We start from the raw sequence: 144,179 nt of genomic DNA, 5'->3' as shown, positions 1-144,179 counted from the left end.
CAGAGAGTGGGAGCACGAGACACATGATACAACGGGGAGAATGTCGAGGCAGCGTTTTCAAGCATAATCATCCAAATGTGAAGGGACACGCAGCTCAGAAGGAACAGAGTAAGACGATATAGCAATGAGAGAAGGGAGCAGGTGACGCAATCTGATGTGACGCTGACATGCCAGATCAAAGACAGACGGGCGAGCAACATTTCATCTGGGAATCAAGTGAATTGTTATAAAGTTAAGAGTGAGGAGGACTGTGGAAATAATAGGACTGGCTTTCAGCCACCACATCTAAGGACTTTGCCCAGAGGTACTATTCAAGTGCTCGTTCAGAACACACTGTCTGGAAGTGTAAATGAAAGTGTCCAGGATTCCAATGGGTTCTGCTTGTCTTTAAATATCTCCACCCCAACCCTGGAGCCTCTGACCTTCCTGAGAATGTTACTCAGATTCCAACAGTCTTCCTCCAAAAGGACCAATCTCCTCTCCCTGGGATATTTATGTATTCTACCCACTCACTGAGTTTAGCACTTAATTTGCATTTAGCACCTGCTTTTGGACTCACTTATGATCTATGCCACTAACTTTTAAGCTAAAAAGTATTTTCCTGCACCATATTTTCAAACTATTAAATGTCTTTTCATACTCCCTTAAATCTAATAATTGTATAATGTCCTCTTAATTTTTTGACTCATTTCCACCACTTTACTGTTTTGTAGAACAAATCTGTCACTTCAAAGGAAACAGCTTTAAACAATTCATTTGCAAAGCTGACTCCATTGAGGAGTCTGAAAAAAGCATGGGATGGCTTTCTCCCTAGCCTTTTCTCTCTCTGAGGTTGCCTGACTTGACAAGATATTTATTCTTTTTCACCTTGTTTTTTCTGTGTTTTCCATTAGTGTATTGAAAATATGAGAGATTTTAACAAAATGTACAAAATTTCTCAAAAGGACACATCAAAATTTATCCTGATAAAAGTAGGAGTGGAATTAATATGAACAAATTGTACAACTTACAGAGAAGGTGAGCATATCTAAAACATTAGAATTTTATTTAGTCTGACTAGACCCTGAGTCTTAATAAATAAGGTTCAAGGAATACTATGGAGTTAATAGTAATTGGATTAAAAATGTGGAACTATGTATTTTCATAATGGTGATCAGAATCATAAAAGAAAGAATAAAAACGGATTTTAAATCTCTGTCATATGAGTGCAAATGAGACTCTCAGTAAAGGACAACTAGACAGAGTAGCTGGAAGGGCCTGATGACAAGGAAGATGACCACACCTGGACCCACTCAGTGGAGTCAAACGAGCGAGCCAATTATAAGCACGGGGAGGAAACAACCTGACATGCGCAACATCATCTCTAAAGGGTATAATCAGAGAACACTATGGCTGACACACAGTAGGTACACCTGGATGGATGGGTGGCTGGCTGAATGGGTAGATGGGTTGGTGAGTGAATAGGTGAGTTCATGAAAGGGTAGACAGGAGGGTGGATAGGTGGATGAATGGGCATTCAGAGTCCAAAAAGAGATAGCACGCTCCTTAAAACGGCAGCTCATCGGGGAATATAAGGGACTCTGGAGAACCCCAGCAGCCTTGACAGGCAGGCAGCATCAGAGAGATCCTTCTGCAGATAGAGGGTATTCAGGGAGAGAGAATGAAAAGGAATCTAACAAGGGCAGAATCTCCATCCTGGAGAAAGCAAAATCAATGGAAGACTGTTGAAACAATCATTTATAACAGGCAAATAATACAAAAACTGAACTCTCTAATGGAAGCAAGAACAATTAGGTCCTGAGAGCTAGACAGAGCTCAGTTCTCAGACGTAAGGCATAGGGTGAGATGATGTATCAGGACAGGCCCATAACTTCAGTGGTCAGAATCGGGGCACGAGATGAAGGCTGTACCAGCACCAAAAGCCACTTGATGTTCAAATCTGAAACTCCTTAAATCCCTCTTGCCTGCAAGTGGAATTAGTCCTTGAGCCCAGGGCTGAGACTACAGATGTGTTTAGGAAGAGCCAGCCTTGGGGAGAGGAGACAGTGGCTGGAAATCAGACAGCCTAGGAAGCAAACAGAACCCTAACAAACAAAAAAAAAGGAAAGAACTGAGATGGAGCTCCAGAAAAAAACACAAACATCAAAGCCCAGGGGCCTTTCCAACAGTCACCTGAAAGCACATCCACCCTACAGACAAACAGCACTGTGGCTGAGAGCTGGAAAGCTCATGCAGTCCCACTTCCACATGCCCCTGTTACACTGCTGCTGCTGCTGCTAAGTCACTTCAGTCGTGTCCGACTCTGTGTGACCTCATAGACAGCAGCCCACCAGGCTCCCCTGTCCCTGGGATTCTCCAGGCAAGAACACTGGAGTGGGTTGCCATTTCCTTCTCCACCTGTTACACTAGTAACCTGCTAATAATACCAGTAGTAACCTGCTAATACCAGTACCACCAGCCACCAACATTCCCTGACTTCCTTTCTGTGCAAAGAGCCCTGTCCCAGGTTCCCATCAGGAAATGGAATTTCTTCTATTTAGAATAAACTGATGACAGGAATGGTAAGACTGAGCAGTGATGATGTGAAAAATAGCCAACGATTTTCTCTTCCAAAATCAAAAGAAGACCATTCATTCAAGTAGCAGGGACTTCTGCCACCTAATAAAATGGATGGGAAATGGTCCATTTGGACTCATAGGAATGCCACTTGCTGCAATCAAAGAGCCAAAGTGTGCAGAAGGCACTTCACGTTCCAGCCCAGGTCCAGTCCTGTGATGCCCTCATCCAGGTCAGCCTCAGTGGCTGAGCCTCTCTCCAGCCAGAAGGACAAAGCAGAGGAGCTGAGGTCATGGACCCAGTTGCCCTAGGATACAGCCGTTTGCTCATGTGGAGAGAAGCCCCTTCTCCTACTCCCTCCACCTGCGGTTCCGAGGTGTCTTCTCCACATCTGTATTCTGAAGGGGTCCTCTGATGCAGTGGCATTGAGACTGAACAGTTGTTTGGGTCTGAGTCCATTCCATATACTTAGCCCCCAGCATTGCCTCCAGCCATGCTCACTTGCTTAAGAGGATCATTTGCTACCGATGTTTGCTGGGAGCGTCAGCAAGATGTGATTGTGCTGCCTTTGCTTAGCAAATAACCCCGGTTTCAAAGAAGAGAGACAAGCTGCCGTGTAAACCAGAGCCGCAATGGAGGATTCCACTGTGGAGACTCGACTTTCAAGAACCAGGGTCTGGGGGACCTCATCCCACAGCTCTGTGAAGCATCATGTGGCAGCATCCTCACCCCTGGGGGCTGTGTGGATCTAACAGAGGAAAGGAAGTACTTTTCTCAAAGTCTGGCTCCCTGTGCTGAGAAAAGTGGAAAAAAAAAAATCTGAAATCTGAATGTTAGTAAGAAGACAGCCACTGGACTGATTTTAAAGAACAGGAGAGCACCCCTCACACTAACAAAAGACTCCTGGATTTTCAAACCACAGCTTCCTTAGTGCCAGCAATGATGTGAGGAGATCTCACCCCACCCAAAGACCCACTCCTCCACGCAGACCCTCCATGATATTTCAAAGAATTTGGCTGGACCACTCTTGTCTTCTTCCCATGGGGGGAAAAATGCTCATGTGTGTCAGAGCCTAGAGACTCAAAGAGCAGCTTTATTCCATTCACCTCCACTTCCCTTTGAAAGCTTGTCCTAGCTTGAACCACTAATACAGTCCTTTTCTGCTCTTCCTGCATCTCCCCTCTTGCCCTTCCTGAATTCCCTAAAGGGTAAGCAGGGTTGGGGAGGCAGGACTCTTCCGTGTCATCCTGGCAGAAAGTTGAAAATCTCTCTTCCCCAAACTGTGGTTTCCTCCACAGGGAAAAAGGAATGACAATACCTACCTCACATAGCTGCTGAGAGAATTAAACGATACAATGAATGCGCAGAGCCCAGCATGCAGCAGGCATACAATACATGTCGGCAGGTATCACACTGTTCACTCCCCTGACAAGCCATGCACACTAGCAACCTGCATACCATTGCTTTGTTCTCTCCCCTGACAAGCCACGCACACCAGCAACCTGCACACCATTGTTACCTCCTCTGTCACTGGCTACCACAAGTACCACACACAGCTCAACCTCACCAGACAAGGCAGTTGCAGCATCGCTCCAATCTGGCTGCCATCAGCTTGCACCCCTGGAGAGCAGGCAAACTGTTCTCATCAAGGTGAGGTGAGCCCCAGAGGACAAGCTTTGCCATTGGAGAGGACTGAACTTTAAGCTAAACTGGAAATAAAACAGAAATTCTTTTCAGAGTGCAGAACATCCGGTTACCTCTCTTTTCCCATTCATAACACTGCCCATTATTGCAGTTACAGGCTGGCTTCAGACAGCCATGCTGTGGTCCTCGGGGCAGACTGCATCCATTTTTGATCCACCTGAAACCACATAAGTGTCTGAGAAAATCCCAAGCCCTGTTAAGATTTACAGACCAATTTTCTAAACTGAAATGGTTTGCATAGGCTTTGGATAAGAATCTGAAACACGTTTCCTTCTCGAAACTGGACCACTTGAAAAGAAGAAAATACAATAGTAGCTTTCTAGGGAGTGGTTTGCAGCAACACAAGACCAAAGAAAACAATTATCTGGAAAATGAGTGTTACAAATCAACAGTTCTTCCACAGGAAAGACATGAGCCTGCATTTCACAGAGCTTGGGAGTATACACCTGAAATCGCTACTATGATGCAAAAAATCACCAACTGAACTCCAGTGGTATCATTTACTTGGTCCCAGACCGCTATCTCCCAAGTTATGACAGAAGGGATGTCATATGACAGAAGGGATAAGAGAAGATATTATCTATCCGAATAGTCACTGGGAAGTGGTTGGGAATCATAAATCTGCAGCGGTGTCCTCTTCTCATTACAGTTTGTAACAGCTCTCACCATGGAAGGAATGGGGGTTCTGGACTTGTCTGTCTCGGAGGGAATAGAGACACTGAACTCCATGTAGCTACCGTGGAAACCGGTGCTTTCCTGGGTATAATCTCCCCCTTAGTCAGTCAGTATTGAGTTCTCTTAGGATGAACAAGACTTTATTGGGAGCCTAGAAGCATATTCTTAAAAGTAGAAACAATCCCACATGACTTAAAATGTTTACCATATTGAACTGGCAAAATGAAAGTCTTACTGGGTAAGAAAAATGAAAATAAATAATATCCTTAAATGGCAAATGGTCTTTAGAAAGGTTTTTCAACTATTTCTCATCTTTGTTGACCATCTGAGGTCTTCAAACATCATTTTCATCTTCAAATGAATTTGGGGCTCTCATGGCATCTGTCCACAATATCAAAGCAGTTTCAAAATTAGCAAATTCCCTATTTCCCCAAAAAGGAATCTCTGAGACCATTTCACAGGAAACGCTAGAAAAATGGAATCCCAATACACCTGGGGAGGAGGGGGGAGTGTGAAGCGAGAAATGTTTAAGAAAATATCTGAACTCAACTTGCTGAAATTGCACAAAATAAATAGACAAAAAACCCGAGACAGTTGCCTCCATTCCTTCCCACACACCTGCCTTCTGGAAGGTCACTGTCTTTATTAGTCCTGCTAGAGAAATATTCCTGGGGTAAGAGCTGTCCAGAGAAAAGGACAGTGCCCTTCGGCATCACCTCCAAGCTTTACCTACTTTTCTTCATCCTGAAAACTTTTCCCATTTTTCTCCTTTCCACTTGATCTTCCTTAGACAGACAACATCAGCAAATACCTGGGCTGTTGTTAAGAGCACACACTCTCAGAGTCCATCCAGACTACTAATTAAAAACGCGCCTTTTATCAAGACTTCCCTCCACGTGATTTCCTCACACATAAACGTCTGAAAATCTGGTTCTGCGTTACGTGCTTTCTGTTCCTCAACCCACTTGGACCTTTTGAGTCCTCCCTCTTTTGACTGACATTCCCAATGCTCTTCTGATTTCAGCCTCAAGTCTCTCCCTTATTGTTCTCTGCCGCATCCCCCACCAAACACGAGGCTGAGTGTAGGAATTTAGTACTTTTATTCTGTCTCCTGTGCTTCCGTCATCTGACCTGGCCTAGGTGAGCCCAGTGTCCTTTATACTATCTGTCGCTCAACTGAGATAAGTCTTATTGCTCGTGTACCCCGTGCCAGGCACTAGAGCTACAAACGGAGCCAAGACACTGGCCTTGGAGACACTCCAGGAGCTATAGTCTACACGGGAAGAGCTAGACTCTCTCTTGTCATTCAGCTCCACAGCAGCTCCACCGTGAGCTCTTCGAAGGCAGGAACGACTAGAGAAGAGCAACCGTAACAACAAACTTTCCTCCAGAGTCCAGAGAGGAGGACCAAACAGAAGCCAGCAGGTGAAACCAGCCGATCCGCGACCCAATCGGCTGAAACACAGGAAGTTCTCCAGGAGGCCTGCCATGTCCCAGCATCTATCTGACGCAAGTGGGGACAATTTAACGGAATTATCAGCTGTAAAATAGTACCCAAAACATGGTTGACCAAGCCCTGGGAAAAGACATATAAAAACTTACATTGAGATACGATCAACTAAAATTAGAGGTGCAATTAAAGTAATTAGGGTTTATTTATATGAAACTCACTGTTGCCATTAAAAATTATGTCTAGGAAGAGACAGCCCTTGCAGTCTAGTGGTCAGGACTCTGAGCTTCCACTACTGGGGGCACCAGTTCGATCCCTAGTCAGGGAGCTAGGATCCCACTTGCTATGCGGTGTGGCCAAAATGAGAGAAACTGTGTCTAGGAAGAATACTGATGACATGGTAAATGTTTACAGTGCTTCCTACCCGAGCAACCTTGGACACCTTACTGAAGATTTCTGTGCCTCTGTTTCCTCAACTGTAAGTGAAAATACACTTTCAAAAAACACAATCCATTGATTTTAAGATGCATGTTTTCTCACGTTTTACCATCTCTGAAAAAAACGATCGTCATTCATGGTGACTTACAATGAATTGGTGGTGTTTTTCTCTATTTCTTAGTGTACATACGATGATGATTCCATCTTGGAACACTCTTAGACCTGATGAAATGGTAGGACTTCCTGAATAGGCTTTTGTAGATATTAAAAGAGTTAATAAAGGTAAAAATTTTTAAACTGCCTCAAAAGGAACAAGTATTCAAAGCAATGTTAGTTATTATAACTGTTATTGGCCGGGAGCTCCTTTTAGACACAGGTACCCATCTTTGCAGGAACACAGACAGGCAATCTCAACAAAAACAAATATACTCTTCTTCATTTTGGTCCCTGGCCTTTACATCACCCATCCTTTCCCCTCCACAAGAGAAGGGCCTCTCAAATCTGGTTGCACAGGGAAATCACCTGGGGGAGATTTTTAAAGTGCTGGCACTACACCCTCTCCCAGACACACACACACACACAGCTTTAACTGGCCTGGGATAAGACCCTGGCATTGGGATTTTTAAAAGTCCCCTAGGTGATTTCTGATGTAGACAGAGGTCTGTAAACCCACTGCAATAAATTATAAGGTCTTTGAGTCTGCAGATTTTTCTAAGAAGAAAACCAATATAGCAGTGTACTTAGGGTCCTGGAGTCAGCCGAGCCTGGGTTCAAATTTCTCTTCCTCCCCTTGACCAGCTAAGTGACACACTGCTTCACTTCTCCAAGCCTCAATTTCTTTATCTGCAAACTGGGGATAATACTTGCCTCCTAGGGTTTAGGACATTCATGAAGTGAGCTGAGCACACATACTTAATAAATACATTGTTATTATTAGTGCCATTTGATAGCCATTTCAGCATCTACTCAGTGACTCAGCAGCAGAGGTGCTTAATAAACATTTGTTGATTTGAACTTGGAGAGTATAAAAAGCTCCTCTCATGAGAGAAGGACATAGAGAAGGAGGTAATCAAATGATGCCAGGTTAGGGCCACTCTCACAAGTCAGCCTAGGCCTGGTCTGTGCCCCATAGACACAGAGGTGGGAACACAAGAATGATCACACCTCATGACCAACGAAGCAGCACTCCTCTCCATGACCAATGAGGCAAAGATCTCTGCCCTCCAGTCATCCCCTCTGCCTTCAGCCTCCTGTGTAGGTAAACTGGCAACTGAGCAGCATCTAATAATTTGGTCCACAAATTATCAAAATCTGAGGGATCTTTCAGAAGAAGGGAGGTTGAAACAAGACAGTGTATAAATACTCTACTAAATGCAGGGCTGTGATGTTCCTTTCCTCGGGGATAAACCCTGACCTCGAGAGCTGAGCAGAGAGAAGGCCCCATCCCACAGGCCTCCCATTCTGCGTGCCTGGGCCCAGGGACCGCCAGCCAGGACTTGCCACACTCCAGCGATAAGCTGCACTAACAAGGATACCCGGGAAAATGTGCAAAAGCTGCGAAGGGAAATGAGCCCCAGGTCCCATTCCTCTCATCAACATCAAATTTTTATTTCTTGACTAAATAGCAGCTCTGAGGAAAAGAAACAAAGCTAGAACAGAAATCATTTGCTGCCCTCTTGTGGCCAACTTGGTATCCTGTCCCTCTGGCTTTCAAGATGAGACAAGCAAAAGGAGGAACATAGAGTTGATGTCCAAAAGCTCTGCTCCCTTCTGCAAAGGACTTGGAAACATTGCACCTCTGCTTGTTCCTGACCATCCCATGTGTGTCTGGAAATCGGTCTAGCTCTGGCCAAGGCTCAGTGTACTTAAGGGAAGCCTGAGTATGCCTTTAGCCTTGGAGGCAAAGGGCAAGGAGGACAAAGAATAAAAGGCCTGGCTTACAGTTTTTCTCATTTTCCTGTGCTACAGTCTGGATCAGGGCTCTTGGCCTAACCCTGGTCAGCAGGGTGATGGGAGGTGGGGAAGAACCAAGAAGGCAAGAGATTCCAGGACCGGTCCTGATGGTTGCATCTTCTCTAGAGCAGATGAGGTCAGCAGTTGAGGCCCATTACGAAATCCTGGACTAGATCAACGGTGAAAACAAACCCGGCTCCAGGGAGCTGGAAGCGAGGTCAATCCACACCAAAGGCAGCCTGGTTGGGGAGCAAGTGCTGTACCCACCACAGCCCCCTAGTCCCAGCCCCACTGGGCCAAACGAGGCCTTAGCCCATCAGAAGCTTAAAAAATTGTTTGTGTTTTTAGAATTGTTGAAAGATATCCTCTCTAATTTGGAATACATCCAAAACATGTGTTGAAGTTGTTGTCTCTCTGGGGAGTACCCTGTGCTAACGAAAGACTGAAGATGTCCCTGTTAGCCAACTCATCGTCTGTAACTTAACTAGAGACAGATAAATGAAACAGAATGATTTTTTTTATTATTGCATTCTTAATATATACATGAAATTTCAGAAAACTTATAGTAATGCAGCAGCATTGTCTAATAATCTAAGGAAAGAGGAGAGACTTAATAAAACAGTATTGTATTTGCTATTATCTCTTTACTGGTGTCTCACAATACAAAGGCTACTGATAGCACTCCTGGAGTTGTGGTTTTAAAACAGCATGCATTCTGATCCCAGGAGAATTCACGTTAGAAAAGCCTGTTTCATGAGCATTCTCCATCCCAGGATAGCTGTTGTTTTCATTCTGAGGCTGGTCTGTGCGAAAATTGATCAATGAATTTATTTTTTCCTACTTGATTGACTGTCCTAGCATTACATAGATTCAGCTTCATAGTCACGACTCTTCAAATGGAGGAATCACTAGACATACATTTGACTGCACTGCTCACTTACCTGGCATCTCTGAAGCGCCCACATATTGTAGAGTTGAACTGCCCAATATGGTAGCCACTGACCACATGTGTCTATCTAAATTTACATTTTAATGCATTAAAATTAAACTACCTCCATTGTATCAACCACATTTCAAGTGTTCAGTAGCCACATGTGGCTACCAGATTGGACAATAGAAATGTCAATCATTTCCAAGACCACAGAAGGGGCCCTTGAACAGTACTTTTCAATAGGATATTGTTGAAAATCTTTGGCAAAGCAAATAAGGCCCTTTATAACCTGGTCCCGTCCACCTTCTTACCATTTTCTCTGGCCTCTCTTCCAAACATTTCATTATTTAACCCCCTAACCCACCACTTCTGCTGATCTCCCTGGAATGTCTTCCCTATACTTTCCACCTCCACTACCTGTGAATTGCTCCTAATTCTTCAAATCCAGGTTAAATATCACCTCCTCCCTGTAGTTCTCCAAGATATACTTTCCCCATCCCACAACTAGGAGGTTCATTGGCCTCTTATAAGTAAGTCCATAGCTGTTTATTTCTTTATTAAATATGTGTGATATTAATTATGCTTAATAATATATTTTACTAAGATGTAATATTTTATTATTTAGTAATAGTCATTATTATTATAGAATAGTCATTGTATCTTTGGAAATCTTATGAAATAATTATTTTAAAAAATAAATGTGAGCTCTGATCCCACCCTGGTTTGAAATACAGTTCTCAAAAAAAAAGGAAAAAAAAAAACAGCTCTTCTATCTTCAGGATTAGGATGATCTGGAGAAAAAGAATTGAACTGTCAAACAGGGAACTCAGAGTCAAACCCTTGGTTCCATCCTTACTAGCTGTGTGACCTAAGGCAAGGGTCTAAAACTCTCTGTTTTCTCAATCATCAAATGAAGCTTTGGGTCTGGTTATTCCTAAGAACTGTCTGAGTTCTTCCAGGGCCTACATCTAAGCAGATAGCCAATGGGAGAATGGTAGAAATACAGGGTGGTGAAACTGGGAGATCAGAATGCCCTGTTCTTCATTACGAAGCTTCTGGAAACTAAATCTAAACCTCTCCTTATTGTCCCCTCATTCACACCAAGCTGGATAACTCCAAGGACTATTACCTCAGTCAAGTCACCAGATTCTCATAGACAAGTCAGGGGTCAGTCTACGTAGGGCTGGGCTCTTGGTCTTGTGTTTGTAATTAACTTTCAAATACTAGAATTATTCAGGATAGCTAAAAGTGCTAAAAAAAAAAAAAAAAACCCTCAAAATAACACAAAGCAAGTCAGATATCATTAGCTCTCCCAAATTAACATGCACAGTCTCCGGAGATGTTCAGGGCTCAGCTCAAGCATCAGCTTAGAAAGCCTTTCCCTGACTGTGCACCTGGCCTACCCCTGACATTCTCCTTCACACTGCTCCCTTCTGTGTTCTTTATAACACTTACCATTGTCCGAAGTCATCTTTCTTATTTGTTTCCTTATTGATTGTGTGCCCAAATATTCACTAAAACATAAGCCCCATCAGGGGAAGACTATACCCAGCTTATTTATTGTGGTTTTAAGCCCCTATGATAATGACTTGCATGGGACAAGCACCTAATAAGTATTTGAGAACTATCTGATGAGCAAATGAGGTCAGCAAAACTATGGCAGAATCACTCCCTACAGTCTAGCTACACTTTGCAGTGTCTTTAAACCTCACTGTCTCGGTGGCTGCTCTTCAGCATTGTGCAGCTATTTAAGAAGGTCTCTTTACTGCCCTGACCTTGCTATCTTATACAGTAATACGGCTACATTCTCCTGTCCCAGTAAGCACACTCTCTTCCTTTGGCACTGTCTTTATTCTTTGCTATGCTTCTAGCAGGCATCATTGGGTGAATATCTTATAATAAGTCAGGACACAGGAGTTGGCTCGTGTTGGCTCTGTGTATAGGTAACAAAATTTTGTACCTCTGACTATGTGACACAGAGCAGAATGAGACAATGGGGCCGAGGGAGGGGGTAGAAACCAAGACTGCTCCAGGGACCTCAGTTCAGTTCAGTTCAGTCGCTCAGTCGTGTCCGACTCTTTGCAACGCCATGAATCACAGCACACCAGGCCTCCTTGTCCATCACCAACTCCCGGAGTTCACTCAAACTCATGTCCATCGAGTCGGTGATGCCATCCAGCCATCTCATTCTCTGTCGTCCCCATCTCCTCCCACCCCCAATCCCTTCCAGCATCAGAGTCTTTTCCAGTGAGACAACTCGTTGCATGAGGTGGCCAAAGTATTGGAGTTTCAGCTTTAACATCAGTCCTTCCAATGAACACCCAGGATTGATCTCCTTTAGAATGGACTGGTTGGATCTCCTTGCAGTCCAAGGGACTCTCAAGAGTCTTCTCCAGCACCACAGTTCAAAAGCATCATTTCTTCAGCGATCAGCTTTCTTCCAGGGACCTCAGTGGCACCAAGTTGGAGCAATCAGATTTTTTTCACCGTGAATTTTGAAAGGTAGCATGGAAAGACCCAGAGACTGAGAGTCACCAGTTCTGGAAAACATCCTGAACACGTACTGTAGAATTGCCTATTCTGAGGTTTAGCTGTCCCATTCTTCCTTTAGCTTTGTGAGATACAAGGGTTCTTCCAATCGATTCCTATTGCTTGTAATCAAATGAACTTTAACTGATACAAGCCAAGGTGTCCTCCATTCCATTCTGTAACACAGAACTCTGTCACTTAATGTTCTATCTGGTGGGTATTGCTGTAACCTATGGACACTTTATTCAGTTATAGTTAAAAGGAATTTACACATTGATCAAAGTTGTTCACCAGGTGGAAGCTGTCAGTGACTGTAGATTGCAAGAATATGAGTGAAAGCTACCAACCTAGAAAGAGTCTGTACTAGAAAATGGTACAAAACAAAAATGATCGAATTTTATAGGTACAGAAATTAAGACCTAAAGTAACATTATACTCATCTACAGAATCAGGAAAGAGGAGCTGGAAAGATCTGATTTCTCAGTAGGGTAAACGGAAGAGACCTGAGGGTTTCAGCTGAATCTAATCTCAGACTTACCTAAGACTGTATGAGCCCAACATGATGAGTTCCCAGATCATGACAATAATGATTATTATTACTACATGTAATAATGACTCTGTAGTCTGACACATGGATTAAATACTAGCTGAAGTATTGTATCTAAATCTGTTGTCATCCTATCACGATGGTCAAGGAGAGGGCTCTAAAATGCCGAGAAATATGTAAACCATGTGACACCAGGAACCGTTAACAGAACTGGGGATGTTTGGTTTGGGGAAGAACAGGATTAAGAAAGTCCAACTGCTTCATCATATATTTAAAGATCAAACACATGAAAGAAAGCCTCCGTTGTAATTCTAGTAGACAGAAGTAGGAATAGGGAAAGAAAATTAAAGAGAGGCAGAATTCAATGTAAAACAATGGCTTTCTATCAGAATTTCCCAACAATATAATAAGGTACCTAGCAAGAAGTAAGCTACTCTTCCTGGAAATATTCACAAACAGGCTAAATATGTCCATACATTTCAGAAAATGCTTCTGCACTGGATAGAAGGATGACATAGATGACACTCAAGTCCCCTTCAATACTCAGATGTGGTATCTCTTGTGCAGACCCTATCACTCGCTATCCGGGTGACTTGAGCAAGTAACTTAACTTCCCTTGAGCTCTTCAGCCTCATCGGTAAGAAGAGAAAACTAAACTAGATGGTCTCAAGGTCCCTCTCATTGCAAACCTCTATCATTTACAACAGAGGGGCAACAGGTCATCTGAGGTGGAGGGAGGGTGGACTCCCAGAGAGTAGGAAAGAAGTGGGAGCGGGGAAAGGACCCTGCAGTTAGAGAAAAGAGGAGAAGCTGATGAAAGAGGAAGAGAAATAAAAGCTTTCAGGATGGGGGGGGCCAAGCATGAAGAGTCATGTAACAGGAGAGAAAAGAGGAAAGAGAAAGATGAAATGACAATGGAGAGGTTCTGCCTTCCCCAGCCCCTCCCAGCTCGATTTAATAGTCGCATCTCCGCCTTCTTTATTGTTCAGCTATCCTTATAAATTTCAACTGGCATTAACATAAACCATGTGGTTAATACCATAGTTTTAACACCCAATTCAATTTTATTACTAAAGGCGTCTTTTTTTCCAAACAAGGATTTCTATGAGACCCAATGCATTTTCCTTTTACATTCATCACATATTAAAGGTTTCCAGGAGCCCCTAAATTTCCAATTTATGCTGAGACTCCCATTTGGTATGCTGAAGGTACTTCATCACCATTCGTTATGAATGAGCTACAACAGTATTGCAACAGCGCTCAGCAAACAGCTCCTGACTTTCAGGTGTCGTTACATGCAAGTTGAACTAAATGGATGAATTTTTAGCAGGAATAATGTAGTTCATGTTGACATTATTCAGAGCTTTCCCAGGAAGACAGGTATTAATCAGACAACACTCCTGTAGGTCTCCGTATATAAATATTTGGGCGTCTGGCTAAACAGTGCCCTAACCTTTAAAAGGCATATAGACCCTTATGCTTTAAATAGGATCATCAGTATAAAGGGCAATTTAGAACAAATAAAAGGAAGAATTTCTTTGCACAGGAGTATGGATGTATATGGAACCTATGATAATAGGTTCCCAGAATTTGAACAGCACACAAATAAAAATAAGTCCCCACGAAAGATTTAGATAAGTCAGTAATCACAAAATTCTATGAATTCTTCTTTCAAAATCATTCATGTTTCTGTCTCTTCCTCTCTATTTCCACTATCCCCATTTTGGACAACATACATTTACTGAAGCCTCAGAGGAAATTTTACAAAACACAAAAACTCAAGTGTCATTTCTGAAAGTTTATAATCTAGAAAGGGGGATGTGGTACACAGCAAGAGGTGTCTAGGAGAGCATGTAAGCACATGCTGGGTGATCAGAGAACAGATGAACAAGGACTGCTTCAGAAATTAAGAAGAAAGGGCTAATTCTGAAGGCAGGAAGACTTGCAGAGAAGGATGAATGTTATATGGGCATCATGCATGGAATCAGGGCATGGATAAGCAAACAAGATGAAAATCCCAAGAGCCAAGGCATGGAAGTAGCCAAGGGTTTGACACAATTTTGAGTGAATCATCTGTCTGGGTAAAGGATGGAGTTCATGGGAGGAACTTCACATAGAGGAGAAAAATGAAGCTTCTAGAAACAAAATACAGGTATCCCCCACTTTTTGAAAGTTTGCTTTGTGTGATTTCACTTTTAAGAAAGACCTACATTAGTACCTGTTTCCATTAACCAAAAGAAATCCAAAAAGGGTTTTCACTTTTACAAAAAAAGGGAGAAAAGAAAAGAAAAGTGGTTGTTTTTCAGTAAGCTATTAGAGGCAGGGAGAGCGGTTCCCCCAGGTTCCTCTCTGGGAACTACACTCAGCATCACAACCTCAAGCCACCATCACTTTGAACTGTATCTGTGAGTATCTGGGCTTTATCTCAGTTTACTTTGTGCATCCATTATCAAGATATGTCCTAGGGTAATTGCTTTTTCACTTTACATCATTCCAGCTCATGACAGTTTTCATACTTTCTGATAGCCGGGGACATCTGTGTTGGAAATGCTTGGTAAGCAGGCTAAAAGTTGAGACTCTTCTGTCAAAGGGGAGAGTCACCAGAGATGTTTGAGCAAGAGCAAAAAAGACTTCAGTTGAGAACAACAATGTGAATAGAAAGGAAGGAACACACGTACAGGATGTCCTGCTCATCCCTTCTAATGCCCGCTGCTGCTGGATCCATCTTCCTTTATCATCTTAGGAGCCTTCCATTCAGAAGTCCTCGCTGCATCCCACACAAATTTCAAGGTCCACTTCTTGGCACCTGACATGTGTAATGGAGTTTCACATTTCAGATCTGTCATTTGCCACTTACTGAAAACAGGACCTTTCCACTTTTAACCAGTCTGCTTACTATTTCCAACATACACACTGTTCATTATTAGCAAACATTAGCAAACATTTATGCTTACACATGGGAATACCAGACCACCTGACCTGCCTCTTAAGAAACCTATATGCAGGTCAGGAAGCTACAGTTAGAACTGGACATGGAACAACAGACTGGTTCCAAGTAGGGAAAGGAGTACGTCAAGGATGTATATTGTCACCCTGCTTATTTAACTTATATTGCAGAGTACATCATGAGGAATGCTGGGCTGGAAGAAGCACAAACTGGAATCAAGATTGCTGGGAGAAATATCAAAAACCTCAGATATGCAGATGACATCACCCTTATGGCAGAAAGTGAAGAGGAACTCAAAAGCCTCTTGATGAAAGTGAAAGAGGAGAGTGAAAAAGTTGGCTTAAAGCTCAACATTCAGAAAACTAAGATCATGGCATCTGGTCCCATCACTTCATGGGAAATAGATGGGGAAACAGTGGGAACAGTGTCAGACTTTATTTTGGGGGGCTCCAAAATCACTGCAGATGGTGATTGCAGCCATGAAATTAAAAGACGCTTACTCCTTGGAAGGAAAGTTATGACCAACCTAGATAGCATATTAAAAAGCAGAGATATTACTTTGCCAACAAAGGTCCGTCTAGTCAAGGCTATGGTTTTTCCCGTGGTCATGTATGGATGTGAGAGTTGGACTGTGAAGAAAGCTGAGCGCTGAAGAATTGATGCTTTTGAACTGTGGTGCTGGAGAAGACTCTTGAGAGTCCCTTGGACTGCAAGGAGATCCAACCAGTCCATTCTAAAGGAGATCAGTCCTGGGTGTTCATTGGAAGGACTGATGCTAAAGCTGAAACTCCAGTACTTTGACTACCTCATGCGAAGAGTTGACTCATTGGAAAAGACCCTGACGCTGGGAGGGATTGGGGGCAGGAGGAGAAGGGGACGACAGAGAATGAGATGGCTGGATGGCATCACAGACTCGATGCACATGAGTTTGGGTGGACTCCGGGAGTTGGTGACGGACAGGGAGGCCTGGCGTGCTGCGATTCATGGGGTCGCAAAGAGTCAGACACAGCTGAGCGACTGAACTGACTGACTGACTGACTGGTACACATGTTGTGCCCAGTTCTGTGCTAGATGTGAGCATGAACGGATCATAAAATAGAGCACTGCTTTTGAAGACCCACAGTCTAATGGAACACCCCTCCCACTGTTTTGTGCCTGAATCCTACCTATTCACCCAGAAGAAGCTCAAGTCCACATTTTCCTCACAGCCATCAATGATCACTCTTGCCCAGGCTGGCTTCACTTACTAGGAATTCATCTGTGCTTATAACATTCTCCATTTATTCTATTATTATAATTCATCATTTATAATTTTAACATGTCAAAAAGTTTTCACTTAAAAAAATCAGCACTTAAGATGGGTTTTTATTCTTGCTTACTTACTGCCCCTGCAACTTGCACATGCTGACACCAGGGGGCAATAGTGTGCTAAGGGGACCACAGCACCTAACAGCCGGACTTTAAAAGCATGGATTTCTATTTTTCATATGTCTTAGATTAACCCTAAGTCTTATACATAGGCATAATGAAAACAAAAATCATTATAACTTCCCTGAATCATTATTTGGGAATAACCCCCTGTATAACCAATTTACCCTTCAGTTTTGGCTTTAGATGAGAAACTTTATTAACTAATCTTTCCCGCCAAAGTCCACTTGCTTTCCATAAGGCCAAGGCTCTTATGAGTCTGTCTCCAGACCCCTTGACAGTCCTCATACCCACTTGCCAGATGACTTTTCACAGTCATATAATTTTATATTCCCATATTTAAAATCAGTCTTATTTAGTTCCTCCAAATCACCAGCAGAAAACAGCACAGACGAGCAATGAATATAGATTAATTATATGATTGATTTTTCATATGTGTGTGTCAGCTTCATTCTAGGTTACTAAAAAAGGTGTGTGTGGAAATGGGGAGTACATTTGGAAATATCCCTACATACCAAGGGGATAACTTCAGAGTTTCTCAAAATCTCACTTCAGAGACAAAATAGAGGGGGAGATAGCGAGTTTAGTAGAACTAAGGGGGAATTTTTCATTCTCTTATTTTGCAATGATAAAGGCAGAAGGAGTAGCCCAGGAGAAGGAACAGAAAAGCTGAGGATGCTTGGAGCAAAGTCCTTGTGATAAGAGCCTCCCATAACCAGCCTGAGAAGAGATGCCAGAATACTGCCCACTTCAGAACAGTCCTATGAAGGACATTCACAGACTCATGACTATCAGACTCACCTTAAAATATCCTTTGGTTCCCAAGCACAGGTATATGCTACATTTTACGGGATTGCTTCCTCACCTTCCACTGAGGCCCCAAGACAGTCGGCATCAACTAATCCCACTCTGTAGTGGCGTCTTAGACACAAAAGGAGAAGTGAGAGGTAGGGGAAATTTCCAGTTGCCTCAGGCTTAGTGAGCCAGCAGGGCTTGGTGGAGAGCTGGACATTTTGCTGGAGAGGTCTACATTTTAGCACAAAGAGAAACACAAATAACGTACCATCTAAAAGAGACTTTGCTGGGTCTTCCCTGGCAGACCCAAGTTCGATCCCTGAACAGGGAACTAGATCCCCCATGCTGCAACTAGAGTTCACTTGCTGCAACTAAAGATCCTCAAGTGCTGCAAACAAGACTCAGCACAGTCAAATAAATAATTTTTTTTTAATAAATAAATAAGAGACTTTGCTTACGAGGACTTTTGGAAGAGTGCTAGAAGTCCAACCAGGGGACAACAACAGAATCATAAGCAGTCAGCCAGAGAAGCGTTCACCTGTATCCTGGGAACTTCCAGGTAGAAGATTTCCTGGTACTAGGGAGGTCTCCAAATGGCCTACGAAAGCACACACGAGGGTCATCTTCAAACATCTGCAAATATCTGCAACCATTTTGGCAGCAGCTAAGTCAGACACGTCCCCCTAAACTCCTCCACCTTTCTCTGATTCATCCCTAGTAGCCTCAGAAGCTGAGGCTAGCCAATACATGTGGAGTGGGAAAGGAGGAGGCCGGGAGAGGAAGTTGATAGAAGAAAGATAATAAAAACTGGCCCTTCTTCTGATGGAGACAAATGCAAAGCAGAGGAGTGGCTTCAGTGTTGAATGCAATTCAGAATTTGTATTATTGCCCTTAACTCTACATATTAATATCAGAACCATAATTGGACAAAAAACTGGACAAACAGGACAGAAGAGCCTGGCGCGCTGCAGTCCATGGGGTCTCAAAGAGTCGGACACGACTGAGCGACTGAACAACTGGTTTTTGTTTACTTGTGGTTTTTAATTTTTATTTTTTACTTCCTATTTTATATCGGAGTAAAGATGACCAACAAAGTTGTGTTAGTTTCAGATGTACAACAAAGTGATTCTGTTATACATATACATGTATCTATTCTTTTTCAAATTCTTTATCCAATTAGGTTGTTACAAAATGTTGAGCGGAGTTCCCTGTGCTATATAGTAGGTCCTTGTTGGTCATCCATTTTAAATATAGCGGTATGTACCTGTCAATCCTAAACTCCCTAACTATCCCTCCCCCAACCCTTCCCCCTGGTAACCATAAGTTCAGCATTGCAACTGTTTTGAGGGACTAAAGGGATCCCTATCTTTCAATCATCTAAGAGTGAGTGAGCGGATAAATGATGAGACTTGCCTAAAATTTCATCCAACATTAGGGAGAAAACTAGCCCTACAGAGCAGCTTTGCAGGGGAAGTTATAAAAAAAAAAAGGTAATTTATGACTGTACCTGACATGCCTACTTTTTTAAGCTACTAGTTGCATATTCACAAGATGATACAGGAAATGGGGCTAAGAACAATACCATATTACTATGAATTCAAATTCCTAATACAGACAGAGTTAGAGCATGAGGAGAAAAAAAGAGGAAGACATCTCCTCCCTACTAGGAATTTCTCCCTCTCTCTTTAGGTACAGAGTTCAGGCTGAATGCGTTCTACTTTCTATGGGATGCAAAACCAGAGCTAAAAGAAATAAACTTCCAAAACCCCCAAATAAATCCATACACAAAGTTTTAATGTATGCAGTCTCCTTAATAAGTTAAATATCCTATAATACATAGAAACAGTACAGGACAAAGAGTAGGCGAATGCACCTCACACCAGAGGCTCTAACAAGAGAATTTATTGGGCAACATAAGAGTGCAAGGGTGGAGATGAAAACAGCGCCAACCACAGGCAGGATTTGGGATTCAGGTGTGTGGCGTGTGTGTATCAAGGAAATGGGGGCTGTTTGAATTATGGGGCTATAATTCCATCAAGGGATCCTGAGGACTGCATAAACCACTTGAGCCTCCAGAAATTACTAGCCCATATTTCAGTCACCTGAGGCTTGTTCTATGAGCAATTTATGGGCTGCCTTGCCACAGTCTGTCTTGTCAAATCTTAAACTTTGGATATTTCTTTGCAATTTGATTTGTCTTTTACCTGAGAATCTGTCCATTCCTGTAACCAACCTTTATCGATCATTTACTACAGGCACCGTACTATGCGGAGAGCTGCCTTGTGCCTCTCCCCGGGACCTCCAGTTGCTGCAGGCTTTAAACCCTTAAAGTTATCCAGCACCAGATATCAGACATCCCATGGCCGAGACCCCTGTCTGGGGAGTCAACAGCAATGAAAAAGTAACACAAGTGTTTAAGGAAGATACAACCACAAGCTTTTGGGGGTGGGCTTCCCTGAGTACTCCATCCTTGCGGCTCTGTCTAAGCAGTTTCCCAGGCTCTGCTTACAGGGAAAAGCTCCTTTTAGGGAAAAGATGCTAAGACATAGGTACAAACACCCAATCAGCCCCCACCACCTGGCTCCAAGTAGCTGGCATGATGCCTCTGAGCAACACAGATACACTTGTTCCATTTTAGCCTGTCTCCGATACCTCTGCCTCCTTTATCTCTTCAGTGGTATAAAGGTAGTGGTAGGCAGTAATGTAAAAGCCGAACTCTCAGACTCACTGCATTTAAACTGCAGCTCTGCTGATTATCTGACAGAGATCGGAGTAAGTTACTTAACTCATCTGTAAACCAGTGATGCTGATGGCAAGGATCAAGGTGTGGTGATGAGGGTGATTATGAAGAATGATAAAACCTTACAGGGCTATGGTGAGGATTAAATGATAAACAGAAGGAGGTTGCTAAGCACAGTGGTTGGCACAGAGTAATATGTATGTTCTCAGTCACGTCTGACTCTTTGCAGCCCCATGGACTGTAGCCTGCCAGGCTCCTCCACCCTTGGAATTTTCCAGGCAAGAATACTGGAGTGGGTTGCCATTTCCTTCTCCAGGGGATCCTCCCAACCCAAAGATCAAACCCATGTCTCTTGTGTCTCCTGCATTACAGGTGGACTCTCTACTACTAGTGCCACCTGAGAAGTCCAATTAACATGGTACTAATAATTAATTAGCTATCAGTAATATTAAAATATCACATATAACACAATAATTGTGTATAATACTTCATTATTATAGCCTTATGGTTAATATTAATTAATTAGCTATTACTAGTTGATTTGGTCAATTAACTCCTTCTTTCAGCACTGTAAGAATCAGCAGAGCAGGAGGTAGAGTCACTGTTGCCAGAGGAGTGGCTTTCAGCCTCAAAGAAGGATAAAAGGAAGTTTGAGCCAGAAGCTATCTTAAAGATCAACCTGTAAGAAGCCTCATTTTGTAAATGAAGACACTAAGCGATGTGGTTTCAGTGTTACTGACTCTAACAGTACCTTAAAGACACACATCAAGATGCCAATAATTTTTTATTATCTCTCCAGCCCATTTGCTTCAGCAATCCCTTCAGGGAGGTGGCTTCACTTCTACCCCTCCACAAGCTCCAGTCCAGTAGAGACTGGTTCCTCAAATTCAGGGCAGCTAAAACCAAGCACTGCTCTTGCCCCAAATCAGTTCCCCCTCCTCCACTTTCTCTGCACTGGCCGCAGCAGTCCACAGTCTCCAGCATTACCTTCACCATCTCCCCCCACACCACCCCCACCCCCTCCCCGGGCTCCCCACTTCCAAGAGTCTCCTTGTGCACAGTGGCTGCTCTCCCTTCTCCCCATGCCCCATCCCTGACCTCATCTCCCACCTCTAACTTCACTCCAAGCCACTGAGATGAGGTCCAGTTGCTCTCTGACTAGAGCTGCATGCAGGCTGTCCTCAGTGAATCCTATTTAAATACTCATTCCTCACATTAGTCCCCAGCTCAGAAACTCTCCTCACCCACAAAGGGATGACTTTCCAAACAGCCCCAGGGTCCTTTCTCCCCACTTACCCTCCTTCCCATTTTTGTGCCACTAGCGAATCAAGACTATTGACATCCCTGAGTGGTCTTTGGAATTTCTGCTATTTTCCTTGAAATGCACCAGCTGAGGCTGGAGGAGGCTTGTGAGAGTGGAAAAGCAGCACCAGGCTTCCCCACAATAAACCCTTGGCACAGTAGGGTTGAGAGGAGGCCTGGGGCTGCTCCCTCCCACACTCAGCCCTTCCCTAAAGTCCCCTCCCTTCCAAGGCTGCCTGGGATGCTGCTTTAATCAGGGTTTTCCGATCTGTGTGGAGCACGAGTGACCCAGTGAGCTTGCCCCAGACCAAACAGTCCAGGGAGGGGAACTCCAATCTGGCCCATCCCTCACCTGGAGATGACCCCCAAGTCTTCACCTCAAGAACACCGTCAGGCAAATAGACCAGGTACCACTAGGCACACGGGGCAGCAAAGCAGACATTACCATGATGAAGAGAGTGGGTTCTCTTTCCTCTTTGTTTTCCAAAGTTCCCTTTCATCCAAAGGACGAGCTACTTTAACCTTGCCTGTGCCTATGTGTGCTGTCGTGTCCAAACATTGCAACCCCATGACTGTAGCCCGCCAGGCTCCTCTGTCCATGGAATTTCCCAAGCAAGAATACTGGAGCGCGTTGCCATGCCCTCCTCCAGGGGAACTTCCTGACTCAGCGATCGATCGAACACACGTCTCCTGCATCTCCTGCATTAGCAGGAGAATTCTTCACCACTAAAAGGAAATTCTGTTGCCAGTGAGCACCAACCCGGCTGGGCAGTGTTTAATAGGTGCTGACAGTGGCACCATCTACAAACCACACAGGCAGCCTCTGAGAGAACAAGAAGACCGACTGTGCCATCTCCCCCGTGAAGGAAAAAGACAAAAATGTGAAAAATGGCATCATGACTCGGTACAACTGGTGGCAAACTATTTCTCTTAACACTTCTGGGAGCAAAGTGTTTTGGAAAGGCAAATCACCCCCTTCATTCTAAAAGCAAGGAGCACAAAGCTTCCCTGAAGGGACAGACACCAAGCTTAAGTCCAGGACCCCCACACAGGTTCTAGAAGGGTTTGAACCCAATTAAGTTGAAATAGTTGTAGATTTGCCCCAGAGCATTTCCAGTTGAGGTCTATGTTACTAATAACACAGACAATAAATAATAAAGGCTGAAGAGTCAGGCTTTACAGGTTACCAGAGAAAGGGGATCTAAATGATAAAAAGCAAATTATTATCTCTGAATATGGAAAGCGGGGGTTGTCTCGTTATTTATCTAATAGACAGTCCCACGGTTTGAAGAGTTTGGGGTTTTGTGGGGTTTGGGTTTTTTCCTGTTTTGTTTTGTTTGGGGGGGGGAGGTTAGCCATGCTGCATGACTTTTGGAGTCTCAGTTCCCTGACCAGTGCTGAACTGGGGCCACAGCAATGAAAGCCCAAAATCCTAACCAGTTGACCACCAGGGAACTCCCAAGTTTGAGATTTTGAATGTTACGTTGTTGTAATTTGTTCTAACAGGTAAAAAGCTAACATTTGAATAATAGTTGCTCAGATTTGTAGAAAAGATTTTAAACATTCTGAATGCCTCCCCCCATTTTGAAATGCCCACAGGCCCACCTCTCCTTCATGGTTCCTTGCCAGGCACGTGTGTGAAACACTAAGATTTGTGTTTCCAAAACCTCACTGTGAATCTCGGACCCCAATATATGACTTGAGCATCTCTTAGCCACATTACCCAATCTACCACCTCAAGCCTCTTTTCTCATCTATAAAATGGGAATCAGAATCACTTCCCTGAACAGCTGGGAAAACTAACAGGCATATTTACTTATACAGAGGGGACTTGGTTGCCCACCAGGCCCAGCAGCCACAGGGATGGTCTTCACACGTGTTCTGCTCTCTCCATCTCCTTTCTCCTCTGCCAGTGGACATCAGTCCTGACAGAGCTCTGACAGGCACACTGGGCATGAAACAAGGGCAAGAGAGGAAAGACCGCATAATCCAGAGACCTGTTTTTCTACTTAAAAAACATTCATTTAAAATTCTATCAGAAAGTCATACGCCTAAAAAATTCATTACCTCCCTTCTAATTATACATAAGCCTTAAAATTAAATATTCTCCCAATCATCTAAGAGAGCACCACTTAACAGTATATTAGATGCAAAAAATATCTCAGATTTTCCCCATGGGTGTAAAGTTTAAACATTCAAATTTGCAAAAGAGAAGCAAACTGGAATAAAGACATTCACAGCCAGCTATTTCATATCCATTAGTTATCATTTACACATCAAATACATACAGCAATGAGACCAAATATACAGAATCTCCACATTTATATACAGTAATCAACATAGTGCACAATTCAAATCTATCTTACAATCAAGTGTACAAGTTTAAATATGGCTTTATAAACTACTAACAATAACTGTGCTAAAGGAACTCATAGGTCCAGAAATAAACACTGGAATGCCGCCTCCATATCAAGGCCCGTGTTCAGCAAGATGCTATCCATTGTGTTTGCGAAACGGAGGGTGCAGGTAATTGTTTCCGGGCAGTGTCCACCCAACAGCCCCCAAGCAGCTGAAATGTAGGTTCAAATTATACCAACATTGGTCCTTCCTGTCTCAGATATCTGAAAATAAATCTGTACATCTTCCACACATTTGGAGACACGGGGTAATAAACAAATAGAAGAAAGACAATCAGTGAGGTGATGATTACCAGGAATTATCAAAACGTGCTTTTCAGATTCAGAAATTCTCAGGCATTAGAGTCAGCATTTGCATTATTATGGTTTTTCCCTCCCTCCTTTCTTGTTTTGCTTAAATCAGTGTCCTGAGAAAACTTTCAGGAATTTAAGAGATGTACTATATCAAGTGGTCCCCAAAACAGAATTTAAAAGAGTTCTTATAAAGGTAGTATCTAATTATTCACTCTTTTCTTCTAGCCAAGAATGGCTCTTAAGAATGAATGAATGAATAACCTTGATCTAAAATCATGCTTCCATGCCTATTTTACATCTACTTGCCCACCAACAATATATACACATTCTCTAACCAACTGCTGCCTTCTAGGTGCTATTCTTAAGTCCTTCTTGCCCCATACTCTAAACTCTATCGAGTAGACTATTCCCTGTAAATTTCTATATTTGCTATGGTTTTTAATGTACATAACAAATCATTGGAGCAGTGTGTGTGTGTGTTTAAATAAATACCTTGCGGGGCATGCTTAGAAAGTCTTACTGATGAGGTCAATGAGCGCAGAGGTTTGGAGACCACTGCCTACATAGAGATGAGGTGGGTGTCTCCAAACATTTAAGGGTCTTCTATAAAACAAATATATAAATATATTCTGTACATTTTTTATATTAGAAAATGGAAACTCTATGTCACAAACACTTTTGAGAGACGAAAAGGAAGTTCCAGAATCAAAGGAGTGAACACACCAGGGCCACTCCTCCAGTTCCCAGGCTCAGACTCAGGTGGGACAAACTGGGAGAACAAGCCAGAAACTAGAGATCAAGTTTGCTTCAGTGCTTGCTGCACTGGCCACTAGAACAACCACAACAGTCCTTCCTACAGATTGCATTTGCCTTTCATTTAAACCCGTAGTCCTTCGGATTGCTTTAGTAAGATGCCACCACTCGGGACACTCTCAACATGCCTGACACTTCTCTAACACAGCCACACCACACGATTGCTTGAAGCCCTATATCTGCTCATCTTTCCTTCTCCCCTCCCACTCAATGAAATCAAACACCACCAGAGGAAGGACTCGGATCCTCATCTTTTCAACCACCACCATCAGGGGAGCATCACCCTCATCAAGGGTGGAATTGTCAGACACTCAGCAGGATACAGATCGCTGGGGAAAACACGTTTCTGATAAGCATGATCCCACGAGACTGCTTACTTGAGGTAAAGTCATTTTGACAGGAGTCACACAAACATGTTGCTCCTACTGAAGCAGAGATTCCCTCCAAAATTTATTTTGCTTATTGCTGCAAAAAAACTCAGATATAATTTGTTAAAAATAAAAATACAATCATCTGGACATGGTTGATGTTTTAATAAGCCAAACATGATCTCTTATTGGGGGATAGAAACAAGTATGAGAGAAGACCTCCAATTCTGAACAACTATTAAAGAGAACAGTCTATAGATTGTTGTATTTTTTAAGGGAGGGAGGTAGTAAATACCCAAAGCATTACTCTTTTCTAGCCTCGAATTATATAACATTCCCTCTGCTATCTGTTTAGCCACTGCTGATTAACTTGACAATTTAGGAGCTAAATCCTACTGTTTTCAAACCCATGGGGCAAATTGTTTTTAATACTAAAGGTCTAAATTATACTAATAAATCAAAGTTACAGAACTAAAAGTAAAAAATAAAAAAGGGAAGGGAAAGATGCTTGCCAATGGGGGATGGGAGGTGAATTAGTCACTTTTAGTAATACTACTTTTCATAAAATGAAATAGCATCATAAATATATATCACTCTATGGCTAGTGAATTGTTTCAAAATATTTAAAGCTGTAATTAGGGACTAGAGCAGTTGAAAAATATTCAAGAAGACCATTATAACAATAATCAAGTGAATTCCTGCAATTATTTGTGTATGGAACACCTAAGTACTGTACCAATGTTTGGCTCTAGATAACTTGTTTCCCCATGGAAATGGTCAGGAGTGTTGGTACTGGCTGGACCATATTCATAAGCTGTTTTATTATTGCAATGGTCCCCTTTGTTTGTCTACAAATTTGATAATTAGGGGCAATAATCTGCTTGACATTTGAGCATCCAAATGGTCTAGCCAGCAGCAGAAGTTTCAGAGAGCTTTGGTCTGGGAACAAGGTCCCTGTTTGGCCAGAGCCAGAATGGTTAAGGAGGTCATACTGTCAGCCCCAAAACAGTGAGTTGCTTCCTTTTACACTATTTTCAGTATTCTCTGTAACCTTCTTTAAGGGGTAAGGCCAATGTGTTGCTGGTTCCAGTTATCTTAAAGTGTCTTAATTACCTTTAAGATATTCTTTAAATTCAGGGACTAAAAACCTAAAAAAATGAAGAAAATCCCACATCCATTTGCATTTACTCCTGGCACTAGCAAGGGTTCTGCCATCCAGAGGAGCCTCCTGCTCACACACCAAGGGGTCCTTTTGAACTTTGCAAATTGCATCCAGATCATCAAAAGTAAAGGAATAAAGGTCAAGCATGCCACAGTCACAGGCAATCGATCCTGAACCTGTTAGAAATGGGTTGCCAGAGTTCTGCATTTAGACTCAAGAAGTATTTGTCATTGAATGTACTTTCATCAGTCCTTGTTCTTCTTAAATAGCACTGCATAGACAGGAGAACAAAGGATCATGGGTAACAGCCAGGAGCAATGAAAACAGTCTCACCCCGCAGGAAAAGAAAGAAGAGGAAGAGGAGGAGAGGAAGGAGGGAGTGGAGGGGGGAGATGGAGAAGAGAAAGAAAAAGCAGAGGAGGAAGAGCCTGAGTTGTTTCCTATCAACAAAAGGCACCATCCTTTTATTGAAAATACACTCAACAATTGTTCGATTAACTCATTAATTCAGAAAAACATGATTGTGCAGAACTTATTCCTATAAGGAAAAATCCAGCTTCTTCTCTCCCACCTTAAGCCACAGACCAGTCAGCTTATCCATGCAGAAGTGGTGAGTTTCAGGGCTGAAGTGAAGGCCCTGTCCCTGAACTGATTTTGCAAAATCAACATTTTGGGTGGTCAGAAGGTAGATGACAACGATGATGACAACAAAATCCTTTCACTTTCAAAATGTCAAACTTGTCGGAAGAAGGATATTTTCTCAATCAGTGTGAGGCGCCTCTTCTTCTTCCCTGTCACAGAGTACTCTCCATGTGGATAATGATACAGATTACTTGTGCTCGCACCCCTCATTCTAATTTGTCTCCTGTCTGGCTGGGATAAAAGCAAGTAAGAATGAACACTAACAGCAGTAACTTTTAAAGACTGTTTTTCAAACAAGGTTTCTTCAAGGTTCCTTAGGGAACCCCCTAAGGAATCCACAGGTAATTTCAAGACATTTCTAGATCTCCTGAACTTACATGCAAAATTTCATATATCTCCATATTTTTCTGGGACTAGGGCATAGGACTTTCATTAGATTATCAATGGAGACACAAAAATTAAAAACCACTGTGTGTGTGCTCAGTCGTGTCCAACTCTTTGCAAACTCATGGACTCTAGCCCGCCAGGTTCCTCTGTCCATGGGACTTTCCCAGCAAGAATACTGAAGTGGGCTGCCATTTCCTTTTCTGGGGGATTTAGCCAGGGATTGAATCCACATCTCCTGAGTCTCCTGCATTGCAGGCAGACTCTTTACTGCTGAGCCACCAAGGAAGCCCAATAACTTTCCAGGGTATAACCCTACTTCTGGGAATCCCTTTCCCCATACAGCCTTCAGGGAAGGAAGTGATGGGAGCTGTGTTTCTAGAGGAAGCGGGGGTTATAATAAGCTGAGACCTCTTCCAGCAGAACTGACAAGGTTGGGCCATGTAAAGGGTGTGAGGCATTTCAGGAGAGGGGCTGGCATGAACAGAGGCACAGAGCAGAGCACGTGAGGTGTGTCTAGGCAACGGCAAATCGACCAGCCTGGATGCACTGGATGGCTTGAATGGAGGAGCCCTGGCGAACAAGATGAATAAAAATATGAGGACACCAGGCCCAAAGGAATACTTCATCCTAGAGCAATACAGTGCCCTATGGGAGTCTTGAGAAATATTAATCTAAGATGATGGGTAGAATGGATCAGGGAAGTGGCAATGCACATAAAAGAGATTATCACAGAAGCTTAGGCAAAGGAGAATACCTAAAACCAGGGGGCCACATCTGTTCACCACTCTATATCCAGCGTGGATTCCAGGGCCAAGCTTAGGGTAAGGGGCTATCAACTCATCAGTGAGTAACTAAATACCCAGTGAGAGATCATATGGGCACAGATTCCTTAAAAGACCTAAGCCAAGAACAGGGGTCTTGGTAACTTAAATGTCCATCTTGGTGACATTCACAGAGCACAAGCAGCACTTTGGACAGAGTAGATACTGAACAAAGATCCCTTGAACTGACCCAGGTGAAAAGATTCAGCGGACAAGACTGAAAGATTTTGAGCACTCTCTGAGAGGCTGGGATGCGCTAGTTCTAAACATGGAGTGAGTTCTCAGGGAGGTGGTTTTAAAAATAATCCAAGTCAAGTTGACGTGATGGCAAGAACTCTGTAAGGCAAGGTGAAAGACCTCAGTTCTGGGCCTGCCCTTCCAATAAATATGGCTTTCCAGAGCAAATCCACCACCCGGCTATCCATGTCCATGAGTCTATACTCTCTCTCGAGTAATCTGGGTAAGACTCCCGCAGCTATAATCCCTAACACCGTCTTTCCTTCAACCCTAGTTGTTTCAGAAACACATATCCTCATACCTCAGTGCACACAAGTAGGGCTCACGTGAGGACAAGACTCAAGTTCTGCTTCAAGTCCAGTTGTTCTAAGTCTGTAATCAGTCAGCTGGGTAGCCCATCGCCTCGGTAGCATTAACATTCACAAATCATGATGTTATAAAAGAACTGGGAACCTCTGGCAATACGGTTTACCTCTGCATAAATTTAAATCATCCTTATATCTACTCTGACATATGCAAGGAAAAGTATAATTCGGCTGCTCCTTCATCCAGACAAGTGGAGATGAGGGTGGGGTGGGGCAAAGGGAAGTGGAGAAAAAGAATTTAATTTTACAATGAGAGGTAAAAGAGAACAGGTAGCCCACAGGTCTTCTGGCCATCCGAAAGCATCTCTTAGCATTAAAGATCACACTTCCTTAAGTTATCTTCCAATAAAAAAGAAATACAGAACTTGAACAAGAGAGTCAGATGACCAAAACATCCCCTAATTTCTTGTTATTTTTCTTATAAGTAGCACCTGTTCATCAAATAGGAGAACAGTTCAATCTGGGGAGCCTAAGAATGAAACATATTAAAGCCCACCTAATCAAGACTGCCTAAGTCGCCCACACCACTGTGGGTTTTGTCTTAGTCATTATTTTTCCATAACCCACTTTGGGAAAGTAAAACCCGGGTATATTCCAGGGTTCCTAATCAAGTTATACCTACAAAATGCTGAGTACCCAAACATGAGTTGTCAGGCAGTACCCAGGACTCAGCCCCCGTGGGAGGCACCTGGATGGAATGAAAGGTTTCACATATTTAATGTGGGTTCTCCATGGATGTGCCCTCCAAGTAATACACAATAAAAAACATCTGTGACCCCAAATACTCATAACTTAAACCTTCTTGGCAAGAAGATACAGTATACTTTGTGCTATACAGGAAGAATAAATTATAGACAAAATTTCAAACACAACTCTTTCCCGCAGAAGGTGGGGAAAGGGCAACTCAGTCTTAGCAGAGCCAGGTCCGCAGTCTGTAGACTCCATTCACATCTTCAGGCCAGGACTTCCTCTGTCACACAGAACTACCACCAGTTGGTCTTGGAATGCATTTGCTAGAAAGATAAGAGGTGGGTAATCCTGGAAATGATGCTGGAAACAAAATAGGCTTATCCATTCATATATCTTCCAACACATTCTCATTAGGCATCAAACAGTCCCCTCAAAGATGAAGGGTTTGATAAGATACTAACAACTGAGTTTTATGTGGAATAAAAATGTCTAGCTTAGAGTGTTTCAGCACTTCTTCCCAAGCTACACATTGCCTAAACGGTCAATCACCTCAAAAACTCTCTCCCATTACATCTTTGTGAATCCACAGCATTCTAGGACTATTTTGCCAAAACTATATTCATAGTCTTTTTCAAATAAAGTGTATGAACTTCTCAGAAGTTGCTGTCTTTTAAGAAGTTCCTTTTTAACCCCATTAGGAATAGCCCTTCCCCAGGCAGTTGTGGTCAGAAGCCCAAATCCACAGCCATCACCCCAGGATCTTCACCCCATATTTCACTGGAAAATGTTCTAAGTCAACCAAAACTATGTCTTAAGAGATAGAGTGCCTTAGTCAACACTGGAACCCCAAGTTCAGGTGCTCTATGGGAGAGAAAGAGACGAAAGGGAGGGGAAATCCTTAAGAAACATTAAGATTCTCCTCAGCATTGCCTTCCCCTCACTGGACAAGGGCTGAGAAGACCAGAAAAGTTGCATTAATAAAAACTGCATAGAGTCTACACTGCACAAAATGCTTTGCTACCATTTACAACGATCCTCTTCCTGCTTCATCTTTTCAGTACATCTTGCAAAGTTTGTTTTCAAAAAAGACATTACAAGTTGGCAAGCTTCTGCTTAAAAAAAAAAAATCAATAAAATCCTTTCCCCTTCACATCTACTAAATAGACCTTATTCCTGAGCTTTATACCCTCCAAGTAAATCAAACATAGGCAACTTAACACTCCGGAATCAACAAAGGACAGCTTTCCAGTGTGAGTTCAGGCAACAAAAGAGACTTCTCTGCAAATATACAGTAGAATTGAAGACTGTTTGTAGCTGTTGATGATCTGTAAAAATATTTCCAAGGTTCTTTCAACGAAAGGTTTCAATTCAAGCAAGATCACAAAGAGAATGATGAGCGCGTCCTAACTGTGCCTTGGTGTGTATTCCATCAGCTTGGCTTGGGCGAGTGACCGTGGCTGCTGTTGCCTGAATATGGAATTCTTCCGCCCGCCGATCTTCACACGCAGGAAGCACATTAAAGAATAAAATGTGTTTATGTCACACCTCTTCCTAGAGGTTTAAAGCGCCAAATGTTACCACATGAATCCTCACAACACCCCTGTGAGGTAGGTAGGTGGAGACTATTGTCACCCCCACTTTACAGGTGGGGGAAATGAGGCACACAAGAATTAAGGGACTTGCCCAGAATCACACAGCTAGTCACTGGCAGGGCTTAGGATTAAAACCAATACTGGCTAGCACCTAGCACAGTGCTTTGCACATAGTAGGTGTTCACTGAATATCTATGGATTTTATTTGACTTATATTTCAACATACAATATACACACAGAAAATACAAGTGGCCACCAAAGAATATTTATCTCCTGCATTCCTTCTGATGACATCACTCACGACTTTGAATCCTACTGGATGAAGGATGTTCAAGGATCCATCTCACACCTAAGCCCTCAGGTTGCAGGGGATCAACGTATAAGCAGTCTGTGGACAACCCGCTCTTGCACCTGCTCAACCACACAATGTTAGTTTTCTAATGAAAACAAAAATGGATTTCAGGAACCATGCTGACTTTTTTATTTTTTTGCCTCTTCGTTTTAAATGGAGCCATAGGAATGGTTCTGTGTCTTGTTTGTACAAAAAAGAAATAAGGCTGCTCTACTCCAGTTAGCTTGTGAGAACTGTGCCAAGCACGAAGATCTCCTCCCAGCTCGATGGATTTCTGCCTGGGAGACTGGACTGACCCCAGGGAGTGGCAGCCCCAATAGAGGAGGGTCAGCGAGGCTGACTGTCACTTGCACTGTTCATGGTCTGTGTAGTCATCCATGTCCACATCAGAGTCAAAGAGCGAGTGTCCAGTGAAATCTGTGTCTGGGGTTCTGGAAAAACTATTCTCTGCTCCCTCGTCTTCAAAGGTCTCTGTCCTTGAGTAAAAGCTGAAATCCAGCAGGGGCGTGTGTGTTTTGCTGCCGTCACTGCTCTCCTCTGACTCATAGATGGTGTTGTCGTCATCATGGTGCCACTCAGGCCAGAATTTTCTCCTTATCCTCTCACAGTACATGGCGAGATTGATCAGCTCACCTGCAGGGTGGTAAGGAAAGCAAGGGTTAATTCTCAAAAGCAACCATCTACCAGCCACTTGGCTTTCTGGGCAACTCAGAAGAACAATGTAGGGTAGGCATGAACACAATGCTTTTCCACAGGGGCAGTGTTCAAATGTTGAGGTTTTATACACAGAAGAAGAAAGGTGAATGGGAAAAGTTAAATTCCGTGAGTGGGCTGGATGAAACTCAGGAGTGAGTCCTAGGATGGTGAGGAGTGAGCAGGGTTGCTGATTCAAAATGGCAGCTAAACTACCCATTGTTTGGCTTTGTGAAGCATTTTATTATTTTATGTTTGCATGTCAAGAAAACTAGTGCTTCAGCTGGTTCATCTCTAAATTAATTTATAGTCCATGAAAACACACCAACTGTTAGTTGGATTAAGTCAGCCAGAAGTGATCATTCATTCCACAAATATTTGTAGTGTTGTTAAAGGCTGCTTACTACGCCAAGTAGTTGAAAAAAAAATAGGTTAGGAAGGAAATTTTGCCCTGAATCATCCATAAAATAGATAACTCAGAACTGTCTTTATGGATGAACATGCCTGCAAACACATTTAGTAAAACAGAGATTGCTTAATTTTTTAAGTAAAATTCAACACTACACCCATGACCTGGTTCTTGCTTGGTCACCAGGTTACTTCTTTTTCCTGTGAATCAAAGGAACACTTTCATTAACTTGCTAAAATTGTCCAGGCATTTGTCTGAAACATGACACAGTATTTGGCTTTCATTTCCTAATTCCAAATGCAAACTGCAGAAAGAGAGTGAGTTTTTGCTTTTGAGCCACCAGATGGCAACACTGCTCAATAAGCATATAACTTGTCACTAACTCTTACAGGATTTTATTGTCCTAAGAATAGTCTTTGGATGTTTATTTTTTTTAATTATATAAACACTCACTTACTGTGTAGGTAATCCATGTTTTATTGCAGAAAATTAGAAAATACAGGTAAACAAAAAATAAAAGAATTACCAATAATCCCATTTGTCATAACATTTTCATTTATGAAATTTGCTGTTCCTAAAATTTATGTTTATTTAATATACATTTCGGAGAAGGCAATGGCAAGCCACTCCAGTACTCTTGCCTAGAAAATCCCATGGATGGAGGAGCCTGGTAGGCTGCAGTCCGTGGGGTCGCTAAGGGTCGGACACGACTGAGCAACTTCACTTTCACTTTTCACACATTGGAGAAGGAAATGGCAACCCACTCCAGTGTTCTTGCCTGGAGAATCCCAGGGACGGGGGAGCCTGGTGGGCTTCCGTCTATGGGGTCACACAGAGTCGGACACGACTGAAGTGACTTAGCATAGCATATATATACATTTGGGTTTCCCCTGTGGCTTAGCTGGTAAAGAATTTGCCTGCAGTGCAGGAGACCTGGGTTGGGAAGAGCCCCTGGAAAAAGGGAAAAGCTACCCAACTCCAGTATTCTGGCCTGGAGAATTCCATGGACTCTATAGTCCATAGGGTCGCAAAGAGTCAGATATGAATGAGTGACTTTCACTGTCACTTTTCACATATATACATTTACATATATTTATATTTGCAATGTAGCATTTACTATATATTGTTTCCTGTGCTACTTTTTAAACTTTTTTTTTTTTTTTTTGGCTGTGCTGGGTCTTCCCTACTGCCCGTGAGCTTTTCCTAGTTTCCCATGCTACTTTTTTCACTTAACAACATATAATGAAAACTTTTTAATTTTACTCTATGACCACCTTGATAATTGTATTATACTTCACTATACAGATGTACCACAGTTTCGTTTTGTTTTATTTAAGCTCCCTATTACAGCCATTTAGGCTGTTTCTATATTAATAGCTTTATTGGTTAGTCTGTAACTACTCTATCTCATTTTCTATCAACGAAAATAATATATATTCATTTTGGAAAATCTTAAGTCTATATATAGAAATGGTATAAATATATATAATACATACACACACACACACATACATAAAGAAGAAAACAAAAGCATCAATAATCACACCAATCCAAGGTAATGACAATCAACATTTTGGTTTGTTTCTTTCAGTATTTTTTCAATTTATGTATTGTCATTATTATCATTAGTTATCACTTCCTATAACATTGTAAACATTTTCCCACTAAAGTTGTTCAAAATTTGATTGCTGTTCTGCTTAAATAAACCCATCCCCTAAAAAACATAAGGCAAATCCCCCTGCCTCATGGATCCTGTAAACTACTGGATTTGTACACAGTTCACCATGTACACGGTTCTCAGATCAAAATAGTTCGACTCACGCCTATATGAGTCCATTCTGACTGGTTCCAACTTGAAGATCTATTAGCTCAGGAGCCAGAAGCAGAGAAGCCCACACCACTGCTCCTTTTGGGAAGACACATGCAAATTTTTCACTTATTTTCTCCCTCAGGGAAACAGTTATGAAAATGTTTTATCCGGTATTGCTGGTGACCAAAAATTAGATAAAGATGCAGAAGTGGCAGCAAGGGGCCACTGGGGTAGAGGATATCAGAGATGAACTGGGGTCACTTCTCAGCTGGGGACCACCCTCTTTGCCTCAGTCAAGTCCATTCCCAGAAAGCCAGAACCTAGGTACAAAGTGCACGGGATCTGCATGATACATGACTGTCTGCACGCCCTTTGTGGCTGTCCTCTCTATAGCCCTTTTCTTTACCTTTCATCCAGGAGAGTTGCCCCCCTTCATGACTATGCGTCATTAGAACCTTTTCAATCAGGAACAATAAACATTAGTAATAATAACAATAGCAAACATGTATATAGCCCTTACTGTGTACCGGGCACTACTTGAAGTGCCTTATTTATTACTGAATTCATATTAACTCCCATCCCTAGTCCTGGCATCAATCCTATGAGACAGGAGCGATTACTATCTGCATTTATGATAGGAAAACTGAATCAACAGAGAAGTTAATTAACTTGCCTAAAGTCACACAGCTAGACAGTGGCAGAGCCAGGATTCAAACAAAAGCAGTCCCCAGACTCCATGTCCTTCACCAAGACCTCACCTTGCCTCTCTCCTGATGAGTTGACAGCCTGACCTGGGAATTCATAGCTTCCAATTACCTGCCACAGAATATTTTTCATTAATTCTTTCTAGAGTCTCAAGAATTATGAGAGGACTGGTGTTGTCACTGAAAGACAATGGGTTGTCATGAAGAAGAGATCATTCTATCTTGCCGTTAAGAAATGGTCCGCTTTGATAAGCAAGGACTGGGAGTTCACATGCCCATCCTCATATCCTGGCCCTGATAAAAAGAGTAAAGCAAAGAGTGAAACTTTACACTTCAATTCTCCCTTTATCTGGATCTGCAATCCCTTGTTATGCATAGGTCCTCTACCAGCAGATCCACTCAACATGCTACCAACCAAAAAGAATGAAAAAGTCAGCAGTGGAAACAGGCTGTGTGTAGTGTGTGTGTCATATGCTCATGTTAACATAAAGGCCCATATTGAAGACGTACACTTTGTGAAATAACTTTTTAAAACAGGTTTCTTCTCAAAGAGTACTCAACAAACAGATAATGTCACCTATCAGGCTGGTAAGAATTAAAGCCTGATACCATCCAATGTGGAAAGTCAGACATTGTACAACATGGTTGGTGGAAGTATAAATTGTTAAAAGCTTTTCAGGAAAGTAATCTGATGTTACCTATTGAAATTTTAAATGCACTTATATGTTGGCTCAGGACCCTAACTGTAGTACTGTATTCCACTAAAAAGCATAAGTATGTAAAGACAGATGCACATGGATGTTGAATATAGTATTATGTCAATGAAAAAAAGAGAAAGAAAACAAAGATGGAAACAGCCTGAATATCCAATAAGGACTGACTGATATTTGTTATATCAATCCTATAGAATATTGTGCAGCTATTAAAAAATAAATATTCTATTTAGCAAAAAAAAAATAAAGTAATATGTATAACGTAATTCCATTTGGTTTTAAAATAATACAAAAACAGCTATATATATGTATGTAAATTTGTATATGAAAAATAAAAAGTACAGAAGGGTTCACTTCAAATCCCTAATCGTGGTTTTCTATGGGAGTGATTTTGGACATCTGTGCCTTTATTTTTCATATACAAATTTACACACATGTATATAACTGTCTTTTTTATTTTATTATTTTAAAAATAAACAATGGAATTGCACTATACACATTATCATTTTTTCACTAAAGAGAATACTATATCTTTTTAATAGCTGCACAATATTCTATAGGAAGGTGGTGCTAACAGTTGAGAATCTGCCTGCCAGTGCAGGAGACATAAGAGACATGGGTTCGATCCCTGGGTGAAGAAAATCCCCTGAAGGAGGGCATGGGCTACAGTCCATGGGGTCGCACAGAGTCAGACATGACTGAAGCAGTCTTAGCACACACACAATATAAGTGAGGAGATGATAAATCTTTTAAAACACACCCACCTAATTCCACTTATTGTGACAATTGTGTATTACTTTTTACTTTAAAATAAAATAAATTAGCAAAATGACTAATGAGTGGTTATTAATATTTTCAGACAACTGGAGAGGTTATTTATCAGAAAACCAAATGGCCCTTAACCCCAAGGACACTCCCAGACAGAATAAAGAACTTTTCTCTTAAAGTTTCGCTAATGGAAATATTTCCCACTCTTTGGAAAAAGTGACTCATTTCATTTTCCTGTATCACTCCAGTTCCTCCAAGCACCAATGCAGCCTTGGACCCTTAACCAGCCAATATCTAGAAAACGGGGCTGGTGCCCACACACACTCTGCTTTCAAGGTGTTCACTCAGCACCTCCCTGTTCCATGCTTGTGCTGGGTGTCAGCTCTGCCCGTGGCTGCTTCCTTTAACCCTGTGTCATACAAGCAGCAAGGGCGCTGAACATTTCCTCTTTAGAAAAGTTCTTATCAAACTTGAATGTGGCAATGAGGACACCCCACCCCCTTTCCCAGTCTCCCTGAAGCTAATTCACAGATCTAAAAATACAAACACCAGCAAAGGTCACTCAAGCCAGCCCTTTCCCAAGACCCAAATTCCCCCACAACCTCTTCCTAAACACCTCCAAATAGAGAACAGTAAGAGTGTGGGGTGGGTATATACGTGTATGTTTTTTAAGGATATCCAGCATTCTATCTTATAATCTATCAAAAAATAAGCAAAAAATACATCCAAATACAATAAATAACTACTGATAGAAAATCTGCTGAACATGGTTTTTCTTAAAACACAAAGGTCTGTCTAGTCAAAGCTATGATTTTTCCAGTAGTCATGTATGGATGTGAGAGCTGGACAATAAAAAAGGCTGAGCACAGAACTGATGCCTTTGAACTGTGGTGTTGGAGAAGACTCTTGAGAGCCCCACCTTGGACAGCAAGGAGATCAAACCAGTCAGTTCCTAAAGGAAATCAATCCTGAATATTCACTGGAAGGACTGATGATGAAGCTATAGTTCCAACACTTTGACCACCCGATTCAATGAACTGACTCATTGGAAAAGACCCTGATGCTGGGCAAGATCAAAAGGAGGAGAAGGGAACGACAGAGGATGAGATGGTTGGATGACATCACCAACTCAATGAACATGAGTTTGAGCAAACTCCAGGAGATGGTGAGGGACAGGGAGGCCTGGCGTGCTGCAGCCCATGGGGTTGCAACAGAATAACAAAAACAATGGAGGGTTGTGTTTCTTACAAATTCAGAAAAATAGCGTTAGGTACTTTGACTTTGATCTGGCTCCCCAGGGCGAGCAGCAGAGTGGCAAAACCCTTTCCCTTTTGCTGTTTTACTTTCCAGGCTCTCCATGTTCCATGTTAAAGAGGGCCAAATCCACATGCAATTCTCTAGCAAGGATACTCTGATCAAAATATCAAATGTGACTCCATATTAAAAGGGTTGCTGAAAAAGACAAGAAATAACAAGTATAGGTGAGCATGTGGAGAAAAAGGAACCCTCATTCACTGTTGTTGGGAATGTATATCGGTGACGCCACTATGAAAAACAATGTGGAGGTTACTCAAAAATTTTAAATAAAACTACCATATGATACAGCAATTCCATTCCATTTGAGGTACTTTCAGATATTGCTGATGAGAATATAAATTGAAACAGTCCTTCTAGAAAGCAATTTAGCTGTGCAGACCAAGAGTTTGCACCCATTGAGACAGTGATTCCCCAACTAGAAATTTAGCTTAAGTAAACAACCAGAGGTAAGCAGATTACAATAAGTATACAATATTCACTATAGAACGTTAGTAAAAATCATTTAAAATCACCAGCAAGAGACTTTCCCAGGAGTCCAGTGGTAAAGAATCCACTTGCCATTGCAGGGACATGGGTTCAATCCCTGGTCCAGGAAAATTCCACATGCCTTGGGGCACCTAAGCCTGTGTGCCACAGCGACTGAGACTGTGCTCTGGAGCCCCTGAGCCACAGCTAATGAAGCCTGCCCACTCCAGAGTCCACGCTCTGCAACGGGAGAAACCACCGCAACGAGAAGCCTGACCACTGAAAGCAGAGGAGCTGGCATGTAGCAATGAAGACCGAGTGCAGCCAAAACGAAAGAAAAAAATAAAACAAACCACCCCCAAGTCCAGAAAAAGATTAATCACATATATTACTGGGTAGCTACAGGATAGGATATTTTGCAACTACCAACTACATTGTTTTGAAGAATATTAAATGACAAAGGAAATGGCCATTATACAGTTAATCAAAAACTGCAAACTGCAGGATATAACTATTTCAACATAATGATCTCAATTTTGAAACATATACGCATACATGTACTTGATAAAAGATGAACAAACATACTACAATATTAATAGAAGCTCTCTGTGGGTGTTGAGGTCACAAGTTATTAATAATCTTTTTAAAAAATTCTTTATCTTTTCTAAATTTTTCCAGTCAGGAAATGATATTTCATATCATACACAAACATATTATGTATATTTTAAGAACTGTCGAATGTTCAAAGTCTGTCCTCCTACTCACCGAAATTAAGGAAAATTTCCCACTATTCTCGATGTTTCCTGGAGTAGTTTGTGTAACTAGATATTGTCAATAATATCTAGGACCAAAAAGCTAATAACTTTTTTAAACTTTCTGACTGCACCATGAGGTATGAAAAATCTTAATTCCCTGACTAGGGATCTGACCCTTGCCCCCTGAAATGGAAGCATGGAGTCTTAACCACTGGACCACCAGGGAACTCCCAAAAAGCTAATATTTATACACACGCCCTCACACAGGTGGCAAGGACAATGTCACCCTGGCTGTCCCAAAGCTACAGCAGAAAATAGCCAGATCCAAACCACTTGCTCCCCTGGGTGTGAGCCAGTTCTCCGTTACCCAGGCTCCTGGTGGCTTGTTCCTACTTCTCTTTCCTCTTGTTACTTCTTGGGAAAGTCTCCACCACAGAAAAAGCAAAGGCAGAGAAAGAAGTTGAGACCAGATTAGTCACTTGCCTGCACTAGCAGCTCTGATCAAAGGCTTAGAAGGGGCCTGGAATAATGACTGAAATGAGTTTTAAAGAGTCACTGTGGACTTGAATGCCATGTGCTCCTCCAGTCCCCAAAGAGAGCTGGAAGCTACTAACTTGTTTTAAGAATCAAACTGCCTGCAACTATGTGCCAACAATGCCCTGCAGATGATGGCATCAGATTCTCCCAGTGTGTACATCTCCAAGTGAGACTCAAAATCAATTCTCCAAAAACACCAATCATTTCTTTAAAAAGAATTCTAAATGCCTCAAGTCCCTCCAGGAAGTAACAGAGGAAAGCGCCAAGTCATAAATAAATCAGTAAAAGATGCCTCATTTCTTTAAGAAGGGATTCTGTACAATCTAAGAGTTCTACTGAATCCTTCTAAAATAACAGATGACCTCATACACTTGACCCTTGAACAAAGTGGGGGTTAATTCACATAGAACTTATAGTCAGTCCTCTGTATCCAAGGTTCCTCCACATTCGTGGATTCAACCTACCATGGATTGTGTAGCACTATAGTCATTACTATTGAAAAATATCCACATATAAGTGACCCGTGCGATTCAAACTGGTGTTGTTCAAGCACCAAATGTAGTGCATGTGTGCACAGAGCATGTGACTGTATGTGTACAGGGTATGTGAATGCACTTGGGTAAAACTGTAAGTGTGTGAATAAGTATGTATAGAACTATGTGAGTAAATGTGTGTTTGTATTCACAGGTGTGTAAGGAAATGGAAGGAGAGAGTAGGAAGTAACAGGAAGAGAGCGTATATACAAAACACACCCCTAAATGAACTTTTAGACCACCATGGAAAATCTGATTACAATAAAGGGAAACTATTTTAAGTGCTACAAGCATCACCAATCTGATAGTCAATTTGTGAATTGAATATTCAATTTAGATCATTTCCAGCACATCACAAGACAAGAAATATCTTCATGCTGATTATCTAGGAAATTAAATATAAGTCCATACTATCCTTACCCCCACTTAGTGGTAGTTTCAGAAGACCTTCAACAAATGCGTGATTCCTTCCAACTAAGCCTGGTAATATGTTATCTGAAGTCCTATCCCCACCAGTCTGGAGCGTACTCCTGCTGCCATCAACCTGGCCTGAACTTCTGGGCATACACATGAGTACACACACACACACACACACACACAGTCACAGCCTTCATCAACCTCCTTACCCACCCACCATGACTACCACACATGACTGCTCACCTGCCTCAGTTTCTTGTACGATTTTGCCTTGTTTGGTCCCATCAATCCATCCAACGTTATTCACTGGTGATCTCATGTACACCCCCAGTCTCTCAGCCAGGGTATGTAAAGTGAAAAGCCTTAGCTTCTCAGTCATGTCCAACTCTTTGCAGCCCCGTGGACTGTTGCCCACCAGGCTCCTCTGCCCATGAGACTGAAAGAGGTAAAGGTTTGGCAGGCAGCCCAAGGCCCTGTAAGGAGGAGGTGAACATTCTCTGCTCATGCTTTCCTTGAGCCTTGTGCAACAATGTATCTTACCTGAGAACTGGCCTTTCTTTAGGTCCCAACTAATGATCATAGCGGAGAAGGCAATGGCAAGCCACTCCAGTACTGTTGCCTAGAAAATCACATGGACAGAGGAGCCTTGTAGGCTGCAGTCCATGGGGTTGCTACTGGTCGGACATGACTGAGCGACTTCACTCTCACTTTTCATTTTCACACATTGGAGAAGGAAATGGCAACCCACTCCAGTGTTCTTGCCTGGAGAATCCCAGGGACGGTGGAGCCTGGTCGGCTGCCGTCTATGGGGTCACACAGAGTCGGACACGACTAAAGTGAGTTAGCAGCAGCAGCAGCAGCAATGATCACAGCATAATGTCTTACTCATGGAAATGCTTTTCTTAGACTCTATGTTAATGATTATAATTATAACAAATATATATTTGTTATATATATAAAAAATATAACAAAATTCTTGCCTGGAAACCTGTTTCTCAAGACTTGTACTTCTGATGACACAGCAACAGTATATCTCGCGCAGAGACGTTGCTGGAAACGTTCTCTCTGGCTAATCTTGTGCCAAAGTTATCTCGGGATGTATGCCTTGGGAAAGGGTCTGGTGTAACTCTTACAAACTTGAGGTATTCTTTTTATCTATTCTCGGCAGGTAATTGAGAAGTATAAGACCCTGCTTAAACTAGTGAGGCGGGTACTCTCCTACCCCCTCCCAGTGCCTCTTGCTGGAAGCTTTCTCTATCCCCGTTACTTTAATAAAATCTACACAAAGCTCTGAGTGACTGAGACTGTCTTTGGTCCCAGAGTTAAATCTTCTCCTTCAGAGACCACGAATCTGGCAACACTGTTCACTGTAAGCTATCATCTTGGTGTCTTGTCCGGGATCTTCAAGACAAGGTAAGAACGTTCAGAGCTGGGACTCTTTTGCTCTTTTAATGTAAAGTCTCTACTTTCCTAACTCAGTGTGCCTGTCTGTGTGAATGTGCAAGAAGCAAGAGCTGTGTCCTGTTCCACGGTTCCATGGTTATCCTCATATGGCAGTATGCCTGTCGGGCGTTTATACTGACCTGCCAGTGTCAAGAGGCACCCAATGTCCTTATGAGGGGAGCGGCCAAAAATGGATGAAGAGTATGAACCGAACTTCTTTTCCCTGGTCAGCCTTTCCTGGTCTCTCTGACTGCTTTCATAACTGCTTGAGGAATTCAAGGTACTAACCTAGTGTACCGGATTGTAGACTGTCAGGAGACTTAGAATCCATGCTGTTACTGAATTTTTCTAGCCAGACCACCATTCCAAGTTTTACAGGACACTGCAGGCAGGAACACATTAGGGAGCTAAATGGAGCTCTAGCTCCAGGGACATCTCTCAGACTGAAAATCACCCTCCTGACCCCAGAGACCCAGAGGTGAGTTCCTGTTATGGCCATGCCTCTGGACTACATGGATGGATGCATTACTGGTGAACACAGATTCCTGAGGACTCTGATCAGAGAACCCCAGGTTTGGGCAGATTGGAAATGCAGCGGGCTTCTTCCCTTGGTAATGCCAGCTCTTAGTGGACCAAAGAAAGCCCTCCAGTGACCCTTGTCTCAACTGTTTAGATATTCTTTTTGTACAACCTGCTGGACAGGAATAGAAAGGTTGACCTTGACACTCCATGAACATGAAAGATGATTCTTTTCCTAGCAGGCCAGCCCTCCATCACTCCTTTGTTATCACACAGGCTGATATGGAAGCTCTCGGAAGGGACATCTTGGCTTTTCTGTTCGGCCCTTTATAACTTACTGCTTCTACTGCGGTCAGGAATGTGCACAGGCACACGAAGATGGGTGTTTCCCCTCGTGGTCTTAGCTCGGGAGACATTCTGGAAGGCTACCCTGCTCTACCCTAGGTGGCCTCAGAGGAGGAGCAGAAATCAGGCAAAGGTTTACATGGTGAGGAACTGGACATCAATCTGGGATGCCATCAGGTCTACCCCTGGTGCATCTCCACCCCTCCTCAGTGGTAGAACCGGGAGGGACGACAGTGGGACACCTGCACTGGTAAAGACAGGTTAACTCCGGCCAGGGAAGGAAGCTTAGGTAGAAGACCTGTCTCCACTCCCATCTAGAGCAGGGAAGGATGCCTCTGGTAGAAAAAGCCACGACACTGGGAGCTAACAGTTCCAGAATCACCCCCTTTGAAATATATCTTGAAAAACTGAGATAAGTTTGATCCCCAGAGCCTAAAAAGCCTCTTCTAAACAGGCTTTCTTTACTTTAAGAAAAGCCTTCACCTCCCTGGAGAGACAATCCCTGCTGGCCTTATCAATCAGGCTACCCTTGTCATCAGAGCCAATTTGAACACTCTCTGGTTTAAATTTTAGCTATGAAACTATGACTACAAAAAAGAGAGATGACATTTTTGGATACTGAATGGCCATTATATTCTTTAGACTCTGGAGAAAACGGGTTAAAATGAAATCTTTCTGAAATTGCAAAACTGGTTCTTCTTGCTCGTGCAATTAGGAAAAAGCTGGTTTATTAAAATACTTTTTTTGGAGCTCCAACCCTGCCTGAGAAACAAAAACGTGACTGGGAAAAAAAATCTGAACTTAACCTCTTATCATGTCCTTGAGATACACAAGGAGTCTGGGACTCCAGCCATGAGCAAATTGGTAGAACTTCAGACCAAAGGAAAAAAAGGCAAATAGACATTTTAAATTTCAAGCAGAAAACTGTGAGGTTTCTGTCTGTCCAGATATGTGTACCCCAGTGTGTGTCTCCGTCCTTGGACAACATTGCTAAAGGCTAATTGGTCAATGAGCTCTATTTAACTGGCCTAAAGAGAAGTTTAAGTGCTTACGAATCAAACAATTCTAAATTCAAGAAAATTAAACTAAAATGAATTTCAGGCTTGTGTGAACTGGTAAATATTCACTATTGAATTGATACCTGGTATTGATGCTTGTTTATTGATCTAATTAACATAGACATTGTGAAGATACTTTTGCAAATAATATAGCTTTGGGTGATTCATATTTACCATTTCACAAATTAATGTTATAAAGTACAGGTCATGGTTGCTAAAAGAAGGATGTGTGTTTTCAATAAAAAGGCATAAGGAATGGAATTACATTCTATTAAGAGAAAGGAAGCAAATCTGAACTTACAGGTGGCTGTTCTCTGAACGGGCAAATAAAATAATACAGAAGTATAAAAAAGGTTTGTGGCAAGGGGAAGAGAGTTTTGTGCATGATACAAGCTTCTTAAGACATTAAACTGTCTTTGAAATCTTTTATTGTTACTTTGACTAAGTGGATAACTATTGTTTCACAGTGAATAAAAGCTGGTACCAATTTGGAATTTGGTTTTCTCTTCCTGTTAAAAGAACAGTTTTCTTTGAATGTGGCTTTTGATGACAGACTATGGCACACATAGACAAAGCTCATTCTGCTTCTACAAAAATTAACCCCTCATCAGGGAACTTAAAATAGATAAACAATGGCTATAAACTAAATAGTTGGGGTTATGGGAAATCCAAGACAGCCACTTGGCTTTTCCTAGCTCCCCAACAAACCTCACTTTTATTTGATAAGATAAAGCCTTTCCTGGCTTCAGGGTTAGTATTTCACAATGGAGAAAAAATGTCTAAAATATGTTTTCTACAGTCTCCAGTGACGGAGGCACCCACTTTGCTGGACAGGTAGTACAGACATTGGCAAGAAACTTCACAAGCTTCTTAGAGACTATCGTTTTCACTGATGTCCTCAGTCGTCGAGAAAGGATGACAGAACAAAGGGATAGGTTACATGAGATTGAATAGACTGCTAAATATGACTACAATTTTCATGACTTTTTGTCTGACATATTACTGGCTTCTAATCTTTGTTTTCAGATATAAAGAAGCTCTTCTCCTTAAGTTACTGATGGTTTAAAACAATTTAGTGATTTACACCTGTGGGTAAAATTAAAACATTCTTCTTTTCTCTCTGCCTCGTCCCTCCAGAAACCGGAGACACTTGGGTTCTGAACAGCCTCATCAAGGTAAAAAAGACTGTTTCTGGATATATACAGAAATCTCAATGTATACTGGGGAGCTCTAAAAGAAAAATCCACCAAACTGATGTCAGGCCTACAGCATCTATTATGTTTCCCTAAATATTAAGTTCTAGTTTTGTTAATTAAGGTCTGTATTTACTAAAACTCACTTCTGAGATAGTTCCTTGTGGTTATGTTACATTGCTAAGAGGTTTAATTAAGTTATTAAAAAGGATACTCTAAGCTTGTCTCTAAAACTTATCTCAGTAACCAGTCTTTGAATAAAGATCAAATGCTCCAGGATATGCAACCAGGAGATTAACAACAGGCTGCAGTCATTTAACACATTAAGTCAGATGACCTGGAGATGTCACTGGGCTATACCTAATGGAAGTTCTTGACTTAAGTTCTTACTTATGATTTTACTATTACTGCTAACTATATTGCTTTCTATATTGCCTGTTTCAAGAAGTATTGTCCCTTACATTATCAAGTGTGTGACTGAGTCACAGTTCCATATGAAACCCATAGTTATAATGGTGTGACTCTGTATATGAGAAGAAGCAGCAAGAAGGAATGTTTTCCTGGACCAAGAGACTAGTGAGACAGGTGAGGTCTAGAGATGTTTGCTACTCGCAGGGCCTAGTCCAGTAACAGCACATGGAGTGGCCCGTCGGTGAAATCTTCAAAAGATCTGGGAATGGGCCTTCCCAGCACTGTGGGACAAGATAGTCATGAAATGCCCCCAAAACTATGGTCAAACTCATGGCCATAAAGGGGCCCTGCAACTGGAAACTGGCACTTGCTATCGGCATCTACAAAGATTAAATCATGGACACTACAGCTGTCGACATTCAACATCTCTTGAATGGAATTCAGGGTGGAAATCAGAGATTAGGCACTCACTCTGTGCTCTGGAAAAATGGACCAAACAGGCCTTCGGACGGTTAGGTATTTTCAGGTAAAGATTTTCTTGAACCCAAATTCTTGTATCTTCTCATACCTAGAAAAATGCTAAAATTGACAGTGATGACAACTACTTTGGCTTATATGTTAATACCACAATAAGAGGTTAAAACCTACTTGGACAAACTTAGACAACTGGCTACCTAGCTACTAGTCTCCCTAAAATAGCTGTCTACGTTGGGGTTCAGACTCATTCTTCTAAAAAGAAATGGTAATATTTATTTTGTCTGTTAAGATTCAGGTTGTCATTCTTTCAACTACTTCTAACTGGGTCTGTGATACCTATATTGAAAACATATATGAACATGCCAAATGGCTCCATTCTTAGAAATAGGGCAGCCCAAGTGTTGACTCTATCTAGACCAGGATCAAAGTTACTACCAAATGTAACCTGATTCTTTGACTCTTGCTAGGACTGCTGATTACAATAATTCTTTTACTGATAGTTAATCTCTGCCTTTTAATCTAGTTTGTTCCTTCTAAAGGATACAACGGCTTCCAGACAAAGTAACCGTGATGCAGAGATTCTGGTCACTCTTCAGAATGGACTCCCCTGATGTTCCACTCTTCTCACAGATACAATCTTGATTTAGAAGCTCTCCTTAGTGGAAAACTATCTTGACTGTAATAATCTTAATCATCTTATTCTTGCTGTTTGCTCCTTATATCTGTAACTGTATAATGAACTTTGTATCTAAGCAGCTTGAGACATTTAAGTTACTAATGACTGTTCATGCTTCTACAGTTTTTACTGCCTCCTCTAGCTATTACTCAGGGCCCCTGGATCAGAGACCCCCAACATGAGGGTAATGAGAGTATGTTGCCTCAACAATTTAGGGTCTGTGCCCCTTACCACCAGAAAGAAGTTACTGAACGATTTCTCCGCCCCTTTCCCTGGCAACCATATTCTCCTAAAAGAAAACGGGAGGAATGAAAGAATTAAAGCTTGGGCAGGCAGTCCAAAGCCCTTTAAGGAGGATGTGAACATTTTCTGCTCATGCCTTCCTTGAGCCTTGTGCAACAATGTATGTTACTTGAGAACTGGCCTTTCTTTAGAGCCAGGAACTAATGTTCACACAGAATATCTTACTCATGGAAATGCTTTTCTTAAACTCTATGTTAATGATTATAATTGTAACAGATCTTGGCTGGGAATCTCTCTCTCAAGACTTGTATCCCTGATTAACACCAACAGTGTATCTCACCCAGAGACACTGCTGGAACCGTTCTCCCTAGCTAATCTTGTGCCAAAGTTATCTCAGGAGGTATGCCTTGGGAAAGTGTCTGGTGGAACTTACAATCCTGAGGTATCCTTTTTATCTACTCTTAGCAGCTAGTTGAGAAGTATATAAGGCCTCATTTAAATCAGTGAGGCAGGTACTCTCCTGCCCCCTCCAGTGCCTCTTGTTGGAAGCTTTCTCTATCCCCGTTACTTGAATAAAATCTACACAAAACTTGGAGTAACTGAGACTGTCTTTGGTCCCAGAGTTAAATCTTCTCCTTTGGAGACCACGAATCTGGCAGCACCATTCACCATAAGCTATCAGAAGTGGGTTACCATTCTCTTCTGCAGGGAATCTTCCCAACCCAGGGATTGAACCCAGGTCTCCTGCATTGCAGGCAGATTCTTTACTGTCTGAACCACCAGGGAAGCCCAAATATTGAAGAGTAACCACCCAACATGGGGCTTGACCTCATGACCCTGGAATCAAGAGTCCCATGCTCTACTGATTGAGCTAGCAAAGCCCTGATTAACTCCTGTCATTCCCCTTCTTCAAACCAAAATATAGAACCTTGATCCCCACATTCCCAGCACCAGGTACTTGTTTAGGTACTGTTTCAAACCAGAGACGAGTCAAAGTGGCTTCCATTCATCCATTCAGAGGAAGCCTCACTCAGAGGCCCCCGCAGCTGTGCATAGTCCAACACTCCAACACACACACACACACACACACACAAACGAACACACATGAAGATCTGGTCCCTTAACATCAACCCTGGTTGAGTTGACTTTCCCTGCCCCATTGCCAACAAGAACTTGACCCCTGGCAAACATCCCCATCCCTACCCCCACACTTATGTTCATCCTCTAGCTCTGGCCCCATTCAGCCCACTTTTACTCCACCAGTTTAGAATTATAATTTCACACAACAAAGATACAAGATTGTATTTCTTTGGTCAAAACATACATATAATATCAATAATAATAACTCACATAGCACCAGACTTACAAAGAATCTGTTGACACTTTTTCCTCATTTTTCCCACAAAGTTTTTGAATTTTCCAGCTCTACTACTCTCCAGGTATGATCTACAGACACCCAACTCGAATAGCAGAAGGGAATGTTTTGAACTTATGACACGGAATCCTATGTACCTATATCCACATGTGAACTATCTGAGACCAGTCTGTACTTAAAAGGAGCATGCAAGATAGGCAGTGAGTCCATCACGACCACCCAACCTCAGATGCTGCAGCGCTGGATAAACCAGAAACTGGAAAGCCACCACCATCCAAAGGAAATTAAGGCAGACTCCCAAAACAAGGGCACTAGGGGAATTCAAGTCCTATTTTGGTGACAAGTATTAAGTCCACTAAGTAAGCTGCTGGAAGAAAAGCCCTCATGTAGAACATGGCAGGATTTGTGTCAGCTTTGCTAGGAACATGGCTTGAGCAGGATGGCAGGTGAGAAGACCCATCTCTCCTCCTCTGCCTCTACCGATCCTGACACAGAAAACCAACCTTGGCCCCGAACACCACAGCCTGGTGTCTCCACAAAGCACAGCCAAGCTCACAGGCTTGGGCCTAGAATTCTCCACTGTGCTGCCCCCGGCCCCGGCCCCCAACAACTCCCCAAACCTAAGAGCTTCATAGGGCTTGCCTTTAATCAGCCGTTCAGGTCTCGTCCCAGGTAAGGTCCACATCGCCTGGGCCAAGTGTCCAAAGACAGTAGCGTCGAGGGTGGAGAGCTTGGGCCCCATGATGTACTTCTTGTCACCTGCAGCAGAGAGAAAGAGGTTGGTCACTGGCTGGCCCTTGCTGTCCTGCTAAGTCACAAAGGCATTCAGCATCTTCCATCATACATCTGCTTAAGAGAGCATCAAAAGCTTTGCAAAACCAAATGCATGCACTTCCTTTTACTGAAAATGAGAAACAAAAATAAAACAAACAATTCTGTGATATATCAACTGATATGACAGCACAGCAGGGAAGTAACTGGCAACATACCAAGGTAAGCAGATAAGGGAGGGGATTCATGGAGAAAAGGGAGAACTGATCACCCCCGGAACCCCAGAGGTACCTCCTTGTCTCCAACTCTAGTCGTTAAAGCTTGAGATGCTTAAGAACATCTGGACATTTGCTTACACCATCTCAAGAGTAACCCCATTCAAGCACAGCCAGCCTCAGCACTTACTTTATTAAATTAATACATTTCCTCGGGAAGAACCAGAACCCTAAGCTACTTAGGAAGTTTGGAGGAGGCAAGGCTCTGTAAGAAGTCTCCATGGTCTTGGCAAGGTTCTCACCACTGAGCACCAACAGGAAACAAACATAAAGAGAAGCTTTAAAACTTCAGGATAAAAAGGCAGCCCAGGAGGAACTGGGTCCATCCTACTTCACATCCTGGTCCCACTGTTATTCACTATGAAAGCCTGCTCATTAATCAACCTCTCCAAGCCTCAGTTCTCCCATCTGGAAAAGGAGATGATATTAAAGGTATTTCTTAGGACCACTGTGGGGATTAAATTTTATAACACATGCAAAGCACTTAGCACCAAATCTGGGTACCTCATCAAATACCAGCACTCAAGATAAGAGCCCTTCTATTTTTACAGTCTATTCCCTGTTTCACACAAAGCTAAATCTCTAGGACATTCTTTTCATAGTGGCACAACAACTTTTAATGATTTAAGAGATGGGCTATGAAACACAGTCCAAACTCAACCTGCAGTCCAAGACACATCACATTCTGCTCCCACCCACATTCTGGCTTTGCCCCTCACCCTTCTTTAACCCAGCAGGCCTGGGAAGCCCCATTCACCAGCCCACTTCATGCGTCCCACTGCTACGCCTCTGTTCATGCTGCACCCACACATCTCCTTGACCTCCCCAAACCCATATGTGCCCCCTACTTCTCTTCATCTCCTAAATTATATTCATCTTTCCAGCACAAGCCGTCTTTCAAAGCCATCTCACGGCAATGGAAGCTTTCAGTTCAGATAGCCCTCTTTCAAATTTCACTTTTACACATACGACCCAGATTCAGAGAGAAGAAAACAGGTTAAAGGAGAGCTACGATGGCTTCCTGGCCCCCCAGAAACATTGATTTCCTTAAACTGCTAAAAGGAAAGAGTCTAAGGGAAATGCTAGAGTACCATGTGAAGTCTGTTGTAGACGCCAAAAACTTTGGGGAGCAAAAGGAAAAAATGTACATGAGTTTTACAAAAACTTAGGAAACCTAAAAATAGAGCACATAAGACCTTGATTTAAAAAAAAGAAAAATAATAACAATAAATATAATCATTTGAATACATACATCAACTAATACATATAGTGTTCAGCCAAAATTTGCATTTTGGCTCAGAACATTAAAGCTAGAAAGTCCCTGAGTTATTAATAATAACAGAAACAGACTAAAAATTCCAGCACCCAGTCTCCTGACTCCCAGCCTGATACTCTCTGATCTGCATAAGCTCCCGCTTCATCTATGAGATAAAGACCCTAAGGAACAGCAGGAGGGTTAAGCTGTGAATGTTTACAAAAGGATGCTTTTAATCAGGAGGGAATACAGAATATAGAGGGAGAAAGAAACAAAAGTCTAAGGATTTTTAAAGGTACTTGCCCCCTCTGTCAAAAAATGGGTAGAATTTAGCATTCACGGTAGACACACAATTATACATATATACACACGCACACCACAGTTATAAATTTAAAGATTATAAAAATACTCTCTGTTATCAAGAAGCCCTCAGAGTACCAATGGCAGGAAACTTTTTTTAAAACTTTCCTAATTAATTTTTTAGTTAATTTTAGATTTATAGAAAACTTACAAAAATAGCAGTTTCTGTATACCCTTCATCTAGCTTCTGCTAATATGAACAGCTTAGGTAACCATCGAAAAAGCATGAGAGTGCCAGAAAAACATCTATTTCTGCTTTTTTGACTATACCAAATCCTTTGACTGTGTGGATCACAATAAACTGTGGAAAATTCTGAAAGAGATGGGAATACCAGACCACCTGACCTGCCTCTTGAGAAATCTGTATGCAGGTCAGGAAGCAACAGTTAGAAATGGACATGGAACAACAGACTGGTTCCAAATAGGAAAAGGAGTACGTCAAGGATGTATATTGTCACCCTGCTTATTTAACTTGTATGCAGAGTACATCATGAGAAACGCTGGGCTGGAGGAAGCACAAGCTGGAATCAAGATTGCTGGGAGAAATATCAATAACCTCAGATATGCAGATGACACCACCCTTAAAGGCAGAAAGTGAAGAGGAACTAAAGAGCCTCTTGATGAAAGTGAAAGAGGAGAGTGAAAAGGTTGGCTTAAAGCTCAACATTCAGAAAACTAACATCATGGCATCCGGTCCCATCACTTCATGGGAAATAGATGGGGAAACAGTGGAAACAGTGGCTGACTTTATTTGGGGGGGCTCCAAAATCACTGCAGATGGTGACTGAAGCCATGAAATTAAAAGATGCTTACTCCTTGGAAGGAAAGTTATAACCAACGTAGATAGCATATTAAAAAGCAGACACATTACTTTGCCAACAAAGGTCCATCTAGTCAAGGCTATGGTTTTTCCAGTAGTCATGCATGGATATGAGAGTTGGACTAAAAGAAAGCTGAGCACCGAAGAATTGATGCTTTTGAACTGTGGTGCTGGAGAAGACTCTTGAGAGTCCCTTGGACTGCAAGGAGATCCAACTAGATCATCCTAAAGGAGATCAGTCCTGAGTGTTCATTGGAAGGACTGATGCTAAAGCTGAAACTCCAATACTTTTGCCACCTGATACAAAGAACTGACTAACTGGAAAAAGACCCTGATGCTGGGGAAGGTTGAGGGCAGGAGGAGAAGGGGACGACAGGAGATGAGATGGTTGGATGGCATCACCAATTCAATGGAGATGAGTCTGGGTAAACTCCAGGAGTTGATGATGGACAGGGAGGCCTGGTGTGCTGTGTTCCACGGGGTCGTGAAGAATCGGACATGACTGAACTGAAGTGAACTAGGTAACCACAGTACGTTTATTGCTGCTGTCGTCATTTAGTCGCCCAGTCGTGTGGGACCCTTTTGCAATCTCATGGATTGGGATTCTCCAGGCACGAATACTGGAGTGAGTTGCCATTTCCTTTCTCCAGGGGACCTTCCCGACCCAGGGATCAAATTCACATCTCCTGTCTGCATCTCTAGCCTTGCTGGCAGATTTTTTGCCCCTGAGCCACCAGGGAAGTTCCTCAGTACATTTACCAAAACTAAGAAATTAACATCAATATAATTCAATTAACTGTGCTGTACTCGTCATTAAAATTTTAGTAGTTTTTCGACTAATGTTCTTCTCTGCTTCAGGACCCCACTTTGCATCCAGTCGTCAGGTCGCCTTAGTTCCTCGGTCTGTCCGTGTCACCCCCCCACCTCCCCACCCCCACTCAGCCATGCCCTGCAAGATCTTAGTTCCCTGACCTGGGACTGAACCCCAAATAGTGAGCACAGAGTCTCAAACACTGGACCACCAGGGAAGTCCCTCCTTGTCTTTCATAACCTTGACATTTTTAGAGAATACCGATCAACTATTTTGCAAAATGTTCATCAACTTGGGTTTGTCCAAGGCGGTTAATCATTAGAGTAGTCATCCATTGTTACAAATGCTCCTGTGATGGTTATTTCATATGTCAACCTGACTGCGGCATGGGGGGCTGAGTGATGTGGTCAAACATTATTCTGGGATTTTCTATGAGGGTGTTGTGGGCAAGATTAACATTTAAGTGATAGGCTGAGTAAAGCTGAACACTCTCCCTAGTGTGGGTGGGCCTCCTACAGTTAGTTGAAGGCCTTCATATGACAAAAGGGCTGACCTTCCCCAGAGGAAGAGAAAATTCCTACTGCCTGACTGCCTCAGAACTAGGTCAGAGGCCTTTGCTGACTATGGAAATGGAAACATTGGCTTTTCCAGCGTCTTGAGCCAGTTCTGACTGGAACTACACCATCAGCCCTCCTGGGTCTCCAGCTTTCCAACCCCCTCTGCAGATCTTGGTATCTGTCAGCCTCCATAATTGTATAAGCCCATATAAATTTATTATATAAGAAAAACAGACATGGATAGATCCAGATATCTAGATCTATATCTCCTATTGGTTTATTTCTCTGGAGACCCCTTCTCAGAGCATCATATCAGGAGGTCCACAATGTCCATATGTCTTATCACTGGGGATATTAACCCTGACCATGTGGTAAAGGTATTATCCATATGGTTTCTTCCTGTCTTGAGAGTCCCTTATACTGCAAGGAGATCCAACCAGTCCATTCTAAAGGAGATCAATCCTGGATGTTCACTGGAGGGACTGATGCTAAAGCTGAAACTGCAATACTCTGGCCACCTCATGCGACGAGTTGACTCACTGGAAAGGACTCTGATGCTGGGAAAGGTTGGGGGCGGGAGGAGAAGGGGACGACGGAGAATGAGATGGCTGGATGGCATCACCGACTCTGTGGACATGAGTTTGAGTGTACTCCGGGAGTTGGTGATGGACAGGGAGGCCTGGCGTGCTGTGATTCATGGGGTCGCGGAGAGTCGCACACGACTGAGCGACTGAACTGAACTGAACTGAACTGAATGCTACTAGTTTTCCTTTTGCAGTTAATAACCTTGAGGCAGAAACTTTGAGACTGTATCACTATCATGTTTCTCCTCAAACTTTGGCCCACTAATTTTAGCATCCATCAGTAGACATCAACTGAAACAACTAAATACTGTGGAGTTTGCTTAATCAGGATTTTCTATTTCTCTATTACTTCTACATGACTGACATATTCAGTTATTTATTTATGTAAGCATGCACTTGTCGATATTTATTTTATTCTATGGCCTGTAATCCAGTACTCTCATTATTCCTTATGTTGCTCAAATTGTTCCAAATTTGGTCTTTTGAGCTTAGCAGGAAGTATTTTCAAGAAAAAGACTGAATTTAGATTAGATTCTGCTTAGAGATGAAAAGGCCAAGTGAAAATCTCAAGTCTGTAGCATCCCCAGGCTTCACCAAGTGGGCCCAGTTCTCACTACTGGAGGGTTTTAGCAAAGATAGAACATTAAGGATAAAATAAGGATATCCTTAATAAGAACATTAGGGATAAATGTTCTAAAAATTGAACATTTAGCAATAATAGAACATTAAGCACTTGTGAAGGGCACTGAGGGAGAAGGCTTGGGTGATGAGGCAACTCAAGCTTCATTCTCAGTAGGTCGACCCCCTCCCTGGCTTCTGTAGAGATGCACAGAAGCAGCTGACGGTAGTCTAATCACCTCCTCCCATCCCATCCTTCCCCAAATAACCTCTACTGGTCTAACTCAACACTCCCCCTTAAGACTCAGATCACATGCTCCCTCCTCCACTCCAGAAAGGTTACCTGCACTGTCCAGTCCTCGAGCACCTCTCCTCTGCCAACCCCCAGAGGCACACCTGCTTAGAGTCGGGCTGCTCAAAGAAAAGTTTGGGACCAGCAGCGTCAGAACGTATCTATGAATCAAATGCTATCTACTGAATCAAAATGACTCAGAGTGAGACTGGGAGAGAATCTGTGTTTTAACAAGTTTACGGGTCAGTGATTCTTAGAGAGCCAGCAATTCTTGAACCACACTTTGAATAGTGCTGTTCCAGATGGTTCTTATGTACACTGAAATCTGAGAAGTGCTGGTCTAGACTAGAGTATATCAGTGTTCTTAAACTCAAGCATGCATCATAATCCCCTGGAGGGCATTTTAAAAATACTGATGTATCTCCCATGAATCCCCAGGTTTCGGATTCAGTAGGTATGGGTGGGATTCAAGACTCTGCCTTTCTAACAAGAACTCAGGTAGTGCTAAGGCTGCTGGTCCAGGAACCACACTTTGGGAAACACTCATCTAAATCAATCATTAGGTAATTCACACATGTCATCTCATGGTCTTATTTATGTGTGTGTCCTATCTCCTCAAGTAATGTTTAATCTCCTTGAGGGCAGGTAACCCTCTTTTACTTTTCTGTCCATCTGATATCTATCATAGTAGAAATCATCAAATAAGTTGTTGATAGCCTTAAGTATTAACCACCTTTATCCCTAGTGGCTTAGTGGTAAAGAATCCACCTGCCAACGCCTGCCAATAGGTTAGATCCCTGGGTCTGGAAGATCTCCACTGGAGGTAGAAATGACAACTCACTTCAGTACTCTTGCCTGGGTAATCCCAAGAGGACAGAGGAGCCTGGCGGGCTACAGTCTGTGGGGTCGCAAAAGAGTTGGACACAACTGAATAACTAAACAAGAACAACAGCAACTAGATTTAAGTATGCTTGATCTCTGTCCTGTCTTAGAATAGAGAACTCCTGTAAGGATTTTAAAACGTAAAAATGTGGAAGCATTTTGCAAACTAGAAGGTGCTATTCTAACATACATAATTATTTTACACTCATCACCAATAATAGAACAAGTACTATTTGTGGGCAGAACAGTCCAACTTTCCTTCCAGTATAGAAATCCCTTCACGCACTTTCTGACCAGACAGTTCCCAAACCCAAACCCTCCAGGAACTTATCCATCATTTCCTGGGCAAGGCAGGCAATTCTATGGTTAGTCAGTTCCTTATACTGAGACAAAATATGTCTCCTTGGGATATCTACCATTGATTCCAAATCTTTCCTCTGGAAGCACACAAAGTATTTATGGCCATATTTACTCTACATGGCAGGGCTTCTCTGGTGATTCAGTGGTAAAGAATCCATCTGCCAATGCTGGAGATGCAAGAGATACGTATTTGGTCCCTGGGTCGGGATGATCCCCTGGAGAAGGAAATGGCAACCCACTCCAGTATTCTTGTCTGGGAAATACCAAGGACAGAAGATTCTGGCAGGCTACAGTCCATGGAGTTGCAAAGAGTCAGACATGACTTAGACACTAAACAACAACTCTGCACGGCACCCATTCCTAGGAAAATTAAGTCTCCACTAACATACTTCTAGGTAAAAACTGATGACTTGTTTTCACACGTATTACTATAGGATAGTGAGCAGAGTGTTTGTGAGGCAGCTACAGAAATGAACACAGAATTTCATCTACTTACTCCCTTACTAATTCTGTTCCCAGCTTTTACTGGCCACTATCAGCCCCATTTCTGCCACTGAGCTAAATTTCCAAGTGCTGTAAGCGGCAGAAAAGACTGGCTGTGCTGGAAAATATTGTTCTAGAGAGAAATTAAAGATTAATAGTCAAAAGACTTTCAAACACTCATTTTTCTATTAGTCTAAGAATAAATGATAACTACATGGTTTCACCTACTTAGTGTCACCTATACTTGAGCACCAACACGATTTATAAGCAGATAATTCCAGTGAAGTCAATGTCAATATCATTCCTTTTCTAATTGTCCCTCTCTCAATTAACTAAGACTTTAAGGACTATTGAGAAAGAAAGATTTTGAGTACCTTCCCCAAGGATGGCACAGATCCCAGTAACCTTCCAACCTTCAAAGAACACACACTTGAAGTTCTTTTTCTGCATGAGACTATCTCAGAGGGCAAAGCAGCAGGAAATCTACGTTCTAGTCTCTCTTACACTCCTGGTCAGACTTCTCTTTGTCAGAAACAATAGAACAGACCACTTCTTTAAAGAGTTCTTGTTCATATTCCCAGCATTCTCTAAAATCACTGAACGCGTGATTCTTTCAACTACAGGGGGTGTTATCTTATATAAGAGATTATTAACAGTCCTTACGAATAAATATCAGAATTAAAATCATTAACTTTTACAACATTCTGACATTTACTAGTTGCACCAATTGGCTTACACTCTGGGAAAAAATTAAGGTGGGGGGGAGGGCACCAGAAGAAGCCCCTACATTTAATCGCTCCTTAGATTGCATTCTGGAAGGCAACTAGATACTCCTATAATCTTCTACAAAATTCTCTAGAGGAATATACAAGAAAATTTTTTTCAGTATACACGCATTATCCTGACCCCTTTCCCTAATTGCCATCTCATCTTCCTCCCAATCTTCTCTTTGTTGATGTCCCTGCTCTTAAAATTCCCTGTGGATCAAACAAGGATGCACATACATTCTGCACTATAAGGACAGGATTGCACTTGCTCTTCTGAACTTCAGTCCTCCTATTAATGTGTCTGAACACCTTCTCAACTCCACACTCAAAGCATTCATGCACATACACTGTAATTTTAAGGAAGTGGGATAAAGGAATTGCAGCAGTTGTAGAAAAATTTCATATATGGGAGATCTAGAGTAGGAAAATATTTCCTAGGAGGAGGCAAATACCTGCTTAGCTTCACTTATTATTATAATTTAACATCATTAAACAGCAGCTTCTGGAAGCCTTCAAGAACCTGACATCTCTAACATTGATAGCTGACATCTCTAACAATGATGCAGCATTACTGACTCACTGATGATCGGCCTTCTTATTTATCTCTTTTCTTGAAGTTGCTGCAATATTGCTGGTTTTGGGTCTGACCAGACATTTAACTGAAATAGTGAGATTTGAGGAGTATAAAAGCTATGTATCTCCCTGGTTTCACTTTCCCAACTACACCTTCTAAGGATAAAGAATATAGAGCACCCCAAGTCAAATCACTTCCCAAGAGGCTTTCTCCTTAATTTCATTTCTGTCCTGGCTGTTCTGTATTTGGGCAACAGAGGAGGCAGCTGTTCTCTTTATTCAATAAAGACTATCTGGTTGCCCTCAAATATGATTTAGTTAATAAAATAACACATCAGACTGAATTCAATGTCATGTTGAAGTTTAAAATCAAATCCTTTTGTAAGGAGCTTATCCTTCTTTTAAGAAAGTTGAACAGAAGCAGATTCTAATGGCAGGTTTTGTGTTTGGCCATCAGGGTCCTGCAAGCAGACTCCACATTCCTGGAGGACTTTTCTTCACGTTATGGACCCTAGGTTTCACCTTAGCTGGAATCCGGGATCTTCAACCATTCGCAAACATTTGTTTAGGTGCTAAGTTGTGTCTAATTCTTTGTAACTCCATGGACTATAGCCAGTCAGGCTCCTCTATCCAAGGGATTTCCCAGGTAAGAATACTGGAATGCATTGCCATTTCCTTCTCCACTCAAACATCTGAGCAATCACCAAACACTGGTGAAAATCTTTAACCACCAGAACTGTTTAGCATCAGCCCAGAGTGGGAGACCTGACTCCCACAACAGGCACAGGTCCCTTGGGATGAAACCAAACTGCTATCGACCTCATCTATCTGAGGAATTCCCTGGCAGTCCAATATTAGGACTCAGTGTTTTCACCGCTGGGGTCTGGGTTCGATCCTTGGTCTGGAAATGGCAAAAAAGAAAAAAGGAATCTGATGCCTCCTCAGATGATATACCCATCAGTATGCTGGGTATCACATCAGAATTCTTTGTGCTGCGTCTTTTCAAGCATAGGACTCAGTCTTAGCTCCCACCCTGTGGGAGATCTATTACTCCCCTACTGAACCCTCTTGTCCATGTATCCTGACCATTAGATGGTTAAGAATGCTCCACACAACTGTCTCCCCAGTGCACACCACTTTGTCAAAGATCACTGAATTCAGAGACAGAAACCTCCTGTGAGTCAAACTCTATAATCTCAGAAGAAATCCAGGTTTCCTCATAGCCAAGACAAGAACACTGCTAAAACCAGAATGAGTAGTAGTAAGTGTCTCCGAGACTGAAAGATAAGATTCCACTTCCAAAAGATGTAAAATATTTTATCCACATACCTTAAGGCAACAGAGATTTGATGCCTGTTGCCCATCACAGCAGGATAAGCACTCTTGCCTCTTGACAACTCAGCTGTACCCTTCATGGTTCAGCAGTGCTCAAAGAGGCTCTGACTAGGATTAACAGGATTGGGGCTATGTAGGTGTGTTTGTTATTGATGGCTACATAACAAATTTCCCCCAAAATTTAGCAGCTTAAAAGGCCAAATATTTATTACCTCACAGTGTCTGTGACTCAAGAATCCAGGCAGCTTTCGCTGGGTGCCTCTGGCTCAGGGCCTTGCAGAGGCTGCAATGAAGATGTCAGCCAGGGATGCAGCTAGAATAATCACACTAGGTGAAGCAAGTCAGAAACAGAAAGACAAGACCATACAATATCACTTACATGTGGAATCTAAAATATGTCACAAATGAATTCATCCACAGGGGCTTCCCTGGTGGCTCAGACAGTAAGAAAAAATCTGCCTGTAATGTGGGAGACCTGGGTTTGATCCCTAGGTCAGGAAGATCCCCTGGAGAAGAGAATGGCAACCTACTCCAGTATTCTTGCCTAGAGAATTCCACAGACAGAGAAGACGGGCAAGCTACAGTCAATAGGGTCACAAAGAGTAGGACACGACTGAGCAACTAACACATACACACACGAAACAGAAACAGACTCACAGACAGCAAAGAGACTTGTGATTGTCAAGGGGGAGGAGAGGTGGGCAAGGGATGGACTGTGATTTTGAGGTTAGTACATGGAAACTATTACAAATAGAATGCATAAGCAACAAGATCCTACTGTATAGCACAGGCAACTACAGTCAATATCCTGGGATACATTATAATGGAAAAAAATATAAAAAGGAAGGTATATATATGTACAACTGATTCACCATGTTATACAGAAGAAATTAACACAACACTGTAAATCAACTGTACTTCAATAAAAAATATTAAAAAAATATCCCAAATATTGGGGGACAAAAAAAAAGATGTCAGCCAGCCTGCAGTTATCTCAAGGCTTGACTGGGGGAAGACGCTTCCCAACTCACTCATAAGGTAGCACTTGCTGGATCCTGGCCATGAGTTCCCTGCCACGTGGGCCTCTCCACCATGCTGCTCACAATGGTGTAGGCTTCCATCAGAGCAAGTGAAAGATCAAGGGCAGAAGAGATAAGACGTGCAAGATAGAAGCTACCATTTTTTTAAAAAACCTAATCTTAGAAGAGACATCCCATTGATTCTGCCATATTCTGTTTGTCAGAAGCAAAGCAGTAAGTCCAGCCTGTGCTCAAGGGAAGGGGTTTACCCGAAAGGATGAATCCTGGGAGGCAAGGATCACTGGGGCATCTTGGAGGCTGACAACCACAGGAGAAAAATATCAGCACAGCATTTAAAAGTGTTTACAGGTTAAATGTCATGATATCTGTAACTTTAAAACACTTCCACATCAAGAAAAAAATAGTTGAGGTAAGTATGACAAACAGTAACTATTAAATAGAGGTGATGGTTATAAAGCTATTATTTGGACTATTAAATACTATTCTACTTCTCTGTGGGTTTTATATATTATACATACATTATATGTATAACATATTATCTTTTATTATGTTGTATATTATATAATTAATGTATATACACATGTGGGGCTTCCCTTGTGGCTGAGTTGGTAAATGCAAGAGATCCTAGTTCGATCCCTGGGTTGGAAAGATCCCCTGGAGAAGGGAAAGGCTACCCACTCCAGTATTCTGCACTGGAGAACTCCATGGACTGTATAGTAAGTCCATGGAGTCACAAAGAATTGTACATGAAGTTGAACGGTTCTATGAAGACCTACAAGACCGTTTAGAACTAACACCCAAAAAAGATGTCCTTTTCATTATAGGGGAATGGAATGCAAAAGTAGGAAGTCAAGAAACACCTGGAGTAACAGGCAAATTTGGCCTTGGAGCATGGAATGAAGCAGGGAAAAGTCTAATAGAGTTTTTCCAAGAGAACGCACTAGTCATAGCAACACCCTCTTCCAACAACACAAGAGAAGACTCTACACATGGACATCACCAGATGGTCAACACCGAAATCAGATTGATTATATTCTTTGCAGCCAAAGACGGAGAAGCTCTATACAGTCAGCAAAAACAAGACCGGGAGCTGACTGTGGCTCAGATCATGAACTCCTTATTGCCAAATTCAGACTTAAATTGAAGAAAGTAGGGAAAACCACTAGACCATTCAGATATGACCTAAATCAAATCCCTTAAGATTATACAGTGGAAGTGAGAAATAGATTTAAGGGACTAGATCTGATAGAGTGCCTGATGAACTCTGGACGGAGGTTCGTGACACTGTACAGGAGACAGGGACCAAGACCATCCCCATGGAAAAGAAATGAAAAAAGGAAAATGGCTGTCTGAGGAGGCCTTACAAATAGCTGTGAAAAGAAGAGATGCGAAAAGCAAAGGAAAAAAGGAAAGATATAAGCATCTGAACGCAGAGTTCCAAAGAATAGCAAGGAGAGAAAAGAAAGCCTTCCTCAGTGATCAATGCAAAGAAATAGAGGAAAACAACAGAATGGGAAAGACTAGAGATCTCTTCATGAAAATTAGAGATACGAAGGAAACATTTCATGCAAAGATGGGCTCGATAAAGGACAGAAATGGTATGGACCTAACAGAAGCAGAAGATACTAAGAAGAGGCAGCAAGAATACACAGAAGAACTGTACAAAAAAGATCTTCACGACCCAGATAATCACAATGATGTGATCACTCACCTAGAGCCAGACATCCTGGAATGTGAAGTCAAGTGGGCCTTAGAAAGCATTACGACGAACAATGCTAGTGGAGGTGATGGGATTCCAGTTGAGCTATTTCAAATCCTGAAAGATGATCCTGTGAAAGTGATGCACTCAATATGCCAGCAAATTTGGAAAACTCAGCAGTGGCCACAGGACTGGAAAAGGTCAGTTTTCATTCCAATCCCAAAGAAAGGCAATGCCAAAGAATGCTCGAACTACTGCACAATGGCACTCATCTCACACGCTAGTAAAAGTAATGCTCAAAATTCTCCAAGCCAGGCTTCAGCAATACATGAACCGTGAACTTCCAGATGTTCAAGCTGTTTTTAGAAAAGGCAGAGGAACCAGCAATCAAATTGCCAACATTCACTGGATCATGGAAAAAGCAAGAGAGTTCCAGAAAAAGATCTATTTCTGCTTTGACTATGCCAAACCTTTGATTGTGTGGATCACAATAAACTGTAGAAAATTGTGAAAGAGATGGGAACACCAGACCACCTGACCTGCCTCTTGAGAAACCTATATGCAAGTCAGGAAGCTACAGTTAGAACTGGACATGGAACAACAGACTGGTTCCAAATAGGAAAAGGAGTATGTCAAGGCTGTATATTGTCACCCTGATTATTTAACTTATATTCAGAGTACATCATGAGAAATGCTGGGCTGGAAGAAGCACAAGCTGGAATCAAGATTACCGGGAGAAATATCAATAACCTCAGATATGCAGATGACACCACCCTTAAAGGCAAAAAGTGAAGAGGAACTAAAAAGCCTCTTGAGGAAAGTAAAAGAGGAGAGTGAAAAAGTTGGCTTAAAGCTCAACATTCAGAAAACTAAGATCACGGCATCCGGTTCCATCACTTCATGGCAAATAGATGTGGAAACAGTGTCAGACTTTATTTTGGGGGGCTCCAAAATCACTGCAGATGGTGATTGCAGCCATGAAATTAAAAGATGCTTACGCAAGGAAAGTTATGACCAACCTAGATAGCATATTAAAAAGCAGAGATGTTACTTTGCCAACAAAGGTCCGTCTAGTCAAGGCTATGGTTTTTCCAGTGGTCATGTATGGATGTGAGAGTTGGACTGTGAAGAAAGCTGAGTGCTGAAGAACTGATGCTTTTGAACTGTGGTGTTGGAGAAGACTCTTGAGAGTCCCATGGACTGCAAGGAGGTCCAACCAGTCCCTCCTAAAGGAGATCAGTCCTGGGTGTTCGTTGGAAGGACTGATGCTAAGGCTGAAACTCCAATACTTTGGACACCTCATGCAAAGAGCTGACTCACTGGAAAAGACCCTGATGCTAGGAGGGATTGTGGGCAGGAGAAGAAGGGGACGACAGAGGATGAGATGGCTGGATGGCATCACCGACTCTATGGACATGGGTTTGGGTGGACTCCAGGAGTTGGTGATGGACAGGGAGGCCTGGAGTGCTGCGATTCATAGGGTCGCAAAGAGTTGGACACGACTGAGCAACTGAACTGAACTGAACTGAGCGACTTTTACTTTCTTTCAAATACACGTGTATATAATTATAAAAGTATATATATTACCATATGAGGGTAAGTACTATGTATTGTATTACTATTTGCCTAAGCACACTGGAAATGTTCCATAAATGTCAGCTCTTAGTATTATTTTGATTATATGCAAATCAGAGTTCTGGGTACTTGGGATTGTCAGACTAACAGAACAGACAAGGTCCTTGCTCTCTTGGAGTCTACATCCCATGGAAAGATGATAAACAAATCAATTAATAAATAAGAAAGCATCCGCCAGTGATATATGCAATGCAGAGAATTAAAGTAAGGTGATGTGATAGAGGGTGACTGACAGTTATGTTAGACTGGTGGTCAAGGAAGGCCTCTCTGTGGAGGTGATAGTTACCCAGAGAAACGAATGTCAAGAAGGATCTAGTGGTGCACAAATCTGGAGAAGGGAATTCTAGTTCGGGAAAACAGCTAATAGAAGTATCACAGGGTCAGGATAAGCATGGTGTGTTTGTCAAGTAGACAGAAGACAAGAGTTGTTTTCACAGAGTGGGCAAGGTTTACGAAATGAAACTGGAGAATAGACTTATGGACACGGGGAGAGGGGAGGAGAGGGTGAGATGTATGGAAAGAGTAACATGGAAACTTCCATTACCAAATGTAAAATAGATACCCAAGGGGAATTTGCTGTGTGGCTCACGAAACTCAAACAGGGGCTCTGTATCAACCTAGAGGGGTGGAATGGGAGGGAGGTTCAAAAGGAGGTTCAAAGGGGAGGGGATATATGTATACCCATGGCTGATTCATGTTGAGGTTTGACAGAAAACAACAAAATTCTATAAAGCAATTATCCTTCAATAAAAAAAAAAAGAAATGAAATCGGAAAGAAGGCAGGACCCCAGCAGGTGTACAGCAAAGTATTAAATATATATATATATATTATTTTCCCTTATAGGTTTATAGGTTATTATAAAATATTCAGTATGGAGTGGGATTTAAAGATCTACTGTCTGCATGGCATTATCTTGTGAATATTTTTCTTTTCTTTTAATCATTCAGAAATTGGAACCCAAAACATTTAAACACATGGGTCTCCCACGTGGCGCTAGTGGTAAAGAATCTGCCTGCCAATGCAGGAGACGCAAGAAACACAGGTTCAATCCCTGGGTCAGGAAGATCCCCTGGAATAGGAAATGCCAACCCGCTCCAGTATTCTTGCCTGGAAAATCCCATGGACAGAAAAGCTTGGTGGGCTACAGTCCACAGGGCCGCAGAAAGTTGGACACGCACACACACTACATTTAAACACAAAGTCACTTTTCTCTGGAAAGAAACAATTAGAAGACCCCCAGGATGAAAGAAAAACCAGACTGCTTTTGTCAGAATGACATCAACCAATTTGTACTGCTAAATAAGCCAAAAAGATTCTAAGAATTCAGCACTGATTAGCTTTTCATTTTAATCTGCTAAGTAACTTTTTTATTTCATTAATAATCAACATATTTTTACCAATTGAGATAGCAATGATGAAACCAGAAAAGAAATCAGCCACAACTCAAGGCCACAACTGTCTAGTCCCCATAAGGATATAAGGATTTTACCAAGAGCAGGGCCTGCCCCCACCAATCCCTGGCTACTGAAGGCAGCCAGGCCCCCCAGGCCTCCACTGCTCCCTCCTTCTGGAAGCCTGGAATGGATATGCTGCTCTCTGAGGACTGGATCTAATGGCCCTCTCCATTAGAAGCTGCAGCAATTTAGTTACTGAATAATATGTAAAGATCTTTCAGAGTACATGCATCAATTCACTTCAGTCGGATCAGATTCCGGTATGAATTTGTACAAAGCTTAAGTTTTCACAGGAACTCCATCAATCCAGGTAAAAATAAAGTTTATGTTTTCCAGATCAAGTTATTACTATTCTTGCAGGTGACTTTAACAAGCCACCAATGCACACATACAGAAGTTGTCCTGAAGCAAAAGAAATGCATGTCATTAGCTAGCTGCACAGCCCGAGACTGGCTCCCTAGCCTCTCTGACTCCCGTTGGGCTTTCTCATCTGTGAAATAACTAACTCCCACGGGTGCTCTAAGACTACAACATCTTCAGGATGCTGTTAAAAATACTGTCTAAAATTTATTCACACACACACACAAAAACCCTTGCAGTCTGCATAGTAGGTCTGCGACATGGAGAGAAGGCCCATGCAGACAGACCCATCCAGGGTCACCCTAACCAAGACCCAGTTCCCTTACTTGGCCCCTTCCCAGAACACACACCAGCCCTTCCCTCTGCCCTATAGTAAATGACAAACATATTTGAATCACCTCCTGGATTTTAAAAATACCTTTCCCAGTCCTGATCCTAATAAGCAATAAGGGCTGAGAAACACTGTCCTAGACAGGCCCCTGCAATTTGCAAAGGGCTTAGAACCTACATTAGGAAATATTGCTTTGAGGTTCCAGAACATACCTTATAGTGTCTATTATATTCTTCTTCATCTGTGGGTTTTCTCTTTCTAGCTAGATTGACAGGCATAATTACTCCTGTCTTTGTTCTCCTCCTCTGCCCTCTGTTCAGTTACTCAACATATGCTAAATATGCTAATATGTACATAGATATAACCTAATGTTTCTCATCCTTTTCTGCTGCCAGTTGTGAAGACTCTGCCCTGCCACTTGCACTGGGAGGCATGGCGTGTGGCTGCTGCATGCTAGGTAGGCTCCCAGCCTCGGTCTGAACGCTTCATGAGAAGGCAGTGCAGCTTACATGATGCAATTAAACAGGGTAGGATGAGCAGCCACGCTCTCTTAAAAAACAAAAAACAATTTTGCTACTGTCCAAAAGCCTTGGAGTAAAAATCACTTCAAAAGAAGTAAAAGGTTAGAAGAGAGGTTTATCAGAAATCAACCTTGTTCAAAAAGTAGATTTAAAAACAAGGGGCACAGAGTAAACGCAGATCATTTAAAGCACCCTGCCTTTGGAAGTCATGAGTGGCAGCCCAAACATAAGATGAACCAGAAAACGAGTGAATAAATCTGCCTCATCTTATAACATGGAAACCCGCCTCTGCTCTTTTCTCCGGAGAATGAATACAAAATTATCAAACCGTCAGAACCGAAAGGATCCCCAAGACAATGTCCAGTTAAGCATCACATTGCCTGTGAAAAGACTCCCTGGCTGTCTGGATGGTGGTCCTCACCCTCATGGAGCAAATAAAACACAGTGGCTCCGACCACATGGCAAGGTGTGTGCGTGCATGTGTGCTGCGTCGCTTCAGTTACATCTGACTCTTTGCAACCCTATGGACTGTGGCCCACCAGGCCTCTCTGTCACAAGCCCTTCTAACTTTAGATGGGTCTGTTCTACAGCGCTGTCACACCCTGAGCTGCCATCTATTGTCATTTCACCTCATATACACCGCAGTCCCCCCTGCCCTCCTTTCCTCTGCCCAAGCACGCCCATCACCTGCAGCAACACCTAAGGCACCCTCTTTCAATACCTGAAAAAAAACTAGTTTATGACCCTTATATCTGCACTTCTCCAGACTATCTATGCCCACCATCTTCCTCACAGGAAATTATCTTGAGACTAATCACCTTCCTAATCATCCTTCTCTGGATGCACCCGGGTTTGGCCACGTTCTTTTTTGAAAGATGGACCTCAGAACTGAGTATTGCACCCTTTGTTCGACAAATACTTGCTGAAAGCCTCATATGTGCCAGGGGCTTGTTCGGGCTCTAGAGACAGAAACTTATCCACCAGGCCTGGCACCCAGTCCAGCTGAGGAGACAGTCAAGCCTACCATTCAGAGATAGTACAGGAAGTGCTCTGGGGGAGAAAGTACCAGGGCCTGGGAGCAGGGAACAGGTTCTCCTGACACAGTTTGGGAGAAAGTTCCAGAAAGGCTTCCTTGAGGAAACAACTTAATCCAAGACATTATGCTTTGTTTAAACAGGCTATGTTTTTATTTGCTTCTTTGGGAGTCCATCATGCTGGTGACATATTGAGATTGAAGTCAACTAAAATCCTCATATCTTTTTTCATATATCTCTCCCTACCTTGTATCACTGCAATTCAATTTGAGGTCCTAAGTATAGAATTTGACATTTATCCCTACTTGATTTCTTCTTGTTATGGTTGACAGCTTTGATTCCTGATTTTTCCATCCAATTTTTAGCTATCCTTCCACCTGGAGTCATTTAAAAACCATTAAGCTTGTCTTTGAAGTTGTCAATAGATCTCTGAGAAAAGACAAGAGCAGCGTCCCTGGAGATTCAGTCCATTAATGGGTACTGTGAGGACACAGATACTCAACAAAGCCCACATCCACCACCAATTAATCCAGGGGCTTTCCAACTTTTTCTTTGGTAGGGAAAGTTCTCTATCAAACAAAATGAAACAGATTCCCAATACACAGACAGGTAACAGAGGAGCTGATCTAAGTGAAGAAAGGGTAGAAAGAGTCTAGCCATCAAGGGATCCCTCTCCCCCACAACAAACCACTCAAGAAACCTTGGTGGTACCATAGGCATCCATGAAGCCCTCTTTGAAAAAGAGCCATCTTCCACAAGCATATCATGAGAGACGGTCTCCAATGGTTTGAAGAAATCAAGAGATTGTCTATCCAATCAGTAGATCCAGCAAGTCAAGAAAATAAACAGCTGATCCTGAACAACATGAATTTTAACTGCTGCAGGTCCACTTGTATGCAGATTTTTTTTTTTTTTTCAGTAAATACACTGTTCACATATATGATCCGAGGCTGGTTGAACTTGCTGATGTGAAACCCACAGACACAAAGGGCCATCAATGAGGCTTGAGCATCCGTGGATTTTGATATTAACAGAAGGTCCCGGAACCAATTCCCAGTGGATACAGAGGGATGACTGCAATCACTTTTTGATGTGACATTTGCAATGAACCAATAATAGTCCTTCAAGAAAACAAGCCATCTATTCAATAATTCATTCTAGTGTTTTATTTCGTTATGAGAATCTACTTTCTCTCTCCCCCTTTTGGAAACAAGGATGATTTCCTATCTCCATCTTCTGACATTTTTCCTAGCCTCCTCATTTCTGAAAGATTACAATCAGAATTCTAAGATCACATGGGCAAATTTTTCACATCCTAGGATATTGTCAGCCTAGAAACATGAGCTCCAATATACTATACGCTTCCTGAAAGTGGACACCATTATACCATTATTATTCATCCTTTGTTTCCCAAGAGCCTAGCATAGCAGTCAGTGCAATAATTGATACAAAAATAATGCTCAGGTAGTTTTCCTGTTAGTCTTTAGTTGTTTAAAAATCTTGAAATGCTCTCTTTTGACCTTCTCACTTAATTCAGATTTCAATTCAACTTTTTATGTAGAAGCAAATTATGAGTTGAGTGTTGATTTTATCCTTGCTGTCACTTAAGTTTGCATCCTTGAAAAAAAAAAAACCTTTAAATGTTCTGAGCTCTCTTGCAAACCACAATCCTCAGTCTCCTGACATTACAGCTCTCTGCTCAGCTCTTTCGAGCACCCTTTGCAGTAATAACAATTTTGTTGGGTATGCCTGTGATAAGAGAACTGATGAAATGCATCATTCTTTTTGGAGAAAAATGCAAATTACTTACAAACGATCCATAAGTAGCCACCTAAGGATAAACCAATTTATACGTGTTCTGTCATGGTTAAACCTTCAGCTGCCCTAAGAGAAGGGAAAGCTGACAATATAAGGGGGCTGATAAGGATGAAGAAAAAGTGAGTGGTGAGTGCCTAGTAACTTAAGTTTCCTGTTACCATATCAAACAAAAACCAAGCACTCTGGACAAAAAAAATCCATACTATTAATAATCATAATCAATGTTTCAGCATTATAATCCTCTTTATAGATAAAAAATCTCGTAATTTTTTTTTTAAGGAAAAACCCCAAAAGACTTAATTATCTAGTAATTATAGTCGTCCCTTAGGATATCGGTTCCAGGATTCCCACATATACCAAAATCCACAGATGCTCAAGTAAGTCTCTTAGTCAGCCCTCCATATCCACAGGTTCCACATCCAGATTCGGCCAATCACATATCCTAAACACAGTACTACAGGATCCAGACTTGGTTGAACTGCAGATGCAGAAATCAGGCGGATCCGGTTTCCCTGGGGGCTCAGCAGTAAAGAATCCGCCTGCCAGTGAAGGAAGATTCCACACACTGCGGAGCAACTAAGCTTCTGCACCACAATTATGGAAGACTCTGTACTCTAGAGCCTGTGTCCACAAGAGAAGCCACTACTGTGAGATGCCCGTGCATTGCAATGAAGAGTAGCTCCCACTTGCCACAACTAGAGAAAGCCCATGCACAGCAACGAAGATCCAGCACAGTAAAAAATAAATCAATAAATATCCCCAACTCATTCACAGTCCTTTACAAAGAGCTGAAGGCAGCTATGCTCCTACAGTTAGACTCATACAGTCCTGAGTCAAAGGCATTACCCTTCTGTCTGCATTCTAATCATTCCAAGTACACTCTTCCACCTAAGGTCTCCAGCCGTGGCTAAAATGAACATTCTTTCATAGGATTTTTCAGTTTCCACCTACAGAGCCCAGGCTTATTTCTGATCCTGCCTCTTAAAAGCATTCACAAATTCCAAATTTTGCTCAGTAAGTACCCTCAGATCTACAGATCCTGGAGTGCCTCATTGGCTGGTTGCTAAACGTCTCCAGACAGTCATTCATTTTTCTCCTTCATTCATCCAGCATTGGTATCTATTGCCCACCAACAGTGCCCAGCTGAGCCTCCCTTCCAAGTACTAACCAGGCCCGACCCTGCTTAGCTTCCGAGATCAGACGAGATCGAGCGTGTTCAGGGCGGTATGGCCGTAGACCCAGCTGAGCCTCATAACTGAAATTTTATTCTTATTATTCTATCCCCTATATGATTATGTCTCCCAAACCAACTCTATTTGCCAATTATTCATTTGCTTTTCCCATAAGTGCTGTGTCACTATGCAGGGTCTATGAAGGTCCAATCAAAAGCAAAGAAACACTAGAGTTCAGTCATCTGTGCTGCTTCATTATGATCAGATAAATAATTGGCTCCCTGAAGACCCCATCATAACAGTATGAACTACCACCTACACCCCCATTCTGCAGACTGTTTCCCCAGCCTGAACTTGAGGGGCAGTCAGAAACATGAGAAGAAACTCGGTCCAGCTTCATCCACCCGCAACATCCACACACGAGGAGCTGCTGCCTCAACTTTCCTTAGTTCTGGTCCACCTGACAAAAGCTGCTTTCCAAAAGCTTTATACTGCAATCAGGCGCTTGAGAACCACAAGACAAGGACTATAAAACTGCAGTCTGGCAACAACCTAAGGCACATTCCCCAAAGAGGGAAGTTCTTGCACTGCAGCTACAAGATCCCCACCCCAATCTATTTCTTACCCAGCCCAGCTTCCTGCTCTGCAGTCCCAACACTCTAAGACCAGTTCTCTTATAATAAAATCCATATGTGACAAACACATTTATAACATCATACACAACAGTGAAAAGCTGAAAACATTTCCCCTAAGATCAGGAAAAAGGCAAGGATGACCACTCTTGCAATTTTTACTCAACAGAGTATTGGAAGTCCTAGCCACAGCAATCAAAGAAGAAAAAGAAATAAAAGGAATCCAAACTGGAAGGGAAGAAGTAAAGCTGTCACTGTTTGCAGATGACATGATACTATATGTAGAAAATCCTACAGATGCCACCTGAAAACTACTAGAGCTCATCAATAAATTCAGTGAAGTTGCAGGATACAAAATTAATATACTGCATCACCACTTCTGCTCCATAGCAAGCCTTTTCAGTATGGACAGATGGGACCCCAAAGATATTTCAGGTTAAAAATGAGTTAGAGATTTTTCTATTACTAGTCACAAAGCCTAAATATTATTAACCTTCTATATATTATTTATGGGCTTCCCTGATAGCTCAGTTGGTAAAGAATTCACCTGCAATGCAGGAGAGCCTGGTTCGATTCCTGGGTTGGGAAGATCTGCCAGAGAAGGGATAGGCTACCTACTCCAGTATTCTTGGGCTTCCCTTGTGGCTCAGCTGATAAAGAATCCACCTGCAATGCAGGAGACCTGGGTTTGATCCCTGGGTTGGGAAGATCCCCTGGAGAAGGGAAAGGCTACCCACTCTAGTATTCTGGCCTGAAGAATTCCACAGACTACAGTCCATGGGGTGGCAAAGAGTCTGACATGACTAAGCAACTTTCACTTTCATATATTCTTTATCTAAGAACTAAGTGATCAGTTGAATATCTATATATCTGAAAAACAAAGTTATTTACAAATTGAAAAATAAACAAATTTTAAATGATTTTGTTAGTTCAACAGCAAAATACAATCATTTTGAAAAACTATACCACATTGTAACTCTACGTGCTGATAAGAGTGACAAGAAGCATACACATGACAAGTGACTCATTTTGCCTCCTTTGAAAGGAAGAACTACTTTACATCCCATTCAGTTCAGTTCAGTTCAGTTCAGTCGCTCAGTCGTGTCCGACTCTCCGTGACCCCATGAATCACAGCACGCCAGGCTTCCCTGTTCATCACCAACTCCCGCAGTTCACTCAAACTCATGTCCACAGAGTCGGTGATGCCATCCAGCCATCTCATTCTCTGTCGTCCCCTTCTCCTCCCGCCCCCAACCTTTCCCAGCATCAGAGTCTTTTCCAGTGAGTCAACTTGTCCATGAGGTGGCCAAAGTACTCTTTATTAAATAGCCAAGATTACACACTGATGTTTATTAAAATAACCAATAGAGCTGACTTTTTGACATGTGCCAACCCAATGGCAACAAGGACTCTGAAAAATAAAGATGCCCCGAGCCATTTTCATGAATCAATAAAGCCCTGGACCAGGAGGGAAACGTGCATTTCACTTTCACTTTAGTCTAGTATAGTTGGCTGGAAACCAGCTTGTTTTTCTCACTTTCATTTACAAATTCCACTTTATTATTTGGCTCTTTCCATTGTTGCTATTGTTTAGTCGCTAAGTCCTGTCTGACTCTTTCTTTCACAATGCCATGGACTGTAGTCAGCCAGGCTCCTCTGTCCATGGGATTTCCCAGGCAAAAATGACTAGAGTGGGGAGCCATTTCCTTCTCCAGGGGATTTTTCTGAACCAGGGATCAAACTCGCATCTTCTGCATTGGCAGGCACATTCTTTACTACTGAGCCACCAGGGAAGCAGGGCTCTTTCAATAGCAGCTCCTAAAAAAGAAAGAGACCTTTTCTCCTCAAGTACTTGTACACTTCAGCTTGGAGTTTTAACACATATCCTTGTTAGAAGCCAGACTCCTAAGGACGAGTATGACTTCAACCCACAAAGCCCAGGAAACTCACTTTAATGATGAGACTCCATAGTCCATGCTGCCCTCAGCCTCCAAGAGCAACATCATAAAACAGCTGGATGTTATAAGTAAGCTATATCCTGGGTGAAGGGAAAAGTAGATGCTTTCTGCCTCATTTAGTAAGAAAATTATGATGCTCAGCCAGAGAGCCTCTTCTTCCCTAGACACAGAATATGTGCTTCTCTTATGATAGAATTCAAAGCCAGACTGTTCCCTGGACCCCCATTCAGAATAGAAGTCTAGCAAACTTTAACTTTCCAAATAACCCACTCAGCTTCTCATCCTAGAAACTCATCTGAACTCAGAATGCCATTGTGATACTTGCCAGGGATCCAGCCTAGCAATCAGTGATGCAACTGCCTCCCATCTCACCAGAAGTGGGGAGAAATCAAACATGGGAGAGACACTGGTGTTATCCTCGCTATGACTATCACCCTGATCCCAAGTTCCCCAACCAAAAATGCTCTAGAAGGGAGATGATCACCCCATTCTGGTTAAGGAGCCAGCACTGTTAAACCATTAGAGATGAACTGTCTTCACTTTGGAAGCTCAACTCCTGGCTTTCTGGGGCTCCCTACAGTGAAAGCTGGGGAAGAAGCCAAGAGCAGATGGAGACACTGCTGAGAAGAAATGGTCCTCTCTGTACTGGCTTCTGTGTGGCCCAGAGTCCAGCACTAAGTTTCCAAAGGAACGAGACAAACTGGAGGCAAATTCCACCCATACCTACATTAGGCAGGCCCACCTGGGCCCACGGAGACAAAGCACCACAAGTCCAGACAGCAACAACCTCCAAGCCAGGCGGGGCTTCGGAGTGTCTGTTTAGAGCAGGAACCCAGAACATCAAGGCCCACCCACCCTTGCTGTTGCCCCCACAACAAAGCTGGCCAAGAGCTGGGTGTGCTGCTGGGATCTCCCTCTGCAGGTTCCAGGGAGGACTCCAGGTCCAGTAAGCATCTGCAGCGAGGACCAGGAAGGAGCTAGTCAGAGTGGGTCACTCTGCATGGGTGACAGAACTGCCCCCAATTCCTGGGTACCAGGTAGGTCTGAACAAAACAAATCCGAAACTCCACTTCCTGGAGGAGGTACTTAATGTGCTCCAGAAAAGAGATGAGGATACCGAGAGAGGACCAAGGAAAACCACAGTCGCTGGACAAATTCGGCAGCTCTGAAGGACTAGGTCCTATGACCTTGGCTCCGTATACACGAGCTGTTCCCAGGAGAGGCCATTATTTCACACATCAAAGCTGAATTCAAATGATCTGTTTGTGAACTGTCAGAGTAAGGCTCAAGCTTCACTCAGAACAGTATCACATCAGCCCAACCACCAGCCGACCAGGTGAGCAAGGTGGGCAACTCGACTGAGCATCGTCATGCACCCATGGAGAGAGGCCCCTCGGTGCTTCTCTTTGAGAGGCTTCCCAAGCACAGTTAAACCCCCTGGGTGCGGTAAATACAAAATCAGAAGAGCTCAAACATGCTAATAAGAAGAGGATTCAGATTACAAAGAGAAATGAATGACGTGAGAAAATGTCAAATTTTCTCATTCACTCAGGCTGGGTTGGCATCTCTCTTAGCTGGAGGTCGACAGTACCCAGTGGAATCTTCTGAGCAGACGTGTCTATAAATAGCCTTTCACCCTGACCCATTTATAAATAGAAGCACTTCCTTGCTCAAATTCCTCCTTGGCTCACAACACATTCAGAAATACCATCACTTACAGCCAGTTAGTAATGCTATGCCACGTTCAAAGTTCTCTTCACCCGGGAGCTTCACCACACTAGAAACACTCACCCTCTAGTGATTCAGAACACAGATACATGTTCCTGAAAATCAGGGGACTTGGTTAAAAGGTGGGACTGCAACCTACATGTAGAAGCAAAGAAATCAACCAAAATAAAGCTTTAAAGCAGTAAACTAGCAGTGCTTTACTAATCATGCAAAAAGTAAGGATAGAAAATACAGAATAGAAGGTGTGGTACGTTACCCAGAAGCCCTGCTAAAGACCGCATGTCCTTCTCCATCAGCATGTAAATCTCCTCCTCGGAGAAGCGGCCAATGCCGTGGCCATGCATCTCGCGTTTCACGATTCCTTTCGTTATGTGGCACACGACCCACCTCAGCAGGTTACTGAAGGGACCGCCACCACTAAGAGAGAGCATCTTCCGGGTCTCATTGAGATTGTCCACCCACTGGCAATAAGCTAAGGTCCTGGAATTGCGTGGAAAGAGGTTACTACTGTGAGTTAGATACATAGCAGGTCCACAGAGTCAATTTCCAGTGAGGGGTGGGGAATTGAGCACATGCTAGAGAACTGAATCACTGCGGCCTCTACAAAGAGCAGTCTGCATGACAGACATTACAATCGACTCAGTCCATGCCTGGACTTAGGGTCAGACAGCCTGCCATGATGCCATCCACCAAGCCTCCTCTGAACCTGCCCGGAGACCCCCAAGCCCCCAAGGCCGTGCTTCTGCTCTCTCGCAGGCAGCCCCACAGAAAACAAGGAGAAACCCACCTTAAAAGGGTTTTGGCAGGACAGTGAGTACCTATGTGGGTTGGGGGGTGGGAGGTGGCAATGGGAAGGAGGTGGTGGTGACTGGGGCACTGGTTTCATTCTTTTTTGATCAAAGTGATGGTTATACAAGCCTGTGCTCTGTGTTTTTAGTTTTTATTGAAATATAGTTGATTTACAATATTGTGCTAGTTTCAGGAGTACAGCAAAGTGATTCAGACACACACATATATATACATACATATTTATATTCTTTTTTACATTCTCTTCCATTATAGGTAATTATAAGATATTGAATATAATTCCCTGAGTTACGCAGTAGGTCCTTGTCAATTATCTATTTTACATATAGTAGTATATATATATTTTTATCCCAAACTCCTAATTTGTCCCCCTCCCTGCCTATGGTAATCATAAGTTTGTTTTCTATGTCTGTGAGTCCATTTCTGCTTTGTAAATAAATTCATTTGTATCATTATTTTAGATTTCACATATAAACAATATCATATGATACTTGTCTTTGTTTGGCTTACTTTACTTAGTATGATCATCTCTAGGTCCATCCATATTCCTGCAAATGGCATTATTTCATTTTTTTTATGCTCTATGTTGATTAATTAAGCTGCACATTTTTTGTTTTGTACACTTTGTGTATACATTTTATATTTCCTGATATAAAAGGATTTTTTTCCAAAAAGAAATCTTTTTGCCTTTTTGACAGGATCTCTGGTGGTTCAGATGGTAAAGAATCTGCCTGCAATGCAGGAGACCTGGGTTTGATTCTGGGTTGGGAAGATCCCCTGGAGAAGGGAATGGCTACCCACTCCAGTATTCTTGCCTGGAGACTCCCATGGACAGAGGAGGCTACAGCCTCTTCTGTGGGCTACACTCCATGGGGTCGCAAAAAAAGTCAGACACAACTGAGCGACTAACACTTTCACGGAATAGTTATAGCTATTCATGGTTACTATGAACTATATAAATTATAAATGGTATACAAATGATTCATTCTCCAGAAAGGCAGCTCTCTGCTTCAGTTTGTTCTCCAGGACCCTAGAGTGAATAGAAATACCAAAGGAATTTGGTTGGATCATTCTTCCCAACTAGGTGATGGTTGTGGCAAAAAGTCTAGAAGCTTCTGTGTGATCTGTGTAGACAGCTAAGTGGTTAACAGCTGCTCGTGTGGTGTGCTGGCTGCAATACTCAGGCCTTTTCTGATTTTGTTCTCTGAACCTGGGGTGATTGCCAGACTGTTTTTATGGTTCATAGTGTTGGTAGATAGAAATTAAAAGGTTTTCCTACTGGAGGCTAAGAAAAACATAGCTGTGGGCGTAGAGACAAGATATTTTAGCTCTTCCTCACAGTGAGCAGTAAAAGCTGTACTGGAGTCATCTCCCGCTGCTGGTTGATACAGCAGTAATGGTCACTTGGAAAACATCAGAGGAGTGAAAATACTTTTTACAGAGAGAATGCAAGGGATGATAGCTAACTGTAGCTACTTTCTATCTCAAGAAAGAGAAACAAAAGCAGAAAATAAGATCCTGATATTTTGATCATTTTATACAGTTCTATTCTTTAAAGTATGAGAAAAAGGGGAAAAAAACAGATTTCTCTAATTTTTAAAGTCTTCCTGATTTTCACTGAAAAGTCTCACAACCAATTTCAACATACTCTATTCCACAACTATAACTTTTTTATTAGCTTTTTATAAGATGCTTACAAATCTTGTTAGAAAGATTTGTGCACCTCTTTTAGTAAGGGTCTCAAAATATAGTATTGAGGAGGCAAGAAATTTTGACTGAAAAGAGGAAAAAGTACACTGCAATGGTCACTAATTAATATGTAGAGAGTCAATAAAACTTCTGATATAAAAGATTTCATTTATTCTCTCATTTTTTTATAAATGTGCAAATAAAATCCTTTTCTAGTTCTTTTTATACCTGCAATAATTAGGGTGTCACTTCTCATATTCCACTAATAAGCACTTTGATCCTGGTAATAACTATACTAGACCTCAACTCACAGTAAAAAGGCCAATTCCATCCTTGATTATTCTGGAAGTCAGTGATCTGAAAATAAAACTAAATTACCCTAAATTAAGCATGACCAGGTAATAATAGCATCTAGGAAGCACCTAAAGTATAAAAATGAGGACTGGGGTGGCTCTCAACAAATACATTGGTGTGAAAAAGAATTCATTCTTTGTAGTCAAATCACAAGGGTTTGATCACAAGCACAACTGATCTAGAAAAATGAGCAGCAGTTCACCCGGTAGAGCAGAGGCGGAGGTGTCCCATGAAGAGTCCCAGCTGCTCCACGAACGGCAAGAACTTCAGGATGGGCAGGTGGGGCCTGGGATGCCTGAGGGAGCCTGGAAGCGCTGAAGCCAGAAGGATGGGCAAGGACTGGCTCAAGATGCGCCTGCCACAAAGGGACTAAGACTTATTTTGAAAGCCAAGTTTCACCACCGAAAGGTTTTAAGCAGGCGAGACACATAATCAGAGGTGTGGCAAGGTGAGGAAAGGACTGGAAGTAGAGAACCGATAGAGGATGCGATCTCCCAGGCTGATGGCTGGAGCGGATGGTAACCAGTCCCGGCACACACAAAGTGGACAGACTGAGGTGATGAAAGATGAGTTAACCTGTTGCATTTGAAATTTCCACAAAACCTTCAAGGGAGGATCCTGAAGGTTTAGGTTCTATGGGCCGGGGCATGGCAGTGGCAGTTTCAAAGATGCAAGAGGAGCTGAGGTTGCCTAAGAAAGTTTCGAGGATAAGGAGTGGTTTGGGGGAAGCCTAGTTCAAAGGCAAGTGAGACAACTAGAGGGTCAGGCTGCAAGGACCAGCATGGAGAGAAGTAGGGACACCACGCTCTGTGAGATGGAGAAGTAAGGGGCTGCAAGGAGGTTCCAAGTATCCGCCCCATGAACTCGGTCTCCTCTGAGAGCAGGAAATGAGGGCACGCACAGAAAATGAGGGCGTAGCAGTGGGAAGACTAATGAGTTAGAGGAGCCGTAGGGACAGAAGAGGCGGCTGTTGTCTGGGCCACACAGCTGAGCAGGGAAGAGAAACACACACCATCCCCAGCCCCAGGCTATGGTGTAAAGTTCTCCACCTGCATTAGCAGGTCAGATGCAGGGCACAGGAGAAACACTGGGTTGATTCAGAATGTGGCAGCTGAAAGTAACCTCAGACATTGGCTTTCTTTCCTTCTCTTCCCCACCCTGCTCTCGTTTTCCTTCCTCTCTTTAACTCAAAGAGTTAAAGAGCCCAAAACTGTAGACCAGTATCAGGGAAGAGAAGCAAATGAGGGCCAGGCAGGCTCTTCCATGGTCAAGTCCTGTGAAGTGGGTATAAAATCCAATGTCAATGGAAATGCGCGCTTCAAGGGTCCCTAAGTCAATTTCTACAGATCAAAGACATCCCGCATACATGCTGCCATATCCTGACTACCACAAGTCCCCACCCTCCCACATGAAAGCTTCATGAACATCTCCACATGAAAGGGACTTCCAAACCCACCACTCCAGCGAAACCACTCTCGTCCAAGTCAACAATCCCTTTTTGTTACAAACTTCAAATACGTTTTCTTTTCATCTTTATCTTCCTTGAACTCTTTGCAGCATCCAACACTATCAGCTGCTTCTTAGAATTCTCTCTTGGCTTATGTCCCTACCACTTTTCCTCTCACCTCTTACATGCTGCCAAGACTTTTATATTTATCCCTTCTACCCTCTTACACCTTATTTATGGGGTGATCTATGTTTCACATTCATGATTTCAAAGTGAGGACTCCCACCTCCATATCCCAGTCCAGGAGACCTCTGTCCTGAGATCCGCAGATACATTGAGGGAGCCTCAGGCACTCAAACCAACATTTCCAAAGTTAGATTCATCCTCTTTCTTCCTCGCAAATCTGCCACTCTGCACCGAAACCAGAAGGAATCCCGTGAGGTCCTCTTCACCGCTCCCCATTCCTCCCTCCTGACAGCCAGTCACCTTGCGGCTTTGTCTCCAATTCAACTGACACTATCATTCAGGTTGCATCACTGCCTAACCCTGAGGATGGTGGCCTCCGCACAGGTCTCCCAACGGCCCCTTATGGACTTCTAGAAATCCATTTTCCCCTAGTCAGCCACAAAAAGCTTCCTAAAACACACATCCCATAGTATCACACTGCTTCTCGGAGTCAAGCATTTGCTCCCCACAGATGCATCACCTGGCACCTCAGCCTCCCCCATCCCAACCCCCCCGCCACAGCCTGACCCCAAAACTGGCACTGCCTCCCCTCTGAATTATACATGCCTCCCCGACTGCCTCCTTCTTGCCTCTAAACTTTTGCAGACTGCTGCCCCCTCTGCCTGACAGCCTCATCTTACCCTCTGAGCCGATCCCTTCCCCCACCACTCTGACTGGCCCTAGATTCTGTTTGACATCATCTCCTCCAGAAGCCTGCGTCCCATCGCTCCAGCAGGCGCTGCTTGGCTATGCAAGCTGGATGGTGCCCTCCCCTGTGAGCCAACTAAGGACAGGCACCTTGTCTTCCCTGACGTCCAGCCCCTAGTCGCCGTTCACCCTGGAACTCTCCTGAAGGGACGAATTGTTGACTGAATGAAAAGTTCTGAGCCAGCTGCTGCAAAGCAGCGTTTCTAAAGGATGAAAATTTTTACACAGGAAAGTGGAAAGAGAGAGGCCTGTGGAGACTGAGGAAGAAAGGGCTGCCCCCGTTCTCCTTCTGGGATCTGCCTCTTCACTCTCTGCTGGGAAGAGGCCACTACTCAGGGAACTGTGAATTATAAACCAGAGAGGATAGGGAGAGCCAAACTGGAAACTGAACCAGGCTGAGCAATCAAAATAATTTCTCATTCTGAGAGCCTCTGTCAGGAAGTTGATACTCATTTTTTTAATATATCACAACTGACATATCTGGTCTTTCCTACAAAATGACGTCAAAGAGGTTTGTTTTTTTTCCCCCATTATCGATGGTCTTAGAACTGAAGAGTAAACCCTGCTAAAACATTTTCAAAGGAGCTATGAAGGAAAGAAAAGTAGATCTCTGATGCTTTAATAAAGATATCTCTTATAACCTCCCATGAAGCCTGGAGTGTGGCTGAAATGACTATTAGCACGTATGGAAGAAACTGCAAACCTACTGTTTGCTGAATGAATCTTAGCATGTGGCCTTTCCAACCATGAGAACGCCCTTTTCCTGGTCATGCTACTACCTCCTTCACACCTTTCACCTGTACTCTAGATGCTCTAGGGTGCAGGAGCATAAGATGTGCTTCTGTAATTTACCACCTTTCACAGTATTAGAAATGCCTCTCTGAACGGGGCCCTCACTACATCTAAAACTTGGGGAAGGGATACAAAAAAGAAAGGAGAGGGGACCACTTCAATCGAGTTGTAATCAAGGATAGAGAGTCTCCTGGCTTTCAGAGAAAATCTCGGGTAAGCCCTTTTATTAAAGCATCCCATCTCTCCCACTCACCAAAAGTCAAACTCAAATTTAAAAAAAATGGGACTTCCTTGGCGGTCCAGTGGTTAAAACGTGACCTTCCCATTCAGGGGGAGTAGGTTTGATCACTGGTCAGGGAACTAAGATGCCATGTGCCTCGAAGGGGGGAAAAACAAAACAAAACAGAAAACAGAAACAATATTGCAAAAAATTCAATAAAGACTTTAAAAAATAGTCCACATCAAAAAAAATTTAATTATAGCCAACTTAGAAGTGATATGAATCCTCTTTTCTAACATCTATGTTTTTATGGGTGAAACTGTTATGACTATAGGGACTTTGACAACGGTACCCAACACCATTGAGATTAGAAGAGCTTAAGACACTCCTGGTGACTCAGAAGATAAAGAATCTGCCCGCAATATGGGAGATCCAGGTTCATTGCCTGGGTTGGGAAAATCCCCTGGAGAAGGAAATGGCAACCAACTCCACTCCAGGCAACCCACTCTTGCCTGGAGAGTTCCATGAACAGAGGAGCCTGGCAGGCTACAGTCCATGGGGTCACAAAGAGTAAGACACAACTGAGCTGCTCACACACAAACACACACACACACACACACACACACACACACGACACTCAGTACTGTCCACAAGTGGACAGTATGTCACCTAGAAGCCGCTATAGCATCTGTTATCAAAACAATTTCATTCCAGTAATCTGACCCCAAGTCTTTCAGACTTTGCTTTATTCTGGCTTCCCTGCATTTAACTTAGGAATTCAGTGAAATAAAGGGAATTAAAAACCTGTCTCCTTCATCTTCAATAACAGCATTTATAATGCAAGTGGGATATAATTGTACGGATTTCAAGTGCAAGAGAAAAACACTTTATAGTTGAGTGTGCTTTTTGTACAGACCTAATTTAGAATTGGTGATGGACAGGGAGGCCTGGCGTGCTGTGATTCATGGGGTCGCAAAGAGTCGGACACAACTGAGCGACTGAACTGAACTGAATTCAGAGCTTCAGAATTATACGATGTTAGATAATGTTTTCATTATATAATGACAGGAGTCTTTGTTTTTCCGAAAATCATATCTGAAGTAGAGTATTTTTAAAGTGTCAGACTAAGACAGACATATCTGAAAACTCCAGATAACTGAATCAATTGAGTCAAATAATTAATTCTCCCTCTTACACTTCTGTAAGTATAAACACAACCTTAGAGCTCATCAATGGTCAAAATTCAGCAGGCTCACATGGAAAGCTCATTCTTGTAATATTTTCCTACATACTGTGGTTAGTTCCCTATGCTGGCCCTCGGTTTCCACAGGCATGCATTTTCTTACCATGAATGGCGCCGGGTAGAGGGGGTAGGTGTTGGGATTTAGAGCTCTCAAGAAAGACTGTTTAGGATCTCCCCAAAGCAAGAAGTTAGCTAAAGGTTTGGAAACTTAAAGAAACAGAGAAAGTTTGTCTTTCCTTCTGCTACTGAAGACTAAAAGAAATTGGAGGAGCTAGGAATTTTTTTTTTTTTTGGAAAGGTCACTGGATATTTGTATCTCAATCAAGACTTGACCTCCCACCTTCACTATTCATTTCTCAAATTAACGCTTGAGAAGACACAAATGAGAAACAGTCAGTCAGTCAGTCAGTTCGGTCGCTCAGTCGTGTCCGACTCTCTGCGACCCCATGAATCACAGCACGCCAGGCCTCCCTGTCCATCATCAACTCCCGGAGTTCACTCAAACTCACGTCCATAGAGTCGGTGATGCCATCCAGCCATCTCATTCTCTGTCATCCCCTTCTCCTCCCGCCCCCAATCCTTCCCAGCATCAGAGTCTTTTCCAGCGAGTCAACTCGTCGCATGAGGTGGCCAAAGTACTGCAGTTTCAGCTTTAGCATCAGTCCTTCCAATGAACACCCAGGATCAATCTCCTTTAGAATGGACTGGTTGAATCTCCTTGCTGTACAAGGGACTCTCAAGAGTCTTCTCCATCACCCACCCTAAAAAGTAAGCTATTTGTATTTTAATTTAAAAATACTAATTAAGAGCTTTCCTGGTGGCTCAGTGGTAAAGAGTCCATCTGCCAGTGCAGGAGACACAGGCTTGATTCTTGATCCGGGAAGATCCCACGTGCCACAGAGCAACTAAGCCCATGTGCCACAACTATTGAGCCTAGGCTCTGGAGCCTGGGAACTGCAACTACTAAGCCCTCATGCTGCAACTACTGAAGCCCCTGCAACCTACAGCCCATGTGCCACAACAAGAGAAGCCACCACAATGAGATGCCCACACCGCAACTAGAGAGGAGCCCCCACTAACAACTAGAGAAAAACCCACACAGCAAGGAAGACCCAGCAGTCAGAAACATAAAAAAATTTTAAAGTACTAATTAAAAATTACTATTTTTTAATTTAAAAGAGAAGAATCTACAGATGACCTTTGCAACTTCCCAAGCACTTGGGGGTTTGTGATCTGTAAAATTAAGATTCTCACCCACTGGAGTACCACCTCCCAAGGCTCCCTCCCAGCCCTCCGCACCAAACCCTGTCCCCTCATCCCATCAGTAGGAAAAGAAGAGAAGGGAAGAACAGAAGATGAACTTCCATCAGGGAGTAAACATATATACACGTGACTAATACCCAGAGCAGGCAGCAGTGACAGGTGATACTTGGAAATCCTGCTGGATCAAAGTCTTTCTAAGCCGAACATAAATTTTATGCACGCACACATAGCACACACAGAAATCAAAGAGTGCTGCAAACGTACCAACTTAACTGTAAGGCTTTCAGCTTTCCAGGCAGCTGAAAAAGTGCTCTCTCCCCATATTAATGGGCCCATCCATCAGATAAAATAGCACTTGGGGGCGGGGGGTGTGGCAGTTCAGCAAGAGAAGGCACAGACAGCCTGGGTGGCCCTATGCTGGTTCTTCATTTTCCTGATCACTGCAGAGCAGAACCTGTAACCCTGGGCGAGCAAGTGAGATGACTCTGTCCCCCAAGGGCTTTTCCCTGAGGCTAAGTGTGTCACCTGCACTCATGCATTTTGGTCCACATTGCAACCCCTGCAGTCTTTGAGAGGGAAGGGCCAGCAGTTCTCCATAAGTATTATAAGGAAGAGACCACAATGAGTCTGTGATCATTCCCACACTGATCTGCACCCCTGCCTCCACTCTGCCTGACTCCCTCCTTCCTCCCACCACCTTCATCTCTGCAGTGAGAAAGAGAAGAAAGTGATGCTTCAGGTCAGTCCTGGAATAAAGTAGGCAAGAACTGAAAGCGGAAAAAGAAAAAGAAAAAAAGCAGAAGGTCACAGAATTCAAGAGGCAGGCTTTCCATTTAGAAAGAGCTGAATATATGAAATAGGAGTGTAATGGCAAAGAACTTTCTACAGTCAACCCCAGTGACTCTCAGTGGAAGAGGTGAAAGCTACTCAGTGAGCAATGACCTAGGAGTAACAATTAATGCCCAAAAACAGTGGACTCAGCAATTCTTTATTAAATCTTTGGAACAAGATAAAGTGCAGAAATCAGGGGAAAAATATTTCTTACTTATTGGAGTGTATAGAAAGGCTAAAACTCCAGAAGATAAATGAAAAAAAAAAAAAAACACACCCACATTTCAAGGAGATTGTAAAGCAAGAAGAACCAAGTCTGCCTAACTCACGCAATGTCACAGCAGCATACCACCTACAAAACAGGGACACCTAACCCACACAGTGTCTGCAATGCTTCAAACTCAGGGAATATGGGCAGGAAGTCAGCCAATCAGGGCAAAGTACAAGCTAGGAGTCAGCCAATCAGGGCGAAGTACAAGCTAGGAGTCAGTCAATCAGGACAAAGTACAAGCTAGGAGTCAGCCAATCAAGGCAAAGGTACTCAGAAAAACTGTAGTAAGCTTTACTTCTGGATCATGGAGAAGCTCTTGTCATACAGGGAAAACTGACAATACTCTGCCAAAGCTTGCATAATTTATTTCACCTGAGACTTCTAGCTGCCTTAGTCTCCTGTTCCCTCCTCTGAGTATCTGATGCAACATTAATTCAGCAGTTTGTATTTGTAAAGAGCGCAGTCTACATCCCCCATTTCAGTGACCTAGATTGTGGGGAAGGAGCTACAGCCCATGGGCTAAGAAGTTTTCATATTTGTAAATGGTTGAGGGGGAAAAAAATCAAAAGAACAGTATTTTATATTAAATGAAATTCAAATGTCAGTGCTTTTGTTGTTGTATTTAAACACAGTGATGCTTATCCATGTGTGTATCATCTGTGGCTGCTTTTGCGCTAAAACAGCAGAATTAAGTAGTTGCCACAGACAAATGTAGTTCAAAAAGCCTAACATATGTACCAGCTGGGCCTCAACAGAAAATGTCAATTCTGCTCTAGATACCTAGAGACTTAACAGTCATAGTTTGACCCCTAAGTCAGTCAGAATGTAGAACACTTTGGAAAAGGTGCAGCAGTTGGGGAGGGAGAGCTGAAATGTGAAACAACTTGGCTTGCTTCACATGATGGGGACATGCCCTGGACACCCACCCAGGCACCCGGGGGGACTCACCAGTAGAAATGCTCCTCCACCATCTTAGTCACTGCCCTGGAGATGGCTCTTTCATGAGGACCGAGGTTCTTGTTTAAATTCACTCCAAGTTTCTCTTCCAGAAAGTCAATTATGAATTCTGTCCCGGAAACTTTTTCGTGATTATATTCAATCCAAGGCATTTTCCCTTGAGCAGAGAGTTTTCCACCAAAATAATTCTAAGCAGAGTAAATTGTAAAGAGAAAAGCAAAGTTTTATTTAAACTTCACTGTATGGTTAACAGAAACAAACATTCCAACAGTATATCTGATAGTGACTGCACTATTCAAGTGAATGAAATCAGCATAAAAACTCTTAAGGGGATAAACAGTTAATCTGGGGGAAAAAAGGCCTGTCTCACATGAAAATATTACTTTACTCCCATACATCTTATCATGGGTTCTGGCTTGTGTGTGCTTATTCGTTCAGTTGTATCCGACTCTTTGCGACCCTATGGACTGTATAGCCTTCTGGGTCCTCTGTCCCTGGTGATTCTCCAGGCCAGAATACTGAAGTGGGTTGCCAAGCCCTTCTCCAGGGGATCTTCCCAACCCAGGGATCGAACCCAGGTCTCCCGCAGTGCAGGCAGATTCTTTACCATCTGAGCCACCAGGGAAGACCTTACTGTTCTGGCTTGCTGGTTTGTTATTTTAAAAAAAGAGCAGAAAGGAAGGTGAGAGCTGAAATGATCTTCATCCTGGTCAGAGTCAGTCTAATTATAATGTATGAACAATCCAAAAACGCAGAAAGTGAAAATAAACTATAAGGAGGCTTATGATTGGGCTACTGATCAGAAACCTCACTTGCAGCAGTACCTTACACTTGAAAATGCTTATAATAATACCACTATATTGCAAACAAGTGGTCCCAGAAATTACAACAGCAGGGTATAACAAAGTGTGCCCAACAGACTCAATTCCAGTGCCTATGAAAATGCAGATTCCTAGGCCCACACCCAGATCACTGAGTCAGAATCCAGGGAAAGGTGGCCAGAAATCTGTACATTTGACAACCTCCCTTTGATTCATACCCACACTAGAAGTTTATCAGGTGTCTCAGGGGAGATTCTGATCCCAAAACGGGGTTGGTGGGAGGTAGGGGTGGAGTCACAGACTTTATAAGCATTGAGAATGACAGGGTAACATCTTCTGATCTCCGTATAAAAAGATCTTAACCACACTGTTGAAGCGGATTCTGTGATAATGACTGCATTTAATCAATTGCTTTTCTCAGTAAATTTAGACAACTTCAAAGTTGATTTTTAAATCTGAATCCAGTTTTGGGTGGTCTACACAGCTTATATTAATCAGATTATTACAAACTTCTCCTCGTACTTCATACAAGTCAATAGTTCAGATACTATGGACTAGTAGCCAAATGTTGGTTCCTGTGGAGGAAACTGAACTCTCAGACACTGCTGATGGGAATGTAAAATGGCACAACCATTTTGAAACCATTTGTTAATTTCTTAAAAGGTTAAGTACACACCTGCCACTCAATCCAACCATTTCACTCCTAGGTGTTTACCTAAAAGAAAAGAAAGCATATGTCCATGCAAAGACTTGTTCATATGCTTTCTTATGGGGGGGTGGTGTGGTGGGGTGTGTGTGTGTCTGTGTGTGTGTGGTGTGGTGGTGTGTGTGTGTGTGTTCACGTGCTCAGTTTGTGTCTGACTCTTTGTGACCACATGGACTGCAGCCCACCAGGCTTCTCTGTCCATGGAATTTTCCAGCAAGAATAATGGATCAGGTTGCCACTTCCTACTCCAGGAAGCAGGGGACAACATTTTAGAGATAATATGAAAATATCTAAAGATTAGATGAATTCAAAAAATATTTTTAAAAAGAAACACAAAAATGTCCAAAGTAACCGGCAAAACTAAGTGTGAGATGCAGGTAATTTTTTTTCCATGAATTTCAATTTTTCTGAATGTTATATTCCTTTTAAAATAAATCTATATAATTTCTAAATAATACTTAATATTCCTTAACTTCCTTAAACATATTAAAGAACTCCTGGTTTATTTTTATCTAGGCAATTGGAGTCTTGACTGGCCCACCAACAATAGTTTCTGAAAGTAATTTTGAGAAGAATGATGAAGAGGTAAATCCTCTTTATCTTTGCCAAGCTGATGTTTCCCCCTGCAAGTCTGTCCTAGATGAGATTAATACAGCTACACTTACGCTACATTATTAGCACAGCAGTGAAAGCCATAGGCTTTGGGCTTAAAACTCTGGTGCCCTCATTTAGTCACTGTGTGACCTTGGACCTCCCTGGTCTCCCTTAATCCCCCTGGATTCATCTACATATAATTGGGATAATATGCTATGCCACGCTAAGTCGCTTCAGTAGTGTCTGACTCTTTGCAACCCTGTGGACTGTAGCTCACCAGGCTCCTCTGTCCATGGGATTCTCCAGGCAAGAATACTGGAGTGGGTTGCCATGCCCTCCTCCAGGGGATCTTCCCAACCCAGTAATCGAACCCACATCTCTTATGTCTCCTGCATTAATAGGCGGGTTCTTTAACACTAGTGCCACCTGGGAAGCCCATTAGGATAACAGCAGTGGCTAAAATTAAACGAAAAAATGCACACAATGTGTTTGACAGAGTGCCTTTATCAGAAGTATTAATATCACCACCCCCATTTCAAAATGGAGAACTTGCAACCTTCAGAGAAATCCCAATCTTGGAACTTTGACATGCTACACTGGTCACAGTGCCCCTGACTTTTCAGTTAAATTTATATCCATTACATTCACAGCACTTCTGGAACCATCTTGAAAGGTCTCCCACTGGGTAACTTTGAGCTAATTTGAGCACCTTTTGTGGATTATATAACACATTGAAAAAAAATTCATGCATCCATTATTGTGAATAAGAAATAAATGCATTAGTCTCTGCCCTTGGTTCCCAGCACAGAGCTCCTAAAATCCCTATAAATTCCTAAGTGATCAGAGCATGAGGAAAACCTTTTGTTCTGAGGAGGTGACTCTGAGTGGCCTCCTGGATAAACTAGTCCCCAGAAAGACCAAGTCAGAAGTAGAAGCTTAGCGTTTTCAACCTCCTCCCCAACCTCCAGAGAGCAGAGAGAGGTTGGACATGGAGTTATTAACGGGTCACAAATACTTGAGGAGGGCTTCCCAGGTGGCACTAATGATAAAGAACCCACCTGCCAATGCAGGAGATGTTAAGAGATGCGGGTTCAATCCTGGGTCGGGAAGATCCCCTGGAGGAGGGCATGGCAACCCACTCCAGTATTCTTGCCTGGAGAATCCCATGGACAGAGGAGCCTGGTGGGCTACAGGCCATTGGGTCATAGGGTCATACGGGCCACAGGGTCACAAAGAGTCAGACATGACTGAAATGACTTAGCACACATGCGCATACTACTTGAGGAAGCCTCCACAAAATCCCCTAAGTATGGGGCTCAAGCCTCCAGGCCAGTGAATCCATCCACAATGGGAGGGTGATACTCCCAAATACACAAGAACAGACATTCCTACTCAGGACCCTTCCACATGTCCCTCTTCATACCAAATCCTTCAGTAAGCTGGTAAACCTAAGTGTTTCCCTGAGTCCTGTGAGCTGCTCTAGCCTAGTAATCAAACCTAAGGAGGGGTCTTTGGAACCTCTGATCTACAGTCGGTTGATCAGAAGGACAGGTGGCCATCTGGGCTTGCGACTAGCATCTAAAGCAGGGGGCAGTCTTGTGGGACTTAACCCACGGAATCTGATGCTGCCTCTGGGTAGCGTCAGGACTGAACTCAAGTGTAGGTTGTCCAGCTGAAGGCAGGGACGACAGAGGATGAGACAGTTGGATGGCATCACCACCTCAATGGACATGAGTTTGAGCAAGCTCCAGGAGATGGTGATTGACAGGGAAGCCTCGTGTGTTGCAGTCCATGGGGTCGCAAATTCGCAAAGAGTCGGACACAACTGAGAGACTGAATAACGACGTCCAGCTGGTGTCAGAGAGGACTAACCGCTGTGGGCCTCATGTTTGACCAGAAGTGTCAGAAATGAAGTGTTTCATGTGTGTCGCAAAGGAGACTCATGGGGAGAAACACACAGTAGCGAGGGACTGGTTTCCCCTACACAGAAAAGAAAAATCTGAGTACTTCCCTTTATAACAATACACTATAGTTTTGTAGAAGAATGTCCTTCTGTTTTGAAGATGCACCCTAAAGTATGGAGGGGTGAAGTGTTGAGATTCTTACAGCTTATGTTCAAATGTTGCATTAAGAAAATTGTTCATAAAAGTATACATAAAAACAAGTAAAGGAAAGAAGGCAACATGTTAACAATTGGTGAGTCTAGGGGAAGGGCATATGGATGTTCACATACTATTCTTTTAACTTGTCTGTAGCTCTGAAAAATTCCAAAACAAAAAGATGGTGGGGGTGGTACAGGGCAGGAGGGTGGTGTACAAACAAAAACAGCAAATAAATAGAACATCAGAAGTTAGGGCTAAGAACCAGAGCAGAGAGCTTCAAAAAGAGCCATTTCCTTCTCTTTTCTTTCTCAGATTTAAAAAGAATGATTGTGTGAAATACATGCCTCTTATACAATCAGTTATGGCAAACGATGCAGGTATCTTTATGTGAAAGTCACTCAGTCGTGTCCAACTCTTTGCGACCCCATGGACTGTAGCTCACCAGTCTCTTCTGTCCATGGGATTCTCCAGCCAGAATACTGGAGTGGGTAGTCATTTCCTTCTCCAGGGGCTCTTCCCGACCCAAAGATCAAACCCAGGTCTCCCTCATTGCAGGCAGATTCTTTACCATCTGAGCCACTAAGGAAGCCCTTTATATACGTATGTCTAAAAACAAGTATGGAAAGATGGTCAGAAGTATTTGTGATGATAATCTCCAACTAGTATGAGACCATCGATTTTCATTTTCCACTGACACTTTGTTGAAATTGTTAAAATTCTTATAAGGGCCATGTCATCTAAATGTAATCAGAAAAAGAAATGGCAAAGCTGTTTTCATTTTGAAAAAAAAATAACCATATCTGCAGGACCTCCTTACATCTTTTGGTAACTTCCTATGAATCTATAATTATAACAAAATGAAGTTTTAAAAATTCATCTACCAATATTTATATTCTTATTTTTAAAAGCTAACAACTGCAACTAATACATCAGGCTTTTTAAGAAAACCCTTGTGAGTTCCTACTAATGGTCATCAAATATTTATCCCTGTCTCATTTAGATTAAAAAATAAAAAAGCTTCAAATATAAAGTCATGCTCTTAGGAACATGACATTTTAATCTTTTTTTAAAAGGTACAGGGCAAAGAAGGGGCAGAGGATAGTGCTCCCTGGGTTGATGACAAAATACCTCTCTACTGATCCTCCAAGCAGAGAGCCCAAATAGTACTTCCCAGGCACCACCAGCAATAACACAATCCCTCACTGAGGACGCACAAGGTCTTAAAGGATCCCCACCCCCACCCCCATCCCCACTCCCGAGACGGGATCAGAGCATCCCTTTCTTTTTTTTTAACTTTCTTTTTTTTTTTTTCCAATTTTATTTATTTATTTTTTTCAAGTTGAACAGACTAAATTTCTTTAAACAAACTTACTTATACTCCAGAGTCCTTTAAAAACTTAATAGCATTTATACATTGAAGGTATTCGATTAGAGCATCCCTTTCTAAATCATAAAACCATCTTCCTGTTACCTACCCCGATGAACACCCACTTCATTTATTTTCCATAGAGACCTCACAGAAGAAACACTCCAATATTACTCCTTTCATAAAAATATAACTTAACAGGAAATAATAATTTTAGAAGGGGTAAGCAGTCCCCCTCCTGAAGGTTTCTTCAGGCTTCAGAGCGAGGCGTGTGTCCAGCTGCTCCAACTATACTAACAAAAAGCAGAAGCCCGAAACATGACCAGAGGTGGTTAAGCTGCTGGTAGAGCACTTAGAGCTTGAAGGAAAGCAAGGAAAGGGCAGGACTTCCCTGGGGGTTAAGAATCTTCCTGCCAATGCAAGGGACACAGATTCGATCCAGGAAGATCCTACATGCCATGGAGCAACGAAGCCCATGCACCACAGCTACCGAGCCTGCTCCCTAGAGCCCAGGAGCCACAAGAGAAAACCCATGTGCAGCAGTGAAGACCCAGTGTAGGCAAAAATAAATAATTTTTTTTTAAATAGTATCATCTACCTTATTTTTTTTAAAAGAAAATTGTTAGTGTCTGACTCTCTGTGATCCCATAGACTGTAGCCCACCAGTCTCCTCTGTCCATGGGATTCTCCAGGCAAGAATACTGGAGTGGGTTGTCATTCCCTTCTCCAAGAGATCTTCCCGACCCAGGGATCAAACCCAGGTCTCCCACATTGCAGACGGATTCTTTACTGTTTGAGCCACCAGGGAAGGAAAAGGTAACACAGCCTGGCAGCTGCCACACCATTGCCCACAGGATGACTTCATCAAGGATGGGGGGCACAGGAAATCTAGAAAGCCAGGAGAGGCCACAGAGCAGAAAACTCAGGTTCGGGCCCTCATGCCCAGAAGCGGTCACAGCTAAAGGCAGTGATGTGGTGGGGAGTGATGAGGGGTCAGTGGCAAGCGGCCGCTGGAGAGCAGTCTCTCCCTCCAATGTAGAATCCCTCAGTGACACACACCTTCAAGCACTGACTGTCCACACCAAGCTGAACAAGGGTCTTTCAAATCCAGCTGAACAATGATTCAGGCCTTGTGGGGTCTTTTGCTATTTTCTCCTCCATTGCTGGCTTCCAAAATCCTGAATAATCTCCCTGCCTCTCTGTCCAGACTCACCCCTTGCATTCCAGTTCCACTCACAAAGATCCTCTGTGAGTCTAAGACCTGGGTCACCTTCAGTTCAGTTGCTCAGTCGTGTCCAACTCTGCGACCCCATGGACTGCAGCATGCCAGGCTTCCCTGTCCATCACCAACTCCCAGAGCTTCCTCAAACTCATGACCATCGACTTGGTAATGCCATCCAACCATCTCATCCTCTGTTGTCCCCTTCTCCTCCTGCCTTCATTCTTTTCCAGCATCTTCTGCTCTCCCAGATCTCCCAGCCTGAAATCCAGGTTCAGTGTCATATTCACAGAGGACCAGTGACCAAACTGAGCATGTCATTCAACTCTCCCAGCCCTACCTTAGGAATATCAGTGCCACACCCCTCCACCCCACATGCCTTCTCTGTAGAGAAACCAGCTCAGAAAGCACGGGCCATTGGGAGGTAGGACTTGGAGGGGTATATCATTAGCAGGGCAACCAAAAGCTTGGCTAGGTGAGGGACTTCCCTCTCTAACCTCCCAGCTGCTCTGCTTCCTGCTAAGAAGACCACCCCTCCCAATGCTGCTACTATGTAAGAGCTTAAAGTTGAACCTTGATCATCTGGAGGAAATGCAGCAAACTGGAGGAATCACAGTGGTGTGGAGATGCCTGGGGCTCACCTCCTTACTTTACTTAAATTCCTTCAGGGGCACACAGCCTACATCTTAAGCTTTAGACCTTTCCCAGTGCAAAATCCTGGACAGGGAAGCTAACATCCCTGGAAAAAGGAGATCTCAAACCAAATTAACTAGACATCTAAGGGGTACAGTAACTAAGAGAAGGGCAGCACACTGAATATATACAATGTAAGGCAGAATGATTGGGAAATACCAATTTAATTAATAAGAAATATCCTCCAAAGGATAAAGGAAGGGATTGTAATACAAACCAAGGGGAAATAGTAAGAAGGAAAATGCAAAGTTGAACACAATGGATGAGATAAATAGTAGGATGGTTACAAGAAAAGAATAGAGGGATGCAATGGAAGCTCGGAGAAGTGAATTCTCCAAGGAGGAAGAGGAAAAGAATAAAGGATAAAGGATAGGTTCGGAGAAACAGAAAATAAAAGCAGAGATTCCAGGATCCAGATTCCAGGATAATCAGGAACAGGAAAGAAGAAGGGGAAACAAACAAAAGAGAAAAAGAAATATGTGAAGAACATAGACAGTTTCTCTGACTTAAAAAGAGATTAAAGACTTCAGATGCAAAGGGTTTATAAAGGACCAAAGAAAATACGTAAAAATCCACACCAAGCCAGAGTATGATGATAGTCAAGAATGTTGAGATTAAGGATTTCCCTGGTGGTCCAGTGGCTAAGACTCCATGTTCCCAATGCAGGTGGCCGGGGCTCAATCCCTGGTCAGGGAACTAGATACCACACGCCTCATCTGAAAGATTTTGTCTGCCACAGTTAAGACATGGTGCAGCCAAATAAATAGATATTTAAAAAAATAAAAGAGTCGAGTGTAAATGCAAATTCTAAAAACTTCCAAAGAGGAAGAAAAAGAACCAGATGAACATCAGACTTATCAGCAGCAACATCAATGCAAAAAGACAATGGAGTAATATTTTTAAAGCACCAAAGGAAAAGAACTTTGGACAAAGAAGTATCAAATGTGCAGCATAATAAAGATGTTCTGGGGCATGCAAATCCACTGAAGGTTTGAACCATAAAGGCTCACTCAAAATATTCATCAAAGAAGTACTTACAGAAAAACATAAATAAATCTTGTAGGATAAGACATATGGGAAATAAGGCTAGTCAAATAACTCGCTAAGTTTTCTTAGTCATAAAAAGGACTATAAAAAGAGAAAGGATTTCCAGAATTCCAGAATTAAAACGTGAGGTAATAGCAACACACCTGGAATGAGCCCTGAAAAGAAAGAAGCCCAAGATTAACATGAATCTACTAACAGATGTGAATCATTAGAGGGCAAACACAGATTCTGACATGTATAAGAAGTGAGTAGGGATAAATAAACATGAATTTGGATCTTAAGAGCAACTGCCATAAGAACAAAAATAGGATTTATTTTAAATGACTAGAAGAAAAAAAATTTTTTTATCTATTAGACAGCAGGAAACAAAAAAAAAGTAGACGGAGGAGAAAAATATTAAATAAGATGTTAGAAATATGTCCTAATAAAATAATCATTACAAGTAAAAATGGATTAAACTCACCAATTAAGGACTCTCCAATTGGTTATAACTAATACATTGCCTACAAGAGACAAATACAAAAAAAAAAAAAAAATAGAGAAAGAAGATGAAGAAAGATATTCCAGGCAAATAAGCTGGAGAATCAATCTGAATATCTGATAATACATAACTCAAGGTTAAAAAATTCATAAGGGACAGAGATGGGTGCTATATACCAGAAAAAGAAATAAAATGGTAAAAGATGTAATCTTTCATATCATATGGCCCTAAACAATATAACCTTGAATATACACATACTCTTACCTAAAGGCAGAATAGACAGAATGACAAGAAAGAGACAAATCAAAAAATATACTTGAATATTTTAACTCAGTCCTTCCAGAAACTGCTAGAGGAGGCAGACAAAAAATAAACAGATGTAACAGTTCTAAATGATATACTAAACATGCTCAAACAAGTGCATAAAAAGAGCTCTACTCTCAGAGAATGTCTTTATTCTCAACATTTATAACAAGTAGCCATACACTAAGCTAAAGTATCAGTCAATTCCGAGGAATTAATATCACAAAGACTACCTGCTTTGACCATAAAGTTAAAAAACAATAACAAAATCGAAGTTTGTTTTTTTTAAATGCCTATGGCTAGAAATTAAGTGAAAAAGAAAAACATAAGGGAATTTTTTTAAAAAAATATCACTGAACAACAATGAAAACACAACCTGTCAAATCTGTGAGACAGTTCCAGCCTTACTCAGAAAAAAATGTATATTTTCAATGCATTCATTCTTCCGTTCCCTCTATGAGGCTGAAATGAGCAAGTGTTTCACTGACAGTCACCCAAACAGAATGCAAAAAGCTCCAGGGGAAAAACTCACAAAATCTACAAATATCTCCTTGGTGGCTTGCCGGATCCTCTGCCCCCAAGATTCATGAGAGATAAAGACAATTCTTCCAAAAAATAGAAACCTAAAGGAAAGAACCATGTCAGGCCCACCTTTATTTACAGCCGCCCAGCAGGCCTATCCATACTATTAACCAAAGAATACTCTTTGTCAGGAGAAAAATAACATGGTCCCTGCCTGAAACCTATGAAAAATCCAGACCCTTCTGGATTTAATGAGATCACTCATTAAACTGGATATAAAAATAAAAAGACTGGAACTAAGTTTCCTGAGCATCTACTAAGAACTGGGCACCGCTGCTTTCATACCCACTCCCTCTGGCACCAAGAGTGAACCCTTCCCCCACTGTGAGAACAAGTACTTCCCCTCCCCGCCATCACCCACCACCCTGCCTTGCCAGCCAGTACTGCTGCCACGAGGATAAAACATATTTGCACTAAAGTACCTGATAGGGTAAGTCAGCCATCCTTAAGTAAGTTTCCATTTTCAAACAGAAAGGAGATAAACTGGGGACACCATTGTTAGGTCTTGCAAACTGATGCAAAATAATAGCATCTTTGGAGTCAATCTCTTGCTGTTTCCTGTCAAAACCAAAACAGAAAAAAAGAACAATCCGTGTGTTATACATGCGGTTCCCTTAGTTAATCAGAGGTCCCTGCTAGGCTGCAGCTCCTCAAGGAATGAATACATCTGTTTGTCACAGGGCCTTACCTCACCCAGAAGCACTTTGAGGCGGAAAGCTTGGTCAAAACACAAGAGAACCTCACAAAGTCTGCTGTTACCATGACGGCACAGGCTCACGGCATGGGCTCAGGGGAGTAACTATATGTCACCCCCTCTCTAGTGCCTGTAACCTATGGGCAGGAGGTATACTTTCTGGGATAGGTCTACCTCTTCTCCACCTGGCTACATCTACCTGCCAGGGACAAGCTGGATGGATAAAAAAAAGGTATTCTGTGCTTACTGTGCATCAGGCATTGTTCTAAGGGCTTCACAGGTATTATCTCATTTAATCTTCACAATAACCTTATGAGGTCAGTACTATTATTATTTGCATTTTGTAGATGAGAAAAACTAAGGCACAGAAGATAAACCTACCCAAAGTCCCATTGCCAGTAAATGGCAGACCCTGGATTAAACCATGTAGTCAGAACCTATGTTCTCGACCATGAGTCTGTACTCTGAAGCAGTCTCTTCACCCACAGGACCTCAGAGGAACAGTGCAGATCTGCTCTGCCATGACTCAAGTCTGCAGGGAACCTGAGACTCTTGACTCTGCCGATCCCTCTTCCAAACCATTAGTGCCCTCCCCTGGCCTTTCACCTGAGGTGCCCAGGAAACTACCCTCTGGGTGCTCTCTCCTCCTCTCTCCCTTCAAGGCTCCACACTTTCACAATACAGCATATACCCCTGAACCTCTGCCTTTTCCCTTTCTTCTTTCTCATCCACACACCTATCTTTTCCTTTGGCTACTTTTCTGGACAATGAGGACTTCCTTGGTACAGCTTTTCAACAGCCACCATGTAGTAGATGGAATGCTGGACTCGACTTCTGGACATGTGGGGTCAAGTGCAAGCCCTGCTTCCTACTAGCTGTGGCACCTGAGACCTCGTCTACACTCTCAGATGGAAAGTGAGGACCGTACCAGTTCTGTCTCCTTTATCGTGAGGACTAAATAAGACAGTATCTGTAAACCTTTGGTGGCTACCAAACACTTTGTACCAGCCATGGACTTCATTCTCATTCAAAGAGATACGGTCTTATCCCCTTAAGGAACAAAATCTCATTCCACACAGCGCCACTCATATACCATATTCGGGAACTTTTGCAACCTCCATCTTTCACTCTACCCAATCATTTCTGAGTCAGATAATCCTCACTCCTCCCCCTTGGCATTCCCTGAGCCTCTGATTCTCTCACATTGTTCCTAGTTTAATCCCACACATCCTTCTCCCCAAGCAAGCAAGGGCAGGCTCTTCATATCAGCATCACAAGGATGCCCATTTCCTGCAGAATCTCCAGGAAAACAAACTCTCTCGGAGAAGTTTACCATGTGAGTGTCATTCCTGCTTAAAGAGTTAAAAACAATTCACTTTGAAAATACTGGTCAAAAGAATAAAAATATTTGCTGCCTCTTGACAATACTTGCTATAAAACAAACTTTTTCATCTAGATGAGATGTTTGGGAGGTCAGATATTAAAGTTAAGAAGCCATTTAGACTATGTTTCTAGAAAATGCAACTGTAGATTTGACAATTAACTGATCTTGTCCAGTCAAGTTTTTCAAACCAGAATAAGTTCATGTAAATTCAGCCAGGCAAAAATTAAAGAACTGAAAGAAGAAAAGATAAACATAAAATTCCCTGCTCCACTGGCCAGAACAACCTAATTCTGATGGTTAACTTGGGCCCTGTCATAATAAAAATGGATGCGACTAGCATATGTCAATGACTTTGTGTACATTATATATATTATTTCATTCTGACAGTAACACCATAGAGTGAATATCGTTATAGCTTAAATTTAGTATTTAAAAAAATTTTTTTTTGGCCACACCACACAGCATGTGGGATTTTAGTTCCCTGAATAAGATCTGAACCCAAGTCCCCTGCATTAGAAGCACAGAGTCCTAACCACTGGACCACCAGGGAAGTCCCTAAATTAAGTATATTATACCATACTTATATTTTATAGTAGACAAGGAAACTGAAGTTCAGACAGCTTAAGTAATTTGCCCAAGGAGTATCAATTTAAGATCAAATTGTTAATAACTCTAGTTCCCAAACTCCCAAGCACTTCAACCACGCCAAAATGGGAAATTTCCCAGTTAATTTTATTAAAGTAGCCAGTTTGACTCAGACCACTCAAGCCTGGAACTTTCTGATGAAAGCCTATAATAACTAACAATGGCCAACTTTTAGTGAATGCTCACTATAAGGTCGAACTCTGTAGATGTGACAGTTAACTGATCCTGCTAAGCATGCCACGTGTTAACTCATGTAATCACCTCTGTGAGGGAGGCTAGTATTATTATTCCCATTTCACAGATTATTTCCATTTCACACTTAGGACCCAAGTTGACTCTTGTGTCCAAGGTTACATGGTTGGTTTAAGGCACAGCGAATTTGAATCCAGTCTGGCTCCAGAGCCCTCCCTCAACATCAGGAAACTCTCTAACTTGGGATCAAAGGAGCAGGTAATCTAGACATAAAGTGGCCTTATGATAAGGACTGTACAAGGGAACACCTGTCGAGCAGCAAGACTAGCCCTACTCCCATGGTGAAGGGTATCACAGATGACCATGCTTCTGTGTACTGTCTATGGACTGTTAGTTTACAGAGATCACATGTTCCATGGGCTGCTCTGATTCTCTTAAGTTTTCTAGGTTGGGCTGAGCCCCTGTGCCTAAAGTGCAAACAAGCTGTGGATAACAAGTCATTTCGGTATCACTCAATTTACAAACAACACATTTCCAAATGCTGGACTGAATTCAGGAGAGCTGCAAGTCTCTTTCCACTAGGAGAGAATAAAGGACTGGGACTATATTTCTTTAAAAATACCATGGTGGGAAAAATATTAGAAAAATCCAAAGTACCTACTTTAGGTATTATACGGTACTCATTAAGTAAACGTCCCAAATAATTCTCACCTGTCAACTTTACTATCCAGTCTGGTGACATAACCATAGATTATGGTTAAGTCAACACAGCAGGAAATCCAAGTACAGTGGTGAAGACTATGATTGCCAATAAACTCAGACAGTGTAGCCATTGCAAGATGGAGTTTCCATCTGATATATTTCAGACTGTTCTGAGTTTTTGCCTAAACTACACTGACAACTGAAACTTGGATTTCACATCAATCAAGGGACGGTCTCTATTCTGTAACCTCCGAATCTCAGTGCCCCACTTTCCTGGGTCTTCTTTCCCTATCCCTTCTGTGCCCTTAGCAGTTGTCAAAAATTCAGGTCGCTGCCACAGGCTTGTCTTCCCTGGGAACTGCCCCAATTCTCCTTTCTTTCTGCCATCAAAACTTACTCCAGAATTGGTACTTGTTACGAGAAAGTAGTAACAGTGTGGGCACTGAAGACACACATTCTCAGATTTGAATCTGGATCCCACTACTCTTACGTGTGGTCTCGGACAAATTGCTTAAACTCCCTCAACTGAAATGTCCTCATCTAAGAAGTGGAGATCAAGCATTCAATGGTAGTGGCAGAGGAGGAGGTAAAACACAATCAGGAAGGTAAAGCACTTCTAAGCAGAGCCTGCTACTAAGGACTCAAAAACAGGCAATTATTTATTACTTGCATTACAACAGGGTTTCCCTACTCAATATAAACATCTGTCAAGAAACAAAAGTGAATAAACCAAAGATCAAAAACACTTTCTCAAATAAGTATCCAAGTGGGCAGAGGGCTCTTCAGAGTTGTGACCACACCTACCACGGTATGGCCTGCTCCCAGGGTCAACTCTGAGCTCTCCCACCTGCCTCCCCATTTCTGCAAGGTCATTTAAGCAAGTTTTAGACTCAATCCGCTGAAGCTGTGCCTCACTCCCGCCTCAGAGTGGAAGACTGGTGAGAAGCCACATGGTTTAAGATCCTCAAAAGGCTTTGGACAGGTATCTAATTTCAGAACAACTGGGTGACATTTTAGTTACTTGCACAGATGTTTTCATTTTTCATTCAGCTTGAAACCTAACTTGAAATCAAGTCCTAAAACCGGCAATTATATAAAATAATCTAGGGAAACGATTCATGTAATTTTTTAAAAATTTGGTTCAACGATATTCAAGACACTGGGCTAAATGAGAGAATTCAACGATAAGCTTAAAGTAAAACTTATCAATTATGGCTAAATATGCAAGCCAATACACTTCCCCAGACCAAATGATTTCCTCTCTCAGAGATCGGAAATTTTCCAAATACCTGTTAGGCTGTCACAATGTCCTCCTGGAATCCCTGCAGGTCCCTTAAAGGTCACCTATCGCTGTCTTTGTTTATAAACCTATTGTGTAGGATTCCGCATGGGAAAAAGGCATGAAGACACATTTTCTCACTCTCTAGAAAATACTGGCTAATAGGGACGTTCTGAGCTACAGAAAACTGCTCTTCCTGGTCCTCTCCCAGAGACAGAGGTCTAAAAGGCATGGAAATTTTAACCATAAATTGTACCAATTAGTCAAAGCACTAGTCCCAGGGGCCTACGGTATTATTCTATTCAAAGATCCGGCGTCCGCCTGCATGTACCAACAGTCAGGGCCTCCATTTTCTGGTATTTCCGTGTCAATCCTGTAAACATTCTGCGGCAGGCAGCAGATGCAAGTGTTTACGGCACTGGGCAACTCCCGTGCACGCCCATGTGCTAGTTCAGTCCTCAGATCCCCTACTGTTCCCACAACAATGGCATTTAAACCTGAAGATGGTGCTTAGCTTTAAATACCAGGTTAGCAGATAACCGGGTTAAGGCTGCATCAAAATCGCACACTCTGCTGTGCATCCCTCACAGAGCCCCAGAGCTCTCTGGAGCTTGTGCAATTTCAGCCTTTTGATGATGGTGACACTTGGGGAGGGACAATGAAAAACTAACCTTTAAGTAAAAACTAAGGGGAGTGGTTAATATTCCAGCATGATCGTCTACAAACAAAAATGTAACTTAGTATTTCTCCAGGGCCTACTTCTACTGTCGCAAACACACTGCACTTAGGGTCTTCATGACATACTAGTATGCTCCACAACAACCCAGAGAATTTTTGCTTTAGCACCAAACGATAGGGATTCAAGTGTTTTCCCCTCCCGGTACCAGTTTAATTCTCCTGTCAACTCGAAACTGCCCCTCATGGCCGGGTGACCACGGACTGTCTTCTGGCGAAAGGGAAGGACAGGACTCGGGCATTTGGGCAGCGTGACCGAGGGGCTGGCACGGGCCCCCCCTCAAGCCGGCCCGGCCCTAGCCAGGCGCCCCTCTCTGCGCCCCTGCGCGGGGCCCTCTCTCCGGCTCACCTAATGACCAGGAGTTCGTGGAGCAGATACGCAGCTGCGGCCAGCAAAGCTCCCCCGGTCAAGTAAAGGGTTTTCTTCCACCAGGGATCGGAGCCCAGCCCTGCCATGATCCCACCGTAATCCTGCAAAGGGAAAGCGATGATGTCCCCATAAAAGGAGAAGGGCTCCTCGGACCCGGCCCACCAGCCGAAGAAGGAGACGCTCTGGTTCCAGCTCAGATCCACCACGCACGGCCTGGACGAGGCAAAGCCAACCCCCCAGTGCATGCTGCGCGGCTGGCTGCGGGCGCCCCTCCCAGGGCCCGCGCCGCCCGCATGGGAAGGGGCCGGCGCGGCCGGGCGCGGGCTCAGCGGCGCGCTGGGGGCGCGGGCGGCGCGGGCAGCGGCGACCGAGGCGGCGGCGGCGGCGGCAGAGGAGGGAGGGCGCGGGCCGCGGGCGGCGGGCCTGGCCGGCGGGGCCCGGGGGCCCTGGGCGGCAGCGGCGGCCGCCGGCTCCCCCCGCAGCGGCCTCTCCGCGCCGCTCTTTGTGTCGGCGCCGGGAGAAGGCCGCGTGATGTCATTGCTCCCCGGGGCAGGGAAACAGAGGCGGGATAAAGTCACCTACCCCGCGCCCTGCCCCCGCCCCGCATCTCCGCGGTCCGGCGGCCTCCGCCCCGGCCGGAGCTGCAGGGCTGGGCGCGCCGGGCGGGCTCCGCGCCTCCAGGCGGCACGGCCGCGAACGGCTCGGCGCGCGAGGGCAGGGCTGCGGAGGTGGCTGGAAATGCGGCTCCGCTCGGAGGAAGCTGCAGTCGGGCCCGGATCGCCGTCCCCCCCCCGCACCCCGCGGCCCGTCCTCCGCCTCCGCTCCAGCCCCTCCCGCGGGCGCGAGAGCGGGGCGCGCGCAGGACTCACCTGGGGCCGCGCGGAGCTCCAGCCGAGACACCGCCCCGCGCGAGCCGGGGACCAGGGCCCGGGACAGGTCATGGATTACATTGTTCTGGCCATCGGGAAAGCGCTGTGTCTTTGCAGAACTTATAAAAACATACTTATCACATTGCACGGTTACCTGGGTCTTGGCCATGTGCCCCCGGAGAGATGTCTGGTTTAACAAACAACAAAAGTGTACCCTAGAGAGACTTACCCTCTAAGAGACACAGCCCAAGTACTAGTCTTTCCCCAGGGAAATCATTTTCAGGGAACTTAGGGATGGAGCAGGGTGGGCCCGGGGAGGGGCGGGGGGCGGGGGGAGTGTTGTTTTTCCTTTTCGGTGCAGAAAATCTGTCAAACGTATACGTGCGCGTGTGTTCAATTGGTTTTGCCTTTAACTTTATTTTTAAAAGTTCATTTGTGCTAAGAACAGGGTCGTGCTTCATAGAAGTGTAGGATAAACACACAAATTTTATCAAGAGCATGGATAGTCTAAAATTGTTAAAAGGAAATGAAAAAAATTCAAGTAGTAGGGGTTATCACTTTTAAGGTGAAAGGACAGATATGGGAATCTAAGCTTTTGTGTGAGGGAGGGGAGATTGGAGTGAAGGAGGACTCCCCCTGTCTGTTAATACTTCCCATACCACACCAGCCGCTCCGTCTATGGGGTCGCACAGAGTCGGACACGACTGAAGCGACTGAGCAGCAGCAGCAGTAGCAGCTGCCATATGGCTAATAAAATCCGGGTGTGTTGTCCGTCCCAACCAGGAAAGGGGAGGGGCCGGCCAGGCTGGGGCCCAAGCACACTTGCACAGGAAGCGCTGGAACAACAGATCACCGCGGTAGCCGTTTAGGTGACCTCTCAGAAAGGAGCAGAGTGTGTGGTTGGAGGTGGAATCTTCCATGAACAGGTTGCAAGGAGTGGAACTCAAGGGCCTGCTGAAGAGACAGAAGTTGTCACCAGACCCCATTCTAGGAGAGGACCAGGAGGCTGCCTAAGAAGCAGAGTGGGTAGGAGTGGGATCAGGGCAGAAAAGCTCTGGTGCAGAGACGGGACAAGGAGCGCTGGCATTAGAGATTCTCCTTTGTTCTTCTGTGTCCTTCCCACGTGGCACTCAGGCTTTGCTCTCTTTACATGTTGAGCCAATATTTAATGTCCCCCTAATTATTCGCCTGAGTGTCTGGGTCCAGCCACAGGATGGGGGTAAATTACCTTAAAGGGAGAAATATAGAAGGCAAAAGAGAGACTCAACACTGGCAAACCCTGTGCCCGGAAAGCAAGTTAGAAACTAGATGAAATTGAATATTGAGATCCACAGAATGCATTGCGCTGTCATAGCTGCTCTTGTCAGCAGACCTACACACCCACTCATGGAGGCCACTGGCCACTGCCGCAGTCCTGGGAGTACCTGATAATTATTGAGCATTATCTGGCCTTTGGTTCAAATATGGTTTAAATTTTCAGAGCTACTCTGAAGTAAATGTCTTTTTTTTTTTTTTTTGGCTGAGTCACATAGCTTGTGGGATCTTAGTTCTCCAACCAGAGGTTGAACCTGAGCCCTCAGCAGTAAAAGTGTAGATTCCCAAGCACTGGACCACCAGGGAATTCCCTGAAGTGAATGTCTTTAAAAGCAGGTGTGAAAGTGAAAATTAGTCACTCAGTTGTGTCCGACTCTCTGTGACCCCATGGAGTGTAGCCCACCAGGCTCCTCTGTCCATGAAATTCTCCAAGCAAGGAGTGGGTTGCCACTTCCTTGTCCAGCGGATCTTCCTGACCCAGGGATCAAACCCAGGTCTCCTACATTGCAGGCGGACTCTTTGCCGACTGAGCCACTAAAAGCAAGTGTAGGTAAAATAAAATCCTGTTAAGAGAAGTTAAAATATAATCTTAAATGATCTGATGCAGATTAAAATTAGCTTCACGGCATAGAAGAGAGAAGAGTATTGGAATTCAGGCTCATATAAAGGTGAAAGAAGGTAGAGTAGGATCTAAGAATTAACGGACCTGAGAGTTGAGCAAAAGTTTGGCATAAGTATGTGGAACAAACTTGGGGAAACAAGAAAACCCACTAGAGTTAAAGTCTCAGCAGTGCTGCAAGCCTTTGCCAACACTGTGCAAAATCAGACTGGACTGTAGATGGAAAGGCTGCACTACAAAGGGGTGTAATCCAGTCAAAGAGAAAAGGGAGACTGTGGCTCAGAGGCAATACCTCAGCCCCCAGGGTGGTAGTATAATTCACACCCAGGGGGAAGTGAACACAGCTGGGTTAACTGAGGAGACTGACTCCCAAACAAGGGCTCCTCAGAGGCCCCTATGTGAAGCCAGATCCCAGGTTCAAGCCCAAGTGCCTGTGCAGCCTCCCACCCCCCGCCCTGCAGGGTGAAGATATAGAGAGTTGATCTGAGCACATCTGCCCTCCAGCTTCCCTTTCAGAGCTCCTTCAGCTAATGAGACGGTATGAAGACCTTGGCAGCAAGAGTGGGCACACTCTTTACTCCACACCCCCACCACCAGCACCAATTCTGACAGCCTTGGCATCATAACTATGGACATTAACTCCAAGCTAGAAGCAGCATCTTTTTATTTTTACTTTTTCAAAGGCCTTATTTTACTAACTACTAAGTTATTACAAGACAAAAAAGAAGAAAAAAAGAGGAAGGGGCTAACATTTATTGAACACCTATTTGTCTAATGATACATTTTTCAGTAACTTGCCAAAACTATGTATTAAATGAGTACTGGCATGTCTGTTTCACAAATGAGAAAACTGAGGGTCAGAGAGGTAAAGTAACAATTTCAATTCCCAAAATCCAGGAATGATAGAGCGAGACAAACCCAGTATGTCTCACAGAAGCTGCCTTTTGTTTGGGCTTTCCACCACCTACAAAGGCTCTCACCCCAGGGACCAGTGGTTGAGCGCTGTCCATGGTATTTCTTCTTTAAGACATTAGTCTGTGTCTCAGTCTTCTGAACCACGTCTAAATCCAATGGCTACAAAGCCTCAAACATGCCTTCCTGTTACGCTATCACCTTTTGAGAAAGGTAGACTTAGTTCCTTACACAGCCAGTGCTATGCCTCTGTCATGTGACTTTGTAGCCTGGTTATAATAATATGACAAGGGACAACTCAATCAGTGTTTCCCAAACCTTGTATATGTGTCATCTGGGAATCCACCACAATGATCAAAAGGGGCAATTAGGTCAGTGTTTCTCAAACATTACCGTGTGTATGAACCACTGGGGATCTTGTTAACATGCAAATTCTGACTCAGGAGTTCTGGGGAGAGGTCTGAGATTCTGCATTTCTAACAAGCTTCCAGGTGAAGCCTGACCACACTTTATCAATCATCTGGAACACTAGCTTACAAGTAGCATCGAAAACTCTGCCCCAAAGAGACAGAACCCCATGTTGAATGGTTCCTAATCAACCCATTAAGTCACCATTCTTGATGAGTTTGGACACCAGACACACAGATAAAAGGGCTGGTGGAGTAGCAGAATCAGCAATGGAAAGAAAATGAATCGAGACTCAAGAAAAGCATTTAGAACAGTGAGAAATGCATATTTCCTTGTGAGAAGATGATCTGATGGAAGCCACGTGGAAGGAGAGAAGAGGGAGAAACCAGGGTGTCCTGGGGGACTAGTGGTATCACGGCACCTGTTTCCAGGAACCAACACAAAGGGCATAAACAAACGAGTAAAATGTTTTATAAGCTTTTTTTTATCCCAGAAAATATTTTCACAAGAATTTTATACTTCACGCTTCAAAATATAGCTTAAGAGATTTAAGATCCTGCCGTTGAGTAGGATGTAATGTTAGCATTATTGCTGGGTTTACGTAATGAAATTTAGTATGCTATTTTTTAACTATCTCTGTATTATTTTAAAAAATAAACAGTTTACTGGATAATGTGACCCTGTATTTTATTGTAAAGCTGTTACCGAAAGGTATGCATGGGGAGTCCGGCTACTAACCACTCAAAAGCCAGTAAACAGGCCAGGTTGGTGGAAAAGAAAGTTTGCTTCATTTCAGATGCTGGCAACTGTGTGGGGGAAGGGTGGCGGACATCCGTCCAAAGGCCGACTCCCCGCACCCCCCCCAAAAGCAGGGGGTGAGAGCATTTATAGGCAGAGTCAGCGGGGGAGGGGTGGGAGAGGGCAACCTGCAGGAACAGCACAGTCATCTCTAATAGTCATCTTCAAATTGGTCATCAGTGGTCTGACTAGCATCATCTTGGTAGTTTTAGGTACAATTAATCTTCAGTTGCAGGGTGCACTTGTTCCCATTTCTCTGTGGTCAATTCTCGGAATTGTGGCAGCTCAAGTCCTGGGTACTAGTCTGGTTATCATGTAGTTAACGTCACTTGGTGCTTTGGTATCTGTAAGATAGCTCATAGGATATGGTTCAGAATATTATCTACAGCCTTTAAGAAAGAACTGAAGGTCCTTGACTATGCTTCATGACTACATTATTATTATTATCTCACTTCTCTGATTAAACTTATTTTTGACTAAAGTTTTCCATAGGCAGAGGACATGGTGGGGGTGGGCGCAAGGACCACATGGTCCTGCTCCATTTCAATCCCCCCTTTTCTTTGAAACTCCTCAATCTTGAGGAGGGAAAGGTACAGAACAAGAAAGCTTCTGCTTTCTTGGCTCGACCTGTGGATAAGAGGTCTAATACTCCCCTACCCAGGTATCCAACATTATAGCTGGAAGCCACTTGTCACCACAAGTTGACTTTACCTGTCTACTTTCTGATCCACTGGACTCGGGCGTTTTATTTCTCAGTATGTAACTCTCAGAAAACATTCCCTGCAAGATTGACTTGATCCTGAAAAAGGATATGCAAATAACAACCAGGCTGAGATAAGTGAGGGGCAATTGAGAAGATGGGTGGTGAAAGGGTTTGGAAGCTTTCCAGCTTGGGCGGTGCATTAGCGTGCTAGGGGTACTGTAACAAAGCACCACAGACTGGGTGGCTTAAACAATAGAAATTTATTTCCTCACAGTTTTTGGAGGCTAGATGTCTGAGATCAAGTTGTTGGGAGGGTTGATTTCTTCTGAGGCCTCTCTCCTTAGCTTATTAATGACCAGCTTCTCCCTGTGTCTTTACATGGTCTTTCCAAAATCTCTTCTCATCAGGGCATTAGATTGCAACCACTCTAGTGACCTCTTTTTATCCTTTGCAAGCACTGCCTCCAAATACAGTCACGTTTTTACCCACTAGACATTAGGACTTCAATTCATACGGATTTTAGAGGGACACAATGCAAACTCTTACAGGTGGCCTCAGTTCAGTTCAGTCGCTCAGTAGTGTCTGGTTCTTTGCGACCCCATGGACTGCAGCACGCCAGGCCTCTCTGTTCATCACCAACTCCCGGAGTTTACTCAAACTCATGTCCATTGGGTCAGATGGCCTATTGAGTGTCTAAGTGGAGATGACCAATGGTGACTGAATGTGTGAGTTTAGAAAACAGCTTTGGGCCTGGGATTGAGATGGGTGGGGATCACTAAAGGTGATCAAAGGGGTAGACATGAGAAGATGAGGGTGAACGCTAAGTGAGAGGAGAGATGGGGCCAAGGACAGAGCCCTGAGAACACCACAGTGCGGGGATGGCCAGAGAAAGAGAGGCCCTGCAGGAAACTGAGAAGGAAAGAGGGGCCCGGGCAGGGAGCCAGGCCAGGTGTGGGGCCACAGGAGCCAGGGGAAGAGGGTGTCTCAAGAAAGTATGAGATGGGATCAGTTGCATCATCTGCTCCCAACAAGTCAGTTAAAATAAATTTAGCAGCAGCTCAGAGCACAGACATTACTGACCTTGGCAGACAAACACGTTCAAGTGTCAGGGGGTCAGAAGCCAGGCTTGAAAACTGAAGCCAGGATAGTAGAAAACACCCAAAATGAATTTGGGTGTGAAAGAAGGAAGTAAAGGTTGATCATTTTATATCTGAAGAGGGGAATAAATATTTCTTGAATCTTTTAAAAAAGGGATTACATGTATTTTATATATATATATATCACACATATATATAATTATATATATATATATCACACATATATATAATTGTATTTTTGGCCATTCTGGGAGGCATGTGGGATCTTAGTTCCCAACCAGGGATCAAACTGGCATACCCTGCACTGGAAGCAGAGTCTTACTATTAGACTGCCAGGGAAGTCCTTTTTTTTTTTTTTCCTATTTTGGAAGTCCCATTTTCAGTTCAATACGTAAACAGTACAAAGTTCAAAAGCTACAGAGGAGAGTACAATGAAAAGTCAGTCTCTGCTCAGTTTCTTCAATCCGGATACACCCTACTCCCTGCCCTAGAGGCCGATCTGCCTGAAGGACAGCAGTGGCTGTGGGCACCCAAGTTGCCCATGAGGCCCGCTGGTGATGGAGATGTGAGGACCAGAGGGGAGAAAGGAAGGAATGACAAACCCTTTCTAGCTTTTCCTGCAGAGTCACCCCACACTGTGTCTCTCTCTACATGGCTCCCTTTGTGAGTTTCAGAACCTAAGCTCACATTTCTCCTTCTACAGGAGGGCTGGTAATGGCTTCCTGCCGTTGCTAACCCTGAGGTTCCGCACTTTTGTAAATAGTCCTTTTATTAAATGATCCTCAAAATATCTACTTTGCATGTGCCTTCAGTTTCCTGCTGGGATTCTAAAGGATACCGTCTCCTCCTAACTCTGTTCCCCTGCCCCCTCCCCAGGGACAAATACAACTGTCAGCTTCTGTGTTTATTCCCAGAAATATTCTATGCATTATAAAAGCATCTTCTATATATACATGGACTTGTATTAATATATATGTGCATATATATTGTTTTATGCTATTTTTATACAAATTGTATTGTTTAACTGCCTGTCCTGCATCTTACTTTTTTTTTTTTTGCATGCAGGATCTTATTTCCCCAACCTGGTATCAAACCCTGCAGTGGGAGCACAGAGTCTCAATCACTGGACTGCCAAAGAAGTCCCTATTGTTTTCTATCATTCTGCATGGAATACCATATGTATACATATATAAATATATATATACAGTGGAACTTCTAGATCAAAAGAGCCATGCATTGTAATTGTGATAGATGCTGCCATATTGCTCTCCATAAGGGGCAATACACACTCTACATAGTTTTGAAAGTGTCTCTTTCCGCATACTTAGCCTAATCACACATATTCTTAAATATTTTGATCTTTCCTAATTGTCAGTGAGAAAGCAGGGTCTTGTTGTAATTTTCTTTCTTTCTTTTTGGCTGTGCTGGGTCTCATTGCTGTACTCGGGCTTTCTCTAGTCGTGGTGCAAGGGCTTCTCGTTGCTGTAGCTTCTCTTGTTGCAGAGCACAGGCTCCAGGGCACACAAGCTTTGGGAGTTGCAGTGTGAGGGCTCAGCAGTTGTTGCTCTCAGGCTCTACAGCACAGGCTCAATAGTTGTGGACTGGCTTAGTTGCTCCAAGGCATGTGGGATCTCCATGACCAAGGGATTGAACTTGTGTCTCCTGCATTAATTACGTTAACATCTGAGCCACCAGGGAAGCCCTTATTGATTTATATGAGGTCCTAATTGAGGAAAGTAATTCTTTTTCTGTAAATTAACTTGCAGATATTTCCCCAGCTTGCTATTTTTCAATAGTTTTTTCTATGGCTCCTTGGTTTCAGAGGGGGCTTCTCTTCTGAGTGGGATGTTCCAGTTTATGGCTTCAGATGTTAGGTGACTCCAAGTGCTGACTGTAAAGGTAGAGGCCTCTGTAGACAAGGTCCAGCAGCTGATGATGTAGGACATACACCATCCACATAGACGGTGGAGTTACTTGGGAAGCTTAGGGAAGAATAAAGACCCTGTGATTGAGGGGAGTGGCCAGAAGCAGGGCTTGGCAGTAAAGGGGAAGCAGAGGACAGGAAAGCTGGACTTGCAGCTTGGAGACAAAAGAGCTTTTGTTCAGAGTAATGCTAGTGAGTGAAAGGGAGGCATATTCCATCTCCCAACTCTGAGGTTCACAGAAAATGTGAAACTTCCTCTCAAAATGATTCCAGGTGAAACCACATCCTCAGAGGAAAGCCAGGTTTCAGGTAAGGTAGGAAGCAAACCTGGACACAGACTTCAGAAGTAGGGAATTGACAGATGATGAAATGGGGCTTGTAGAGGTTGCAACAGAAAAGTGTAGAAGGGAGCGGTGGAAAGTAAAGTCAGGGAAGACCAATTCAAGAAAGAGTCTCAGGGAGAGATTGTAGAAAAGAAATGGTATGAGGTATCTGAATCTTGGGCAATGACTCAGGGTTGTGAGGGTCTTCTCAGGCTACAAGAGTGGAACAAACATTTGGCCACAGCAGATCCCTGCAGTGCCAGTCGCTGAGGCCTGAATTGATTGATGGACTTGTATTAGTGTCTGACTCTTCACGACCCCATGAACCGCAGCATGCTAGGCCTCCCTGTCCATCACCAACTCTGAGAGTCCACCCAAAGCCATGTCCATTGAGTCGGTGATGCCATCCAACCATCTCATCCTCTGTCATCCCCTTCTCCTCCTGCCCTCAATCTTTCCCAGCATTAGGGTCTTTTCCAATGAGTCAGCTCTTCGCATCAGGTGGCCAAAGTATTGGAGTTTCAGCTTCAACATCAGTCTCTCCAATGAACACCCAGGACTGATCTCCTTTAGGATGGACTGGTTGAATCTCCTTGCAGTCCAAGGGACTCTCAAGAGTCTTCACACCACATTTCAAAAGCATCAATTCTTCGGCGCTCTGCTTTCTTCACAGTCCAACTCTCACATCCATACATGACCACAGGAAAAACCATAGGCTTGACTAGATGGACTTTGTTGACAAAGTAATGTCTCTGCTTTTCAATATGCTATCTAGGTTGGTCATAACTTTCCTTCCAAGGAGTAAGCATCTTTTAATTTCATGGCTGCAATCACCATCTGCAGTGATTTTGGAGCCCCCAAAAATGAAGTCTGACACTGTTTCCACTGTTTCCCCATCTATTTCCCATGAAGTGATGGAACAAGATGCCATGATCTTCGTTTTCTCAATGTTGAGCTTTAAGCCAACATTTTCACTTTCCTCTTTCACTTTCATCAAGAGGCTCTTTAGTTCCTCTTCACTTTCTGCCATAAGGGTGGTGTCATCTGCATATCTGAGGTTATTGATATTTCTCCCGGCAATCTTGATTCCAGCTTGTGCTTCTTCCAGCCCAGCGTTTCTCATGATGTACTCTGCATACAAGTTAAATAAGCAGGGTGACAATATACAGCCTTGACATACTCCTTTTCCTATTTGGAACCAGTCTGTTGTTCCATGTCCAGTTCTAACTGTTGCTTCCTGACCTGCATATACGTTTCTCAAGAGGCAGGTCAGGTGGCCCAGTATTCCCATCTCTTAAAGAATCTTCCACAGTTTATTGTGATCCACACAGTCAAAGGCTTTAGCATAGTCAATAAAGCAGAAATAGATGTTTTTCTGAAACTCTCTTGCTTTTTTGATGATCCAGCGGATGTTGGCAATTTGATCTCTGGTTCCTCTGCCTTTTCTAAAACCAGCTTGAACATCTGGAAATTCATGGTTCACGTATTGCTGAAGCCTGGCTTGGAGAATTTTGAGCATGACTTTCTTAGCGTGATTGATCTCAGAGGAAGATGTCATCTCAGGAACACAGAGGGCATCCACTGATTGATTCTCAGGGAAAAATGGGCACGAAACCGCCAGGTCTGTGGGTGTTCAGGGAAATAAGCAGAGGCCTGAGAAGGCAAAGCCCTGGTTGCCGCGTGGTGGGTCTGGGTGCCACCTGGTGGTGTGTGTGAGGATGGGGTGATGGGAGAGCTGCTGGGATAGCCCACTGTAGTTCCCATAGGCTCTTTGGTCACATTGGATAGAGTGTTTCTCATCCATCCATTTCTGTCCATTCACCTAGCCATCCACCTAGGTGAATAACCCAAATATTTATCTCTATTTAAAAATTAATCTTCAATTAAAATAAATAAATTTAAAAAAATTTTTTTAAATTAGTCTTTTAGGAATTCCCTGGCAGTCCAATGGTTAAAACTTTGTGTTTCACTGCTTAGGTCCCAGGTTCAATCCCTGGTTGGGGAACTGAGATTCCAGAAGATGCATGGTACGGCCAAAAACAAATAAATAAAATAAATCTTTTTTCTTGTGAGTTGAAATTCTTTAACTACTGCATAAATCTGATTGTTAATTAATCCAGACTGGTCTTCTACCATCTCATCCTGACAAAGTGAAAGTGAAGTCGCTCAGTCGTATCCGACTCTTTGCAACCCCATGGACTGTAGCCCGCCAGGCTCCTCTGTCCATGGGTTTCTCCAGACAAGGGTACTGGAGTGGGTTGCCATTTCCTTCTCCAGGGGATCTTCCCAACCCAGGAATTGAACCTGGGTCTCCCACATTGCAGGCATATGCTTTGCCCTTAAGTCTAAAAACAATCTCAGAAAGTCTTTTCAATTTAATATCAAAAGAATGACCAGAAAAATACAACTTAAATCATATACCAGTTTTCGCCTTTCACAACTACTGACACCCTACATGTTCACTTTTACAATATAAGCAAAAGATAGAATGACCATTTTTTTCTTTTCCTGACACACTTTGTCAAGTAAAGGATGTATTTCCCTACTGCAGTATGTTAGCACAGTCATCTTTACCTTTTTGGGGGTTCATAAATGCTCTTGAGACTCTGATGAAAGCTATGGAACATTCTCAGCAGAAAAATACACATACTCACAATTTTGTTCCCTATCTCAGGGGGTTCCTGGAACCTTAGAAGCCTGTATTAGGACCCCAGATACAGAGCCAGAGTCAGAAAAACAAGTGGAGATCTCACATGATGTCAGTGACTTTTACGTCCCTTACATCCCACCTGTCAACAGGAAACAAAGCTTGAAATCTATCAGAGTGGAAACATCCTGTGTCCATGCTTACTTTGTAACTCTCCACCCCCATTCTCAGGCTCTGCTCACATCATCTTGAGAACATATTTTTAAATTTGGCTTCAACTGGTGTCTTTTAGCTCCTATACAGTGACTCATTATATGAACTGCATCCTTTTCTTGCTGAGATACAAGAGGTTTATTGATCTCACAATACATTCTCTTGTTTGATTTGCATACAAACCATCAGTGTCAGGATGGTTTTTTTTGATACAGAGAAGGCTTGCATGTCATTTGCATTTCTAATAGTCAAGTAAGAATCTCCCTTCTAATAGAGTCACATTATAAGTTAATAAAAGCAATTATGTGTTGGCTATACTAACACTTTCACTTGGCTTTGTTTCCATCTTTATTTCTCCACTGACATTTTCTTAGGATTCTTAGATTTTTGGATTTACATCTGTAAGTCTGTAATGATGCAAATATGTTTTAAGGAATTGAAGGGACTCTTGACAATCCAGGTTTAAAAAATAATTCCAGCAAGCATGACTTACCCCTGTGCCTTGTTACTAAGCAGTCTCTAAATCTTTACGTGGTGCCTCATAATGTGCTTTCCAGGTCAACAGCAGCATAGTAACCCCTGTGTGTGTGTCCCTGGCACACATCAAAAAGACATTTCAAATAGTCAAAATTTTTAACGTTTTTGCTTGAGTGAGATATTTTTGTTGTGTAGTACTTTAAATCAACACTTTTCTTCAATTTGTCACTAATACAATAGTAAAGCATGTAACTATACTATACAAAGTAAGGTTATAAATTTATTCAGTGTCATTAAAGCATTTCATCAAGCTCCGATCAATAGCATGTAGTTGTTTTAGTCACAGAAAGGCACTGAAGCTCTAAGCAAATAACCTAGACTCTAGACTCTGTGACACTGTTTGATTTACATGTTTCTGAAGGTATCACCTTGCATACAGACAATTAAAATAAGTGATAATAGTCCAGTCATGTGTGATTATACTACTATGAAGACCATATGATAGCACAGGTGAAAGTATCAAAGTGGTGAACTGCACAGGGTCAGCGATCAGACTGCCTGGACCTGTGTCTTAATACATCTCTGTGAAATGGAGTGGGGTCGATAGTTCCTACCTCACAGGGCTATTACTGAATTATCCTGAATTTCCATCAATTCGCAATGTATATTTTTAATATCTGAAAGTTAAGAGTATTCTTTCCAAAACAAACACATTTTGTTTGGGGGCTGGTTTTTTTCCATAGTCCCGTGGCCTAAGGGATCTTAGTTCACTGACCAGGACTTCAACTGTGCCCCCTGCATTGGGAGCACAGAGTCTTTAACCACTGGACCACCAGGGAAGTCTCTGGGGTGGCTTTTTAATCGATTTTAGTCTTTTAGGTTAATCTTTTTAAAAAAATTTATTGAGATATAGTTGATGTACTATATTATATATATGAACTGTAATACTATATTAAATCACATAATTTTCAGGTATACAACACAGTAATTCACAGTTTTTACAGGTTATATTCCATTTATGTACAAGCTGGACTTAGAAAAGGCAGAAGAACCAGAGATCAAGTTGCCAACATTCGTTGGCTCATAGAAAAAGCAAGGGAATTCCAGAAAAACATCTGCTTCATTGACTATGTGAAAGCCTTTGACTGTGTGGATCACAACAAACTGTGGAACATTCTTAAAGAGATGGGAATATCAGACCACCTTACCTGTCTCCTGAGAAACTTATATGCAGGTCAAGAAGCAACAGTTAGAATCGGAAATGGTTTTTATAGTCAATCATTTTATTTTTTAGATCCCACATATGATATATAGTATTTGTCTTTCTATTTCATTTAGACCAGACCCTTCAACTACATTCATGGTGTTGCAAATGGCAAATTTTCATTCTTTTTTAAGGCTGAGTAGTATTCCTGTGTATGTGTGTGTGTGTATGTGTGTATAAACACATCTTTATTCACTCATCTGTTGATGGACACTTAAAGGCTTCCATAATTTATTGTAAATAATGCTGTTTTGAACATTGGGGGGCCTGTACCTTATAGAATGAGTGTTCTCATCTTCTCTGGATATATGCCCAGGCATAAAACTACTGGGTCACATGATAGTTCTATTTCTAGTTTTTTGAAGACTCTCCGTACCATTTTCCATAGTGACTGTACCAATTCACATTCCCACCAACAGTATACTAGGGTTCCCTTTTCTCCACATCCTTGCCAACACTTCTTTGTAGACTTTTTGATGATAGCCATTCTGACTGATGTCAGATGGTACCTCAAGTAGTTTTGATTTCATTTCCCTGGTAATTAGTGATGTTGAGCATCTTTTCATGTGTCTGTTGGCCATTTGCATACCTTCTTTGAAAAATGTCTGTTCAGGTCATCTGCCTATCTTTTAACCTGGCTGTTTTTTTGATGTTGAGGTGTATGAGTTGTTTATATATTTTGGATATTAACCCCTTATCAGTCATATCATTTCAAATACTTTCTCCTATTCTGTATATCTTCTTTTTGTTTTGCTGTACAAAAGTTAAGTTTAATTGGGTTCCATTCATTTATTTTTGCTTTTACCGTCTTTGTTTTAGGAGACCCCCCCAAAAAAAATACTGCTGCAATTTATGTCAAAGAGTATTCCACCTATGTTTTCTTCCAGGGTTACTGATTTTGTATTTAAATTAATCTCTACTACCCATACTTTTTTTCCCTGACAGATAGAATGAGGGGACTTTGTTTAGTAATAAAACTAGTAGAATTCAGAGTAGGAGTCAAACTTTTAAATGAAATCCAATGGGCACTCCTGATTTTTAGTGTCCTAATTAGACATTAGCAACTGAAGTTAAAACTTTTTTTTAACACTTTTAAGTTTCAGTTTCCTCCCTGAAATGCCACTGAGAACAAGCAAATGATAAGCTAAGGTGACTGGAAGTGTTCATCTGGTGAGCCCAATACAACAGGCATTGACAAATAAATACAGAAGACATGTGAGCTTAAAAGTGAGAAAGGCTAGGGAATTGCCTGGTGGTCCAGCAGTTAGGACTTTGCACTTTCACTCATGCGGCCCAGGTTTAAACACCATTTGGGGAATTAAGATTCCCGAAAGCTGTGCAATGCAGCCAAAAAAAACCCACACAAAAAAATGTGAAAAAGGCTAGAAAGTAAAAGCTGACTTCCTCAATGAGTTGCATGCATTCAGTCTATGTCATTTTTGGTTGACACCCTCTATCAAAGTCTTTATACATTCTGGGCTTTCAGAAAAAGCCAAAGAATCATACTTCAAGAAGCATAAAAATAGATTTCAAGTCAATAACTTTAATTATAAAATGTTAGCCAAAGAAGAAAATCCTATAAATGAACTTTTAAATTAAGTTTAAAATTCCTTTCTACTTAAAAAAAAAAGCACCACGAAACATTTATAGAACTGTACAGAGAAATATGCCCAACATAATCTGAATTTCCTGATTCTAATGTTTGATAAAACCCAGTATATATTTAACAATCAATTTGTTTTTCAAAAAACAAAAATTTATAAGAAAAAATACATTTTATCTTCCCAAATAGTGGTATAAAATGATATTTGGTTTCCATCAGTCAGAAGCATAACTGCCTTTAACTAAAACCAAATAAAGAAGAATGTAGATGATATAGATTGGTTAAATTAAAACATATCACACTATATATATGTGTGTGTGTGTGCATACATGTGGGGAAAATGTTATATAATCTGTAAGATGAAGTGAAACATGTATACCCTAATTATATAACAAAGCCTTCCCAGGGTTGCTCAACAGTAAAGAATCTGCCTGCAATGCAGGAGACACAGGTTTGAATCCTGGATTAGGAAGATCCCCTGGAGAAGGAAATGGCAACCCACTCCAGTATTCTTGCCTGGGAAATCCCATGGACAGAGGAGCCTGAAAGGCTACAGTCCATGGAGTCGCAAGAGTCGGACACAACTTAGCAACCAATCATCATGTAACAAAGGGTGAGGAACTTAAACTTCCAGATCACATAATACTTCATCAAAATCTTTTTTATCCCCAGAATAATCCCTTGAAGGTAGTGATTAGATAAAACAGCAAAAACTTTTATCTAAGGTTTTAGCCATTTTTATTGACTTTTTCTTTATGATCCTGTCTCAAAACCAAAGAGTATATATTTTGTGTATTTGTAAACATCAGACTTTCAAGCCATTATACTATAGTCCTTAGAAACAGTTCATTTCTTCTGCTCTTCCTGCACACCTGAGCTGGTGAAGGCTTCAGCTTGGAGCTCCTCTGTTTCCCCGTTTAAAGCAAACTCGGCAGGTGCTGGGTGTTCCTGGAGGCTAGATTTCAGGGCATGAGCTGCATAGTTAAGGCTGGTGTTTTCACTCCAATGCCAAAAACCTGAGAAGGGGTTGTAGAGCATTCCCACCACAGTTTGAACTGACAGACCATCTAAAAAATATATATCAAACAGAGTATATTTAACAAATATTTACCTTTCACAAGCCAAGAGTCTCATACAACTCTCCATAGTTAAAAAAAAAAAAAGAAAAAGGATTTCTAACTCAACAGACACAAATATTTTGTAACCATTACAGCTCATTCTTTACTGCAACAGAACATGATATTTGGAATTTGGGTAAGTGCTTGGTAAATGTTAGCTGTTATTAGAAAATACTTGCCGACAAGTGACTATTCCAATCAAGCACCTTTAAAATATTTTTTCAGCTCCATCTGCAACAATGTTAACTTGCAGAAATTACTACATTTCATTGAACAGATAATAGTCTTAGTAAAATCAAGTTTATTGATATACTGTTATATGAACAAAAAGCATGAAACACACATGAGTCTAAATACTCAAGAAGAATACTAAATGCCAAACAAATGAACAGACCAATGTTACTTGACAGGAATTCAACAGATAAATCAAGTCCTCAGGAGCTGTAAAGCAGGGCTAGGAATTACAGGGAGCACAAAAATGGATTCACAGTCTTGTCTTCAAGCAGCTTATAGCCAGAAAGATGTTACAGATACCAAAATAACCATGCTACAAGGCATGCTATAACTGGTATGAAACACTGCATAAAAAGTGACAAAGAAGTTCAAAATATAACTGACATGGCAAAGAGTCAGACACGACTGAGCGACTACAAGCGCACAAGCGCACGCACACACACACGAAGGAATCAGGGAAAATAATACGTAAGATAAGCTGACTCAAGAATGACCTCAACAGGACAAACTGAGAATATGTAAATAAAAGACATTTGCACCTAATCCTTAAACAAGAGAGAGCTTAATAGCCAAAAAGGATTCGCCAGAAATTGATCGTCTATGATTTGCTTGACCCTGGGTTAGGTGCCACAGGTGAGAGAGAAGAGGTATGTAATACCTAATCCTAACTTTAAGGAATTATGATCTAGTTGAGGAGAGATAACCAACATCCAAAGAAGAGTGGCCTAGTTCATTCAGTACTAGAGTCTGTGATTACTAATTATTGGCACATTAAAAGGCTTGCAATGCAGCAGACCTCGGTTTGATTCCTGGGTCAGAAAGATCCCCTGGAGATGGTAATGGCTATGCACTCCAGTGTTCTGGCCTGGAGAATTCTATGGACTGTATAGTCCATGGGGTTGCAGAGAGTTGGACACAACTGAGTGACTTTCACTTTCAAAAGTACAGTTAGGCTTTGAAAATTGGAAACATTTTTAATACTTACTTGATTCCAGAATGCTCTCTAGCTTTTCAGGTGAAACAAACTTCTCCCAGGTATGAGTTCCTTTTGGTACAATACCTGCAATTTGCTCTGAAAAAACAATTCCCAAGGCATAGGACAGCTGTGTTTTGTTGATTGTAGTAATGAATAAAGAACCACTGGGCTAAAAACAATATGAATAGAAGTAACATTTTATATGTTAGGAGTATCAGCTAGATAAAAGCTTGGTTTCCCTCGCCCTCCTCCTCCCTTCCAAACAATTTAAGCGCAGTTAAATTGATGCTTTTGAACTGTGGTGCTGGAGGAGACTCTTGAGAGTCCCTTGGACTGCATGGAGATCCAACCAGTCCATTCTAAAGGAGATCAATCCTGGATGTTCATTGGAAGGACTGATGCTAAAGCTGAAACTCCAGTACTTTGGCCACCTCATGCGACGAGTTGACTCACTGGAAAAGACTCTGATGCTGGGAGGGATTGGGGGCAGGAGGAGACGGGGACGACAGAGAATGAGATGGCTGGATGGCATCACCGACTCGATGGACATGAGTTTGAGTGAACTCCGGGAGTCGGTGATGGACAGGGAGGCCTGGCGTGCTGTGATTTATGGGGTCGCAAAGAGTCGGACACGATTGAGCGACTGAACTGAACTGAACTGAAGATACACAAGTGTAAATAAAATATAATTTACCAAAATATTATTTATTTTCCTCTTGGGAAATTCGTTGTTATAGGCAGTCCACTATAGATGCACTTACTGAGTTTATGCAACAGTGCTTACAACTAACTCCTAAAATCATATGTTACTATGACTTACGTTTATATTAAATACATACTTTTGTACATACCAAATACTTTATAATAAATGTATAGAAATGATATTAGGCTGCTCGTCCTTGTTACATGTCCACACTGATGCTTTAACGTGTTAACACTGCCTTCTCTTCGGGGGAAGCCAAGCCTGCCTTGTTTGGCACAGCACACAGCCCCACAGCTTGTGCAGGCCAGCAAGACTGGTAAGTATTCTCTGACAAAAGCATTAATGATTAAGGTATGAAAAGTGTTTGGGCTTCCCAAGTGGCTCAGTGGTAAAGAATCCGCCTGCCAAGCAGGAGACAAGAGTTCAATCTCTGGATCCAGAAGATCCCCTGGAAAAGGACATGGAAACCATCTCCAGTAATTTCTTGCCTGGGAAATCCCAGGGACAGAGGAGCCTGGCAGGCTATAGTTCATCCACACAACTGAAGTAACTTAGCACACACACACGCATATTTACTCCCACAAATGGCAAAAACATTAATGGCTCTTTTAAACATTCTAATTAGCACCTGATAGAGATAAAATGCCCCTCCAAGATAATCATATTAAGATATATATATATATGAAAATATCTCAAATACCACTCCAAATCAAAAATAAAAAATGATGTGAGAAGGCCCTGAAATATTGGGATGTCTAGTCAAGGCAATGGTTTTTCCCGTGGTCATATATGGATGTGAGAGTTGGACTGTAAAGAAAGCTGATCACCGAAGAATCGATGCTTTTGAACTGTGGTGTTGGAGAAGACTCTTGAGAGTCCCTTATACTGCAAGGAGATCCAACCAGTCCATTCTAAAGGAGATCAATCCTGGATGTTCATTGGAAGGACTGATGCTAAAGCTGAAACTGCAATACTTTGGCCACCTCATGCGACGAGTTGACTCACTGGAAAAGACTCTGATGCTGGGAAAGGTTGGGGGCGGGAGGAGAAGGGGACGACGGAGAATGAGATGGCTGGATGGCATCACCGACTCTGTGGACATGAGTTTGAGTGTACTCCGGGAGTTGGTGATGGACAGGGAGGCCTGGCGTGCTGTGATTCATGGGGTCGCGAAGAGTCGGACACGACTGAGCGACTGAACTGAACCCTTAAAACTAAAATATCAGACACTATTTCACGACACATTGTAACATTTCTCAGTAAAACTTTAGCATTCTAAAATATCATTCAAAATCACTTATGTGTCAATTATATTTCAATAGAGCTAAGGGAAAAAAATCAATTATAAATATCTAATCTGTGTTTCATAAAATCTTATTCTAAGGAAACAGTGGTGAGTATTGGTCATTTATTTAAAAAAAAAAAAAAAGCTATCCATCAAATCAAAAATTAGTTTGTGATTCCACATTGCCGGTATTCCCAGTATATGTGAAAGACTCTCCATCCACACATACTGACTGAGACATACACAAAAAGAAATAATTCAGGAGTTTTGCTTGGAAAATAGAAGCTATGGCTAATAAGGCTCATTTCAGAGGGAACACCATCAAGAAACAGTACACATTGAAGGAGACTACAGATACATGGCAACTAAATGCAACGTGGAATCCTGGATTGGATCCTGCAACAGAAAAATGACATTGGTACAAACACTAATGAAATTGAACAGGGTCTGTAGTGTAGTTAGTAGTATAATGTCAACATTAATTTTGTCGCTTTGAAAACTATATCATGGACTATATCCAGGGCTAGGACTATGGTGAGGCAAGTGAGACGCCTCCAGCACAAAACCCACGGGGGATGCTCCCTCTCTGGGGTGTGCAAATGCAGGATTGGCACTGACCTGTGAGTGCTGCCTCGGACACCATCCCTGGGTACCACACCTGCTCTTGCCAGTCCCTACCCTTATTATGTCCCACGCTAACAGTAGGACACGTGGGCACAGGAACACTGTGTACTGTCTTTGCAACATCTATAAATTTAAAATTATTTTAAAAGGAAAAGTATATTTTAAAAGCTCTATTTAGAGAAGGGGGCATCAGAGGATGACATAGTAGATGGTATCACCGACTCAATGGACATGAATTTGAACAAAATCAGGGATATAGTGGAGGACAGAGAAGCCTGGCGTGCTGCCGTCCGTGGGGTCACTACAGTCAGACTCGACTCAGAGACTGAACAACAATAACAACAAATTTAGATAAAGGCTAAGCATTTAATCCTTTTGGCTCTTGAACTTGGGGGGGTCTACCTCTTGAATATATAAACAACAGAGTTGGAACCACCTTCAGAGGACTAAGTCTGTGGCAAGTTACATAAGCAAAATAATGTAATGGAAAGAACCAGACTTGAAATAAACAGATGTAGCCTTATGTCCCACTTAAGTGCCTAGTGACCGTGACTTAAACACCATGTGACCTTTGATATCTCTCGAATTGTGATCTTCTCCAGGTCAAAGGAGTTCAGAATGCCTGCCTTACCCCCTTCACCTGGTTGTAGGTAAGATCAAATGAGATAATTTGTATCAAGTGCTTCCCTGGTGGCTCAGATGGTAAAGAATCTGCCTGCAATGCAATTGACCCAGGTTCCATCCCTGGGTCAGGAAGATCCCCTGGAGAAAGGAGTGGCTACCCACTCCAGTATTCTTGCCTAGAGAATTCCATGGACAGAGAAGCCTGGCAGGCTATAGTTGGAGACAACTGAGCAACTAACACTTTCACTTTTCTTTCTTTCTTTTAAAGCTGGGAACTATTACACATGTCATGTATACAGAGTGACTTAACAAATGCTGGCTAATGAGTTTACGCTAATTATGTTTTTTTATTTTAAAGTATTAATCCAAATTAATTTCTTAGTAATTGTCATTCAATGCCTATTAGGTATTTAATCCAAATTATACCAAGGGAAAAATACCACTGTAAACCTACTGTTTGTATTACAGTGTTCAATACCAACAGTTTTCAGGATCCCTGGACATCAAGATACTGCATCTGGAAAACCCCAGGACTCAGGGCAAGCTGAGAGGCAGAAATAACCTCCAATAGAGATGTTGTCCCCAAATTCTGTCTTCCTGGTTTCAAGTATTATAAAACATTTATTGCTATGGATACGTACATATACTCAAAAGAAAAACAAGTAAACTTTGCAAGTCTTACCTTTAACACTTGAAAGCAGCACTGTATAAATGTTTCTAGATCAATCACATGTTCTACAACTTCAGAAGCTACGACAGCATCAAATGTTTCTACAGTGTCTTTCACAATCTCCTCCAGGGAACACGTTCTGTACTCTATCCTCTTATCCAGGACTGGGTCGAATGATTTATGGTGCTCTGCTGTTTTAATGTTCTCATCCACAGGATCAATTCCAATGACTGAAGCCCCAAGCCGCCCTAGAGGCTAATGGCATAAAAAACTGTTACCCTCAGGAAGAAAACAGAACACGTTAGCAATAAAAACCTTCTCAAAAAGGAGACAAGATTAAGCACGAGGGGAATTATTAGAGATAGTTTATGGGTATGTGGACGTTCAATGAACCATTTTCTCTAGTTTATACGTTTGATAATTTCCATAATAAAAAGCTTAAAAGTGAGAACAATAATCACAACAACAAAAAACTTATTAAGAACTACTTACGAATAGTGAGGAAATTTTTGTCTATATTCTCTAGATACATTTATGGGCATATAGTATATTAAAATATTTACAAAGTGCAATAAACGAAACGTGCCACTGTAAAAAGAGCAAAATTTCATAATATTCAAATTCTCTAAGGAACATTTTTTCCTCCATAGTTTCTCCTGTGACTGACTAGAAACGATTCTTCACAGCCAATTCTTCTTTCAACCTCTACATTTGATCACTTCCCATGACATGCCTAAGTTTTTAAATATAGCCTTAATTTTGATCAAAACACTGCACAGCATTTATTTTATAACTCCTTAGTTAACTAATTAAAAGTGGAAATCAAATTATTTCAGCTTAGAGACATAAGATCTGTAGTAATACACTGAAAAAGTCATAGAACACATACAGTAAAAGTGTACTCACTTACCATTTGATACACCTCATATTCTTGATTCTAAGTGATTTATTTTCACGTATTTTACATTTCCTGAAATTTTATAATTGATGTCAAAAGAAACCAGCCCACTGCCATATGAAGAAGACATGTTCTATGCACACGGAAACTTAGTTATGCATCAAAGGTTTCTGCTAACCTCACTGTCAACTTGGCTGTTATGACCTTGACAGTAAGACACACCCCTATAACCTCACTGATATTTGACTCCTACCTACACTGTTGCTTAAAATATCTTTCAAAGGTCTGCTTACCATGCAGCATTGAAACAAAAAGTTATGCTAATAGAAAATTACAAAATTTACTCTAAGCTAAAGCAAATATTGTTCACAGGGAGAATCAGTATTCTTCCAAGAACTCTAGAACACCTAAAAAAGGGAGAGCCCCCAAAGCCTGCAAGACTCTTACATTTTGATATTGGAGCAAGTACAACGTGAACGTGAAGTCACTCAGTCGAGTCCAGCTCTTTGTGACCCCATGGACTATAGCCTACCAGGCTCCTCCGCCCACGGGATTTTCCAGGCAAGAATACTGGAGTGGGTTGCCATTTCCTTCTCCAGATCTTCCCAACCCAGGGATTGAACCCTGGTCTACCGCATTGTAGGCAGACGCTTTACCGTTTGAGCCACCAGGGAAGTCCATGCAAAAGGACAGCTTATCTGTACATTTAAACCAGTGGAAACTGCCTAATATCCTGGGAAAAAAGAGACAACAAAATTTTCAAAACTATTTGAATGACCAGTGCTTTTTTTCTTTCTTTCTTTAAAAACTGAGTATAGTTGATTTAAAATATTATATTAATTTCAGGTATATAATCACACAGTGATTCAATAGTTTTATAGAGTGTACTCCATTTAAGGTTACTATAAAATAATAGCTATATTTTCCTGTGCTATACAATATATCCTTGTTGCTTATTTGTTTTGTACACAGTAGTTTGTACCTCTTAATCCTCTGATACCTATCTTGCCCCTGCCCACTTCCTTTTTCTCACTGGCAACTACTAGTTTGTTCTCTATAGCTGTGAATCTGTTTCGGTCTTGTTATATGCATTTGCTTATTTTTAAGACTCTACATATAAATAACTATAATATTTGTCTTTGACTTATTTTACTAAGTGTAATACCCTAGTCTAGGTCCATCCACATTGTTGTAAATGGCAAAATTTTCATTCTTTTTTATGGCTGAATAATACTACACGGTATGTATGTGTGTGTGTTGTGTATCACACCTTCTTTATCCATTCATCTGTTGATGGATACTTAGGTTGCTTACATATCTTGGCTCTTATAAATAATGTTGCTAAGAACATTGGTCTGTCTGTATCTTTTCTAATTAGTTTTTTCATTTTCTTCAGATATATACCCAGGAGTAGAACTGCTCAGTCATATGGCAGTTCTATTTTTAGTGTTTTGAGGAACCTCCACACTGTTTCCTGTAGTGGTTGCATCAATTTACATTCCCACCAGCAGTGAACTAGGGTTTCCCTTTTTCCTTATCCTCACCAACATTTGTTATTTGTAGACTTTTTAATGATAGCCATTCAGACTGGTTTGAGGCGATGTGTCATTGTGGTCTTGATTTGCATTTCTCTGATGATTAGGGATGTTGAGCATCTTCTCATGTGCCTGTTGGCCATCTGAATGTCTTCTTTGGGAAAATGTCTATCAGGTCTTCTGCTAGTTTTTCGGTCAAGTTGTTTATTTGTTGATGTTGAGGTGTATGAGCTTTTATGTATTTTGGTTCAGTTCAGTTCAGTCACTCAGTCACGTCCAACTCTTTGCGACCCCAAGAACCACAGCACGCCAGGCCTCCCTGTCCATTACCAACTCCTGGAGTCTACCCAAACCCATGTCCCTTGTGTCGGTAATGCCATACAATCATCTCATCCTCTGTTGTCCCCTTCTCCTCCTGCCCTCAATCCTTCCCAGCATCAGGGTGTTTTCAAATGAGTCAGCTCTCCGCAACAGGTGGCCAAAGTATTGGAGTTTCAGCTTTAACATCAAGTCCCTCTAATGAACACCCAGGACTGATCTCCTTTAGGATGGACTGGTTGAATCTCCTTGCAGTCCAAGGGACTCTCAAGAGTCTTCTCCAACACTACAGTTCAAAAGCATCAATTCTTCAGCACTCAGCTTTCTTTATAGCCCAACTCTCACATCCATACATGACTACTGGAAAAACCATAGCCTTGACAGGACAGAGCTTTGTTGGCAAAGTAATGTCTCTGCTTTTTAATATGCTGTCTAGGTTGGTCATAGCTTTTATTCCAAGGAGCAAGCATCTTTTAATTTCATGACTGCAATCACTATCTGCAGTGATTTTGGAGCCCCCCAAAATGAAGTCTGTTCTGTTTCCACTGTTTCCCCATCTATTTGCCATGAAGTGATGGGACCAGATACTAAACCCATTTCAATCATATCATTTGCAAATACTTTCTCCCATTTAGTAGGTTATCTTTTGCCTTGATGATAATTTCCCTGTTGTATAAAAATTTTAAGTTTAATTAGGTCCCATTTATTTATTTTCATCAGTGCCCCATTTTTGTGTAAAAAAAAAAAATTCCTCACTATACTTTTCTGAAATATTTATATATTTTTAAGGAAGTAAAAAGCATGTATTACTTTTATAATCATAAAAATATTAAAAACATTATACTTTTCCATTTTAAAAAAATGAACAGCATTATTTCTTAAAAGGATAAAAGAGGGGCTTTCCTGGTGGCTAAATGGGAAAGAATCTACCTGCCAATCCAAGACACATGGGTTCAATCCCTGATCTGGGAAGATCCCACATGCCCTGGAACAACTAAGCCTGAGGCCCTAACTACCGATCCAGTGCTCTAGAGCCAGGGAGCTGCAGCTACGGAGCCCCTGTGCCACAACTACTGAAGCCCACATGCCCGAGAGCCCGTGCTCTGCAACAAGAGAAGCCACCACAATGAGAAGCTGGCATAGCACAACTAGAGAGTAGCCCCTGCTTGCCACAACTAGAGAAAAACCCACGCAGCATGAAGACCCAGTGCAGGCAAAAATAAATAAATAAAATAAGTGGGATAAAAACCTTCTCCAATTAAAAAAAAAAAGGATAAAAGAGGCATAAACCCACTTCTCAATTTTTTTCCCAGTTAAAAATGGCAAGAAAGCCATAAATTACTTACTTCTGTTAACAATCCACCACCACAACCAACATCAAGAATCTTCATCCCAGACAAAGGTTTTCCTGGCTGGTGATTAGCAACTGTTTTTAAAAGATTGTCTCTTTAAAAAAATTCAAAATATATAAAAACAAATTATTAGTTTTATTAATAAAGTCTTAAAGTGTATACTTTTCAAAGAAATATTAAACTCTTTTTAATCTATTTAAGACTTATCGATTTGGAGGGTAAAAATTCTTTTATTTTCAGCATAAGATGATATGCTTAATTTATAAAACATTTTTAGTAATCAAAAGCAGGAGGTTTAAAGTAAAGCTCTTGAAATAATCTAGTAATAATTATGACTCAATTATTACTTTAGTAATAATCTAAAGAAAATCTTTAAAAACAATCTCATTTAGATTAACCTAATTTTATTCACTTGAGATATCATGTCACCTGAGACATTTATTAGCTACACTGTTAGTATCTGCTAGATTCATTTCGTATTAGCAACAAATAGGCTATTTTACAGGGCTGAGAAGAAGCAGACTGGAGATCTGTATTTTCAGAATTTGTCTATATTCTCTTCTAAATTGAGTCTCCTCTAATCTTCTAAGTTAGTGGTGTTTTTATGATCACATAAACAGGCATCCAAATCAAGTTAACTTAATTCTAAGATAATCATAATAATATTTTACCATATACACAAACATAAGCACACACATATGTACACCCATACACACACAGATACATATAGCCAAAATATCATAAACTAAACTTTTAAGTTGGACTACTAATTATACTTGGAATTCTAATTATATTATACTTGGAATTCTAATTATACTTATATTAAAATAAATATTATATGTAATAAGGACATCTTAGGATATCTTTTATTGCTATTCAAATTAACTGATTTCTAAGAAAAACCATAGTGGTTAAGGAGATAACTCCGGAATGTTATAACAGAAAGGACCCATTTCAAATGAAGTCCAATCTATTCTTCACACACTGGACAAAATGACTCCTTTACATCATAATTCAAATCATATTGCTCCTTTTCAATGGTTTTAATTATGATTAGAATAAAATCTAAACTTCTAACCATAATTTGGACTGCCTGGATGGTCTTTTTTAGTGCAATGTCTTCACCAAGAGAGTCACAGTGGTTGGTATAGAGTGGTTCTCAAGCTAAGTGTGCATCAGAATCATCTGGAAAGTTTGCTAAAACACAGACTGCTGACCCCCAAAGCAGTAGGTCCAACACGAGACCTGAGAATCTTGTATTTCTAACAAAATCACAGGCGATACTGATGTTGCTAGTCCAGGGATAACCTTGAGAACCACTGATCGAGCTTAACAGAATGACATTTCTGCTTTTCTCTGCCTTAGTGTTTCTGTGATCCGCTAACTCAGTGGTAATAAAACATGCCAGTAGTTTCCTTTTTTGCTGCACTAATATCAACCAGCAAAACCAGTCAGGAAGTTCCTTAAGGGCAGTCTGATCTGATATTCTGGGTCTATCACAGAGCTTTGCCCATATCGGCTGTTGAAAAATGTTCAATGAATAAATAAAGACATGGACAGAAGAACAGATAAGCAATTTTGTGATAGGTGGGTTCTGATGAACCCTTGCCATAGCAAACTCTAAGTTCCTGAAATACATGAACTATGTTTTGAATGATGAATACCTCAGCAGCTCTTATACTCTCAGAGTCTAGACCCCAAGCTCTGTACAAGGTTAAGTTCTCAAAAAAATTTGTTGAATTGAATTTTCTAAATAGTATTCCTTTTATCAAACTTCCTAAATGTCAAAGATGCTATAAAATGACCTTGATGCCATAGGACCATAATTCCTTTTCATATGGATTTAATTCTAATTATCTTGATAATAACCAAAAATACTTCAAGTTAATTTACGAAAGCAGTCTAGAATTTAAGTGGTGTTATTAAAAAAAATTAACAGTTCTAAACAATGGACACTGAAGAGAATCCTCCTAATTTCCAAAGCAAACGTAAAATGCAGTGTTTTGAACCCAGGCATAAACCAAGAAAAAAATGAACTTGAAAGAAAATGAATAATTGAAAAGAGCTGTATTTTAAAATGCCTAGAATTTCTGGACTGTTACCTAATGAACGGCACCCTCAAGTCATTCATAGAGTGAAGAGGTGCATATACTCCTTGCTCGTCCCACCACCTGTGAGCCAGGGCCAGGAAGGTCTTCACCTCACTCCTGTCTACAGTGGTCCGCGAAGTACTGTATGGTCTTGTCCAAGGGAGCCTAAGAGGTCATTAAGAAGAGCCAGGCAAAAATTACCGTTTAAAAAAATGCAGCATGGGATATATTAAGCAGAAAGATACTCCAATTTACAATTTATTAGATTCTAAATACATATATTGTTCATTTTCTGATAGTTCAAAACAAGTCTTCTTATAATTACAGTGCATATATATATATATATATATAACAAATTAGTTTGCTTTCAAAGTAAGTTACAACAAAAATGAAACTTTATAAAACTTGGACTTATGGGTCACATAATAGTAGCAGCTGTAGTAGTGGAGTAGTAGTAGCAACTACTTACTGATCACAGTTCCTGAAACATAGTGGGTGCTCAGGAAAGTGTCAAATAAATAATCTGAAGGGCTAGAAGAGTATACAGTTCACCTAAATATTTTTTTTAATCAAATGGGATCAAACTGGGACTAAATAGGGATCACACAGACACTACACCAGGTCCCATGTCAAAGCACATGATAGAAAAATCCCCCAGAGGTTCTTGGGTAACAGGTTAGCATAGGTAATGATATTTAAATTTGTACTACGTTTTTCTTAGCTACACAGAGTACATTCTATACTGATTACTCACTATCCTTTTAAGAATTAAATGTCACTCTTCTTTAATATTATCTTATGAATATTACCCTCTTTTTCATGCTTCATGCAAAGCCTGGGTAATGAAGGACTAACTTACAATAGATAACAGCAGGTGGTTGCTCAGTTGACCAAGAATGATTTTACAGACATCCAATCTCAAAGGAACTCATTCATTTATGAGAAGTAGAAGCATGCATTTGGAAAACAGAGCTCATACCTTAACTCTAAGCATTATTTTTCACAAGATTAGAAATTGGTTTATAATATATGAATACATGAAGATATTACTTTGATTCAATCTTACTATCTAGAATGTATACTTAACCACTATATATTTATGTTGAACCCAAAACATTTATGATTTAAGCACTGTGTTATTTGTGTCCTGTCATAAGGATATTATGAGGAAGTAAAAGTAGTTCTCCAAGTAATATAGTCTTACATTAAAAATAAAAGTTATCACTGAATATGGATGAAAAGTGAGCGCTGGATTTATACTATATCCAAGTTTTCTGCAGGTTTGAAAATTCTCCAATTTAAAAGTTGTTGGAAAAATAAGAATATTTAAATAAACAAAAGTTAACCTTAAGGTCTTCCCTGGTGGCTCAGACGGTAAAGAATCCACCTGCAATGCGAGAGACCTGGGTTCGATCCCTGGGTTGGGAAGATCCCTTGGAGGAGGACATGGCAACCCACTCCAGTAACTCTTGCCTGGAGAATCCCATGGACGGAGGAGCCTGGCGGGCTACAGTCCATAGGGTTGCAAAGGGTCGGACACGACTGAGTGACTAAGCACCTTAATCAAGCCACATGAGCTATACTGACAGTTTATTAAACACAATCAATACAAAACTATTATTGTACATAATTGTGTAAATATTTGCCACAGTAATGAATGAACTTACCTATAACTTTTCATCCAATTCAGGCAGGCAAAAGTCATGCTATAGGATTTGAACCACATGATTCTGTTTTCATTGAAAAGCCATGGTTTAATTTGTAGAATCCAACTAAGCTGATTCTTTGGATAAACTGAAAAAAGAAAACTAAATGTCTAAAGAAAGCATTGTACAGTGTGAATCCCTGATATGCATGTAACTGAAGAAACTATTTTATATGGCAATCTTGTATTACAATTGACAAAGGGTTTTTTTCTTAATTTTGGATTTTATTCTAAATTATAAAAAAAAAATCTTGCAGTCTGCTATCTAACTTTATTTTTTTTCCCCACAGGAAATAGCATTTATTGGTAAGCATGATTAAGGAGGGGACAGCACTGATGCTCATGAGTGCAGGGCCCACCATTTGTCCAGGGGACCACGATTAGGGATGTATTTGACCCCACAGTCGTCTGGGATGAGTCGCTTTTCTGCCACCATGTTCTCAAATTCATCTGCGTTGAATTTGGTAAATCCCCACTTCTTGGAGATGTGGATCTTCTGGCGACCAGGAAACTTGAACTTGGCCCGGCGAAGGGCTTCAATCACATGTTCCTTGTTCTGCAGCTTGGTGCGGATGGACATTATGACCTGGCCAATGTGGACCCTGGCCACTGTGCCCTGAGGCTTTCCAACGGCACCGCGCATACCTGTCTGGAGTCTAGATTGGGAAACAGCAGGCCAGTCATGAATGCCCACTAGGAAGAGTTGTCTCCAAGGTCCCTTAGGGCAACCTGTACAGGCAACAAGTTGCATACACTACCAAGGAGGCTGCTATTGGCAGCCATTGCACACTGGGCCCCCATGGGGAAAAGAGCACAGTCGGCTTAATTGCCTGCAAATGCTATCTAACGTTAATCAGACATTCCTGAAATTATAATTAGCAAAAATAAGTAATGCCTATGTTAAAGATTTTTATGCATTTGTTTTTATATCCACATAATGCTATATGAAATTATTAAAAATTACATTCAAATTAAAACTACATTACCTTTTAAGCTGCTGTCACTTCAGTCGTGTCCAACTCTGTGTGATCCCATAGACGGCAGCCCACCAGGCTCCCCCAACCTTTTAAGCTAGGGTAATATTAACTTTGGTTTTTCCAGTGGTCATGCATGGATGTAAGAGCTGGACTGTGAAGAAAGCTGAGCGCCGAAGAATTGATGCTTTTGAACTGTGGTGCTGGAGAAGACTCTTAAGAGTCCCCTGGACTGCAAGGAGATCCAACCAGTCCATCCTAAAGGATACCAGTCCTGGGTGTTCATTGGAAGGACTGATGCTGAGGCTGAAACTCCAATACTTTGACCATCTCATGCGAAGAGCTGACTCACTGGAAAAGACCCTGATGCTGGGAGGGATTGGGGGCAAGAGGAGAAGTGGACGACAGAGGATGAGACAGCTGGATGGCATCACCGACACGATGCACATGAGTTTGGGTGAACTCTGGGAGCTGGTGATGGACAGGGAGGCCTGGCTGCGATTCATGGGATTGCAAAGAGTCGGACACAACTAAGTGACTGAACTGAACTGAATATTAATTTTGAGATTATTCATCAAAATAGTTCAAATTCTCTCACTTTCATGATAGCTACATGAAACTGATTTATACATATGCTCAATACTCTTTACAGAGGAAAAAATGTGCATATATATATAATGTATACATATGTATATATTAATATATATATATATATCCTAAAATAAAGTCATCCAGTTTACAAATTCCAATTTACACAAGAGCCTACTTCATGAATTACTCTGCAGCAAAACATTCAGTTGTTCAATAAACATTTAAACAAAATAGACCTTAGAGCAAAGAAAACTACTAGGACATTACAAATTTAACAAAGTCAATGGTTTCTACACACTAACAATGAACAACTGGAAAGCAAAATTCAAAATGTTCTGTCATTTAAAATCAGTCCAAAAAAGAATACTTCGATTGCTGTATAAATCCAGCAAAACACGTTCAGAGGTCTGTAATCAGAGACAACCTAATAAATGATGAAACATACGATGTTCATGGAGTGGAAGATTCAACATAAATCCTCCTCAAATTCATCTATATGTTTAACACAATTTCTATAAAAATTCCAACAATCTTTTTTTGGTAGTTATAGACAAGCTGATTCTAAAATTTATATAAAAAGGCAAAAGAGACAGAATAACTAAAACATATTGGAAAAGGTGAATAAAATTGCAAGAATCAAATACCCAATTTTAGGACTTATCATAGAGCTACAGTAACCAAGGCAGTGAGGTATTGGAGGAGAGACAGACTCAAATATCAGTGCAAGAAAAGAACGTCCAAAGTGAGACTAAAAAAAAAAATTTACCCAACCGATTTTTTGACAATGGTGCAAAAGCAGTTCAAAGGAGGAAGAATGGTCTTTTCAATAAATAATATTGAAACAATTAGATGTCCTCAACAAAAAAGAAAATTTTGACCTAAATCTCACATCTTACACAAACCTGAACTCAAAATGATATAAATGCAAAATTATAAAACTTTCAGAAGAAAATACAGCAGAGGATCTTCATGACTTAGAGTTACACACAGAGTTCTCATATCTCACACCAAAATCACAATCCATAAAAGAAAACATTGATTAAATTGGATTTAATGAAAATTAAAAACTTATGCTCTGCAAAACACCTTGTTAAGAAAAAGAAAAGTCAAGTCACAGAATGGGAGGAAATATCTGCAAAACATATATCCCGTGAAAAACTGGTATCTGGAATATATACTCTAAACTCAACAGTAAAATGAAATAAAAACGATAAACAAAAATCTCCCACAGAAAAAACAAAACAAAATAAGCAATCCAGTTATAAAATGGGTGTGGGTATTATAAAATGGGTATAAAAAGACACTTCATTAAAGAGGATCAGTCAGTCAGTTCAGTAGCTCAGTCGTGTCCGACTCTTTGCAACCCCATGGACTGAAGCACACCAGGCCTCCCTGTCCATCACCAACTCCCGGAGTTTACTCTAACTCATGTCCATTGAGTCAGTGATGACATCCAACCATCTCATCTTCTGTCATCCCCTTCTCCTCCTGCCTTCAATCTTTCCTAGCATCAGGGTCTTTTCAAATGAGTCAGCTCTTCAAAGTATTGAGTTTCAGCCTCAGCATCAGTCCTTCCAATCAATATTCAGGACTGATTTCCTTTAGGATGGACTGGTTGGATCTTGCAGTCCAAGGGACTCTCAAGAGTCTTTTCCAACCCCACAGTTCAAAAGCATCAATTTTTCTGTGCTTAGAAGAGGATATACAGATGCAAATAATCACATAAAGAGATATTAAGTATCAATAGCCATTAGAAGAATGCAAATGAAAGCCACTACATACTTCTCAAATTGGAAAAAATTTAACCATCCTTGATATGACCAGGTGTGGATGAATATATGAAAAAACTGGATCTCTTATATATGGCTAGTAGGAATGTAAAATGGTACAGACACCATGAAAAGGAGTTTAGCAGTTTCCAATAAAGTTAAATGTATTTATCTTGCAGTTTAGCAATTGCATTCCTGGGCATTTATCCCAGATATGTAAAAATTTAATCCACACAAAAACCTGTACATTAATTTTCATAGCAACTTAATCCATAACAGCCCCAAACTGGAAACAATCAAAATATCCTACAGTAGGTGAGTGGTTAAACAAACTGTGGCATATTCAAATCATGAAATACTACTAAAAAATCAAGAGTTAACTATAGATACATGCAGAAAGTTGGATGGATTTCAAGGGTATTTATGCTGAGTACAGAAAAATTTTTTTCAAAAGGTATATACTGTATGATTCCATTCATATAAAACTCTTGAAATGGCTAAATTATAATGGAAATAATAATATAATGTAACAGAAAACAGATCAAGGTTTAAGGTTGCTGGTAGGATTTGACTATAAAGGAGCAGTACAGGGACTTTTGTTGTGATTATGGGACAGTTCCATATCCTGATTGTGGTGATTATTACACAAATCTCTATGTGTAGTAACACAAACACACAGACCCAAGAAGCACATGTGAAATCCAAATAAGGACTAACTATAGTTTAGTTAATGGTTTCATACCAGTGTCAATTTCCTGGCTCTGACAATGTATTGTAATGGCCAAAAAGTTCATTTGGATTTTTCCATACAACATAGTGGAAGTCCTAACAAACTTTTTTTGCCAGCCTAATAATATGGTGAAACTCCAATACTTTGGCCACCTCATGCGACGAGTTGACTCACTGGAAAAGACTCTGATGCTGGGAGGGATTGGGGGCGGGAGGAGAAGGGGACGACAGAGAATGAGATGGCTGGATGGCATTACCGACTCGATGGACATGAGTTTGGGTGAACTCTGGGAGTTGGTGATGGACAGGGAGGCCTGGCATGCTGTGATTCATGGGGTTGCAAAGAGTCGGACATGACTGAGTGACTGAACTGAACTGAAGATGTTATCACTGAGGAAATGGGTGAAGGGTATATGGAAATTCTCTGTATTATTTTTGTAACTTATGAGTCTAATTATTTCAAAATAAAATTTAATGAAAAAGCACAAGTGCACACTACACAATGACTCTCCTACTCCTGACTATGTATCTATTCAATTTTCCTCTCCAGAGGCAACCAGTGTTACTAGATTTGCTTGTAAGCATCCAGATATTCTATACATAGTTTATCTTTGTATATCAATTTCCCTCCTTTATACAAAATGTAGCACAGTATACTCATTCTTCGGTACCTTGCTCTTTTCAGGTACTGATGTATCTTGAAGATTTTTTATATAATAGAGCATAATAACTTCCTTATTTTCGATTACACAGTAATCCACTGTATGGCTACATTTCATCATTTATTTAAGCAGTGCTCTACTAATGGATGTTTATTTAGGCTATTTCTAATTTTGTGCTACTCCAAAAACATAAGATTGAATTACACAGGTAACTTCATACATTTTTGAGACTACCTGCATAAAAAACCCCAAGAATTATTGTGTCAACTGGCATGTGTATTTATAAATTTGTAATTTCCTTTACAGATGTTGAACCAATGCAATTTCATGGGTAATATGAGCTTCGAGGGATGGTTTTCCCACACTGATTATATGTTGATGGCCACCTATGCAAGGTATTATCAAACTTTTTTATCTTTGCTAATCCAATAGGTAAAAATGGTATCTCAGTAGAGTTTCAATTTATCATGAGTGAAGTTAAGTGTCTTTTTTTAAGTTTATTGGTGCTATAGGCAAAGGGTTAGTCACTTAGTTGTGCCTGGCTCTTTGCGACCTCATGGACTATAGCCTGCCGTGTTCCTCTGTCCATAGCATTCTCCAGGTAAGAATACTGGTGTGGGCTGCCATTCCCTTCTCGAGGAGATCTTCCCGATGCAGGGATCGAACCTGGGTCTTCTGCATTGCAGGCAGATTCTTTACCATCTGAGCCACCAGGGAAGCCCCCAATAGTGCTACAGTCTGAATAATATCCCCTCCAAATACATATGTTGAAATCCTGACCCCCAAGGTGATGGCATTAGGTGGTGGTCTTTGGGCAGGATTAGGTCTTAAGGATGGAACTTTTAAGACTAGATTTAGTGCCCTTATATAAAAAGACTGCAGAGAGGAAAAAGGATCTACCTATGAACCGGGGGAGTGAGCACCCACCAGACACCAAACTTTGGACTCTGCAGTCCCCAGGGCTGTGAAAAATAACACTGTTGGGTATAAGTCGCCTAGTCTGTGGTATTTTGTTGCAGTAGTGGAACTAAGACAAGTGGTCATTTATATTTCATGTCTTGCCTTTTCATAGTCTCTGAACATTCTTCTCCTGAGATTTTTGCTTTTAAAATTTTGCCTTATAGGACTTTACAGTCTGGCCCAAATTAACTTCAATGTTCTAAAAAAAAATGTTTGTTTCTAGGCTTTTGATCATGTTCTTCTCTCTTCCATCACTGCTAGCTGTATTACTTTTTAAGACCCAGGTCAACTATCACCTCCTTTATTTCTTTAGGTAGGTAAATGAGATATTAGAGACTTAAGTGGGACTTTCCTGATGGTCCAGAGGTTAAGTCTTTGCCTTCCAATGTAGGAGGCATGGGTTCAATCCCTGGTTGGGGAAGGAATGCCAAAAAACCAAAACGTTAAAAAAAAAAAGCAATATTGTAACAAATTCAATAAAGATTTTAAAAGTGGTCCACATCACAAAAATCTTTTCAAAACAGAAGAGAATTATGTAAACTGTGATACATAGATAAGAATTTACAGTTGACCCTTGAACAACTTGGGGGTTATGGGTGCCAAGGCATGCATGTAGTCAAAAAAGCAGGTATAACTTTGTAGACAGCCTTCCCTGTCTGCCATCCTACATTCTTGAATTTAACCAGCCTCAGACAGTATGGTAACTTGAGTACGTATTTACTGAAAAAAAAATCTGCATTTAAGAGAACTGGTGCAGTTCAAACTTGTATTGTTCAAGGGTCAACTGTATAAGGTATTATCATGAAATTGAGCCTCAAAAATTTTAACGTAGTCCTTGCTCTCTGGCCAGTGATGACCCCTATCTTCCTCTCAACCCATCTCATTTCTGGATAATTAGGCCTTCAGTCATCAGTATGGCCAAAATTCTTAACAGCCTTAAAAATCGCTTCGCCATAACTGAGAGAAACAAATCAAGTTTGCATTAATAGAATGCTAACAATTCCTTCTTTTTTTAAAAAAAAAAAGTTATTTGGCTGTGCTGAGTCTTAATCACGGCGAGTAATCTTTAGTTGCAGCCTGCAGGATCTAGCTCCTCGACCAGGGATCAAACCCAGGCCCCCTGCCTTGGAAGCTTGGAGTCTTAGCCATTGGACCACCAGGTAAGTCCCACATCAATTCCTTCTTTACCTTGAAACTGTGACATTCTGGTATTTGAAATTTAAAAGGAATGGGGAAATTTTTCATTTTATTTATTCAAAAAGTCATATATCAGCACTTCTTGGGTACTAAGCTAACAGTGCAGAAGCCCTCTACCCTGCCAGTGCTGTAGTTCGCAGCATTCGTCATTGTCTGGATTACTCTTAGGCCTCCCTGAGCCCCCATGCCACTTTCTACACAGATGCCAAGTGTTATTTCTTAAAAACAAGCCTGATTATGTTATTCCTTTAGTAATTTCCCACTTCTTCAAGATAAAGTCAATCCCAGGAGGTGCGTGTGGTCTTTCATGTACTTGTCATGACCTACAATGTCTCCTGTCTTATCCCTGGCCATTCTCTTCCCTCACTTATAGCCCTTTATCCACACCATACTTCTCAAGCAACACCTTGCAGTTTCCAAGAAACTTCCTCACAGATACTCAAGCTGGTCCTCTGGCCACTCCAACTTCCAAAACGGGACAACTTTAAGACAGCTTCTTAAATACCTTGTTTAAGAAGTTTCCCTGACCCCAAATATCTATTTATGTCCACTCTCCAAAATTGGAAATGTTTACACTGTATGTTTTCTAAATTTCTGATTATAAAAGACATACTTACTGAAAAATTATGAAAAGAATATAAAGAATGATAAAATCATAGATCACCAACTTCACATAATCTGCTAAAATTTTAATGGATCTCTATTCTTGCTATATATCTCCAAGTTCATAATACAATCTGATTTGTAGCTGATTTTTTTTTTTTACTGTTTTTAAAATTGACATGTAGTTAATTTACAATATTGTCTGTTTCAGGTGTACAGAAAGTGACTCAGATATATGTATATATATATATACGCATATGAATATATACACATTCTTTTACAGATTCTTTTCCATTATAGGTTATTACAAGATACTGAATATAGTTCTCTGTGGTATACAGTAGGTTCCTATTGTTTATTTTATATATATATAAAACATATATTAGTGTGTATATGCTAATTCCAAACTCATAATTGATTCCCTCCTACCCCACTCCTGCTATCCCTTTTGGTAACTGTGTTTTCTATGTCTGTGAGTCTATTTCTGTACTGTAAATAAGTTTCACTTATATCATTTTTTCAGATTCCACATATAAATAGTATCATGTGATGTTTGTCTTTCTCTGACTTACTTCACTGTATGACAATCTCTAGGTCTATCTATGTTTCTGCAAATGGCATTATTTCTTTAAAGGATGAATAACATTCCATTGTGTATATATACCACATCTTCTTTATCTGTTCATCTGGCAAAGGACACTTAGTCTGTTTCTATGTCTTAGCTATTCAAACAGTGCTGCTATGAACAATGGGGTGCATGTTTCTTTTCAGATCACATTTTTCTCCATATAAATGCCCAGAAGTGGAAATGCCGGGTCCTTGTTGCTCTTCTTGAAAACAACAGACATGCCTCCACCTCAGGGTCTTTGCAACTGCTGCTGTCGCTGCCTGGCATATCTTTTCCAGGTTATCAACACACCTCACTGCTTCATCTCGTCCACATTCGAGTACATCATTTCATCCCTGATCATCCTGCTGACACTGAAACCCCTCAACCCATATGCAGGATCATGCGGTAACTCTATTTTTTGTTTTTTAAGGAAACTCTATACTGTTTTCCATAGTGGCTGCCCCAATATACATTCTCACTTAGAGTATAGGAGGCTTCCTTTTTTCCACACCTCTCAAGCATTATTTGTAGATCTTTCTTTCAATCATGGCCATTCTGACTGGTGTGAGGTGATACCTATTGTAGATTTACATTTCTCTAATAATTAGCAGCAAATTTGGAATATGTCAGAAAATCTGGAAAACTCAGCAGTGGCCACAGGTCTGGAAAAGGTGAGTTTTCATGCCAATCCCAAAGAAAGGCAATGCCAAAGAATGCTCAAACTACCGCACAATTGCACTCATCTCACATGCTAGTAAAGTCATGCTCAAAATTCTACAAGCCAGGCTTCAGCAATACGTGAACCGTGAACTTCCACATGTTCAAGCTGGTTTTAGAAAAGGCAGAAGAACCAGCGATCAGATTGCCAACATCCGTTGGATCATGGAAAAAGCAAGAGAGTTCCAGAAAAATATCTATTTCTGCTTCATTGACTATGCCAAGGCCTTTGACTGTGTGGATCACAATAAACTGTGGAACATTCTGAAAGAGATGGGAATACCAGACCACTTGACCTGCCTCTTGAGAAACCTGTATGCAGGTCAGGAAGCAACAGTTAGAACTGGACATGGACCAACAGACTGGTTCCAAATAGGAAAAGGAGTACATCAAGGTTGTATATTGTCACCCTGCTTATTTAACTTATATGCAGAGTACATCATGAGGAATGCTGGGCTGGAAGAAGCACAAGCTGGAATCAAGATTGCCGGGAGAAATATCAATAACCTCAGATATGCAGATGACACCACCCTTATGGCAGAAAGTGAAGAGGAACTCAAAAGCCTCTTGATGAAAGTGAAAGAGGAGAGTGAAAAGTTTGGCTTGAAGCGCAACATTCAGAAAACAAAGATCATGGCATCTGGTCCCATCACTTCATGGGAAATAGATGGGGAAACAGTGTCAGACTTTGTTTTTTGGGGCTCCAAAATCACTGCAGATGCTGATTGCAGCCAGGAAATTAAAAGACACTTACTCCTTGGAAGGAAAGTTATGACCAACCTAGATAGCATATTAAAAAGCAGAGACATTACTTTGCCAACCAAGGTCCGTCTAGTCAAGGCTATGGTTTTTCCCGTGGTCATGTATGGATGTGAGAGTTGGACTGTGAAGAAAGCTGATAGCCGAAGAATTGATGCTTTTGAACTGTGGTGCTGGAGAAGACTCTTCAGAGTCCCTTGGACTGCAAGGAGATCAATCCTGGGTGTTCATTGGAAGGACTGATGCTAAAGCTGAAACTCCAGTACTTTGGCCACCTCATGCGACGAGCTGACTCACTGGAAAAGAGTCTGATGCTAGGAAGGATTGGGGGTGGGAGGAGACGGGGACGACAGAGAATGAGATGGCTGGATGGCATCACCGACTCGATGGACATGAGTTTGAGTGAACTCCGGGAGTTGGTGATGGACAGGGAGGCCTGGCGTGCTGTGATACATGGGGTCGCAAAGAGTTGGACACGACTGAGCGACTGTACTGAACAATTAGCAATATTGAGCTTTACATATGGTGGGTCACCCAAATGTCTTCCTCAGAGAAACGTCTATTTAGGTCTTCTGTAACTTACCTTCTTAACACTACATTTAATCCTTTACCATGTGGCTTCACTTTGATTTAAACTATGATTTTTATTGAAGCAGCATTATTTTTCACTGTATTGACAGTAACACCATTTTTTTTTTTAACTGGCTGGTTCACAGCTTGTGGGATTTCAGTCCTCTACCAGGGAATAAACCCTGTCCATGGCAGTGAAACACTGGGATCCTAACCACTAGGCCACCAGAGAACTCCCACAACCTATCAATTCTACTGGAGGCCTTTAAGTTTCCCAGTTTTTGTTCTTTATAACCTGATCTTAGCTCCAACTAACGTTTTATTTAAAATTATCTTTAGATATCACTTCTTTAAAATTCCCAGTGCCTCGCATTGAGTATTTGTTAAATGAGTTTCATGCAAAGGATGAACTTAACGTTCTGGTTAATACTGGGAGTTAAATAATAAAATTGTCTTCTACAAGCATCAGGTTCAGTGAGTTATTGTTTTGATCTTATTTTCGCAGTTCGCTGAATTAACCTGTTCATCAAAAAACCATATAGCTGCCTTATACGCTGGGAAAAAGGGGAGGGCAAGAAATGTGCAAATGAAACACAAATACAAGACGATCAATAACTATAAGACAGTTGGTGTCCTTTCCCGCTGAGGCATAAGAAAAGAAGCAAAAGACCCTGCGACTCCAGCAGGCACGGTTGTCGCCGGCTCCTAGGGAAGGAGCTCAACGAAAATACGACAAAGGTCACTGACTACGTGGCGGTGGACCGCGCGGCCTCGGCTCTCCTCCGTCAGGACCACTAGTCCTCAGCTACTTTTCCCAGCCTCTGGGAAAGGGAGGGTGACAGCCTAGGCCGGGCGTTCAACACACAGGAAGGACCAGCACCGAAAACGCAAATTTTTGGCCCAACCCGGGCGGAACCCAGACACCAGGCCGCCCTCTACCGCGCCTGCGCAGAACAGTCTGTCCGCTCCAAGGGCTTCGTGAGCGCGATACACACGAACACACATACACATACACACTCACCCGCCGACGTAGTTAAGCGAGAAGAGTCAGCCTTTGTGCTCCGGAACCCCGACCTAAGTCGTCCTAAAAATCGACTCCCGGAGGAGCTTAGCTTGCTTCCTCCCATCACGACAGAACGGATATGCCTCTCTTCCGGTCCCTCCCGCAAAAGATCCCCAACAGAAAGGTTCCCAGAGCCATCTTAATCATGGTCACTGTGATGGATATTATAGATGTGTGGCTGTAGTTAAGTGATCACGTTCAGTGTCAAACTAGGCATTCAGTTAGACTATATTGCTTGTATTATCATGTTTCACTATGCCTATTCCTATATGACCTCTCAAAGCAGCCATCAGACCACCTCCAAGTAGCCACTTAGAGCTGTCTGAGCTAGCTTTTATTCCTGTATGGCTCTAATTATTTCATACTTAACAGATGTCACCCAAGGACATTTATACTGTAAGACATTGACCCTAAGAGAATCACAAAAGATCCGAAGCATTTCTTTCTTAAGGGGAATATTGTCCCCTCCTTCAAGGCACTCAAATATCAGAGGGCCTAAAATCTAAATAGTTTGACTCACTGGAAAAGACTCTGATGCTGGGAAGGGTTGGGGGCGGGAGAAGGGGACGACCGAAAATGAGATGGCTGGATGGTATCACCGACTCTGTGGACATGAGTTTGAGTGAACTCAGGGAGTTGGTGATGGACAGGGAGGCCTGGCGTGCTGTGATTCATGGGGTCGCGGAGAGTCGGACACGACTGAGCGACTGAACTGAACTGAAAATCTAAATTGAAAATTTTATTTTCCGTGAGTGACCTGATAATATTCCAGACAGGGCACACAGTATGTAGCTGGGAACTGTTAAGTCACTCAGACTACGGAACTTCACTTAAGAATTAGAACAGGCAATCATTTACATTTTACTTCTGTGTAACAGTCTTTCCTTGGGTAAGAACAATGATATATTTTCAACATTAAAGGCAAAAAAATCACTGTACATTTTTTACCGACAAGGTCAGATTGGTAAAGGTTTCTGTCAATTAGTGAAATCTGCTCAGTAATGGTCTTTCCCTTATGGCTTCTTAGTAAAATACTACCTCCTAAGTGGCTGCAAATTTATCAGTTGTCTTCAGAGCTCCCTTCTCAATATATTAATACATTGATCATCTCTCCCAACTGAAGGCAGAAAGCTCTGCACAAAAGAACATTTATTAGCATGTGTTCTATTTGCTGGAGTGAGATCCCAGGAAAAAGCAAAGTGAAAGTTTGCTTTCACAGTTCAAACAACAACCAAGAGGAAACAAAGTCTCTTGAATACTGGTTTGCTTCAGTTAAGCAAAACTAGCTTACAGAATTTTTCTCCGCAAGTATCAAGAAAAGCTTTTCCAATGATGCTTTAACACAAGTTGTGCTGGAAGGACTAGCAGCTATGTGATGTACGGTTGTCCTTGGAGTTATTTCCCAGATCATCTCCATGGTCTCACCCATAGTGTTAACTAGAATCTACAATTTATTTTGCTATAAAACTAAAAATCTATTTAATATTTTGAAATTCAATTTTATAACTTTATATAAATGTTTAAAATTCAAGTTAAGGGTAAAGTTCTCCCTTATGGGAACAGCTTTCTCTCTTTGAAATAACTCTACTACATCCACTCAGGTTTAACTGGTAAATTTCTGTATTTATAAAATTCCATACAAATTGGTAACTTAGGGTAATTTTATCTTAACATTACCAAAATCAAAATAGGAAAACCCTGTGGGTGACACCTAATAAACCTTTAGGGTATAAATGTAACTCATCACACATGAGTTATTTTAAGGGCTATTAAGTTATTTTAAGCCCATCTTCTCCTTTAGGTTTAGCTATTACAAATTCTACTTAAA

The 144,179-nt window shown here is 41.9% G+C and overlaps 3 protein-coding genes and 1 non-coding gene across 6 annotated transcripts; all 4 read right to left on the bottom strand.

The window, feature by feature from the left end:
- Window positions 1-26,031: 26,031 nt before the first annotated feature.
- FAXC (failed axon connections homolog, metaxin like GST domain containing) lies at window positions 26,032-102,607 on the bottom strand. Of its 3 annotated transcripts, XM_055433130.2 has the most exons (8): window positions 102,427-102,607; window positions 101,824-101,945; window positions 96,266-96,401; window positions 85,921-86,117; window positions 75,379-75,602; window positions 49,639-49,755; window positions 33,402-33,437; window positions 26,032-32,768 (listed from the first exon to the last, which is right to left on the bottom strand). In XM_055433130.2, the coding sequence occupies exons 2-8, from the start codon at window positions 101,928-101,930 to the stop codon at window positions 32,479-32,481; spliced, it is 1,107 nt and encodes a 368-aa protein (XP_055289105.1). In that variant the 5' UTR covers window positions 101,931-101,945; window positions 102,427-102,607; the 3' UTR covers window positions 26,032-32,478. The 3 variants fall into 3 exon arrangements, with proteins under 3 accessions (XP_055289105.1, XP_088696825.1, XP_055289104.1); XM_088840699.1 differs by lacking the exon at window positions 102,427-102,607 and having other exon boundaries at window positions 101,824-102,201; XM_055433129.2 differs by lacking the exons at window positions 33,402-33,437; window positions 102,427-102,607 and having other exon boundaries at window positions 101,824-102,201.
- A 14,356-nt stretch (window positions 102,608-116,963) lies between these two features.
- Window positions 116,964-142,452, bottom strand: COQ3 (coenzyme Q3, methyltransferase). Its single transcript, XM_055433732.2, has 7 exons — window positions 142,310-142,452; window positions 131,110-131,236; window positions 129,455-129,607; window positions 127,347-127,446; window positions 123,262-123,504; window positions 119,353-119,512; window positions 116,964-118,082 (listed from the first exon to the last, which is right to left on the bottom strand). The coding sequence occupies exons 1-7, from the start codon at window positions 142,413-142,415 to the stop codon at window positions 117,862-117,864; spliced, it is 1,110 nt and encodes a 369-aa protein (XP_055289707.2). The 5' UTR covers window positions 142,416-142,452; the 3' UTR covers window positions 116,964-117,861.
- On the bottom strand, window positions 131,254-142,298 carry LOC148776324 (large ribosomal subunit protein uL16-like). Its single transcript, XM_088840698.1, has one exon. It carries the CDS (start codon window positions 131,896-131,898, stop codon window positions 131,488-131,490), a length of 411 nt encoding a protein of 136 aa, XP_088696824.1. The 5' UTR covers window positions 131,899-142,298; the 3' UTR covers window positions 131,254-131,487.
- LOC129561383 (small nucleolar RNA SNORA70) lies at window positions 131,849-131,983 on the bottom strand. Its single transcript, XR_008686994.2, has one exon. It is a non-coding gene; the product is annotated as a small nucleolar RNA SNORA70 (small nucleolar RNA).
- Window positions 142,453-144,179: the final 1,727 nt, after the last annotated feature.

This window comes from Moschus berezovskii, chromosome 10 (genome assembly GCF_049115385.1).
Source record: "Moschus berezovskii isolate FMDL1 chromosome 10, NW_MosBer_1.0, whole genome shotgun sequence".
NCBI lineage: Eukaryota > Metazoa > Chordata > Mammalia > Artiodactyla > Moschidae > Moschus > Moschus berezovskii.
This window is presented reverse-complemented; position numbering and strand designations above follow the sequence as displayed.

Excerpts from the sequence above, each read along its gene's own strand:
- FAXC (XM_088840699.1), bottom strand. The coding sequence starts at position 102,089 with ATGCACTGGGGGGTTGGCTTTGCCTCGTCCAGGCCGTGCGTGGTGGAT. Across the intron at positions 96,402-101,823 it reads CACGAACTCCTGGTCATTAG|GAAACAGCAAGAGATTGACT; the intron begins GTGAGCCGGAGA and ends TGGTTTTGACAG. Across the intron at positions 86,118-96,265 it reads TGGCTGACTTACCCTATCAG|AATTATTTTGGTGGAAAACT; the intron begins GTACTTTAGTGC and ends TACTCTGCTTAG.
- LOC148776324 (XM_088840698.1), bottom strand. The coding sequence starts at position 131,898 with ATGCAACTTGTTGCCTGTACAGGTTGCCCTAAGGGACCTTGGAGACAA.
- COQ3 (XM_055433732.2), bottom strand. The coding sequence starts at position 142,415 with ATGGGAGGAAGCAAGCTAAGCTCCTCCGGGAGTCGATTTTTAGGACGA. Across the intron at positions 131,237-142,309 it reads TCGCTTAACTACGTCGGCGG|TTTATCCAAAGAATCAGCTT; the intron begins GTGAGTGTGTAT and ends TTCTTTTTTCAG. Across the intron at positions 123,505-127,346 it reads GTGGTGGATTGTTAACAGAA|CCTCTAGGGCGGCTTGGGGC; the intron begins GTAAGTAATTTA and ends TTATGCCATTAG.